The 121,896-nt window shown below is 42.5% G+C and overlaps 1 long non-coding RNA gene and 1 pseudogene across 1 annotated transcript; both read right to left on the bottom strand.

Annotated features, from left to right (window-relative positions):
- Positions 1-12,195: 12,195 nt before the first annotated feature.
- Positions 12,196-121,615, bottom strand: LOC140694673 (trafficking protein particle complex subunit 9-like; annotated as a pseudogene).
- Positions 25,695-30,179, bottom strand: LOC140694676 (uncharacterized). Its single transcript, XR_012070258.1, has 3 exons — positions 29,913-30,179; positions 29,483-29,609; positions 25,695-25,765 (listed from the first exon to the last, which is right to left on the bottom strand). It is a non-coding gene; the product is annotated as an uncharacterized lncRNA (long non-coding RNA).
- Positions 121,616-121,896: the final 281 nt, after the last annotated feature.

Below are 121,896 nucleotides of genomic sequence, written 5' to 3' on the forward strand. Positions count from 1 at the left end.
TCCCTTCAAGCTAGGTGAAGGACGGCTTTCACACACACTTATCTCTCAGAACTGATCATGTGGAGAGACGTTCGTTCATCCTGCACAAAGGGAACGGGTTGCAGGAGAAACCCTTACTGTGGTTTCTCAGTCTGTTTTTCTAGTGCCGGTTTGAAGTGCCTGCCGTTTTCACTGTAAAACCGAGTTGGAGCTTGTACCTCCCCATATATATGTATGGAGTGGAGTTTGCAACTGAAAAGAAACTTTGTGTTCCTTTCAAGCTAGGTGAAGGACGGCTTTCACACACACTTATCTCTCAGAACTGAGCATGTGGAGAGACGTTCGTTCATCCAGCACAAAGGGAACGGGTTGCAGGAGAAACCCTTACTCTGGTTTCTCAGTCTGTTTCCTAGTGCCGGTTTGAAGTGCCTGCCGTTTTCACTGTAAAACCGAGTTGGAGCTTGTACCTCCCCATATATATGTATGCAGTGGAGTTGGCAACTGAAAAGAAACTTTGTGTTCCCTTCAAGCTAGGTGAAGGACGGCTTTCACCCACACTTATCTCTCAGAACTGAGCATGTGGAGAGACGTTCGTTCATCCAGCACAAAGGGAACTGGTTGCAGGAGAAACCCTTACTCTGGTTTCTCAGTCTGTTTCCTAGTGCCGGTTTGAAGTGCCTGCCGTTTTCACTGTAAAACCGAGTTGGATCTTGTACCTCCCCATATATATGTATGGAGTGGAGTTGGCAACTGAAAAGAAACTTTGTGTTCCCTTCAAGTTAGATGAAGGACGGCTTTCACACACACTTATCTCTCAGAACTGAGCATGTGGAGAGACGTTCGTTCATCCAGCACAAAGGGAACGGGTTGCAGGAGAAACCCTTACTCTGGTTTCTCAGTCTGTTTCCTAGTGCCGGTTTGAAGTGCCTGCCGTTTTCACTGTAAAACCGAGTTGGAGCTTGTACCTCCCCATATATATGTATGGAGTGGAGTTGGCAACTGAAAAGAAACTTTGTGTTCCCTTCAAGCTAGGTGAAGGACGGCTTTCACACACACTTATCTCTCAGAACTGAGCATGTGGAGAGACGTTCTTTCATCCAGCACAAAGGGAACGGGTTGCAGGAGAAACCCTTACTCTGGATTCTCAGTCGGTTTCCTAGTGCCGGTTTGAAGTGCCTGCCGTTTTCACTGTAAAACCGAGTTGGAGCTTGTACCACCCCATATATATGTATGGAGTGGAGTTGGCAACTTAAAAGAAACTTTGTGTTCCCTTCAAGCTAGGTGAAGGACGGCTTTCACACACACTTATCTCTCAGAACTGAGCATGTGGAGAGACGTTCGTTCATCCAGCACAAAGGGAACGGATTGCAGGAGAAACCCTTACTCTGGTTTCTCAGTCTGTTTCCTAGTGCCGGTTTGAAGTGCCTGCCGTTTTCACTGTAAAACCGAGTTGGAGCTTGTACCTCCCCATATATATGTATGGAGTGGAGTTGGCAACTGAAAAGAAACTTTGTGTTCCCTTCAAGCTAGGTGAAGGACGGCTTTCACACACACTTATCTCTCAGAACTGAGCATGTGGAGAGACGTTCGTTCATCCAGCACAAAGGGAACGGGTTGCAGGAGAAACCCTTACTCTGGTCTCTCAGTCTGTTTCCTAGTGCCGGTTTGAAGTGCCTGCCGTTTTCACTGTAAAACCGAGTTGGAGCTTGTACCTCCCCATATATATATATGGAGTGGGGTTTGCAACTGAAAAGAAACTTTGTGTTCCCTTCAAGCTAGGTGAAGGACGGCTTTCACACACACTTATTTCTCAGACCTGAGCATGTGGAGAGACGTTCGTTCATCCAGCACAAAGGGAACGGGTTGCAGGAGAAACCCTTACTCTGGTTTCTCAGTCTGTTTCCAAGTGCCGGTTTGAAGTGCCTGCCGTTTTCACTGTAAAACCGAGTTGGAGCTTGTACCTCCCCATATATATGTATGGAGTGGAGTTGGCAACTGAAAACAAACTTTGTGATCCCTTCAAGCTAGGTGAAGGACGGCTTTCACACACACATATCTCTCAGACCTGAGCATGTGGAGAGACGTTCGTTCATCCAGCACAAAGGGAACGGGTTGCAGGAGAAACCCTTACTCTGGTTTCTCAGTCTGCTTCCTAGTGCCGGTTTGAAGTGCCTGCCGTTTTCACTGTAAAACCGAGTTGGAGCTTGTACCTCCCCATATATATGTATGGAGTGGAGTTGGCAACTGAAAAGAAACTTTGTGTTCCCTTCAAGCTAGGTGAAGGACGGCTTTCACACACACTTATCTCTCAGAACTGAGCATGTGGAGAGACGTTCGTTCATCCAGCACAAAGGGAACGGGTTGCAGGAGAAACCCTTACTCTGGTCTCTCAGTCTGTTTCCTAGTGCCGGTTTGAAGTGCCTGCCGTTTTCACTGTAAAACCGAGTTGGAGCTTGTACCTCCCCATATATATGTATGGAGTGGAGTTGGCAACTGAAAAGAAACTTTGTGTTCCCTTCAAGCTACGTGAAGGACGGCTTTCACACACACTTATCTCTCAGAACTGAGCATGTGGGGAGACTTTCGTTCATCCAGCACAAAGGGAACGGGTTGCAGGAGAAACCCTTACTCTGGTTTCTCAGTCTGTTTCCTAGTGCCGGTTTGAAGTGCCTGCCGTTTTCACTGTAAAACCGAGTTGGAGCTTGTACCTCCCCATATATATGTATGGAGTGGATTTGGCCACTGAAAAGAAACTTTGTGTTCCCTTCAAGCTAGGTGAAGGACGGCTTTCACACACACTTATCTCTCAGAACTGAGCATGTGGAGAGACGTTCGTTCATCCAGCACAAAGGGAACGGGTTGCAGGAGAAACCCTTACTCTGGTTTCTCAGTCTGTTTCCAAGTGCCGGTTTGAAGTGCCTGCCGTTTTCACTGTAAAACCGAGTTGGAGCTTGTACATCCCCATATATATGTATGGAGTGGAGTTGGCAACTGAAAAGAAACTTTGTGTTCCCTTCAAGCTAGGTGAAGGACGGCTTTCACACACACTTATCTCTCAGACCTGAGCATGTGGAGAGACATTCGTTCATCCAGCACAAAGGGAACGGGTTGCAGGAGAAACCCTTACTCTGTTTCTCAGTCTGTTTCCTAGTGCCGGTTTGAAGTGCCTGCCGTTTTCACTGTAAAACAGAATTGGAGCTTGTACCTCCCCATATATATATATGGAGTGGGGTTTGCAACTGAAAAGAAACTTTGTGTTCCCTTCAAGCTAGGTGAAGGACGGCTTTCACACACACTTATTTCTCAGACCTGAGCATGTGGAGAGACGTTCGTTCATCCAGCACAAAGGGAACGGGTTGCAGGAGAAACCCTTACTCTGGTTTCTCAGTCTGTTTCCTAGTGCCGGTTTGAAGTGCCTGCCGTTTTCACTGTAAAACCGAGTTGGAGCTTGTACCTCCCCATATATATGTATGGAGTGGAGTTGGCAACTGAAAAGAAACTTTGTGTTCCCTTCAAGCTAGGTGAAGGACGGCTTTCACACACACTTATCTCTCAGAACTGAGCATGTGGAGAGACGTTCGTTCATCCTGCACAAAGGGAACGGGTTGCAGGCGAAACACTGACTCTGGTTTCTCAGTCTGTTTTTCTAGTGCCGGTTTGAAGTGCCTGCCGTTTTCACTGTAAAACCGAGTTGGAGCTTGTACCTCCCCATATATATGTATGGAGTGGAGTTGGCAACTGAAAAGAAACTTTGTGTTCCCTTCAAGCTAGGTGAAGGACGGCTTTCACACACACTTATCTCTCAGAACTGAGCATGTGGAGAGACGTTCGTTCATCCAGCACAAAGGGAACGGGTTGCAGGAGAAACCCTTACTCTGGTTTCTCAGTCTGTTTCCTAGTGCCGGTTTGAAGTGCCTGCCGTTTTCACTGTAAAACCGAGTTGGAGCTTGTACCTCCCCATATATATGTATGGAGTGGAGTTGGCAACTGAAAAGAAACTTTGTGTTCCCTTCAAGCTAGGTGAAGGATGGCTTTCACACACACTTATCTCTCAGAACTGAGCATGTGGAGAGACGTTCGTTCATCCAGCACAAAGGGAACGGGTTGCAGGAGAAACCCTTACTCTGGTTTCTCAGTCTGTTTCCTAGTGCCGGTTTGAAGTGCCTGCCGTTTTCACTGTAAAACAGAGTTGGAGCTTGTACCTCCCCATATATATGTATGGAGTGGAGTTGGCAACTGAAAAGAAACTTTGTGTTCCCTTCAAGCTAGGTGAAGGACGGCTTTCACACACAATTATCTCTCAGACCTGAGCATGTGGAGAGACATTCGTTCATCCAGCACAAAGGGAACGGGTTGCAGGAGAAACCCTTACTCTGGTTTCACAGTCTGTTTCCTAGTGCCGGTTTGAAGTGCCTGCCGTTTTCACTGTAAAACAGAGTTGGAGCTTGTACCTCCCCATATATATATATGGAGTGGGGTTTGCAACTGAAAAGAAACTTTGTGTTCCCTTCAAGCTAGGTGAAGTTCGGCTTTCACACTCATTTATCTCTCAGACCTGAGTATGTGGAGAGACCTTCGTTCATCCAGCACAAAGGCAACGGGTTACAGGAGAAACCGTTACTCCGGTTTCTCAGTCTGTTTCCTAGTGCCGGTTTGAAGTGCCTGCCGTTTTCACTCTAAAACCGAGTTGGAGCTTGTACCTCCCCATATATATGTATGGAGTGGAGTTGGCAACTGAAAAGAAACTTTGTGTTCCCTTCAAGCTAGGTGAAGGACGGCTTTCACACACACTTATCTCTCAGAACTGAGCATGTGGAGAGACGTTCATTCATCCTGCACAAAGGGAACGGGTTGCAGGAGAAACCCTTACTGTGGTTCCTCAGTCTGTTTTTCTAGTGCCGGTTTGAAGTGCCTGCCGTTTTCACTGTAAAACCGAGTTGGAGCTTGTACCTCCCCATATATATGTATGGAGTGGATTTGGCCACTGAAAAGAAACTTTGTGTTCCCTTCAAGCTAGGTGAAGGACGGCTTTCACACACACTTATCTCTCAGAACTGAGCATGTGGAGAGACGTTCGTTCATCCAGCACAAAGGGAACGGGTTGCAGGAGAACCCCTTACTCTGGTTTCTCAGTCTGTTTCCTAGTGCCGGTTTGAAGTGCCTGCCGTTTTCACTGTAAAACAGATTTGGAGCTTGTACCTCCCCATATATATATATGGAGTGGGGTTTGCAACTGAAAAGAAACTTTGTGTTCCCTTCAAGCTAGGTGAAGGACGGCTTTCACACACACTTATTTCTCAGACCTGAGCATGTGGAGAGACGTTCGTTCATCCAGCACAAAGGGAATGGGTTGCAGGAGAAACCCTTACTCTGGTTTCTCAGTCTGTTTCCTAGTGCCGGTTTGAAGTGCCTGCCGTTTTCACTGTAAAACAGAGTTGGAGCTTGTACCTCCCCATATATATGTATGGAGTGGAGTTGGCAACTGAAAACAAACTTTGTGTTCCCTTCAAGCTAGGTGAAGGACGGCTTTCACACACACTTATCTCTCAGAACTGAGCATGTGTAGAGACGTTCGTTCATCCAGCACAAAGGGAACGGGTTGCAGGAGAAACCCTTACTGTGGTTTCTCAGTCTGTTTTTCTAGTGCCGGTTTGAAGTGCCTGCCGTTTTCACTGTAAAACCGAGTTGGAGCTTGTACCTCCCCATATATATGTATGGAGTGGAGTTGGCAACTGAAAAGAAACTTTGTGTTCCCTTCAAGCTAGGTGAAGGACGGCTTTCACACACACTTATCTCTCAGAACTGAGCATGTGGAGAGACGTTCGTTCATCCAGCACAAAGGGAACGGGTTGCAGGAGAAACCCTTACTCTGGTTTCTCAGTCTGTTTCCTAGTGCCAGTTTGAAGTGCCTGCCGTTTTCACTGTAAAACCGAGTTGGAGCTTGTACCTCCCCATATATATGTATGGAGTGGAGTTGGCAACTGAAAAGAAACTTTGTGTTCCCTTCAAGCTAGGTGAAGGACGGCTTTCACACACACTTATCTCTCAGAACTGAGCATGTGGAGAGACGTTCTTTCATCCAGCACAAAGGGAACGGGTTGCAGGAGAAACCCTTACTCCGGTTTCTCAGTCTTTTTCCTAGTGCCGGTTTGAACTGCCTGCCGTTTTCACTGTAAAACAGAGTTGGAGCTTGTACCTCCCCATATATATGTATGGAGTGGAGTTGGCAACTGAAAAGAAACTTTGTGTTCCCTTCAAGCTATGTGAAGGACGGCTTTCACACACACTTATCTCTCAGAACTGAGCATGTGGAGAGACGTTCGTTCATCCAGCACAAAGGGAACGGGTTGCAGGAGAAACCCTTACTCTGGTTTCTCAGTCTGTTTCCCAGTGCCGGTTTGAAGTGCCTGCCGTTTTCACTGTAAAACCGAGTTGGAGCTTGTACCTCCCCATATATATGTATGGAGTTGATTTGGCCACTGAAAAGAAAATTTGTGTTCCCTTCAAGCTAGGTGAAGGACGGCTTTCACACACACTTATCTCTCAGAACTGAGCATGTGGAGAGACTTTCGTTCATCCAGCACAAAGGGAACGGGTTGCAGGGGAAACCCTTACTCTGGTTTCTCAGTCTGTTTCCAAGTGCCGGTTTGAAGTGCCTGCCGTTTTCACTGTAAAACCGATTTGGAGCTTGTACCTCCCCATATATATGTATGGAGTGGAGTTGGCAACTGAAAAGAAACTTTGTGTTCCCTTCAAGCTAGGTGAAGGACGGCTTTCACACACACTTATCTCTCAGACCTGAGCATGTGGAGAGACATTCGTTCATCCAGCACAAAGGGAACGGGTTGCAGCAGAAACCCTTACTCTGTTTCTCAGTCTGTTTCCTAGTGCCGGTTTGAAGTGCCTGCCGTTTTCACTGTAAAACAGAATTGGAGCTTGTACCTCCCCATATATATATATGGAGTGGGGTTTGCAACTGAAAAGAAACTTTGTGTTCCCTTCAAGCTAGGTGAAGGACGGCTTTCACACACACTTATTTCTCAGACCTGAGCATGTGGAGAGACGTTCGTTCATCCAGCACAAAGGGAACGGGTTGCAGGAGAAACCCTTACTCTGGTTTCTCAGTCTGTTTCCTAGTGCCGGTTTGAAGTGCCTGCCGTTTTCACTGTAAAACCGAGTTGGAGCTTGTACCTCCCCATATATATGTATGGAGTGGAGTTGGCAACTGAAAAGAAACTTTGTGTTCCCTTCAAGCTAGGTGAAGGACGGCTTTCACACACACTTATCTCTCAGAACTGAGCATGTGGAGAGACGTTCGTTCATCCAGCACAAAGGGAACGGGTTGCAGGAGAAACCCTTACTCTGGTTTCTCAGTCTGTTTCCTAGTGCCGGTTTGAAGTGCCTGCCGTTTTCACTGTAAAACAGAGTTGGAGCTTGTACCTCCCCATATATATGTATTGAGTGGAGTTGGCAACTGAAAAGAAACTTTGTGTTCCCTTCAAGCTAGGTGAAGGACGGCTTTCACACACACTTATCTCTCAGAACTGAGCATGTGGAGAGACATTCGTTCATCCAGCACAAAGGGAACGGGTTGCAGGAGAAACCCTTACTCTGGTTTCACAGTCTGTTTCCTAGTGCCGGTTTGAAGTGCCTGCCGTTTTCACTGTAAAACAGAGTTGGAGCTTGTACCTCCCCATATATATATATGGAGTGGGGTTTGCAACTGAAAAGAAACTTTGTGTTCCCTTCAAGCTAGGTGAAGGTCGGCTTTCACACTCATTTATCTCTCAGACCTGAGTATGTGGAGAGACCTTCGTTCATCCAGCACAAAGGCAACGGGTTGCAGGAGAAACCCTTACTCTGGTTTCTCAGTCTGTTTCCTAGCGCCGGTTTGAAGTGCCTGCCGTTTTCACTGTAAAACAGAGTTGGAGCTTGTACCTCCCCATATATATGTATGGAGTGGAGGTGGCAACTGAAAAGAAACTTTGTGTTCCCTTCAAGCTAGGTGAAGGACGGCTTTCACACACACTTATCTCTCAGAACTGAGCATGTGGAGAGACGTTCGTTCATCCAGCACAAAGGGAACGGGTTGCAGGAGAAACCCTTACTCTGGTTTCTCAGTCTGTTTCCTAGTGCCGGTTTGAAGTGCCTGCCGTTTTCACTGTAAAACAGAATTGGAGCTTGTACCTCCCCATATATATATATGGAGTGGGGTTTGCAACTGAAAAGAAACTTTGTGTTCCCTTCAATCTAGGTGAAGGACGGCTTTCACACACACTTATTTCTCAGACTTGAGCATGTGGAGAGACGTTCGTTCATCCAGCACAAAGGGAATGGGTTGCAGGAGAAACCCTTACTCTGGTTTCTCAGTCTGTTTCCTAGTGCCGGTTTGAAGTGCCTGCCGTTTTCACTGTAAAACAGAGTTGGAGCTTGTACCTCCCCATATATATGTATGGAGTGGAGTTGGCAACTGAAAACAAACTTTGTGTTCCCTTCAAGCTAGGTGAAGGACGGCTTTCACACACACTTATCTCTCAGAACTGAGCATGTGGAGAGACGTTCGTTCATCCAGCACAAAGGGAACGGGTTGCAGGAGAAACCCTTACTGTGGTTTCTCAGTCTGTTTTTCTAGTGCCGGTTTGAAGTGCCTGCCGTTTTCACTGTAAAACCGAGTTGGAGCTTGTACCTCCCCATATATATGTATGGAGTGGAGTTGGCAACTGAAAAGAAACTTTGTGTTCCCTTCAAGCTAGGTGAAGGACGGCTTTCACACACACTTATCTCTCAGAACTGAGCATGTGGAGAGACGTTCGTTCATCCAGCACAAAGGGAACGGGTTGCAGGAGAAACCCTGACTCTGGTTTCTCAGTCTGTTTCCTAGTGCCGGTTTGAAGTGCCTGCCGTTTTCACTGTAAAACCGAGTTGGAGCTTGTACCTCCCTATATATATGTATGGAGTGGAGTTGGCAACTGAAAAGAAACTTTGTGTTCCCTTCAAGCTAGGTGAAGGACGGCTTTCACACACACTTATCTCTCAGAACTGAGCATGTGGAGAGACATTCGTTCATCCAGCACAAAGGGAACGGGTTGCAGGAGAAACCCTTACTCTGGTTTCTCAGTCTGTTTCCTAGTGCCGGTTTGAAGTGCCTGCCGTTTTCACTGTAAAACCGAGTTGGAGCTTGTACCTCCCCATATATATATATGGAGTGGGGTTTGCAACTGAAAAGAAACTTTGTGTTCCCTTCAAGCTAGGTGAAGGTCGGCTTTCACACTCATTTATCTCTCAGACCTGTGTATGTGGAGAGACCTTCGTTCATCCAGCACAAAGGCAACGGGTTGCAGGAGAAACCCTTACTCTGGTTTCTCAGTCTGTTTCCTAGCGCCGGTTTGAAGTGCTTGCCGTTTTCACTGTAAAACTGAGTTGGAGCTTGTACCTCCCCATATATATGTATGGAGTGGAGTTTGCAACTGAAAAGAAACTTTGTGTTCCCTTCAAGCTAGGTGAAGGACGGCTTTCACACACACTTATCTCTCAGAACTGAGCATGTGGAGAGACGTTCGTTCATCCAGCACAAAGGGAACGGTTTGCAGGAGAAACCCTTACTGTGGTTTCTCAGTGTGTTTCCTAGTGCCGGTTTGAAGTGCCTGCCGTTTTCACTGTAAAACCGAGTTGGAGGTTGTTCCTCACCATATTTATGTATGGACCATATGCCGACACAAAAGAAGAGATTGTAGTTAATATAAAGTGGCTGAAATCAATGTCCGGAAAACCTAGCTAAGTTTCCTAAATGTCCCAACTTAACTAACCACAGGACTGCCGCATCAAGAATGGGGCAAATAGCACCTTGTGAATTTTTTTTAATAAATAAATAATGATCCACTTCCTACCACCGGCAATTATGATAAGACTGAGTATAAGTTCTTACAACAAATAGTGTAGTAATCATAATTTCTACTTGATTCAAACCACTTCTTCTATAAAATTTGAATCTTTTTTCTTCAGACGGATTTGTGCCATTTGACCTAGTGATAAAATTTTCAACTTGCTTTTATTAAAAATATTCACCATAGTGAGAGTTTATTATATCAACTATTCCTTCATGGGAAACCCTTGTGCCTTGTCACTCTGTTTCATAATATTTCCTGTGGAAAATTCAATCCTTCATTTAGGAAAATCTGAGCAATATTTCTCATGGAAATCCGTCCTAAACTGCAACCCAAGAAAATGAAATTGACACTGAGCAGCCCGTGAAGCCGGCAGACACATGCAGTGCACTGTTGTGTTCCCGCCTCGTATTTCTGTAACCAGCAGGGAAATTTGTATCTCAAGAAATAGACATAAACAATTTTCAGGACCTGAGCACACAGTTTCCCTTTCAGGGTTTAGTGGGCTTCCATTTAATTCTATGAGAAATGTTTAAAACAACAGGACAACAGCTGAGATAGGGTTTAAAATAACTTTTATTTCAGTGAAAATAAAGCCAACTGACTGTTATCATTTTTACTTTATTTGATCTCACTCTCTTACTTTACCTTCCCAACCTCCTCCACAAAATGATGGTGAACATCCCCTCCTGGGTCAGAAATCTAAGTAGAAATTACCAATCACATTGAGGTGTGCTTTGTTGTTTTATTTTTCAAAACAACCAAGTTTCATTCATATGATTTAATAATTAAGATCAGAAACAAAGTCTACTCAATAAATGGTAGACAACACATGTCGTCATAGCTGCTCATCAGGTTTGGCCCCACGTTACACACTTTTACATGGACATGTGCCATGTGCTGTCATGGGAAACGGTGAGTGGGGACAGGGCCTCTGCTCTCACAGGGCACACAGCCTGGTGGGGCAGGCGGTGTTCAATCATTGCCCTTTTGTCTTTAATATACTTACAAATTATGGGAAATGCTATTTAAAAAGAACAAAATGAGTCACTGATAGTGAAAAATACAAGGACAGTATTTAGGCTGAGGGAAGACAGGGAATCTCTTTGAAGATCTGACACTCCACTGAGACCCAAAGGACAACTCTGGCACTGAAGGTGAAGGGCAGGGACACACTGATAAAGGGCTGAAATCCAGAATATACCAAAATTTCTTTACACTCAACAAGAAGGATGAATAACCTGATTAAAAAATGAGCAAAATGCCTGAACACACACCTCATCAAAGAAGAAATCTGGATGCCAAAGAAGCCTTTGGAAAGATGCTCCACAGCACCTGTCATCAAGGGGATGCAGACTGAAACAGCGAGATACCACTGCACACCTGTCAGAACTGCCAAAATGCAGAACACTGACAGCACCGAATGCTGGTGAGGATGTGGAGCACCAGAAATTATAATGCATTGTTGGTGGGAATGAAAAATGGCCCAGGTACTTTGGAAGACGGTCTGGCAATTTTTTACAGAGCTAGACGTAATTCTAACATATGATCCGGCAACTGTGCTCCTTGGTGTTTACTCGATGAAATGGAAACTTATGTTCACACACAAATCTGCATACAGATGTTAATAGCAGCTTTATTCATACTCAACAGGATTCAGAAGCAACTAAGCTCTTCTTCAGTAGGTGAATGGATAAATAAACTGTGGTCCCGCCAGAAAATGGACTATTATTTGGTGCTAAAATGAAATGAGTTATCAAGGAATGAAAAGACATGGAGGAACCTTAAATGCATATTACCAAGTGAAAGAAGCCAATCTGGGAAGTTTCAGCAACTGTCTGATTCCAACTGTATGGTGTTCTGGGAAAGGGAAAAACACAGAGACTGAAAGATCAGTGGCTGCCAGAGGCTAGAGGGGAAAGAGCAATGAATGAGGTGCAGCACGGAGCATTTTAAGGTCACTAAGACACACGACTCTGTATGATGCTGTGATGGTGGATACATGTCATTGTACATCTGTCCAAACCCACAGAGTGCACAACACAATGTGTAAATCCTAGTGTCAACTATGGGCTATGGGTGATGATGACATGTCAGTGTAGGTTCACCCATTGTCACAAATGTACACTCTGGTGCAGGTGTCAATATTGAGGAGGCTGTGGGGGCAAACTGCAGTTCATACACCCAATCCAGCCCCAGCCACCGCTGTTAATAAAGCTCTATGGGTGTGTGGACTATCTGGCTGTTCTGGCATCTAAACAGTAGAGCTGAGCAGCTGCACCAGAGATCAGGAGGTTTTCAGACCCTGAAATATTTACCCCCAAGCCCTTGAAAGGAAAAGTCTGCTGAGCCCTGTTCTAAATGAATCAAGATTCACCCTGATGAGGCAGGACAGCAGGGCCCAAACCAGGCATGGTTAATGGGGCTGAAGCAATGTTTTAGTTCCAACACATTTGCTGAAGTCCTGCAAGTCCAGTGACAGACTGTAGCCAGGAAGCGTCTGCAGGAGGAGTCGGGAGCAGGCCTTCCCGCCAGGCTCCGGGATGCCGGGGGCCGCGTGCCGCACGGGGGCCACCCGCTTGAAGAAGGTGGACTTGCAGTGGAAGCCGATCAACTCGTAGAGCTCGGAGAGGATGCTGCACGGCTGAATTTTCTCCTCGGAACGCTGAAGCACAGGGAGAAAAGCAACAAGCATCTGAATGAAACACGTAAGTGAAAAAAGACCCATAAAAATGGTTTTCCCTTAAAACAGAGACCCGATGACACAGGAAGGAAGAGGAAGGCTGACTTAGTGCACTGATGGGACCGGATGCAGAAACGCAGGGAAGCAGCACTGTGCAGACACTCCAGACCCCCTCTGGGCCCCACCTCTCCGCATTCCACCTGTCCCTTTACTAGAAAAGCCCGTATTCCCTGAAATAGAGGAATCTGCTACCTAAACATGGAACACAGAGAAGGGAAAGAGGAAAAGGAAGGGAAAGTATAGGAACAACAGTTCATCTAGACCCTAGGGTCTGGGCGGGACTTTCACCAAACACACAACTTCTCAAAGCACAGAGCGCACAGGGAGAGGCTGACAGAGTGATTGCGACTTCTGCTCCTAAAGCACCCAGCTACCTGTCAGCACACGCTGCGCCCATTACTGAATCATTACAATCATCTCAGAAACAACTACTACCCCGGCTCACAGGCAAGGAAATCTGAAACTCGGGGAGGAATTATTATCATCCTGGACAAAGTCCCACAGCCCAGTAGTCTCAGAGCCTCCGGCAGACCCTGGGCTAAAATGCTCCTCATCACCACGGGCCCTGAGACTCAGGCTGAGGCCACGTCAGGTCTGCACGGGCCCAGAGCACAGTCTGTGGGACAGGGAATGCTCCCACTCGAAGTGCCAGGTCAAGGCCCTCAGGAACTTGTGTAATGAAACCAAATCCCCAAACTCATTTCCAACCCACTGCCCTGTCCGGGAGGACTGCTCGGCACAACTGCGCTGTCACCTGTGCACAGGCTGAGCAAGGGGCCCAGACAGTGATGTGACATCCCAGTGGAAGTGGCTCGGAGACCACTTCATCACAGGACAGATTCTCCCGGCTTCCAACGTTAACTCTCCATTCCATTTCCAACTGGAAAGTAAGTTTAGACTTGTTTTCCTCTCTTAGAAACAAAGAGAGCGGTAACATCAGAGGGAAACTCAAGACAGAGGAAGAGTCTCCTGGTCATTTGCAAGGATAGGCCGGGGAGGGAACAGAGACAGGGATCAGAAAGACCCGTGTTCCAGTCCAAAGTCTGCACGTCACTCGCTTTGACAGTTTCCTTTTTAATACAGGTGATAAAATCTAATTATGATTTTTGGGAAAACTAAATGAAATAACGTATTCCACTAGCATAGGTGTAAAATCCTCCATGAGTGTTCCAGAAATGGACGTGATCGTGGTTAGTTACTGTCTGCCAATTCTTGTGTTCTCAGCTCACATCACCCAACCAGAGATGTGCGAGAGATTGCCTCACCAGCCAGCAGCCTTCTCCAACTTGGAAACTTACAGTGTCCGAAGAGCAGGCAGTGTTGGATGCTTTGCGGCACTCTGGAGGTAGCACTCCATTGATGACTTTAAAAAGCTGGGGAGAATTTAGGGGACCATACAGTTCAAATACAGAGTACTCATTCCATGTCTACAAATATTCATCTCTAGCCATGATGAGTAAGAGAGGAAATACATATTCAAACATACATCATTTTCCCACATAAGTGCATCAAAACAATTTGGAAAGAGTGTAACTTTCTTCTCTAGATCACACAGCGGGGATTACAAGGTTTGTACTGACAGCCCTACTTGTAAATCATCTGCAAACGTAACTGGGTCCACTATCAGTCATCATAATTTGAAGGGAATGTTAGAAAAGAAAAAAGCCAAGCTAATACTCTCCAATCTTTTGTTTGGTTACGATGTCACAGAGGAGATGGACAGCTCAATAAGGAACCACTCTGCCGTGATCACGGAGCCGGGGAGCGGGATGTGCGGCAAGATGTATGACGCAGCCGCAACTGTGCCCATGATTCTAGGCAGGTACCCAAAGTCACCTTGACAAGGTGTGAAACGTTTATGCCCACGTCCTCATAACCTGACATGTATTAAGGAGAAATGGAAACTTATAAACGGCCAATACCCTTGGTGGATACACCGTCCAAAGAGCAAAGTCACAGTTTGACAACTGGCCATCCCGGTACCTTGGGATTCATTCTTGAAGAACCTTAAAAACCACTCCTCTGTCCTCAAGAAGTGCTGCCTACTAGTCCTATCTTTGGCTCATGGATACCACATGTTGAAGTGAACTTCAATGTCTGCACAGATTTGACTGTCTTTCTCCAGGTTCACTTGTCCATTCTGAAGAGGCCTGAGCTAAGTCCAAATTCCTTAAGATTAATTCCCTCCAGTGACAACTCAACGAGCCTGTAATTACAAGCCAACTGAACAGGACTGTCCTCAGCGAAAAATGTCACCAACCCTTCACTGCTTTCTTAAACTCCTCTCCTGGTTAATTGCAACATATTAACACCACCCTCCACCAAGTTCCCCAACTATGTCAAATAGAAAGTAAGGTCCATAAAAGAGGAGACAACTCCATAGTCACCTTTGAATTCCTAGCATAAAGTAATGTCAATAAATAGAACTATGATTATGGCTTCTTTCCTTTAAAACCTTTCTGGTTATTTAAATGAGACCATGGAAGGGAGGTGTTTGAGTCCAGTATCTTGATCCAGAAGACTCTGGAGGCCTTTTTCAGAATGGCTGTCCACTGATTCATTCAAAACACACCTTCTCTTTCCGGGAGGAGCTGTGATTTTCTGCCATGGGTTTGTGGTCACTCTCATGCCAGAACAGCTTTAAACTAAATCCTTACTTTGGATATGTTATTTTTCCCGCTTCCAAAAAATTTTACTTTCCTTACTTCCTTGCCTTGAGGAATGCTTTTATTCTTTTCTTTCTAATTCAACCTTTTATAAAGCAGGATTCTCAGGATGTGTTTGGCCTTATATAAGAACAGCCATCCAACTCCCAGTGTGAGAGGCCACAGGCTCACCTCCTGCCCTCCTGCCAGGGCAACTGAAACTCAGTTCAGGAGCCAACCGGCACCCCAGGGCTTCTAAGGCTCACGTATCTCCCAGAATCCCTGCTTTCTGGTTTGTCTTGGCTTCTGAGAATTTCCCCTCACTTTCTTGACAATTAGCTGTGCAGCTTGAAAGATGAGGAAGGAAGGTTTTATTTCTTAATCAGAATTTAAAGGAACTTATGTAATGAAGCTTTTCACGAGTTTCTAGAACCCTCCATTGCTGAGACAGAAAACACACAAGATATTTTCTAAATTTAGCTATCATGTGCATTTTTTCTTTGCTTTTGTTTTGTTAACTGCTAATAGACATTTTTTAATTAAAAAATAAAATAAGGTCCCAAATAAGATAGAAAATTGAAGGGGCAAACAAAATTAAAGAGCAAAGACAGAAAAATGATAAGTACTCTACAAAGTTAATAGAATAAATACACTATGGATCAGACCAGCAATTCTCAGTAACAGCTAATTGAAACCTGACCATGAGGTAAAACGTCTCTCCTGTCAGGAGATGACCAACAGAAAATAGAATTAAATCAACAACCTAAAATTCTAAGTCTGGCGAGGTATAGAAGTCTACCAGCTAAGTGTGTCTTCTTCTGGAAAAGAGGGAGACTCACCAGCTCTTTTCTGTGGAGCCTGAGCCCAGGGGAGGACAGTGAAGTGTGTTCTGTAAGTACCCAATTAGCAAAGTGAGTGATGAATAAAGAGATGTGAGCTTTGATGAGAGATGATACTACTATTCACTTGTCCTGTAAAGTATGTCTTCGCGTTCAGAGATCAATATCTCAGCAGGAAAATGCACAGCCCGGGATCAGAACACTTCTGTGATTGTGACACTGCACTTAGACGTCTCAAGGGCACCTCCAACTCCACCTGCAAAGAGCTAACTTCACAGTGTTCCTCCCATAGCCATCCTGCCCAGGGCCCTTGGTCGGGGGCAAGGTCTCCCTGCCTCTCCCAGCTCAGGCCAATCACTCACAGATGTGACAAGACCCCTCCTTCAGGGGCAAATTTCCTCAGTCAACGAGATCCACCACCCACACCTGTCCTACCAGGTACTCACTGGCACTCCCTCAGCACTGACTCTGTGCTGGGGACCATGCTGCACACTGTGCACACGTTATCTCACTGGATCTACACAGCAGTCCTGGGAGTTCGGTACATCACTGCTTCTATTGATTAGATAAATTGTTTCACTTCCTTGGGTGTGTCATCCAAAGTGACACGGCTACTGAGCCACAAACCTGGGACTGAAAATCACTTGAAAATTGAACACTGCTACACCTCGCAGCCACCCTAATCTGACTCATCACATCACCTCCTGCCGAGCCTTCTAAATGTTTCTAAGCATTCTACAAGACAAAAGTGATCTACGAGAGCATCGCACTAGCCTACTTAAAATCTGTCAATGACGGTCCACTGCTCTTAGGAGAAAGCCCCACCGGGCCTGAGCACAGCCCAACGGCCCGGCATCCGCTTTCCCTGCGCGGCCGCGCCGCCTCACCCACCACGCAGCTCTACACGTGCAGCGTCCAGGACAGGGATGCTGACTCCGTACAACCCGGGGCTCGTCTCACTCAAACAATGATCACCCTCTTCAGTGGTTACCTTCTTCAATACTGAATCTCAGAAAAATATTTTCTCTGGATGAATCAATATCTTTTTCCTTACAACTTCCCATCATTGATAATGAGCTCCCCCCAAAAGAGAGAAGACCTAATCCTCAGTCTCCTTATCTGTAAAGTGCAAATAACAGGGAAATATGAGAGGTTTTATTAGAAGTAATATTCATGTGAGGCTGAGGGACAATTCCCAACATACAGTAAGTACTCAATATGTGCTTACTTAATATTAATAAGAATAGATTACATTCCAGCAACCTTAAATCAATGCTTTATGGCTTTGTCTAAAAGACTACCGACAAACTGTTGGACGAACTGTTTTGAGCAGATCAGCACAAGTGTACTGGGCGAGGTAAGCGCTGACTCCAGTTACAGCTGCAACCAACCAGCACTACGGGGCGGGAGCAGTTTGCTCAAACTCTTACATGTTGCTTGAGCATTTAGTTGTAGTTATTGAATAAAGACAGGTATTATTTACTCAAAGCTCCTGAAACATAAATCTTCAAAGATTGATGCAAATTATGTTTCAAGTACAACACTCTCACTAGAAATTACTTGAAAATTATAGTCTTAGCTCCTCCGCACATCAAAACAGCATTTTCCTAATGTATCTGACTATGTACTCTGAAAGGATTGTTTAAAAGAAATTAAGATGAAGCCATCCTGAATAAGATCTCAGTATCATCTACACAAACCCCACCCAAAGTCTCATTTCTCACTTCCACATAGGTGTTCAGATGGCTTAAGCTGGGTCTTGGTTTCTTATGACACGGGGGTGGGAAGAATTGTGGATAGATCAATGTAGCAAATATAAACCTAGTGTATTTGCTATGTAGGAATCCTAGAAATAAATAAATTGATATATATAGTCCCACCCTTATGAAGCTAAGCCGTTCCATTTACAACTGCATAAAAAATAAAATGAGAGATACATTTAACAAAAGTTTACAAGATTTGTACATTGAATATTTTGAAGTATCACCAAAAAAATTTTAAAATATCTTCATATATGGAAGGCATCCCATGATCATGCAATGGTAGAAAATATTGTTAAAAATGTTAAGACTTCCCAAAGTAATCTACATATTTAATGGAATCCCTATCAAAATTCCAGCTGACTTCTTTGCAAAAATTGAAAAACTGATCCCAAAATTCATATTGAAAGCAAGGGACCCAGGTCAGCCAAAACAATCTTGAAAAAGAAGAGCAAATTTGGAGGACTCACTCAAAGGTTACAGCAAATCTATAGCACTCAAGTCATTATGCTTCTGTCATAAGTTTGGATGCAGAAATCTATGAGACACAATAAAAAATCCTGGGGGGAAACTTACATTTACAGTCAGTTTTCCAGAAATGTGCCAACAACACTCCATTGAAAGTATAGTCTATCCAACAAATGGAGCAGAGACACCTGGGTATCTGAAGGCAAAAGAATGAATCTGGAATCTGGACCCCGTATTTTATATAACAAATATTAATTCAAAATGGATCACAGACAGAAACGTAAAAACTAAATATATGAACTTTCTTAAAGAAGACATAGTATGAATCTTTGTGGTCATAGGATAGGCTATGGCTTCCTAGATACAATACCAAGAGCACAAGTGATAAAACAAAATAGATAAAATGGACTTCATCAAATTAAAATCATTTGTTACAAAGGACAACATCAAGAGTGTGAAATGAAAGGGGAAAGGGGTAGCTCAAATGATAGAGTGCGTGCTAAGGAAGAAAAACAAAATGAATAAATCTAATTACCTCCCCTATAAAGAAATTGTTTTAATGTTTAAAAAAATTAAAGTGAAATGACAATCTGCAGAATAGGAGAAAAATCTTGCAAAGCATATATCTAATAAGAGACTAGTATCCAGGATATAAAACAAATGCTTACAACTGAACAATACAAAGAAAATCGACCCAATTTTTTAATTTGCCAAGGATTTAAATAGATACACAATTGGCCAATAAGCATCTGAAAAGATGGTCAGCATCACTAGCGAAATCAAAATCAAAATGAGATCTCATTTTAAACTCACTAGGATGGTTATAATCAAAACATGGACAATAACAAGTGTCAATCAGGAGGCAGAGAAATGGATACCCTCAATATGCAGCCGTTGGAAAGGGGCAATGGTGCAGCTTCTTTGGAAGAGCCCGATGTTTCCTCAAAAGGTTAGAGTTATGTGGCTGAGCAATTCCACTCCTACATGTAGAGTCATCCTTCAGTGTCCTCGGGGGGTTGGTTTCAGGAACCCCCACCCTGGATACCATAATCCAAGGATGATCAAGTCCCTTTGCAATCAGCCATCTGGATCCATGAAGTGGAAACTACAGATATGGTGGGCCAACTGTACAGCCAACAGAATGGAAATGTATTCTCACAAAAACTTGCACATCAATATTCATAGCAGTATCATTCAGAGTAGCTAAAAGTCACTAAAAATATCCATCCATCAATGAATGGATAAACAAAATTACCAAGAATAGTCACACAAAGTTTTGGTAATTGAATCTTTGACAAAGGAGGTGAGAACATACAATTGAGCAAAGACAGCCTCTTCAGCAAATGGTGCAGGGAAAACTGCACAGCTGCATGTAAATCAATGAAGGTAGACTACCCCCTCACAACATACAAAAAAATGAATTCAAAATGGCTTAAAGACTAAAAACTGTAGACAAGACACTATAAACCTCTTAGAAGAAGACATAGGCAAAACATCTGACATATATCTCAACAATATTTTCCAAGAGCAGTCTACTATAGCAATAGAAATACAAGCAAAAATATACAAGTGGGTTCTAATTAAACTTACAAGCTTTTGCACAGAAAAGAAAACAAAAATTAAAGCAAAAAGACAACCTATGGAGTGGGAGAAAATAGTTGCATTAAATGAAAGTGACAAGGGCTTAATTCCCAGAATATGTAAACAGCTTTTACACTTGATAAAAAAGAAAAACAAACAATTCAATCCAAAAATGGGCAGAAGACCTAAAGAAACATTTCTCCAATGAAGACATACAAATGGCCAACAGGCACATGAAAAAATGCTCAATATCATTATCAGAGAAATGCAAATCAAAACTGCAAACAAGTATCAACTTTCACCAGTCAGAATAGCCATCATTCAGAAGTTCATAGACACTAAATGCTGGAGAGGCTGTGGAGAATTGGGAACACTCCTACACTGTGGTGGGAATGCAGTTTGGTGGAGCCATTGTGGAAAACTGTATAGAGGTTCCTCAAAAGACAAAACCTTGCGGGCCCAGATGACACAGCAATCCCACTCCAGGGCATATATCCGAAAGGAAACGTAATTCAAAAAGACAGTTTCACCCCAATGTTCACAGCAGCATTATTTACAATATCAAGACATGGAAACAACCTAAATGTCCACTGACAGACGACTGGATAAAGAGGTTGTAGTATATATGTCCAATAGACTACTATTCAGCAATAAAATAATAATAAAATAATGCCATTTGCAGCAATATGAATGGACCAGGAGAATGACATTCTAAGTGAAATAAGCCAGAAAGAGAAAGAAAAATACCATATGAGATCGCTCACATGTGGAATCTAAAACAAAAAAACAAACAAAAACAAAGGAACAAAAAGATAAACTTATCTACAGAACAGAAACAGACACAGAGACATAGAAACCAAACTATGGTTACCAGAGGGGAGAGGGTGTGGAATGAATAAATTGGGAGTTCAAGATTTGCAGATGCTGAGTATGTATACAATAAACAGCAAGTATATACTGTATAGCACAGGAGAATATATTTAATAACTTATAGTAACTTATGTTTAAAAAGAATATGAAAATGAATGCAGGTATGTTCCTATTTAACTGAAGTTTTGTGCTGTACACAAGAAACTGATGCAACACTATAAACTGACTAGACTTCAATGAAAATATTTTTAAATAGACCAAAAACGAAAAAAAAGGAAAAGGATATTATCAAACAAAAAGAATAATGTACTGATTCAGGCTACAATATGAATGAACTTTGAAAATTTATGCTAAAATAAGCCCGTCACAAAAGGGCAAATAGTGCCCTTTAAGGTGAACTGTATCTAAGCATTTATTGTACTACTCCTGTAAATTTTCCGGAGTTTTGAAGTCTATCAATATCAAAATAAAATGTATTATTCATTAAAAACTTAAAACCCTTCCTCACAGGAGGGCTTTAATTATTAAATGCAGAAAAGCATGTAAAACTCTTGGAACAACAATTTTCACGTCCACACACAGTCACTGCTGTCACTGCCACTCAGAGGGTGGTGACAGCGCTGATGAGAGCTGCCTCCACTCGCTCCCCTGCAGAAAGGAGTGAAGGCCTGAGCTCTGACAGGCAGGGTGAGCGTGAACCTGAGTCATACACAGCCACGTTCCAGACTCTGCGTTACCCAACTTTCTTATACAAACTGCAACATGTAATGTAAACAATCTAGAGGGATGTATCTTACAACACAGGGAATACAGACAATGTTTTACAGTAACTATAAATGGAGCATCTATTGTACACCTGAAACATATATTTTAAATCAGCTATGTATTTATAAAAAATTAAAAAATAATTTAAAAATGTTATCCCTTTAATATTCAATTTGGTTTTTAATTAACTACTAAACAGCTTAGAATATATAAAAGCATTTAAGTGTGATGTTTGTTTACATATTTATTTACTTCAGCCTCCTGCTAAAAGAGAAATTAAACAATTTTTTAAACACAGCTTAACAACCATAACAACAAAAAGGCAAAACTGAGAGTGAAGAGAAAATGGAGATTCAATACTTAAATGAAACCAGGGGGAGGTAAACTCATAAAAATGGATTCCATGAAGTCAGGGCAAGTGTTAAAGGCCGACTAGAAATTCAGCTGTAAGATTCTTGGCAGCTAAAGCAAAAAGAAAAAGATGATGGGGCAGGTGGTAGAGCGTGTGCTTAGTGTGAACAGGGTCCTGGGTTCAAGCCCCAGGGCCTCCACTAACAGATAAATATACCTAATTACCTACCCCCCAAAAGAGCCCCAAAGAAAAGAAAAAGAGAAATTTCTTTCCAAAAAAATCCTGATATTAAATTTGGATTAAATACTTTAAAAATAAAAGGAAAATAGAAAAGATGAGTGACACTGTGAACAAAAACCCCAGCTGGGCTAACAAGCTAAGTCACAAATCTAAGTGTGATAAGTGTCGGTTTACTGATCTAAGTTTTGCTGGGCTAACTCGTAAATCTGAAGTTCAGTGTCAGTTTACTGGGCTAACAAGCTAACTCGTAAATCCAAGGTCAACAATTGTCAGTAACGTGATCTGTTCCAAATTGATAAGCTTCAGTGTACTGATTCCTTGCTTTTTGTTGTTCGAGCCTTATTGGCTAAAAGCCCCATACTTGTAATTAACCCTATAAAACCTCATGTGCACGTCTTGGAGGTGCTCAGGGCTTGGGAACAGAAGCCCCTCTGAGCCCGCTGGCATAATAAATCTCAGTACTCCCACCCTCTGAGTGCTGCTTATTTCTTGGCTGGCCTGTTGTTTCCGTAACAACACAAGCGATAATGCCCGTGAGATAAATCTGCAATGGCTGCTAGCAGGTCCCCATGTCTCATGTGGGAAAATCTGAAACATATTTCTCACCACTCAGAGTCATCCTCAGCCCACCCCACATCTCCCGCTGTTAAATGCAGGAACACACGCAGGGCCCGGCCTTTGCTCTCTCTGTGTCATCACAGTGAGACAGGATGGAAGGGGGCAGAGCAAGCCATTCAAGAAAGACCACAGCAATTAACATCAAAATGGTGGAGAATTCAACCCCCAATAGGTCTTGAGGCTCAGGATGAAGAGATTTAACTTCTAGTAGATCCTGAGCTTCATTATACACCCATTGTAATAGTAACATGGTGAATAACACGGCCCCAGGCACCATGGCCGTCACAAGGCTAGCCACAAAAGGTCAAAGGGTGGAAAATGGCCAACTCCCTGGAATCCCAGCCCCTTGCCCTAAGGCTGGTCCTTCTACTTATTAGCATATGAAACCACGAAGCCCAAGAAAAGGAGCAACACAGAGCCACATCCCAGGAACCCCTCTCTCTACCTCTTCGGAGAAGGCCCACACTATTTCTGTGGAGTGTGTGCCTACTTTTAATCTGAGCATCAAACCCCCATACTTCGTGGCGTTTCTCATGCCTGTCAATGTATCTCTCTGAATAAATCTACCTTTACTCAACACTGGCTTGTTCTTGAATTCTTTACTGCATGAAGCCAAGGAACAAAATCTGGTGGGGCACATCCCAGGGGCTCAACGGAAGCCTGGGACACAGCCCTTCTCATGCCCCACATATTTTTTCTTGTATCAACAGGACTGGGATGTGAAGTGAGGTCTGAGGTCCCAGCTAAGGGACAGAAGCAGCCTCCAGGTCTCCAATTGGTGGGCAGCCTCTCCCCCATCAGGGGCCATGGGGTCTGCCTGGTTCTGTGTGTTTTTTTGTTGTGCTGACTCCCCAGTCAGAGAGATTTCTCCTTAGGCCTGGCTCCACAAAACCCTTCTCTCCAAAATACAAGCACATCATGTCACAATCCTCTTGTTCAACCATGAATTGTTCAGCCAACTTTTTCCTTCCCCAGTTAAGTACCTAAATGTCCTCCCTGCCATCCCACCACTTCTTTCTTTTTGAGAACTCTGCACTCCCCACACACCATCCTGAACGCAGGTGCCTTGCTGGCTGGGACCGAGATGTTTCAGTCTCAAACATCCTGAGTCCTTTCTCTTTCCACTTGCTAACTTAAAAAGGCCTTCCTGTGTCTCCCACCGCTCTGATTCTGAACGTCAAAAAATGCTCAGGTTACATTCACTCTGTGAATACCTCCCAGGTTTTGGCTAGGTTTCCTTCCCAAGATCTTCATTAAGGAGCTGCATCAAGAAGTTTAAAGGGGCTATTCTTACATTTGAGTGGAGGAGCCTGCAAGAAATTTAAATGGCTTTGAAGAGAGAGTAAACCAGGGACAGAGAGGTCGCAGGTCCTAGTCAACAGTGTCATGAGGCAAAATGTTCTTCAAAGGCTCAGAGTGGCTTCTGAACACGGAGTCGGCAGGGAGGAGGTGACAGGCAGTGAGTGGGGTGAGAGACACAGGGTACGGTCCCCCAGCAGGGGAAGAATTGGTTATTTTCTAGTTTTCCAATTTCTTACTACCTTTTTCTCTTATTGCCACATACCATTTCCTACGAATTAAGCATATCAATGTCAGTCATTTGGGCCACTTGGGAGAAGCTGCACGATGCCATTCACAGGGCTGGGACATGACAGCCACACCAGTCTAGGTTGAAAGACCAGTGGGGGTATTTCCATGGTAATCACGGGCATGCAGCAAACTCCCCAGCTTCAATGACCTCCTCTCAAAGTTGGCGCCAATAAAACTACCAAGCAAAATGCGTGATGATTCTGGCCAACATCTGTTTATTAGTTAAGTGCCTGTGACACCTGCCACTTAATAGGGAATGAGTACGATCAACGAGGCCCTGTCTACCTGGCCACACGCGCCCTGCCTTCCTGCCTTGGTGCAGCAGCACAGCTTGTTTAGCTGAGATGAGCGCCCCCAGAGCAGCCCCGATGGGAAAGCTCCCAGCTCTGCACGGCCAGACGTGTTCCTTTCCTTCTCAGAGCTGATCACAATTTGCTGTCGTCTGTTTTTATGTTTATCCCTTTTGTAACTGCCTCTCCTCCGGAGATTTTGCTCAAGCAGCACAGGACCAGGTGTGTCTTGTGGCCTGCCGGATATTCTGGGCTGGGAAACAGCCGAGCCCACATCTGGCTCTGGTGCTGAACGGAGAGAGCAGAAGGCCCAGGAGCCCATGCTGAACCGAGGCCCCTGCACACAAAATTATGGTCTGACTTTGGGCAAATTACACAGTCTTTTTTACCCTGAGATTCCTCATCTGTCCATAAAAATAACTGCCCATGACACACAGAGTTACAAGTATTAAAGGAAATCACCAAATTCACAAAGTAGCCAAGGGGCTACCAGTGCATCCTAAACAGACACATGCTGCCTTTAAGGCTCTGACACACACCAAGCGTGGTGGTCGAACAAAGTGTACACTGCTAAGTGTCAGTGTGTTAAGTGCTTCATGTGTGCTATAATAATCTTCAGAACTTACAACAAGCCCAGGAAGTAACGAATATTATCATGCCCATTTCACAGACTCACCATCAGTTTAAGAGAGGTTACATTCAAGTCCAAGGCGCTATGGTGAGTAAATGGCGATTTCAACCTGAATATGGGCCCAGGCCTGGGCTCCATCTCTGTCCCATCCACCTGACCACTGCCTATGAATTCCACCTGTCCAATACCCAAGTTGAAGCCAGCCAGCTCTTAAATGCAATGTGTGTCACCGTTTGTCAATGTTGGTTCATTACCATAAACAGTTCTCAGAAAGCACTTCAGAAAGGAAAGTTGGACTCACATACCTGCCCACAAAGAAGAAGAATTCTGCCTTGCCTTCTCCTGTAACATGCAGAAACCCTTCCCATTCACCACCGAATCCTTTTGTATGCTTCCTCCGTGTTCATGTTTACACATGGCTTATTAAAGTAGAAGTTACCTGCAGTAATTCCATCTCGGTTCCATTCCAAGCTTCCAGATTATCCATAATCAGGGTAATACCATAATTTTCTGTGAATGAAAACACTACAAATTGAATGAAAATATTGCAACCATGTCACTAAACAAAGAATGCTGAAAACAAGTCATCAGCGGCTGCCGCCACCCCCCAGTGAAGACAGGCCTGCAGCCACTCACAACGGTGCCCTCTGAGCAGACTCAGAATAAGAAAGGACAGATTACTGGCCCTAGATAGCTAGGTGCTTGTCTAAAGTATATATTCAGTCAGCCCAAATGTTGGCTTCCTCCAATATATTGAAAAGCATTAAATTCATGAACTTGAGATACCTGGCTTTCTTTAGATAACAAGCAATGTTTTATTGTTCTGACTACCTGGTCTTTGTTGTAAAGCTCCTATATAATCCTAGCTTCTCCCCTACTCTTGCGAGCAGTCCCTCAGAGTGTTCTGAGAGGCGGTCATCCTGGCTCGAGTCCTTCTGACAAATAAAACATAACTCTTAATATTCAGGCTGCACGTTTATTTCAATCAAGTCCCAGAATAGACACAACTCATCAATTGTGTAATGGGACACACTGGATCAGGAACCAAAAGAGTGTAGTAGTCCCTAAGAACTACGGCTCCCTCTTTCTTCCTGTCATTATACAATCCCACCAGAACTCATTACTTTGCTGTCTGCTCCTCTGGCAACCAAACTCAGAGAAGAGTCAACTCAGCAGAGCGTCCTGCTGGGGAGAACCCCTGCAGCAGCACTGCAGGCTGCCTGCCCTCCCGCATGCTCTGATGACTGCTAGTGTCCTCCGTGGAAACCAGGCCAACAGAGCTGTTCCCTACAGCTACAAAGTCCCAAATATTAAATAAAACCTTTCATTTTATACTATATGTTACATATATACCCATCTCTGAAAACAGCTTTGCCAGAAGCCCAAATCTTCAACATTAATCTGCAAAGGCAAATCAGGTCCCCAAGGGAAAACAAGTCTTAAGACGATGCTAAGACCTCCAAAGTCCTCTCCACGACCATAAACCAAACTGCCCGTAGGTCTGCAGCTGCAGGAGGCTACATGTCTGCTTTTAAAGCAACCCCTTCCTGCCCTCGGGTGCTACAATGCCCTTCTACACCCTCCCATCTCAGGGTAAGAGCACCCACTGCAGAACCTTGCAGGGCAGCACTGACAGGACTGGACAATGAGGATCAGAGCTAAACTAAGCCTTCTGATGACACGAGTTGTCACTCGGTCACTTTACAGATGAAGATATATATAGAGAGAGGTGGGGTGTTATTGTTCAAAGTCACACAGATAAAAAGTGACAAAGTCTATAACTCTGCTCCTCCCTCTGGTGTGACGCCCAACTGGGACAACCACAGGGTTCTTTCGTGCCTGCCTGACCAGTTCTTTCCTATCACTCATGACCCACCACAGGGTCTGAAATTAGCCTGCATTTGCAGCATCTTTTCCCTCCAGTTTCTCAGGAACAAGGCTGTTCGGGCCACTTTATGACTTCCAGGTCCCCGAAATCTCCGTGCTCAGGCTGCTCTTGCCTGTGCATCCGGCCCGCTGCTCAGAGGCTCTTCCTCCCCTGCAGGAGGACGTTTCTACTCTTCACAGGGACACCCCCTTAGGGGATCCCTCCTCTCGCCCTCAGCATGGCAGGTGTCCCAGGCCACATCGCGAGATGCCCCAATAGGACTGCATCTGCCCAGGTCTGCTAGTCAGACCAGCAGCCTCAGAGCCAGGGATTATGCCCAGGTCACACTGCAAACCTACTGCCCGCCTCACAGACCCCAGCCAGCAGGTCACCTGGAAGTCACAGCAAGTGCCCCACCCAATCCAGAAGCCTCTTCATTTCCCAGCACCACTGATGACTGGTTTCCAAACTTTGGTCAGTTTCGCACAAAACAACACCTTCTACTGTGTAGCGGGTGGTTTTTGCTTCTGCACCCCATTCTTACTGAAAACGTTAAGGGAAACCAAAAAGCCTCTTCTCAACCCTTTTCTGATGATACCCTCCCACCCACAATATACATATGCTCAAGAGATTTGGATCCACGTGATTTTGTTTCCCTTACGATAAGTGGCTCAAAACACTGCGGGATTATTTTTCCTTTGAGGGTATTAGGACTCAGTTTCTCGGCTTTAATCTGTTTTTGTCTTTGTCTTCTTTGTTCCTAGCAGTTGCCACCTCTTACTCCCTTCAGCAGCCTCCCTCCCAACTTCTAGTCTAGGAAATCAGCTGTGATGAGGGGCACGGGGGCATTCACAGAAGATGCAACAAAGGCAAAAAGAGGCTATATAATTTGCCAAAGATATCACCTTCAACCCCCAACAGAGTGTGTCATGTCCCTGTGTTTAACTCTTATTCTAAGCAAGTTAACTTTTTGTAGATTATGTTTATAAAGATGAGAAATCAAAATACATACAAGGACACACATCAACTCTAAGATATTCATTAACTCCACTATTTTGTTTCTATTTATTTTATTTGTATTAAAAAATTAAGAACCCCTGAAACCAATATAACAAAATGTTACTGGGTTTTAAATACAGAATATAGAGGGGTTAAGTGTGTCATTACTCATCCTTATATGTATGTTCACAAGATAAAATTATTTGAAAGTCTCTCTCCCCTCTCCCTACTCACTACTGGCTCTCACCTGAGATCCCAGACCACACATCTAACAACCTTTCACTTTACCCACAGCTGAACTCATCAGTTTTCCCCCAGAAATCCCTCTGCAGCTTTCCCTCCTCAGAGCACAGCAGGACCATCATTTAACTCATTAATCCACCCAGAAACCTGGGCCTTACTCCATCCTACCTTCACAGACAGCTTTAAATCTTTCTTTTTACCATCTAAACATGCCTTCAATCTGTTCGCTTTTACCCACTATCCTACCGCTCAAGTGGAAGCCACCAACACAGCCCACCTGGACTCACGAGTCTCCCAAGTGGCCCCACAGCCACTCTCCCCTACTTGAGACAAATGGGATTGTGTCACTCCCATGCTTTTTGGGCTCTTTTCAGACCCACTGTTCATAGAAGAAACCCCAATTTCTTCACCTTGTGAAGGTGTTTGCCATGAAACTGTCAGCTCATGGAGTGCAGGGCACGCCCTCTCCCCTCAACCCCACTCTCTGGCAGAGCATCAGCTTGGGAGGACCCGCTGAGCTACATCAGCCTGTATCCTAAACCTGGTCTTGGGTTCTTAGCAAACTGCTTCACTTATCCATACATATCCAAGGTAGATAAGAAAGATTTTAGATGTTGAGCTAGACTATTCATTTGGGGATTTTGCACTGGCAACCTGCAAGTATATGTTCTAATGTTTGTGTCTTGTTAAAACCACACCCAGATTAAAGGAGTATTTGTGGAATGTCTTCGGAGTAAAAGGGTTCTGTACTTTTACAGATTTTATGTTTTATAACATGAATAACCCGGACAGGGTCACAAATGGAACCGCCTCACAAGTGACAGAAGACAGGTGAGATGCATATAGCAACAGGTCACAAAGATGGTAAGAGCAAAGTTGTTTCTCCAAACCCCAAAAAAATTCCTCCAAGAACAGAAAACTCAGAATTTTGAAAGTAAAATACTATCATATAAGGAAAGAAAATAAATAATCCTCTTCATCAGGGGTTCAAGATCTGACTGCAGAGTTATTAGCAGGCTATACTGAATCCTAGCACAGAAAATTCAGATGGACTAGTGGTGAGTAAGTTCCAGGAAAACGGCAGTAATTCCTCCACTTGAAAGAGGACACACACTCACTTGTTCAAGGTGATTGCAAACAACATTCTGCAGAAATTCAGAATATTCAGGCACCGCTTCTAGATGGTGATGACACGGAAGGATGGCTTGGATGCATGCTTCTAACTGAGTCACCGGCATTCTTACACTGCAGGGGGAAACGGAGGCCCTCAGCCAAGAGCAGAGATGTTCCTGTCATGTATCCCAGGTCGTGCCTCGGGGACTCAGTGTCCTGTAGCAGTCCGGCCCCAGGCGAGGACCAGCAGCGTGGCCCACCCAAGCAGGAAGGGCACTGTGCTTGAGAAAGCCCACACCAGATGGGAGCAAGAGTGGCTGGTGGGGTTTTGTGAACCTATGAATGCTCATAGAAAAACACCTGCATACATTCAAGTGATACAATTAACAGTAGCATTCTTTTTAACAAAATTTCAAATGTCAGTGGTAATTTTACCATTCCTTTTCTCTTGTCCCCTGCACTCTGAGACAGGCTTAGGTTCTCTCACACTTGCAGCTCTGATGCAATAGTTGTGAAGTTATTTTACTTTACTGCAAGTGTCTTCGCTCCACGTGTCACTGTGACTGTCGTCTCTTAACACAGTCAGATATCTTCCTGGATCTCTCCATGAGTTCCTTGCTCCTGCTTCTCAGATCCTGAGATAAAGAACAGGTGAAGGCACATGACTGGAAAAGTCAATGTGGACTTGAGCAAAGTCCTCAGTGACCCCCTAGGTGAGTGTTGACCACCCCTTAGCTTCGATTCTCAAAGTTCTGCCCAGGGTGACATCCAGACAGGAGGGAGTCCTGGGCCCAATTAAAAGCTGTGTGGCTTGGGTGCGGGGAAAGGTGCAGGAGCTAGTTCCGTAGCCGGGACCCTCCACACCTCTGCTCCTCTCTCTCCCGAGGCCCCGCTGCCAAGCCCCCACGTTCCCTGATATTCTGTCCTTCTCTTCTACTCTACTTCAAGCCCTTTTCCTCTTCCTTTATTCCCTGATTATCTGCAGCTGGAGAGATTTTTCCATCACAAAATCTGAAAAAATTTCCTGCAGCTGAAAAAGAGGTCTCCAGAGGTCAATGCCCATATGGTGGTTCCCGAAGAGAGCCCCTGGTTAGGGGGACCCTCACCAACACTCACGGGACATCCGGTATGTTACAGGGTCGACCACCCCCAACAAGAGTTTGCTGTGACCCCAAGGCACGCACAGCATCCCTGCTCACTAAAGTGTAGTTGTAATCCGTTATTAAGAAGCAAAAATAAAAAAAAATTTCTCATGTTTCTTACTAAAATTATTTATGAGTTAGAAAAAGAAATTGTAAAAGAAAAGAACAAATTTGACTCCATGTTAGATGTGTTCGTTTGGCTTTAAACCTGTACCTTGTTTTCTAGGCTCCGACTTGCTATTTCTGCACCTTTTGTAAAAAAAAGTTGCCTTTAGCCTGAAATATCCAGGACAGCCTATTCTCCGGGCTCTGATCTTTAAGGATATTAGCTCTTCTACACTTATGTACAGATGGCAAGTTGCAAAATAGATAATAACCTTTCTTTCATTTGGAGGTTTTACGGGGGCACCTTAATTTGACCCACCATGGACAGCTGCAGGAACAAAGGATTCCAAGGACAAACAATTCGTACAGCGAGAAGTTTGCAACAACCAACCACATCCCCGCCGCTTTTTAGTATAAAAGGAGACTGAATTCTGCTTTGGGGAAGAGAGTTTTACTGGATATCAATATGCCATTTTCTGGGTCTGCCAGATTTTCAAATGAAGTCACTATTCCTTACTCCAACATCTCATCTCCCCATTTATTGGCCTGTCATGCAGCAAGCAGAACGAGTTTGGACTTGGTAACAAAATGACTGCATTAGAGGTAGTATGTCTCCACTGTTTCCTCATTTCCAGTATGTCACAACCTATCAATTTTATATGCTGTTTAACAACATGACAAAGACCTATTATACGGAATTGATTCCACAGAAATAAAATTATTTCTACTCCCTCAAGACTTTTTTCTTTTCTATTTTATTTTGTTTTGCTTATTGAAAAGAAAATAAAAGTCAAATCATTTTATTTCATGTATTTTTATAGCTACATAATGTAAATACTACAAAAATATTTAAATTGCAATAAAACTTGTTAATATATTTGTATAAAGATATATAAACAATCAATGCAGATTAGGAAAGGAGTAGATATTTACTAAAAATCTACTGCACATCCAGTCTTTTACAAGCATATCCTGGAATATAAGCTCTATTATCCAGGGGTCCCCCACCCCCATTCTCACTGCCGATTCCCTTAGTAATCAACTACCAAGGCACCAGCATAGAACCATGCGATAGCTATTTTAGGTATAAATGAATGAATTAGCTCATTCAATTCTAAAACAGAAACCTTAAAATAAATACTGAACTTATTTACAGATAAACAAATTTGGACACAAAAAAGTACAGTTTCTCCCCCAAGACACAAAGATAATAATTGGTAAAGGCAAGATTTGAACTAATCTGCCTGATTATAAAGCTAAGGTGGAAATCCCCTTCGACTGTGTAGGTCCAGCAGCACAGCCTATCACCCTATCTTTGTTCAGATCTGGCTTTAGACAGCCTGAGACAGCACCCCATTCCTATGGAACTCGAGGGGAAACGATAACAATAAGGATTTTATATTCAGTAGTTTCTTAGGTCTCAATTATATAAAGTGTCAGCAGGTCAGCAGAAAACTCTGGGAAATATGAGTGGGTCCAGAGCTTTTCGCTGATAAGAAACTCAATCTATCAGGACAGAGTGACCTTCCCATGAGTGGCCTCATGAACATAAACTAAAGGCAGCTCAAATGATAACTAGCAAGAACATGGAAGTGAAGCAGGAAGGATCCCTACTATCCCCTGCCCAGTTGCCTCTTCACCCGCGTGGACAAGATGGCAGAAGACCCAGGTTCTTGTCTAAGTTACAACATCATGGATTCTCACCCATAAAATGTTGCGACTCTATGCTGTCTTAAGTCCTTTACAACTAAAATATGATGACACCAATATCTCAGCGGAATGTCTATGTCTCCACTTTCTCTCTTCTATTAGGAGACTATATCTATGGCCACAAACAGAAATTCAATTAAAAACACCATGCACGAAGCCTGGTGAAAGTCTGTGTAAGAGACATTGTTCTCACTCTCTGTGAATGAAAACTCAGAAAAAGTGGACCTTCTCCCTCTGTAAGTGGGAGGTAGACTGATTTTGTGTGTGTGTGTGTTTGCACGCACATGTGTGTGTGTAAATCATACAAAATATATTCTGGGATTTGCACAGTTTTTTTTATGATACTATCATTTCATGAGGATGAGCCAACCTTTAAAGTAATTTGAATCTATTTTTCTGAGAGGCTCTTTTGGTGGAGGATGGGAAAGGGGAAAGGAAAGGAGGAAAGAAGTAAATGAAGCAAAGCTGTAAGAATACTGCTAGGGAAAGGCAAGACATTAATTTTGTTCCTACTTGCATCACACACAAATTAGGGACTGGCTTTCCCCCATGTCTTGTCAAGCACTGAGCTGCAGAAGAACAGGCGACAGCCCATTTCTCACTGAGCTTGTGACTGTATGTGACATCTTATAGACACAAATTATTTAACCTGATCAAACACTCTAGCAGCAGGATGTAATTCTCCTAATTTGAGAGACAAGAAAACAGGAAGTGAAAGACGGTATATAGCTTGACAAAAGTCAGAGGACAAGTAAACTAAAGAGGATGAATTCAAACTCAGATCTGAATGCAGAGTCTGATATTCCCACTCCCAGGGCTGGAAAATCCTTAACACAAGGTTCCCCAGCTCCTCTGCATTGTTCCTGGCACCAAGCATTTCCCATGGCGATGGTCTCCAATTCTCAGACACAGTGCTCTGTGCAGCCAATAACCTCCATTCGACCTTGATCATCTACCTGCCACGCCTACCAGGCTTCACCATACAGGCAGGAAAGCTGGATTTCAAGTGCATACAAAGCCACCCTGGTTTAAGCTGGACTGTTGATCAGCTTTTCCAGCATAAAGGCAGCCATGAAAGTGCTCACAGTTTGTACATGAGCCACACTACCTCTCTCCATCTGTCTCCCCACCTATACTACTTAGCTATGACCATTTTGAGAATCTTGGAAACAAATTTTTAAAAACAGAAAAGAAAGGATTCTGTAACAAGTACTTAATACTTACAATTTTAAATGAGAAGTTACAAAGTGAGTATTTACAAACCGAATCTGCCTTCCTAGGTGTCAGTTTTAACAGTTAAAAAATATAATAGCAAAAATTTCTCACTTAAAAAATTAACAAAAACATCAACAATAATCTGGAATAAACTCAAAAACAATGCCCATGTTGTACATGGAGAAAGTACAGGACTGTACTGAGGGGTAAAGTAAAAGTGTGAAAGTAGAGACATCAACCTTTTGTATGGAGGAAAGCAGTTTTAAAGATGTACGTTCTCCTAAAGATAATTCAAAATTACTAAAAAATCCCATGACAACACTTATCTTTTTTTTTAACTTGAAAAAATTATATTAGAATTCTTCAGGAATAATAAAGTCATAATACAAGCCAAGAAATTTAGGGATCGAAAAGCAAATCAAAAAATTTGCACTGTCAGATATTAAATAAATTTTTACAATATGTAAGATATAGTGCTAGAGTAAGAAAGTAAGATTGACAGAAATAGATCATGAGCTCAAAAAGAGACTCTAGTATACATAAGTATTTTTTACAGGTGGGATTTCAAATTAAAAAGCAAAGTATGAATTTAATAATTGTCTTGTTACAATCAGAGAATACCTGGAAAAAACAAATTCTATTCCCGTCAAAATGACCACAAGAAAAATTACAGAAAATGATGTAAATATTAGAAAGTACTAATAAGAGCAAATACAACTCTTTGCTCATATCAATTCAGCTTCTCCTCACTGTAACAAGTACCATTATCATCTCCATCTTAGAGATTAAAAAAACCTACAGAAGAAATTTATACCATTATAAGAAAGCATTTCTAAGAATAAAACCCAAAAAGAAGACATTTACTATCTTAAGATTATTTTGGGCCACAACAATAATGAACCTACTGAACAAAATGAAAGGCAAGAAATGACAAGTAAAAGCTCTCTGATACATGTTGATGAAGACAAGGGGTTAATGTTCATAATACACATTGAGCTGTCACAAAGCAGCAAGAAGCTCCCCCACTTAAATGTTTGCAAAGGACAAAAGGGATCATTCACTTTTTAAAAGTCAGATGGCTAATGAGTGAAAAATGCTCAAAACCTCACTGGTCATCAAGTGCAAACTAAAATAATGAAAATCATTTTGCTCGTCATATTGGCAAATATGTTTAAAAGATATTATAGCTAGTGTCCATCTTTGAGACAACAAACTGTGAGCGATCTTTTGGAGGATGACATGTCAATGGATATGTAAACTCTGAAAAACGTGTGTGCACACAGGCTGAACTCCACTTTTAGGAATCGTTACATTTAGAAAAAATCAGTTCAAAAAGATGTACTCATCAGAACATTTGCACAGCACTGTTTACAATGGTGGGAAGAAATGCTGAAGTGAAATCATATCCAGCGATAGAGAATTGGTTACATAAGTTATTCTACATCTTTTCATGCCCCACAGGAGAAGGAATTTCAAGATTCACTTGAAAGCATCCTGTGATGTATGAAGTTGTCACATCCAAGGACTAAATTTCCAGAAACCTTAGCTAAAGGAATACTCATACAAGATCACAGGAATGTTTGTACAAGAAGGATGCCAGTCAAACACCCTTTCTGACAGTGGAAAATGGAGAAAACTTAAGTGTTCACCATCAAGACAATGATGCGGTAAATCACGGAGAGCTGTGGGCACTAAAGTTGCAGCGTTTCAGCGTGGTCCAAGGCCTTGTCCACAGTACTCTCCCACGAAAGGTGTCGTTACACAAGAGACCAAACCTGCACATCAGGAGACCCCTTTACTCTATCTGAAAGGACCGGGTGAGTCTGGAGTGGGAGGAGGTCTATGATATATACGTTAGTGAATAAACCGAGCTACAGAAAACATATAGTATGGCCTTATTTTTCAATAAAGCATATATACACACACATATACATAGATTTCTCATATACGTGTATGTATGTGTGTATATATATATGACAAAGGCATAAAGGTCATGAAATATATACTCCACATTGTCAGCAGCTTTTACTCTCAGGAAAAAAGGGGAAGGGAAGTAGGGGACTTTCGGTACCACAACAGATCTCTTTTCAGAATTTCAGTTAAGTATACTTGGAATTTAAAAGTTTACTTAAGTACAAAGTAAAATGGACGATGCCTCCACAAAACAGAATGCTATACTGGTCATTAAAAATCATGTCAGGGGAGATAGAATATTGTAGAAAAATGTGTAATAAGCCGAATGGAAAATGGAGGTCTCCACACAGTAAACAGGCACACAGTGCTCACTGGTTTTTATGACAGAGCTGATACACACTGATGAAAAGAACAGAAAATAGATGTTAAAGTGTTAATTATTATCTTTGAGTACTGGGACCAGGATAGACCCTTTTGACTCTTTTTTCAGACTTTTATATTAAATACACATTATTTTTCATCTGAAAAATGCATTTTTAGATGTCTAGTACCACACATTGGAAAAAATACATGAGTAGTTACAGAAACAAATAACTAGGAGACACCGCAGCACCGTCACACAGTGTAGAAAGGGCGATCCTGAATAACACCACGCAGTTACATAAGGACCCACAAAGTGAGAGCACCCGCTGTAACAGGACGCGGCTCCCTTCCATTTGTCAGTTGTGTCTTCAGGGCTGAGGCATTTCTGAGCACGGCCAGTGTCAGTGCTGGTGTCTGGATGGATGCCACTGGAGGTGAGGGCACCTGCAAGCCGAGAGGAAGAACAGAAGTAATCCTCTGCTTTTTCTGTCTTGTTTCTTTGTTACTTTTAAAGAGAGGCGTAAATAAGATAAACTGAATCTTCCTTACTGAAATTTCACTAATGAAGCCATTTTTAAAGTGTTCACAACTTATATTCTGCCTATAACTGTCTTTTCAAAAAAGCCTCATATTTATTAAATGTTAATTAACTCAGTTAATTAACTACATGTTGAAACCTTTTAAAAAACATGAAATGCACTACGTGAAAGCACCACACATGCAGTGACTAGCTCAGCTGTCTTTACGGCAGTGCAGTCAGCCCCCACCATCCCGAGACCCTGAACTCCTGATGCTGGGAAGAGAGCACGCTGCTTCCTCAGATGGAGAGAAACGGTAAAAGCATTTTCTGAAATCTACAGCACTGACAAAACATAACTGCTTAATCCCAGGCTCCTTGGACGCTGTCATTTTCCGTTTCTGGCCAACACCCGTCAATGAGCAGAACCACCCCATTCCCGAGTCATGGGACTCACGTGGGCAGCAGTTTTGGAGAAATTTCCAGGTATAGAATGTTAACCAACTATACATAAAACTCTGAAAAAGAAAAGATGCAATACTCAGATTTTGGAAGACACTAAAAATATTCTCCTAAGTCTTAGTATTTGGAAAGGCTGGGCTTCTCCTAAGCCACTTATTTATTTCACAGCCAGTGAGCATCTCCCACAAACCCTGCTTCCCTGTGTGTGCTGGGAGCCTCAGGAACATTGATGCTGTCTATCTTATAAGTCACAAGGCAGAGGCGTGTGTCTCACGCCTGCAACTCTCACACAGGCTCAACTCCGAGCCTCAATTTGTGAACTTGGCCCCATTTTCTCACCTGTTTATTTGGTATCTGTTCTTCTGTAAGCTGCCTGAAGTGCTTCTTGGAACAAGTCAGAAGAATGAGTGGGTAGAGAAATGGACAGATGGACAGGTGAGAGATGGGCAGACAAACAGGGAGACTCCAAGAGAAGGGGAGCAAACAAAATTTCCTATGCAAAACCCTCTTCTAGTCAAGGAAGAAAACCATCACGAAGAAGTGTGAAGAGGCAGGTGGCTTAGGACTGTTTCCTGGATTCCATCAAAAGTCACACCACGTGATGAGAGGGTAGAAGTATAAATAATAAAAGAAAAAAAGCATGCATGTTTGAAAAATATATCTACATTATGTACTTTCTAAAGAATAGATTTATATCAGCAAGGCTCAATAACACAATCTTTGGGTATTTACAGAAGTGAGAATCCCATCTCCAATCCGCAAGACATCCCTTCGGAGCACTGAGGGTCTACACGGTGCGATCATAAAGCCGTAACCGCAAAAGCTGTGCTATCCTGCACTTACGAGGAACGAGCAGCTGTGCTTGGCCTGCCCACGCGCGTCGTTTACAACCCACAGCACCTCTACGGGGGAGGGATTACTAGCGAGCCCTGTCTCTGCAGGAAAGAAAAAAGTCCGGGAGAGGCTAAGCCGACCTACAAGTTCTCCATTTCACAGGACTTGTCACTCCAGAGCAGGACTCGAACTCGGCCCACGTTTATAACCACAGTACTACCGTAATTTATGTGCTTTTTGTGTGTATAATACATTTGTTTCTGGCATGAAAGTGTATTTAATAAATGATCGGTTGTCTTGTATACTTCATTAGCTCACAATCTTTATATTTTTGAATTGTACTCTTCCCCTGGAGAAATGAACGGAAAGAGCAGTGGTCAGAATGAGGTGGGGCTTCATTCTTTATCTGTTACCTCATCTCATCCAAGTCCCCAAGCAGGGAGAAGGAGCAAATGTTCTCTTCATCTTTTAAAGAGAGGGCTCCAGTGATGGTGATTTACTCAACTCCAAAACTAAGTCTGGGGGAAGGGCACATGCAGCAACGAGAGCAGTATCACCTGTAGGAAGGCAAAAAGAGCTCAGGGGATGGCTCAATGGGTCAGCCTGATTTAATTTCAATTGATAATTCAATAACACACTCTAAAAATACTAGCATGCAATGGATTTGCTCTTTCTTGACATCTAGCAAGTTTCCACAGCCGACATGTAACATTATCATGAACTAGTGAAAAGAAGAGTCCACAGACAAGGAAAATCAATGCCACAGGCAGGCTGAAACCCAGGCTGGAGGAAAGGAAGAGAAAGGGCATATTTAAGAAGAGGGGAAAGTCTGGGAAAAAGACATCATCACAAGGACTCTCAAGCGTCATCCAGCAATCATATAATCATTCTTTCAAGAGAGAGTTACTTAGGTCCTATTTTGTGCGAGATTTTACAAAGGGCAAAGAGAGACCACAGCGTCCATGGTGGCAGCAAGTTGAGGGGCTATAATACAATTCTAATCTTGGTACCTTGCACAATTGTCCTCAGTATAAAGGCAAAAATTAAAGTAAAATAATACTATGTAAACCATACACATTGCTGAAATAAATTAAAGAAGACCTAAATACCTGGAAAGACAAACCACACAAATTCCTGGATCACATGACAATATTCTTGGGATGGCAGTGCTCCCCAGAGTGAAGCACACATACAACGTGGTCTTGATCACAATCCCAGCGGGCTCCTCAGCAATAACTGACTAGCTTCTGCTACAATTCATATGGGAATTCGAGGGTCTCAGTAACCAAAACGTACCTGAAAGAGTAGAACAAAGTGAGAGGACTTGTAATTCTCAATTTCAAACATTACAACTGTATCTACAAGTGAGATTAGAGGCCATTTTTAAGGTATTATTGTGTTTATCCTTATTTTCTAAATTCTGTACAACGAATATACCTGTTAGAATAAGAAAAATAAAAACTAAAGTATCTTTTAAAACATGCACACCGATTCATTCATTGGGGAAAATTATTTTAACTATAAAGAGGTAAACAAATATCTAGTGAAAAAGGACCACTTAAAAACAAGTCTGCATTTACAATTTTCATAAATTGAAAACTGAAAAGCACAAACACATCAAATTTCTAGGAAGACTGGTGAAACATATTAATAATTATTTTCAAAAATTCTAATTGCACAATGAAAACACAAGAAAGAGAAAATCGTGATTGACAGGAAACTGTGAACACGTGGAGAGCAAAGGCCTTGAAATCACTGTTCCTTTAACTCTGCTACTAGCTCAATAGGAGAGGAAATTCCTCACTGAGGGGACAGTGGAATCCCATGCATAAGATAGGATACACAGTACAAACTGCAGTAGTATCGGGAGTGAATATGTTAGAAGAATTCTGAAGTTACAACATTGCTGAAAAACTATAAAAACACTGACAGACAGATTAAAACACACCGTCATACATATTATATAGAAACATGAACTCTGCTCCCATGTTGCATAGAAATACAAACATATTTGTTCATTTATGGGCACTGATTACTTTATCCCAGGTAGAATATTTCAACTAAAACAAATAATCAATATTACACTCCTATTGTCAAATGTACTTGATAACTTACTCTGCTATGTAACCATATGTGTCTAAGATAGATCTAAAATTAGTGAAAAAGAGCTTTGTATGGTTTCTTGAATTCTTCTCAAAATTCCAAGCTTAATTTTAAAATAGATCTGAGCAGTATTTCTATATTATCTTTTCCCTTGTGAAATGAACAACACAGTCTGTTGTCAAAATTCTGTCCTTACAATGATTCACGAGCACCATATCCTCACAAAACTGCTGGACAGCAAGTCACTATCCAGACACTGTGACCAAATAAATGAAACAGAAGGAAGACAGTGATCCTATTCTGGAGGGCTTATAGTCTGTGTCAACACTGGGGTTTTTACTTGATTGGTTTGATTGGGTAGCAAAATAAAATCAATCAAGTACTTTCTTTGAGCATTCTATAAGTCATGACTGTTTTTAGTGTCATTAGCAGGAAAGACTTAAGCATGACTTGGTTAGGTCAACTAGCAACAATCATCACTGGAGAGTGAGTAATAAAGAAGTTAACTGATAGCAATGCTTCTGCCTACATGAGACCTAAAATAAATCTACACTGATATCCGAAAGGAAAATAAGGAGATGAGGTCCCCAATGAGAAAACAAACTAACAAGAAATCAAAAAATGAAAGTCATTTTCATTAACGATTCCAGGCAGTAGTGGAGCATGGTGGTGAAGATCACAAATGCTGGGGACAAACATGAGGGTCTGAAATCCCACAGCACTAGGTAGATGTGACACTGATATTTCAGTGAAATTTTCTGCATCTCAGTCTCCTATCCATAGACTGGGGACAACAACTGCACCCATCTCCTATAACGGTCCTAAGAATTAAGTTATTTTATATATAAAAGCTTAAATAAAATACCTCAGAGTTTAAATAATACCCCAAAAGCACAAGAAACAAAGAAAACAGAGACAAATTGCAGTTCATCAAAATTTAAAACTTTGCTTCAAAGGGCACCATCCAGAAAGTGAAACAACAACACAGAGGAGAAAATTTTTTCAAATCACTTATCTGGTAAGGAATTTGTATCTCAAAATGAAGAAAAAAAACCCCTACAACTCAACAATAAAAAGGCAACTCAATTAAAAGGTTAATAAAGTATCTGAAAAGGTATTTTTCAAGGAAAATATACAAATGTCCATAAAACACAATGTAATGATGTTCAATAGCATTAGCTGTAAGGGAAATCAAGTCAAAACCACTAGGAGAAACCGCTTCACACTCACTACAATAGGGTATAATAAAAAAAAAAGCGTAACAAGCACTAAAGAGGACACAGAGGAAGCGGAGCACGCAGCCCTTGCTGGTGAGGATGTAACACAGCGTGGCCACTTTGGAAAACAGCCTGGCAGGGCCTCAGAGAGTTGAACATTTCGTTTCTGACTTACCCAGCAATTCTGCTCTCTGGGCACACACGTAAGAGAACTGAAAACAAATATCCACATAAATAATACCACATGAGTGTTCACGGCGACATTACTCATCACAGCCAAAAACAGAAACAACCCAAATGCGTATCACCTGATGAATGGGTAAACAGTGGGGCCCAGCCATAGAGTGGAATGTTATTCAGCAATAGCATAGCATAGAATAGTGACTAAGGCCACAACATGAGCAAATATTGAAAACGTTACTCAGTGTGAAAGAAGTCAGTCACAATAGACGTTTCCACTTATATGAAGTGACTCGATTTACATGAAATGTCCAGCACAGGCAAATCCACAGAGAGAAAAGTGGCTCCTTGGGGCTGGGGGAGGATGGGGAAGATGGGAATGTCTGTTTATGCATACAGGGCTTCCTGTTGGGGGGATGAAAATATTCTAAGATTGAATGGGACGCACAATTCTGGGCATAGAGTAAAAACCGATGTACATTTTAATGGGTGAATTGTATTAAAACTCTTAAGAACAAAAGGACCTTGGGCCAGTATCTTCCATAGTAAATGCAAATTGCTAACTTTTATTAGAGGAAAAAGAAACTGCTCTCAGCATGAAAGCAGGAGATCAGCAAATGTGAGTTAACCGAAATTGGACAAGAGCATTTCACTTGAAACAGTTGCTGAGTGTACACGAAATATTCAGAAATAGGAAAATCACCTTGACATCACGAGGAAGCATTCTGTTTCAAATACAGATCAAGGATTCGGCAAGCCCAGCTGCCAGAAATGACCAGAGAAGAAACCTGGTTTATAAAACTAGCACCAGAGACAACAAGGAATGGTGATGAGGAAAGCAGGCGGCAAATATCTGAAACAGTTCACTACAAATAATTTCTCCACCAAAAATTGAAAAATAAAATGAAAGTGATGAAATGCTCTGTTGACATCTCGAGAATGGGCTTCCTTCTGTGCTCGACTGTTCTGTAACCCCGATTGAGAGACTAAGGAGAATCAGCATGGCTCCTGGGGGTCCCCAAAGGACTGCCCACCAGCACGCTGACCACCATCACATCTGCCAGGTTTGAATTGCAGAGAAGAGACCAAGTTCTGAAAGGCACAGGAAATATTGACAAGGGAAGAAAACGCTGAGGTCAGTCCTGGGACAGAGGCCCTCTGAGCAGAGGCCAGAAGGCTGCAGGTGAACTGCAGTAGACCTGGGGCAGGAAGGGATCACGGGGGAGCATATCTCAATTCTCTTCTGTCTCTGCCTCCGGTAGGAGAGATAAAGCCTGCATCCTTCTCACCTGGAACTGTGGGTTCTGGCTGGAAGAAGTCTTACTGACAAGGAATGATTATTCAAGACTCTGTGGAAAAAGTCAAGAAATCGAGAGGGATTAGGGAGCCATCTCCATAAGCCTCTCAAATGCTCCCATATTTATAGGGTATAATCAAAGGAAAACTTCGTTAACAGTTGTGAGATAGTAAGGAGGAAATTCGGGAAAGACAGGATGAGGCAGAGATTGTAGAATACACAATGAGTACAAAGGATTAGTGTATCTTTAGGGAAGTCATGGGGTGAGGGGAACAAGATACATTTTTAGATATGTTCATTAAAAAGCAGACCACCAGACCAGCCAGGTCCTTGTTTTGGGGATAATACATTATCTAACAACACACAAGCCCAGCGTTTATAGCTGAGGGTCTCGGTCCTTGCTTTACAACCAGCAGAGTGCTATCTAAAACCTCAACTACACAAGCAAAGCATTGTCTCTGCTTTTTAAGGCAAGGCGTCTGGAGTGAGGATGCACAGGAACTTGCTTGTAAAGCAGTATCAAAGCATATTTTTTCTTCTTAAAATTCAGAGGCGACTGGGGTGTGTTACAATTTGTTAACCCAATCATCTGCTTCCACATGGAACCATTATGGAGGACACCCTAGGATGAAAATCCTGGATGTGGGTCTCTTCCTGCCATCTTCAGCCACTCTATCAGGGTCTAGGCACATCCGTGAATAACGATCCTACAGTACCACTCACTCTCTTAACTCCTGGTGATTGAAACTTAATTTTAGCTCTACACAACTTAACGTAGAAAAGTTTCAGCAATAAAAGATATAATATTCCATTTATATCTCATCATATTACTGATTTTCTGATTGCTCTAAGCTGCTTCTACTTGGTAAAGCACCTCATTCTGAAGCTGAATTCAGTAATTTCCATTGTGCATTTCTAGCCAGTTTGGGCTCGCTAACTTCTTTTGGTCAAATATCGATATACTTAATTGATTTCTTTGTTTATCAATTTCAACCAGGAGGAGAGGGAGTGTCACTCTTTTCCTCAGCCCACCCTCAACTCTTTTCCCATCAACTCAGGCCTCCTGAAAACAAAACAAAGTATTTTTTTCCCTTCTACTCTTTCCACAAACCCAACAGGAAACATCAGCCTGGAGAAAGAATTCAACACAAATGTTAAAACAAAAATCTATAAACCTGAAACAATACCATCTCCGAATCATGATACACAATGACATGAGATTAAGTGTGTCAGGCACAAAGCATGAGGGAGCCTGACTACCTGATTTCTATTCTTCAAAGGAAGGAAGGTTTTCGTATTTTTTATTATCATTCTTGGTCATTGTTTCTGATTATGCCAAAAAATAATTTATGAAATATTTATGCACTGCAATAACTGATTTTTATTGTATCAATTTTAGAAGGCATTCAGAGGGGATAGGAAAACCCACCTCTGTAAAAAATGCAAAATTTCTTCCCCTGTAAAGAACACGTATACAAAATGCAACAGAGAATTCAAATTCTTGTGGAGAGGAGCAAAAGACACAGAATCAAATCAAAGTCATTACAATGAGTCAATTTAAAATTCACTGGACAAACATGCTCAATGCATACAAATAATTTTAAAGGCACACTGCAAACCATTCACTTAATGATCTGCAGGCTAGAGGAAGAATTTCACTCTTTAACAGACAACAGAAATCAATAGGGTGCCCCACCAAACAAAGAGCAGTGAACAATCAGGTTTTTAACAGTTCTGAGAAATCAGCATGTTCTAAAGATCAAAATCCAGAAATTTTAAACATTCATTCAAACCACAATGAAAAAAGCACTTAAAGAAAAAAAAAAAAAAGAAAGTAAGCACATAGATCATTGCAACAGAACAATGAGAATTTCTTGTACCGCTAGAAGAAAGAACAGGCTATAGCCTTTTACTTGAAAAGAGACTACTTTTAAAAATAACTGCTAAAACACATTTCATCATTCATGTTGCATTTAAAAATCTGAGGTACATGTATCTGATCAGAAAAGCAATTCTGAGTAATAGTATGTTACAATTCAGTGCCAGTTTGCTTTAGAAGAAAAGAGAAAAGTTACTGTTTCTAATTCTGCACAAAGTTTAAAGAACCTCCCTGCCTCTATCTCCTCCCATTTCCTAAGCTCATGCTCCCTAATCCTTCTGAAACAAGTATGAGAAAGTCTTATTCCCAATATGCCAAATGACAACTGAATATCAATTTATTAGTGTAAATATATGCCAACACCTTGAAATGGAGGAGAAAGGTATCAGAAGTCTATATGGAATTTCTTTCTACCTTCCTGAAATCACACACACCAACGTTCACACAGACACAGACACAGACACAGACACATACCCCCTGGATTACTGGGCACTTCACAAGCTTAGTACTTACAACTTGTAGAAGGTAACTTTGTAGTTACTTTAAAATACAAAACTGTCAGCTTTTGAAAGCCTTCATCATCTGCTAAACCATCTAAATATCAAAGAGACCCAATTAGCCTTCTCTGTAGAATGTAATTTCCCTTGATGGCAAAACAGTCTCTAAGAAGTACTGGATCAAAGATTCGTGTTTATCACTACCTATGATCGTTTTTAAGCACATTAACAGATTCAGAAATGTATGTCTCAAAAACATTTATTCCTATTGAAATAGTATACGTGTTCAATTGTCTATACAGTGACTAGGTCCCATGATGGTGTTTAAGAGCTATTTTGTGTATAGCAATATTTACCTTCAAGTGCAGAAAAGGAGGGTGTGTATTACTCAGTTGTAGAGCACCTGCTTAGCATGCACAATGTCCTGGCTTCAGTCCCCAGTACCTCCAAAAAAAATAAATAAAAATAAGTGCATATTTAAAAATAAGAATAAAGTTATAAAAAATGCAGACTAAAAACCACTGCAATCTAGGTGCTACAATTATACTAAAAAAACAAGTGTTTCTATCAAATATTAACTATATGCCAATCACAGAGACAACCAAAAGTCACACCTGAAGCATCACGTGTGATTCTCAGCAACCCTACTAAGTAGACACGGATGAGAAACCCGGCTCTGCGGATGAGGAGACGGAGCTCGGAGGAGCCGGGGACGCTGACTGTCCTGCTCCCCGTGACACCGCGTCAGCCCAGGGCAAGCGCTGACAGAGCTGCACTGAGGGGACACCCAGCTGCATGGAACCTTGGGGCACTGGGGAGTCCCAGAAAACACTAAAAACTTTTCAGTGAAAAACCAGCTAAAATATATTACACTGTGCTGCATCCTTTAAACAGGGAAAGTGACTGAGACCTTTTTGATGCCTCCGTGTCCTTTCTGCCATTATCAGTTACTTGCCCTCACAGTGCGACCAGTGATGATCTGGACCCCATATGAAGTGCACTCAGATGGAAGAGCTTTTAAAGCTGGTTTATGAAGTTTGTAAGACTGTCTATGACTCACAAAGGCGGTCATTCATCACTTCTCACCGGTGTGGACGTACCACCTGAAATCACTCCTTTCTGCTTTTTAAAATCCCTTCATCTACTCCAGACTTTTCAACAGCAAAGAAGTAGCTCAACCACAGACAGTGGACAGCTTTTCACCAAATGGACTCGAACAGCCCATCTGACAACCTGGAAGCCCTTGTCTTCTATTAAACCCACTTCCAGGTACTTCATCATTTTCTGATTGGTGGACTCGGCCTCTGAATGGCCTACTCAGAGAGCTCCCAACCTCACATCCAGGGGTGGGAGTGGACCATGCTGTTGGGGGAAATCAGTGAGGAAGCTGGACATCCTCCAGCCACGTCTGCACGGGAAGAAGTGCCTCAACGTGCTCAGAAATTATACCGTCATCATCCCTGGGCTCCCATGGACTGGTTTCACATTAACCAAGCTCATGAGACACTGATGCAAGGAAACCAGAAACTTAAATTTTTAATGTAACAGAAGACGTGAATCTATGAACCAGACTGAAATATCAGAGTTCAACCATGAGTACATTTTCTCCTCCACGGCCCAATCACGGGCAGGCAGTCACATGGCAAGCATGGACAGAAACGGAGCAGGAAGGGTTTCTAGATTAATTCAATGGACTATATTTCTATTATACGAACAGATCTACTGCCCAGAAGTCAATTAACGCCAATCACGGTGCACTCTCCGTGGACAGCGGCCAAGAAATGACTATGAGCTCCTGTGTAACACTCCTTTCCCTGTCCTTTCTAGGCTAACTGATGCACAGAGGTATAAAGATTCAGGGATGTCGATAATGCTAAACACCCAAAGCCCATCTCTGGGAACCTCAAAACCAGACAGCCAGGGTTTAAATACCAGCTCTGCCAATTACTAGTTCTGTGATTTTGCCAACTTAATTACCCTCTGTGTGCCTCAATTTCCACACTGTAAAACTGGGATAACAATCAAACCTTCCTTACTCGCTTGTTGAGAAGATTGAAGGATTCATTTCTGTAAAATGCTCAGAAAAGAATGTAGCACATTTTGGGTGTTCAACAAATGTCAACTTAATATCAAATTGTTTTACAAGTGTCCCCTCTAATCATCTTATCTGTTTCCTGGCTAGCCTAAGTCCCAAATAAAATCCTTATTTCTCCTTTTACACACTCTTGGGGAGCACCCTTATGTTCCATCCAACCACCTGTTTAAACTGAGGGAGTGGATGTCTCCTAACCACTCCTCTGGGCCATGGAGGGTGCTTCTCCCTTCACACCCCTGGCCCCTGGCCCACAGCTAGCACTCATTACACTAACAGAGTGAGGTGTGAGTCCGGGGAGACAAGCAGGGCATGTGAAACCCTTCCTTTCACTCCAGTGTTGGTCACCATTGGGAAGCACGCGGGATGCTCAGCTCCATGTCAGGAAAGCCCTGTGCATGAAAGGGCAGGTCTTCTCAAGGGAAGGCTCGCTGTGGCCCAGAGCTACATGGGACAGGGTGAGTCTGTATTTCTGGGACACAGTATCATGACACGCATTTTCCCACAGCCTTGAAGTTCATGGAGAACGTGGCTTCATCAGTAACAAAGAAGACATTTATTGCCTGTCTACTCTTTTGTGTCATCTCTCAGTAGGCTGCTGGAGACAACATATGTATAAGTATTGGATCTCCTTAAACCCCAAAATATATGAAGTAACAAATAATTCTGTGGCTTAACGTTGGTTTAGGGCGACTGTGTAACAGTTCTGACTCTGCTGATGCTAAATTATGTGTATAGGAACTATGGAACCTCCTCAAATATCTTTCATCATAAAACCATCTCTTCTTATTTTCCTGTTTCTTAGTAATTGCCAAAGACTCTCAAATGATGGCTTCACACAAAACAGCAGCTAAAGTTTAAGAGCCCTCTTGACATACACACTGTGGTAAACACTGCACATAATTTCTAATTCTCACAATTCTACAAATCAGATACGAATGTCCCCATCTCACAGACGAGGGAAAAACTCAAAACGAACTGACTCAGGCTCAAGTGGCTCAGTGGCAGCGCGTGCAGGCAAACCATATCAAAAACTACACCCCTTCGTATATGTACCAAATCTCCTACCACCAATTAACACACAGCGGCGGGGTCAAAACTCAGGGAACTCAATACACTTTTCACCTTTAAGGTCCTCCAGATGCCGCTTCTAGCTGTTTTATAAAATCCCGGCTCACTGGTTTCTAACACTAGAAGAAAAGCCCGATTTTGCTATTGTTTGCACAGCAAGTCTGAAATGTTCACAGTGAGATGACAGAATAAATCTAAGATATAAGCAGAATAACTTTTCCAGTTAGACAGACATAATGGACATTGGGCTATTCTGAAGCATTAAGTAAAGTAATCAAAATAAAATAAGCCTGTTTAAGCCTCCTTTTACAAACAGGAAAGTTAAGACTGTAAGTAGGTGCAACAGTGCCACCTATGGGTAAAATGACCTTCCAGGTTACCAGGAAAGATGCAACACAAAAATTGCCTGTAGGATCAGTAACGAGAATCAGATAAATAAAACTTATATAGCACATGCTGCACTTTGATTCGGGGGAAAGGAGGGATATTCAGTATTTAATCTGATATTGCTAATACTCCTGAATATAAACAGAAGATATAGGCTCATGGAAACTCACCTTAGAAGAGGAAAGAATCCAGTTCAGCCACTTCATTTTACAGGAGGGGAAACTGAGACATGGGATCTGTCCTCCTGGCAATCAGCAGCAAAGTTTTCCTATGCCTCATGTCTTGCACTGTAGCAAAAACCAACAGATCTGTACTAGGCCTATATTCATAAAATTCACGTTTGTATTTTTCCAACAGTAGGTTATCTAAGTATCTTGCAAAATACTAAAAGAGCCAGGATATCATACAATTTTGTTGCCATACAAAAACATTTATTTACATAATAAAACAGCATGAGCTTTATTCTCTCTATTAAAAAAGTGACATGTCAAATCAATGTTTTGATATTTTAAACCTGTTAAGAATGTAGAAAAAAATCAAAATTTTCTTTAATCACAAAATAGAGGAGTTTATTCCCTGAAAATGATCAATATGGATTTTACTAAACTTAACGGATCTGGTCAGAATCCCACGAATTTAAATGTCTGAGTGGATGGTTACACAGCAACATAAATTCTGATTTGTAACAATACATATTCTGTGTAAATAATCTTCAAGGTCATCTGATTAAGGCAATTTAACTAGTCCCTGTCTCACTAGAATGATACAGATTTCATTAAAACTTCATACTACACCAAAAAAAAAATGAATCCTTGTTACTTTAAACCATATTCAAATATATCATACAAATACATATTGAATATGTATCAGAAATAAGCGACACTCTTTAGTATTCAGAGTTGATCCTTCTAAAATATCTGTCATTGTGACAGCACACTTTTATTAAGCACCTCTTGGGTTCTTTGTATACAAGGCATCTACCTCTCACAGTCAGACAAATTAAACGATATTACTCAAATTTCACAAATGAGGAAATGTACATAAGCCATGAAAATAAAGTACATATTCATCAACAGGAAAGAAAAGAGTAAAGACTTTTCTTACAATATTCACTGACAATCTTTTCTTCCATATTAAAACTACATAAAACCAATTCAGTCTTTGTAAGTGTTTCTGTCAAAAAGGGCCACAAGAGAAAAACAAGCAACATCATTAGCAGTGGTTGGACTTTAAGAGCTCACTTCTCTTTTGCACTATAATTATTTTTAATGTTTTGTTTTTAGTGCTTACAGAGCACTAAAATAAAAAAAATAACTTTTTATGTAATTACCTGAGAATTAAAAATTTGTGAAAATGAACAATTTTAATTTCTGCCACTCTGTCTCAACTTCTCAATGGTGTCTCTCCTTTCAAGGCCTCATCAGTCTGAGGTCACTAAACTCGGCCGTTTATGGAGTCACAGGTGTTCGGGTAACCACTTAACGGGAGGCTGATAAGAGGAGCAATTAAGAATGCATTCTGTGCAGCCTGGGTTCCAGCACCGAGCTAGCCACAGCCTGCTGCGTGTAATTGGGACAAGCTGCTCCATCTCTCAATCCCTCAGCTGCAAAAAAGGAGACACTGATACCTACAATCAAACACCTGCTATGAATTAAAACATGAGGAAAACATTTTAGCCTTAGGTAGGTGTCCACTCACAGTGAGTTTGGTCATTATGATGATGAGGATGGCTGTTAACAAATTAAGCTAGACCAAACAGGAGAAATCCCCTTAAAGGAGAAACATTTTTAAGTCAATGAGCATTTCTTTTTGGATGAATTGCAGAATATTCTAATGATTTTTTAATAAACCAAATTTTGTCCATTAATTATAGATTTACAGGTTCATGGACAAGTCTCCAGAAAAAGAATTAGAGGCCTCTTACCTCTGTAAACTAAGAAAGTAAATTTTAACAAAAATCACGGAGGAGATTATACCTCATTTGGGAGAGTAAGTGCTTAACATGCATGAGGCACTCAGTTCAGTCCCCATTAACTCCATTTAAAAACATGGTTTTTTAGGAAATGGAAAATTAAAGCAAAAAGATGGAGGAATACAGAATTTTTTAGAGACTCATCTCAGATTTAAGATGGGGAAGAAACCATCCATTTCTCAGAAGAAATCTTGAGGACTATGTAAACTGGATCTGAGATGTCTAGTCCTTTAACATTATTCAAGAATTCATATTACCAAGTCTTAAAATTACCTGATAACGCACAGTGGTGATACTGATCATAACAGCTTCCATCACGGATCGAGCTCCGGCTAGGACTGCTCTGTTCTGACATCTCTGCCCCTCAGGCCTCACCAGGCTGAGAGCACTAAATTCGGTCATTCAAGAGCATCTTTTGTAAGTCCTCCATTTGTGCTTCTGACTCTCCCCTCACCAGCTCCTCTGAGGGAAGCACTGTTATCATCTTTCCCACTCACAGATAAGGCCACTGAGGCACAGAGACTAAACTCGTTCCAGGTCACATTGGCATTAAAGGAATTCTGTATTTCTGCTGTTTGCTTTTGACAAAGGAATCTGAGATATCAATTCAAGGCAGACTGTTAAATAATCAAGTCTGTCAGGTCTTCACCTCAAAGAGCAGATAGTATAAATTCCTGATGTAGGATGAGGCTGCCGCCACAAACTGACTCAGCTTGAAATTAATATCCAAGATGAAGCAGCGGATACACGTAAATATTCACGATTGTCAAGTCTGCTCACGGGTCTGGGCCCTTCACTGCCTGAACGGGGGTGAAATCCCCACCTGTGTCTGGGAGAGATGCACGGTGCTTCCCAGGCTCAAACAGGCTTCACGGGCTATTTCCTCCCACAGACTGGCCTCAACGATTAAAAGCTCTCAAGGTTTTTACACCATGCAAAACAAAAAGACATTTCTGCAGATGGAGCACTTTCTTAGGCTTAAATCTTTTTTTGCCTACACTCACCCAGGGGGAAAAAAGAAACATGACTCTGCAAAGTCTCTGACCCTCACCACTCACAGGAGTAGAACAGCCACAGCAGAAGATGGCTCTTCACATTGCAGGATGAGAACAAAATAAAGATGCCCCAACAACAGGCACTCCCAGACACAGCGCTCAGCAGTCTTCTGCAAACTCACGGTTGTGTAGCACCCATCACCTTCTATTTCCAGAACACTTCATCACCCCTAAAGAATCCGCCTATCACTAGCAGTCACTCCCTAATCCCCCTCCAACCAGCCCCTTCCAGCCATCACCTGCTCTCTGCCTCTGCATGTGCCTTTTCTGGGCATTTCAGATCACTGAAATCAACAATATTTGACCGTTTGTGTCTGCTTCCTTTCAATTAACAAGCTGTTATCAAGGCTTGTATATTTTGAAGTGGTATCAGCATCTCTTTCTTTTTTTTTTTTTGAAAACGTTAAAGATTATTAGAAGGTGGTAAGCACTATCAAAAAGAGTAGAGTGGAGCATAAGTGATTGGGTTTCAAAGGGAAAAGTGTGGGTTGAACAGTCAGGGTGGACTTCCAAAAACAGGTGGCCTTTTTCATTTTCCTCTTTTTTTTTTCTTTTTTATTCACTCTTACGTGTGAATAATCTTCCACTACATGGAGATACTACATTCTGTTCATCCATTCAGCAGCTATTTATGGACGAGTTCCAGAAAACTGAGTGTAAGAGTTGACTAGCATGGATGGCATTTAAGCAAAGGGCAAAATGTGCTTTCAAAAAAAAGCCAACAAACAGAGGCACAAGGAAATTCAGTGCGTTTCTGAGCAAAGTGCTTGCTTGCTTCGGCAGGACTACCGTGCAGGACTGTGGCGGATATTGGCAGGAGTCACGGTGTGGGAGAAACATGAGAAGACTCCCCACTGCAAGTAGCTCAGACAATTCTCCTCCCTCATCCTGTATTGTTAGAGCAATGTTTCTAGGTTACTCTTATTTCAAGTAATAGCACTTTAACTGCACATCTGATCATCTCCATCAGACCACCTTTCCTCCAAGCAACAGAAAAGCATTCAATGACCTGAGCAGCTCCAGGACATAATGGTGATGGATTAGGGAGTCCTGCAGCATTCCAGCCTGCAGGCACAAACCCCACATGTGCCCTGGTGATGTCCAGAAAATAAAATGCATGGAAATATCTCACTGTTTTTACACGACATCTGCCCTCAATTTGCCCCAAAATCATGCTCGCAAAGCACTAATCAACCCTCTCAATACAAAAATAAAAAAGCTAAGAAGGCAAATTTAGGCTCTTTCATTGAAAACCAGCAACCATCACTGCCAGTATCTGAGCTGGAATGCTCCTGACTTTGAAAACCACTGCGCAGTTACTTTTCAAGCGTAAAACTCATATATGTATTCCATGTAGATGATATTGCAGTAGGATTTTTCTTTTCAAAATTTCCACTTGCAACATTAGCACAAGAAAGTTTATGTATAGGCTTTAAAAAAATCAATTATCCTCCACTTTCTTAATTTTGAACTAATTATTATTTTATAAATGTGGCTATGCTGCGTATTATAAACCGTTTGATTTCTGAAAACAAGACCTTTATGACCTCACTATTTCAGAGAAAACTTTAACGATTCTTTGAGAGGTGGGGCCTGGGGCGCCCACTATCAGCTCTTTAAATACTGACAAGGATGTGCTATGAAGTAATGCAAAGGCTCTAACTCCACATTAGCTCAGAAAGCAAAGAAACTACACCAAAGACTTCCTTAAATATTTTATATATTTCTATTCTTTTGAATATTAAAGTTCTTAAATGATATGATTTTTTTGAAAAAGACAACAGCTGTATTAAATTTCCTCTCACCAAGAAAGCAATCTTTATGAAGTAAAAAACCCCTATGGAAATCGAAATGACAGGACGTTTCTAGCTAAGTGAACATCCAGATCTGAACACAAACCTAAATCCGATCAGATCTCACTCGAAGGAGCTCTACAAAGTCCTGGGCAACCCTGGAAATTAGCTCTTTTGTTCCAAATGTTGGCTGAGCTAAGATCATCACACTAGGCAGGGAAGGAGAGAAGAGGAAAATCCACCTGGCGGCCTCCATCAGTTTTCTTCCAGCCACAAAATGCCTCTAGGTCGGCCCGCTAACAAGTCCCCCAATAAGGAAAGCCGGCATCCACACTGCCCCTGCCATCCCCAAGTAGCCCCGATGCCCATATCCCAGCCTGTGAATGGTCTTCTAATGATCCCCCAGTTGGTGGCACCCACCCCCTCTTCCCCGCTATACAAACACAGAGAGCCACGGCAGCCTTCCCAAATCACAAATTTGATTACATCAACCCCCACTTCAAACCCTTTAGAGGCTCCCTGTTAGAGTTCTAGCCCCACCCCAGACCCTGCTCGCCCATCCTCACCTAAGTACACAGGTCCCCAGTGACCACAGGGGCCCCTGACCTGCTCCTACTTCCCACTTGCTCCAGTCTCATTTTGACTGTTTCCCAAGGAAGCCTTCCCTCCCTCCAACCTCCACAATTTGTTCCTCTCTTCCTAGAACATTCTAGGCTAAGTCAACTTCTGACAATGCTAAGCTCTCAAGAATCAAATACATTTTGCTTACTAAAGTGGCTACACGCTCTCTCCCCTAGACTCACAGAAGTGCACGTGTAATGTATAAATGAATGACCGGTTGGGTCTCAAAGGGACAGACATACCTGCTCTCGCCCGTCCCGATCCTTCAGTCTGTAGAATATCAGAAGCAAAACCAGAAGTACCTTTCCTGAGGGTCACTTCTGTTGACACCCTTCACTGCCTACTGTGTCAGTTCTAGTAAAACTCAACTTCTTCCAAAGCCCTACATCCCGGACTCTCTCCAGTGTCCTCCCCAGCAGGGGCTCCCTCCACCCTGGACTGCACAGGGCACTCTCCCCGGGTGCCCACGCCAAAAGCCTCCAGGCCTCTGCCCGGGCTGCACCTGTGATCTGAGACACATTCTTGACTCCTTCTCCTGGCTGACTCTTACTCTGTCCTCACAACTGAATGTAGAGCCCATTTCTTCCAGGAATTCCTCTCCGATAATGTCCTTTAGGTCTTGTCTGGTCTCTATCTATAGCAGCAGTACATGGTGACCAACTGGGTGTTTGCCCGCTCCTTTGAGACCACGAACACTTGGGAACCATGTGGGAAGGAGTGAGAGATTACAAGACGGTTGAGGGAAGCAAAAAGCAGAAATCACAGTCCAAGTCCCAAATTCAAGGATACTTTCTCAGAAAAAAGTATAAACTATTTCACACGTGTGCAATTTGGCTACTATTTTTGTGGCTTGGGGACAGCAAGAACTTGGTGTTCTAGTCCAAAACCTAGGTTACATGCAAAGAAATGTATATATTCATATCCAAAGGAAACAAGAGCTGCTCAACAACAGTTTGCAGTTAGAACTGAAAGGAACTTTGATAAAGGCAATCTCTCTCTCTCTCTCTTCTTTCTTTTCTGGCATCATATAATTTTAGAAGTATTTGCGTGACTAACAGACGTCTACAGCCCGTGATTCTGCACTGAAGTGTTTGGGGCTGAGGAAGCCCAGATTACATTCACTCTGTAAATGCAATCACACCAACACACTGATAGGTGCCGTGTGGTGAAACTGATGTTCCAAAGCAGGCAACCTTATTCGGTAAGAGAACTCTGAATAGAAAGGAAGAAATGCAATGTCCTATACTGAATTTCATTTGCTATATGGGCCATTAACTGATAGTATATCTTGACTAATGAAACCCAAAAATAAATTGTCAATGTCGGTTTTCTTCATCTGACCATTTTATGCTAACTTCGGATATTAAATCCTCACTCCATACGGAAGCTCAGGCCTATGCTGCAGCACAGTTACACCCCGTGGAAGAAAGCCGACCAAGGGAGAATTGGAGAGTTTCCCTTTAGAAGCTGCGAAGTGTGGTTTTACAGCTGTATATCATTTGCAACCACATCATCGACAATGGAGTTAGACGTTACCTCTGTGGGGCGAAAAGCACTGCATGCTTCAGAACCATCAAAGAACGCTGAGCTTTGTGAAACAGTCCTGAGGCACTTAAATCATACTTTTTCTGAAAGGCTCCAAATCTGACCCACTTCACCATTCCAGGTATAACAGGGAAGTACTGGAAACAGTAGAGAGAACATGCCCTTGAAGTCTGACAAGGCTCTGCTTGAATCCTGCTACAGCATTTATCAACCGCTAAACAAACCAATTCCTTAACCCCTCTGAGAAGGCTTCCCAATCCCCAAAAGGGGGCTGTCAGCGCCCACCTGGGAGTCATGGATGTGAATGAAACACGCAAGTAGGGCGGCCGACTGCTACCTGACACGGGGCCTGGCTAGTTTCGCTCCGCTGCCCTTCTGCCCCTTTAAACTTGCACTGATCCCCCTGGTAAGGATCAAGTCCCCGGAACAGACTGCCCGTATCTTCTGTGTATCCCTGGATACATGACTTACACTTAGGAGGCCAGAAAAACAACTGCCTCCTCCCAAGTCACTAACAATATTCTTAAGAGTCTGGGTATTTTTAACTCTATTTTTTAGGGAGACTATTCCAGAACTTTCCAAGCACCATTCTCCAGGTTGGCTCCCCTCCCAGTGCCCATCCTTCTTACCTCAGATCCTCTGTCTGACTGCCTCCTGTTCATGGGAAAGCGAGTCCGGTAGGGTGGGGACTCCCTAGGCCTCCCTCCCTCCCTCACAGGTGACTGTGAATACCTTCTCCCCACTCCAACTCCAGCTTCTGAGGATTCTAACCTTCCGTATCCTGCAGCCTCTGCACCTTCCTAAGACGCACACGTGGCCAAGACTCTCCCTTTGGATTTCTTTCTGGCTGGCCCTGCTGACCCCCAGGCCCCTTAAGGATAAATGGGATTGCTCTGAAAATGATAAACGCCGCTGGCTGACACACCAAAGCTGCGTGGTCTGGGCTTACCTCCAACCGAGGCACAGCCCTCCCCTCCCTCAGCCTCAGTCTGCAGCTCTCGAGATGATCTAATTCACATGCAAGGCTGTGAACACCAGCTAAGAATGACGACTCCCAACTTGTATCTCTAGTCCAGCTCCTTCACCTGAGCCCCAGTCTCATAGAGCCGAGTGCCTCTTTGAAGTCCTAACTTGGATGAAAAATGGCATCTTAAAAATGCCTCATGTCCACCATTTACTCTGGAATTCGATTCCTGGCAGGTACCTCCCAGACTCCCCATTTTAGTAACAGCCTCAGCACCCACCTAGTTGTCTCAGCTCACATTCAATTTCCACTGTTCCCTCCCCCCGGCCCTGCCCTGGAATCAGTCCTTTTATTTTCGCCAATAAGCTGATCTCAAGTGTGGTTTTGCAGGGACCATGGCCGGAAACACACAAGCTCACAGCATGGTTCACTAACAGTCCGCCGTAGGGTGCTCCCTGGAGGGGGAGGCATCTCCTGCCGCTGGTCACCTCAGAAGGCACTGGATTCTCACACAGGAGGCCCAGGAGAAGGGACTCAAGATTTTCCCGTGGTCTGAGCTTTGAAGGGCCCGAGGTCTGGGGGAGCTCCTAATTAGCAGACACACTTGCCAGTGAGCAGATGAGGATGGGGGAACCCACGCAAGGCTGTTATCACTCCAACTCCTGGGCTCTCGGGAGCCACGGGAAAGACCTGTGTCCAGTGTACAGCCCAGCCATCACAGATCCCAGCCTGCATTTGCCAACCCGGACAGCCTAGACTCCATCTACTTGCGACACTTACTTCTGTTCTGTTCCCCACCCAGGATGTGATGGACTCATTCAGATATTCTGGCCTGTCTCAAGCGAGACAGATTCAGTGAAAAATGAAGTGTCCACATTTGGACCAGAGCATGAAAGGAGAAACAAGGCCTCATGGTCAGCATGATGGTGGTGGCCAAACCCTTCCACCGGGTGAGATGAACCATGGTGAGGGTGAGAATCCAGGGTCCTAGGTCGGCCAAATCATCTTCCTTCACGGTTGTCTGGGGTGTTGGAGACTGACTACCACAAACTAACGACACGGCTGTCAGTGGTGGATGTCAGCTGCAACAGAAACGGATTCAACTCTTTACTGCCAACATGGGTTAAAAGTAAAGGCCGGGGCAGGGAGGTCTGCACGGCTGCTGAGGCAAACCACAGACCCAGCTCTGAATGCCCACTGGCTGGAGCAGAGAGGAAGCTATGGCCCTTTTAGCTGTCCCTGTGTCCAACAGATCCAGGTGAGCCAGCTACTTAGGAGAAGGTCATGTTGTCCTGATATCCAGAAAAACCAGCCTCGTAAAGGGAACAAATAGTGTCATGGATTTTAGACCCAATTCTGCCCCTTTATGAAGGCAAAGTAAAGTAAATGGCACGGGGAAGTTGAATGCAAAAAAAAAAAAATTAAAGAACCAAACGGTGACCGCTTCCTCCAACAGCGTCCCCTGCAGCTGTCACCCCCGAGCCGGCCACTTCCTCACCAGTGACCGCTGGCCAGGAAGCGCCGTCACGCACGTCACACAGCGACAGCCAGGAACCGCGTGCCGAGCACGTTTGTGTAAAAGCAGGAATCGAGCAAAATGCTGCAGGGTTTGAGCTTACAAGTTTAAATACTCCATGAAAAGAATCCCTGAGCAGCCGACTAAATCAATTCGCATCTTACTTCTTCAAAACAATCAAACAAATTTAATAAGGGCGCATTTGTCACCAAATAAAAGGAGGACCAAACAGGTCCCTCAAAGCAAGGATTTTAACAGGTATCTAACACCAGTGGGTAATGTGCTAACAAAGCAAATATTCCAAAACATTAGAAAATACAAAATGACTAGGATAATACATGGATCAAGACAGATATTAAGATTTTGCTTTTTAAAGCGATGGAGACAGTATGGAGGGCAATCTGGCTATTTCCAATGCAGGGTGTGCACAGCCCACATTTTCAGATGCAACAACATGCTCACTGGGCAGTACAAATGAAAAAGGAATAAAGAAAAAGGAAAAGAGGAACAAGAGAAAATTAGAAACACACAAGAACAAAAATGATTTTGACAGCATGTACAAGAATTTACGTGAGTGTGTGAGGCCAGGGACAAGGGGATGGTGAGACCCACCCTCACCCCCTGCTCCAGGGAAAGCAGGGACCTAAGGGGAGCGGCGCTGCCGGGGGACCCCAATGTGGTCAGCGCCCCTAACCAAAATTCCACCTACAAGCTTCAAGGCAGCTTTTGAGCTACAAATTGTGGTCGCATTTCAGTCTGGACCGTTTTACTCACTTCCACCAAGAGTAGCAGGAGAGAATTAGGCTCTGCTCCTGTACCAAAGAATTGTTTAAATAATTAATGACTGTGGAATACTAAAAGCAACAATGGGGTAAAAGTGACTGGAGGAGAATGTGCTTGACCCGAGCTCACTGGCCGCGTTATATCACTGACGTTCAGAAGCTGGCTGAGCCCTTATGGTACCAGAACAGACAGACCCAAAAGGAGGGAGGTTTAATGCGCTGCTGTATTTCGATACTGGGAGCCATGCCTGGTACACGAGGTTCTGGGTAAACAATGGGGACAGTGTCAACCACTGTGGGCTAATTACACATCCGGATACTCCGCCAAGTCCCAAGGGCAGACTTCAAAAGACAAAAACAAGCTGGCATTCTCTGGTGGGGCTGCAGACTCAGAGACAAGCATTTGTTGAGCAAAAATATCACCAGTGCCTCCTATGACAAAAGAGGAGGCACTGGCGTGGGGGCTGGGGCAGGGCTCCAGGCTTCCACTGCTCACTCACCAGTCTGTCCAGGGGGAGAAGTGGTCCCTGCTTATGTTGCACTGATGCACCTACCTTGACTAATGCCTGGGGCCTCAGCAGGTGTTGACAGGAGAGGTGAACGGAGCCAGACTTGGTGTAGCACGGTGCTGGCAGCTATGCCCTCAGCAGTGCCCAGGCTCCTATACATGCCAGCTCATCTTAAGAAGCAGATGGGGAGTGCGGGCATGTAGATCACAGGGCCCTGAGAGGACAAGTACAGATCATGGCTACAGCATGCCTCTCCCCTTCCTTAAGTCATAGAGGTATGTCTGGGAGGAACAGAAAATTCATCCAGAGCCCGCTACATTATCTCTCGCAGGTGGGACTCGTGTCCCCTGTGCTTCTCACTCACAGGGCTGGTCTAGACATTCTTTTTATCAATTCTCTAGCATCTTCTCCTCCAACTTACCAACAACCAGAGAGTAGGATCTGATCTTAGCTAAGTTCAAGAGTCACAGAGCACTTCCTTCACAGCGGGCCCAGAAACATGTGCCAGGTTCTCCGACCGTCACCTGTGGGAACACCATGAGCCCTCTACAGACTCAAGGACAGAGGCCGTAGGCCGGGGGAACACAGCTTCCCTCACTCTCCCCAGCAAAGGTTTCCACGTCTCGGAAAAGGCATCTCACCCTCTTCTGCCTGAGGGACAGCACAACAGATACACCGGGAAACAGAGCTGAAGTTGGGGGGGTAGGCAGCCCAGAAGAGCTCGTCTGTACTTCCGAGGCAATGTGGGGCCGTTGACTTAATCACAGGGAAAAAGTGAGAATGAACATTTCCCTGCTCTGTCCCATACACCGTGATACGCCTTTCCCTGCATAAGGAGTTCATTCGGAAGTCCCCGGCGGTGTTTCTGATGTCCTAACTTGGCATGGAGGCTGTCGGGCAAGAAGAGAGGGCCTGAGCAGAATAGGTGCTGGGCCTGGGAGGCAGGAGACACCGGCTCCAGCCCCAGCTCAACCAGCTCCTCGTTCCGCCTCTCGGGGTTCAGCATCTCATCTATAAGCAAAGGGATGAGACTGTCCCAGGACAGGCTGCCCAACAGAAATGAAATGAGAGCCATGTAAATAACGTTTCCCATTTGTCACGTTTAAAATGGTAAACAAAGAAACAAACCAACAAAAAACAAATACTAGAAACTGATTTTAAGAACAGATCGTACTTAATCTACTGTATGTAAAATACTATCATTTTGACATGTAATCAATATAGGAAGTAAAGAGATAGTTTATATACTTTTACTAGACAAGCCTCAGTGTCTGATGTGCATTTGACCTAGAGCACATCTCAGCTCAGTCCAGCCTCCTCCCCAGTGCTCCTAGCATCAGTGGCTTTGGCTACTTTATTGGACAGCAACCCCAGGGGTCCCACCATGGTCATGGCTGTAAAGCGGGAGTAAGTGTCCACACTAACCCTAAAAGGATCTCTCTGAAACAAAGGCGGATTCACTTTGAAATGTCTGGAAACCGGCGGGCTGCATCTCCATCCCCCCTTGGCTACAAGACAGACTTCTTCCTTGCTGATCCCTTTCTGGATGTAGGGAAGCAATCCGGCACAAAGCCAGGGTGGACTGGCCTCCAGGTAAACTTACCTGCTGTCTGTGTCCAGTCCCATGAAGTCCTCCTTCTCAAACGGGATGCAGGGGAGGGGGATCTTGTCCCCAGAATTCTTGGGGCCACCATCCAGCCACTTGGAATTGAGCAAGATGAAGAGTGACTCAGTGAAGTCCTCGATCCTCTTCTCCACCACCCTGCAGTCCTCTAAATTTGAAGGCAACGTCGGTGCGCGGCTGCTCGACTTCCTCCACATGCAGTACAAAGACAAAGAGCTGAGAGTCATTATCGAGGTGCCATACAGCTCCTCTGCACGTGGAGCTTCTCCAAGGCCTTGGCAGAGAGACAGTCGGTAATGGTGACAAGGCCCACGACCTTGCAGTGTTTCTGGAAGACGCTCCACCCATTCTCGGGCACATAGCGGTGCCTGTAGTGGATACAGAGTGTCCACTGGGAGCCACATGGGCTGATATGGCTCACCGAGGTGAGTAGCTGATAGATGCAAAAGAAATTCTCCTCTGAGATGATCTCCATGGTTTGGACTACAACGGGAAGAGTCTGGTGGTCCTCAGCACACTGCACGTAGTCAGGGATGCTCATGTTGCAGGCCCTGCCGAGACAGGAGAGGAGATCGAGGTACATACTCTGCTGTGTGCTATGGGCCCATCTGGGTTGCGGTGACCTGGTGTGTACCAGACAGAAGGCAAGGGAAGCCAAAGCAAATCCGGGGGTACAGTTTGTCCTCATAGTCTGCACATGGCTACTGTAGCTCGGATCACATTACCCAGCTTTTGGTCTAGGCTTCCTGCCTCTGCAGAGAAAGGTCATTTCTTATTTTCTATTTCCAAGCACCTAGCAAGGCCCTGATGCAAAGTCACTGCTCAAAAATGCTGAATAAAGAAATGAACAAAGGAAATGCTTCCCCAACCCCCTTCAGCAGAATATAAAGAGAAGGACCACAGTAGGATCAAAAGATCTGGATTCCTATTCAATTTATTTGAACCCCTTAGCTTCATAGTAATGGATAAGAAAACTTGCCTTGGGGTAGAGGGTACTGTTCATTGGTGGAGCACATGCTTAGCATGTACGAGGTCCTGGGTTCAAACCCCAGTACCTCATTTTAAAAAATCAAACAAATAAATACACCTAATTTCCCTCCTGAAAAAGTATTTTTTAATTCAAAAGTCAAAAAACACCTTGCAATTGACACAACATTGTAAACTTGACTATACATCAATTAAAAAAAATCCATGCCTTGCAAGAATATATCTGGATTACGGATGTTTGCAAATGTAAAATGCATAGGGTACCACCTGCATAAAAAGTGGTGACTGTACAATTGTACTATCCCCCCTTTATGAGCTATTCTTCCTTTGGGGGAGTTATAACCTCTCAGAGCTAATTTTCTCAGTTTAAAAAATATAAATATTTCCTGGTTCTCAGTACTGCTGAAGAATCAGATAACCCTAAGAAAGCATCTGACCCACAGAATTTACTCAATAAATGTTTCTTGAATGAATGAATAAACAAGCAAAGTGAATGCTGCTCCCTGCCAAAGACCATCATAATGATACTTCCTGGGAATCCCAAGCCCACGTTCACCAGACTCTGCACTAACAATGTGGGTGACCTGGGCAGGCCTGTGTGCTTCTCTAAGCCCCAATTTAATCGTGGATAGAAATGAGGGCAATAACACAAACCTCAAATTGTTAGTGAGTCAGTAATGAATTGTACCCCAATATTGCAAGATGGAACCATTAAGGAAAACTGGGCAAAGAGTCCATAGGCTCTCTCCATATTATCTCTTACTACCACATGGGAATCTACATTACATCTCAAAATAAAAAGTCTAATTTTTTAAAGAGGTTTTGGAGGTTAGGTGAGCTCACTGTCTCAAATAAGGAACACACAGTACAAATAGGACAATGCCCAGCCCATGAGATACACTCAGTTAACATTCCCACTGAGCCCACTAGTCCCTCCAACTTCTAATGGTGTCCACTTCCAAGAGCCCATGTGACCATCCTTGTTCTAATTTTCTATTTGTAATTTTTTTCTTTTCATTAAATAGAAACACCCAATTCCATAGAATTCTTACCAGATATCATGATGGCAGCCCTTCAAAACCTGACCACAGAGATCATGATGGCAGCCCTTCTTGGTGAAACAATAAAATGAATAGCCATTTTCACAAGACCTCTGAGTAAATCTACTAGGGAACTTCATCCTGGACTGAGGAAGAGGACTGGGGAGGAGGGGGCATTCAGGGGCACAGAGAATCATGGGCCACCTGTCCCACGATGGACTTTAGACTCACCCTCACCCTTCAGGAACTACTAAATACACACAGAGTGCTATGGACAAGATTTTTTTTTTTAAACAAATCCCTGAATCCCTAGCAGGTCTTGTTTCTACCCATACACAAATGGCTTATTTGCATAATGTTTCACAAAAGCCTTAAAATATTATCACCCCAACTTGACACATCAAGAAACTGAGGTAGAGTAGTTTATCACATTCTACAAGATTAGAGAGAGGCCACGTCAGACACCGTATTTAAATCCAAGCCCCTGCTCCAGTGCTCACACTAGAAAGTGTGACATACTGCCCCTTTCCTGCCCTCTCCCTGCAATCAATCTCTGAAGAGTCTTTTCTGTGTCACCTGGAATCACAATCACATTCATTTTCCACAAAGAGCTATGTCACTCCTTGGAGGACTTTTCAAAATCTAAAGGGTTGGTTTGAGAGGAGAGATTTGCATTTTCTGTTTCTCAAAGGAAACATGGCTTTAAAAGAAACTGAAAAGTAGTTATCTAGTCTAAGCCCTCATTGTGCAGAGAAAGAACCGGAGGCTCAGAAGAGATGAGGAAAGGGCCTTATTAACAAATATTGCCTCAGTGCAGCACCAAGCCAGACCTGGCACTTCTAGGGGAGGATCTGGAAGGCCCAGGAGAATGAGTGTTAGAAAACAGAAAGAGAAGAAGCATACAAGGCCCCGTCTCTTCACCACCATAACATGAATTTCCACCAAATTACCCAGAATGGGTGCAGCCAATATTAAGTTTGTCAAAAGAGGTTATAGAATTCTCAACCATAGTGGAAATTCCAACATTTACTGTGCTTTTTTCCCAGTTCAAGCATCAATTCAGTGGGCACTCTGTACCAGGGACTACACGAGGCCTGGGGTTCTCCGAAATACAGATCTCTATTACCACGTGTGCAAACCACATTAAGGCCACCAGAAGAAAAGCGCCCACAGATAAGATGGAATTACTGAAACTGAAAGCAGCAAAAGAGCATATATTACTAGGAAAAACGGTGCTCCTAGTAATGGACTCATGGACATAGAAAGCAAACTGTGTTTAGCAGGCAGGAAAGGGGGGATTAACAGATACAAATTAGTAAATATAAAATAAATGACAAGGACCTGCTATATAACACAGGGAACTATATTCAATTTCTTGTAGTGATTTATACTAAAAACAATCTAAAACATATATATATACATATGCATATGTTTATAACTGAATCTCTGCTGTACACTTGAAACTAACATTGTAAATTGAATACACTTAAATAAAAAATAATTTTAAAAAATAAGTAAAAATAAATGCAATGCCATTAAGAAAAAATAAAAGAACTCTCTAATCCCCTTAACTGTAGGTGGTCGAGAAATCTAGCTGCAAACACCAAGTCCACTGGATCACTCCAGCACTGGCTGTCACTCTTTCTGACCATCAGAGAGTCACTTGCTTCACTGAGGTTACTTTTCTCTTCTGTGAAAGGCTACAGTTGCAACTAATGATGTATAGAATCTCATCATTCACAAGCCCAAAAAGTAGTGAGGACTTCACATGGGCCAGGCTCTGGTCAGATGAAAAGATAGGGTCCCAGATATATTCATGGGTAGAAGAAGTTTATGCCATAAAGGTATAAATTCTTCCTGTTTTGATAGACAGATTCATTTCAATTCTGGTTAGAATTCCTACCAGATTTTTCTTGGAATATAACAAGTTAATTTATGGTCAGGAATAGCCAAGAAATTTCTTTAGAACCACCACTTGGGAGGGGTGGATAGGTCATTCATTTCCACTGCTCTTTCTGAAGTGATGAAAACGTTCTGGAATAATAATGCATGCACCACTGTGAATATGCAAAAAGCTGCTGAATTGTACCATTTAAATGGATGGAATTCATGGTTTGTGAACTATATCACAATAAAACTGTCCTATGAAAATTATTTCTTGACAATTATTTTTCAGTTTATACACTAGTCTGTCCCACAATTTAAGAAAAACAAAAAACCTAAACAAGCCAAACTATGCCAGGAGCACTTTAGGACTGCAATATCCCTGGGTCTCCAAGGCCTCTGGTGGTGCTGTTCCTGTTAACACACAATAGCTGGGCTGGGCTAGTTAGGGACTGTAACTATCTTTTGAAAATCGAGGATCACTCCTTTCACCCTGGGAGAGGGAAGGAAGGAGGATGTCACAGCCTCATGCCTTCAGCACATTTTTAACAGAACCAAGCCCTGCTTTCACCACTGCAATCCCTCTCACTATAAAAACACGTGACATCAACAAGCACCGCCATCATAACACCTGAAAGTGTTCAAGGTACTTACCTGAGGCAGAAACATGGAGGGGGGAGACAGAACCTCGCTTAGCAGTGACGCTCCCTTTTCCCGACTCCACCAGGAGAAGCTGGGCGTTAGAGCCGGAGGCTTTCAGCCCAGGTAGCAGCGCCCACGCCACAGAGCTGGTCCTCAGGGAGCGGGAAAGGGAGAGCAGGGCAGCCCCGGGGTCGCGGGGCAGGGAAAGCGGGGAGGGGGACGCGGGCTGCAGCCTCGCTCGGAGGACAGCCCCAGCCACAGTCCCAGGCGCCCGCCCCCGTCCGGGTCCGCAGACCCCGCCCGCCCGGGACACAGCCCGCCCAGGGGCGGGGACGGGCCGCCGGACGAGAAGAGGAAGCCCGGGAGGAGAGGACTAGCGGGAGGGAGAGGGGAAGGGGACGCCAGCCGCGGACTGAGGGGATCCCGGCTGGGTGAGAGATGGCAGGTGCACACCAGGCCCTGGACACTGTGGCCGGGACGCCGGGGCAGGTGGCGCTGGCAGAGGGGTCTGGCCTGAGCAATTCATCTGAACACGGGCTGACTAGCGCCCTTGGGGTCTGTGACAGGCGGACCGCCCTCCCGCAGCCGCCTGACCCCTTTCCCAGGAGCCCCCCACCTTGCACTTCCACAGTCAGAGGCCCCGACCCCAGGCAGGAACCAAAGGCCTACCGGGCGACGTAGTTGAGAAGCCTTTGGTCCCGATCCCCGGCTCGGATATGGAGCTCCCAACCAGCGGACCACTTGGCACTGACTGCGCATGCGCAGGAGGGCCAGCGATCCTCTCTGGGTTCTGTGAGAGAAGGTGGGACAGCGAGGGAGGGAGAAGATGGGAGCGGGTGGAGAGGACGGGAAAATTGGAGGGATACAGATGGACAGGATGAGCAGAGAGAAGGAAGGGATCTGGAGAAGGGAGGGTCTTAGAGGAGTTGGAGAAAAAAAGCTTTACCTCTGGGGCACCCCTAGGCGGCAGACCTGCCTCTGTACCCTTCTGTTACCCTTCAAGCCCCGCAGCTCAATTTTACCACCGTGATCCAACCCTCCGTCCGATGCTTCTGCAGAAACCCTAGGGAGATCACACCCGTTGCCCCCACGCGGAGCTGGGTTTTCTGTTGCTCTGAGAACCAAGCACCCGCAGGTGTTGTCGCTCAGAACTACCTTGGGAAGAGCACATATTCCCCTTTTACACGCTGGGAAACAGGCAGGCAGGATCTCTGCCTTAGCTCCACTGTCCCAGGTGTTGGGCTGGCGGGGAGCGGGATGGTACAAGATCAGAGCCCCAGACAGAGCAGACTGCCTGAGTGTTGGTGCATAGTCCCCATCCCTCCTGGGTAAACCATACCCCACCCTAGTGGAAACATCAAGGGCTCACAGTAGTTCCCTGGGTGTGGGAGAGCTGTCCTCATGTGAAGGAAAAGTCCAGCTGGGCTAACAAGCTAAGTCACAAATCTAAGTGTGATAAGTGTCGGTTTACTGATCTAAATTATGCTGGGCTATCTCGTAAATATGAAGTTTAGTGTCAGTTTATTGGCCTAACAACCTAACTCGTAATTCCAAGCTCAACAAGTGTCAGTAATGTGATCTGTTACAAATTGATAAGCTCCAGTGTACTTATTCCTTGCTTTTTGTTCTTTGAGCCTTATTGGCTAATCCCCCCTTACTTGTAACTAAGCCTTTAAAACCTCATGTGCACGTCTTGGAGGTACTCAAAACTTCGGAGCCGAAGCCCCTCTGAGCCCACTGGCATAATAATTCTGAGTACTCCAACACTCCGATTGGTGCTTTTGTCTTGGCTGGCCTGTTTCCATAACACTCAGCTCCAGTGCCCAGCTTTCTAGGTAGATAGGAGTGTTACCAAGTCGAAATTAATTCTCCTCAGTGCAGGACAGGCCAATAAGTTGGGAGACCAGATGTTGGGGCATGGAATAGCAAGTTTCTGTAGACCTAGATGGCAAACTAATGTCCTGGAAAACCATCTCCCCAAGTCACAATTCAGGCTCCTTTCCTATGTGCTTGGTTAGTGCAAACTTCTTAGTGTAGGAATTCCTTCTTGTTAGAATCCTTTCTTCTTGCAGCTATCTGCGTGGGTCAGATCCCTGTAAACCTCCAACAAAAGAAACGTTATTTTCTATTCTGCAATTTGCTATCTTTTATTGAATGAAAAAGTGTTAAATATCCTTAAAGGTCAGAGCCTTCAGAATAGGGTCTCCTGTTTATTTCAGGCTCTAGGCAACATTGTTTTACAAGCAAGATGAAGCCTAGGTGACAGAGCATAGGGTTAAATTCAAAGGAACAAATCTAATATGGAGTCAGATTTGTTCTGTTATATTACCCGGCCAGATGCCACTTGAGGATTTAAACCCCTTTAAGTTAAAAATAACTAAAATTTTAAAGGAATTTACATACATAGGTGGGAATGTGCAAAGCATATCTGGAAAAGCACCCAAAGGATAGTAAACAGAGGCATCTCCAGAGAGGGCTGAAAGAACAGAGGATGAGGGAAAACATCTTTCACTTGTGTATTTTTGTTCTCTGAGTTTTTTTTAAACCATTTCCTTGTATTTCTTTTTCAGATAAAAGAAATGTGTAATGGAGCAAAGGAGTAATTAGCTTAGCAAATACAGCAGCCATGGAATCACTAGTCATCACTTTTGATTTAAGCCAGAAAGCATTTTTTGACTCTCTCCAATGTGCTCTGTCCTGTTTTAAGACTTCTATTAATATTATTATTATTATTATTATTATTATTATTATTATTACTATTACTACAACTACTACTAATATTACTATTACTATTATTACTATTATTTTATGAAATAATAACACGGTTTACCTCACCCCTGCCCATGGCTGGTGGAAAACCAACCGAGTTTTTCTTGAGTTGTTTTCCAAGGAGTAGAGATGAGTTTATAAACAGAACACATCTTCAGGGTAAAACACGCAGAGTGCTTTTCCAGCAGGCCAGAGAGCTATGAAGTGTTTTCAACAGAGGCGCCCAGAAGCTGAGAGAGAAAGCCTCCAGGACACTACAAAAAGCTGCCCAAACTGCCGTCTCCATGGTACTACTGAAATAGGAAAGAACAAATCTGACTTCATATTTGATCTGTTTCTTTGAATTTAACAAAGCCAAGTTAATATCCTCCGGTCTTTTCATGGGTTATGATGTCACAGAGGAAACGGACAGGTCAACAAGGAATCACTCTGCCGTGATCCCGGAGCCGGGGAAAGGGATGGGCTGCAAGATGTATGAAGCAGCCGCAACTGTGCCCGTGCTTCTAGGCAGGTATCCAAAATCGCCTCGACAAGGTGTCAAACATTTGTGCCCATGCCCTCATCAACAGACATGTATTAAAGACAAATGGAAACATATAAAAGGCCAATACCCTTGCTGGGTACACCGTCCAAAGAACAAAGTCTCAGTTTGACAACTGGCCATCTCGGTTCCATGGGATTCATTCTTGGAGAACCTTAAAAACCACTCTTCTGTCCTCAAGAATTGCTGCATATTTGTCCTATCTTTGGCTCAGGGATGGAGCACGTTCAAGTGAACTTTAATGTCTGCACAGATTTGACTGTCTTTTTCCAGGTTCACTTGTCCATTCAAAAGAGGCCTGAGCTAAGTCCATCCTCCGTAAGATCTAGTCCCTCCAGTGACAGCTCATTTAGCCTGCAATTAAAAGCCAAGTGAACAAGACTGTCCTCAGCTAAAAAGTTCACCCATCTTTCACTGTTTTCTTAATCTCCTCTCCTGGCTAATTGCAACAGACTAACACCTCCCTCCACCAAGATACCCAACTATATCATTTTTCTCCCCAAAGAGAAAATAAGGTCCATAAAAGAGGAGACAACTCCATAGTCACCTCTGAATTCTTGGCATATAGTAATGTCAATAAATACAACTCAGATTATTGTTAGTTTCCTTTAAAACCTTTCTGGTTATTTGAATGAGACCTTGGAAGAGAGGTGTTTGCTGTCCAGTATCTTGATCCACAAGACTCTGGAGGCCTTTTTCGGAATAGCTGTTCACTGATTCATTCAAAACACAACTTATCAATCAAGGAGTAGCTGTGCTTTTCTGCCAGGAGTTTGTGGTCACTCTCATGCCAGAACAGCTTTAAACTATATCCTTACTTTGGATTTGTTATTTTTCCCCTTTTCCAACAAAATTGACTTTTCTTACTTTCTTGTCTTGAGGAATTTTTTTTTTCCTATTCCACCCTTTAGTAAAGCAAGATTCTCAGGATGGGCTTGGCCCATTATATGATCACCCATCCAACTCCTAGTGTGAGAGGCCTGGGGCTCACATCCTTCCCTCCTGTCAAGGCAACTGAAAATCAGTTCAGGAGCCAACCAGCACACCACGGCTTCTAACGCTCACGTATCTCTCAGAAACCCTGCTTTCTCGTTTGTCTTGGCTTCTGAGAATTTTCCCTCACTTTCTTGACAATGAGTTGTGCAGCTTGAAAGATGAGGAAGGAAGGTTTTATTTCTCAATCAGCATTTTAAGGAACTTGTGTAATGAAGGTTTTCAGGAGTTTTAGTACCCTCCATTGCCGAGACAGAAAACACAAAAGACATTTTCTAAATTTAGTTCTCATGTGCATTTTTTCTTTCCTATTTTTTTCTTAACTGCTAACAGACATTTTTTAATTTAAAAAAAATAAGGCCCCAAAAAGAATAGAACACTGAAGGGGCAAACAAAATTAAAGGGCAAAGACAGAAAAATGATAACTACTCTACAAAGTTAATGTAATACATACACTATGTATCAGATCAGCAATTCTCAGTAACAGCTAATTGAAACATGACCATGAGGTAAAATTTCTCTCCTGTCAGGAAATGGCCAACAGAAAATACAATTAAACCAACAAACTAATTTCCTAAGTCTGGCGAGGTACAGAAGTCTACAAGCTAAATGTGTCTTATTCTAGAAAAGAGGAAGACAAACCAGCTCTTTTCTGTGGAGCCTGAGCCCACGGGAGGACGGTGAAGTAAGCTCTGTAAGTACCCTATTAGCAAAGTGAGTGATGAATAAATAGACGTGAGCTTTGATGACAGAGATAATACTACTATTCGTTTGTCCTTTAAAGTATGACTTCACTTTCAATGATCAATACTTCGGCGTCCTTAGGAGTTGAGATTTTAGAAAAATGCACAACCTGGGCCCAGATCTCCTCTTTAAGCTCGTGACACTGCAGTTAGTTGTCTCAAAGGCAGCTCCAACTCCACATGCAAAGAGCTGACTTCACGGTGTTCCTCCCATAGCCGTCCTTACCAGGGCCCCTGGTCGGAGGGTAAGGTCTCCCTGCGTCTCCCAACTCAGGCCCATCACTCACAGATGTGAATGGACCCCTCCTTCAGGGACCAGATATCCTCAGACACCGAGTCCCACCACCCTCAACTGACCTACCAGATACTCACTGGCACTCACTCAGCACTGACTCTCTGCTGGAGACCACGCTGCACACTGCACAGTGTATCTCACTGGATCTCCACAACAGTCCTGGGAATTGGGTACATCACTGCTTCAATTGATTAGATAAATTGTTTCACTTCCTTGCGTGCGTCCTTCAAACTGACACGGCTACTAAGCCACAAGCCTGGGCCTGAAAACCACTTGAAAATTGGACACTGCTACACCTCGCAGCCACCCTACTCTGACTCATCACATCATCTCCTGCCAAGCCTTCTAAATGTTTCCAAACATTCTAGAAGACAAATATGAACTATGAGAGCACCCCACTCTCCTACTTAAAATCTGTCAATGATGGTTCACTCCCCTTAGGAGAAAGCCCAACCAGGCCTGAGCACAGCCTAAGGCCCCAGCATCCGCTTTCCCTGCACGGCCGCGCCGCCTCACCCACCACGCAGCTCTACACGTGCCGTGTCTAGGACAGGGATGCTGACTCCGCACAACCCAGGGCTTGTCTCATTCGAACAATGATCACCTTCTTCAGTGTTCATCTTCTTCATTGCTGACTCTCACAAAAATGTTTTCTCATGATGAATCAATATCTTTTTCCTTACAACTGCCCATCATTAATAATGAGCTCCCCCCAAAGAGAGAAGACCTAATTCTCAGTCTCCTTATCTGTAAAGTGAGAATAACAAGGAAATATGTGAGGTTTCAAGAGAAATAATATTCATGTGAGGCTGAGGGACAATTCCATCATACAGTAAGCATTCAATATGTGCTTACTTAATATTAATAAGAATATATTGCATTCTAGCAACCTTCAATCAATGTTTTATGACTTTGTCCAACAGACTACTGACAAACTGTTGGACGAACCACTTTGAGCAGATCAGCACAAGCATACTGGGAGAGGTAAGTGCTGACTCCAGTTACAGCTGCAGCCACCCAGCACTACGGGGCGGGGGCAGTTTGCTCAAACTCTTACATGTTGCTTGAGCATTTAGTTCTCATTATAGAATAAAGACAGTTGTTCTTTAGTCAAAGCTCCTGAAACATAAATCTTCAAAGATTGATGCAAATTAGGTTTCAAGTACAACACTCTCACTAGAATTTATTTGAAAATTATAGTCTTAGCTACTCCGCACATCAAAAGGGCATAATCTTAATGTATCTGACTAAATACACTGAAAGGGTTGTTTAAAAGTAATTAAGAAGAAGCCATTCAGAATAAGCTCTCAGTATCATCTGCACAAAGACCCACCCAAGGGTCTCATTTCTCACTTCCACATAGGTGTTTTCAAGTAGCTTACCTTGGGTCTTGGTTTCTTATAACACGGGGCGGGGAATAGTTGTGGATAGATTTATGTAGCAAATATATACCAAGGGTATTTGTTGTGAAGGAATTCTACAAATAAGAAGATTGATACATAGTCCCACCCATAAGAAATTCAGCCTTTCCATTTACAACAGCATTAAAAATAAAGTGAGAGATACATTTAACAAAAATTTACAAGATTTGTACATTGAACTTTTTGAAGTATCACCAGAATAAATTTTAAAAGATCTACATATATGGAAGACATCCCATTTTCATGGAATGATTGACAATATTATTAAAAATGTTAAGAATCCTCAAAGTGAACTATATATTCAGTGGAATCCCTATCAAAATTCCAGCTGACTTCTATGCAAAATTGAAAAACTGATCCCAAAATTCACATGGACCTGCAAGGGGCCCAGGACAGCAAAAACAACCTTGAAAAAGAAGAGTAAAGTTGGAGGACTCACTTTAAAGTGTACTAAAATGCTATAGTACTAAGTCAGTATGATACTGGCATAAGATTGGATAAATAAGTCTAAGAGACACAATAAAAACCCACGGGGAAAAACTTACATTTACAGACACTTTTCCACTAGGGGGCCAAAAACACTCCATTGAAAGAATAGTCTATTCAACTAATGGTTCAGGGACAGCTGGGTATCTGCAGGCAAAAGAATCAATCTGGAATCTGAACACCCATATTTTATATAACAAATAAAATTAATTGAAAATAGATCACAGACAGAAATGTAAAAATTAAACCTATAAACTTTCTAAAAGAAGACACAGTATAAATCTTTGTGGGCCTAGGATAGGCTTTGGTTTCCTAGATACAAAACCAAGAGCACAAGTGATAGAAGGAAAAAGCAGATAAACTGGACTTCATCAAAACTAAAACCTTTTTCTTACAAAGGACATCATCAAGAAAGTGAAATGACAGGGGAAAAGGGTATCTCAAGTCAGAGAGTGCGTGCTTTGCAAAAAAATAAAATAAATCTTTACATCAAACTACCTCCCTTGTAAAGAAATTGTTTTAATGTTTAAAAAAATATAGTTAAAGGACAATGTGCAGAATAGAAGAAAAATTTTGCAAAGCATGTATCTAATAAGAGAGTAGTATCCAGGATATATAACGAATGCTTACAACTGAACAATACAAAAAAATACACCCAATTTTTAAATTTACCACGAATTTAAATAGATATACAAATGGCCAATAATCATATGAAAAGATGCTCAGCATCACTAGGGAAGTCAAAAACAAAATGAGATCTCATTTTACACCCACTAGGATGGTTATAACCAAAACATGGACAATAACAAATGTCGTTCAGGAGGCAGAGAAACCTCATATGCGGCCAGGGGAAAGGAACAATGTTGCAGCTTCTTTGGAGAAGTCTGGTATTTCCTCAAAAGCTTAGAGTTATATGTCTCAGCAATTCCACTCCTACATATAGAGTCATCTCTCAATATCCTTGGGGGGTTGGTTTCAGGAACCCCACACCCTGGATACCATAATCCAAGGATGTTCGAGTCCCTTTACAATCAACCATCTGGATTCATGTAGTGGAAACTACAGATATGGCGGGGCAAATGTACAGCCAACAGAATGAAAACATATTCTCATAAAAAATTTCACATCAATATTCATAGCAGTATCATTCAGAGTAGCCAAAAGTTACTAACAATATCCATCCATCAATGAACGGATAAACAAAATTACCAAGAATAGGCCCACAAACTTTTGGTCATTGAAACTTTGACAAAGGAGGTGAGAACATACAATGGAGTAAAGACAGCCTCTTCAGCAAATGGTGTAGGGAAAACTTAACAGCTGCATGTAAATCATTGAAGTTAGACTACTCCCTCACAGAATATACAAAAATGAATACAAAATGTGTTAAAGACTTAAACATGTAGACAAGACACTATAAACCTCTTAGAAGCAACCATAGGCAAAACATCTGACATACATCTCAGCAATGTTTTCCTAGAGCAGTCTACTCAAGCAATAGAAAAACAACCAAAAATATACAAGAGGGATCTAATTAAACTTACAAGCTTTTGCACAGCTATGGAAACAGTAAGCAAAACAAAAAGACAACCAACCTATGGAATGGGAGAAAATATTTACAATAAATGAAACTGCTAGGGGCTTAATTCCCAGAATATGTAAACAGCTTTTACACTTAATAAGAAAGAAAAACAAACAATTCAATTCAAAAATTGGCAGAAGTCCTAAAGAAACATTTCTCCAATGAAGACGTACAAATGGCCAGTAGCCACATCAAAAAATATTCAATATCATTATCAGAGAAATGCAAATCAAAACTGCAATCAAGTATCACCTCTCACCAGTCAGAATAGCCATCATTCAGAAGTTCACTGACAATAAATACTGGAAAGTCTGCGGAGAATTGGGAACACACCTGCACTGTGGTGGGGATACAGTTTGGTGGAGCCATTGTGGAAAAGTGTATAGATGTTCCTCTAAAGACATAAAATTGACCTCCCAGATGACCCAGCAATCCCACTCCTGGGCATATATCCAGAAGGAACCCTAATTGAAAAAGACACCTACACCCCAATGTACACAGCAGCACTATTTACAATATCAAGACATGGAAGCAACCGAAATGTCCACTGAGAGATGACTGGATAAAGAGGTTGTAGCATATTTGTCCAATAGACTACTATTCAGCCATAAAATAATAATAAAATAATGACATTGGCAGCAACATCAATGGACCTGGAGAATGTCATTCTAAGTGAAGTAAGCCAGAAAGAGAAAGGAAAATACCATATGAGATTGCTCACATGTGGACTCTAAAAAAAAAAAAATAGAAAGAAACAAAAAAATAAACTTATCTACAGAACAGAAACAGACACAGAGACATAGAAACCAAACTATGGTTACCAGTGGGGAGAGGGTGTGGGAAGGAATAAACTGGGAGTTCAAGATTTGCAGATACTGAGTATGTAAAGAATAAACAGCAAGTTTATACTGTATAGCACAGGAGAATATATTTAATATCTTATAGTAACTTATGTTTAAAAAGAGGATGAAAATGAATACAGGTAGGTTCCTATTTAGCTGAAGTGTTGTGCTGTACACAAGAAACTAACACAAAATTATAAACTAACAAGACTTCAATGAAAATATTTTTAAATAGACCAAAAACGAAAACAAAGGAAAAGGATATTATCAAGCAAAAAGAATAAAGTACTGATTCAGGCTACAATTATGGATGAACCTTGAAACTTTATGCTAAAATAAGCCAGACACAGAAAGCCAAATAGTGCCCTTTAAAGTGAACTGTATCTAAACGTTTATTGTACTACTCCTGTAAATTTTCCAGAGGTTTGAAATCTATCAATATCAAAATAAAATGTATTATGCATTAAAAACTTAAAACGCTTCCTCACAGGAGGGCTTTAATTATTAAATGCAGAAACGCATATAAAGCTCTTGGAAAAACAATTTGCACGTCCACACACAGTCACTGCTGTCACTGCCACTCAGAGGGTGGTGACAGCGCTGATGAGAGCTGCCTCCACTCGCTCCCCTGCAGAAAGGAGTGAAGGCCTGAGCTCTGACAGGCAGGGTGAGCGTGAACCTGAGTCATACACAGCCACGTTCCAGACTCTGCGTTACCCAACTTTCTTATACAAACTGCAACATGTAATGTAAACACGCTAGAGGGATGTATCTTACAACACAGGGAATACAGACAATGTTTTACAGTAACTATAAATGGAGCATCTATTGTACACCTGAAACTAATATCATATTTTAAATCAGCTATATTTTTATGAAAAATTAAAAAATATTTTTAAAATGCTATCACTTTAATATTCAATTCGGTTTTTAAGTTACTACTAAACAGCTCAGAATGTATAAAAGCATTTAATTGTGCTGTTTGCTTACATATTTATTTACATTCAGCCTCTTGCTAAAAGAGAATTTAAACAATTCTGTTAAACACAGCTTAACAACCATAACAACAAAAATGCAAAACGGAGAGTGAAGAGAAAATGGAGATTCAATACTTAAATGAAACCAGGGGGAAGTAAACTCATAAAAATGGATTCCATGAAGTCAGGGCAAGTGTTAAGGCTGACTAGAAATTCAGCTGTAGGATTCTTGGCAGCGAAACCAAAAAGAAAAGATGATGGGGCGGGTGGTAGAGCGTGTGCTTAGCGTGCACGGGGTCCTGGGTTGAAGCCCCAGGGCTTCCACTAACAGGTAAATACATCTAATTAACTGCCCCCCTAAAAGATCACCAAAGAAAAGAAAAAGAGAAATTTCTTTCCCAAAGAACCCTGATATTAAATTTGGATTAAATATTAAAAAAAAGAAAAAAAGAAAAATTCAAAAGATAAGTGACACTGAAGGAAAACCACAGCTGGCCTAACAAGCTAAGTCACAAATCAAAGTGTGATAAGTGTCGGTTTCCTGATCTAAGTTTTGCTGGGCTACCTGGTATATATGAAGTTTAGTGTCAGTTTACTGGGCTAATAAGCTAACCCGAAAATCCAAGGTCAACAGTTGTCAGTAACGTGATCTGTTCCAAATTGATAAGCTTCAGTGTACTGATTCCTTGCTTTTTGTTGTTTGAGCCTTATTGGGTATTAGCCCCATACTTGTAATTAACCCTATAAAACCTCATGTGCACGTCTTGGAGGTGCTCAGAGCTTTGGAAAAGAAACCCCTCTGAGCCCGCCAGCGTAATAAATCTCAGTACTCCAACCCTCTGTGTGATTCTTATTTCTTGGCTGGCCTTTTGTTTCCATAACAACACAAGCGATAATGCCCGTGAGATAAATCTGGGGAGGCTGCTGGTAAGTCGCCATGTCTCACGTGGGAAAATCTGAAACATCCTTCTCACCACTCAGAGTCATCATAAGCCCACACCACACTTCCTGCCGTTAAATGCAGGAGCACGGTTAGGGCCCGGCCTTTGCTGTCTTTGTGTCATCACAGTGATACAGGATGGAAGGGGGAAGAGCACAGCCATTCAAGGAAGGCCGCAGCAATTGACATCAAAATGGTGAAGGATTCAACCCCCAATAGGCCTTGAGGCTCAGGATGAAGAGATTTAACTTCTAGCAGATCTTGAGATTCAGTAAACATCCATTGTAATAGTAACCTGGTGAATAACATGCCCCAGGCACCATGGCAGTCCCAATGATAGCCACAAAAGGTCAAAGGGTGGGAAATGGCCAACTCCCTGGGAATCCTAGCCCCTTGCCCTAAGGCTGGTCCTTCTACTTATTAGCATATGAAACCACCAAGCCCAAGAAAACAAGCAACACAGCGCCACCTCGCGGTCACCACTCTCTGTCCCTCTTTGGAGAAGACAGACCTTCTGTCTGTGGGGTGTGTACCTACTTCTAATCTGTGCATGAAACCCCCACACCTCGTGACGTTTCTCTTGCATTTCAATGTATCTGTCTGAATATATATACCTTTACTCAACACTGGCTTGCTCTTGAATTCTTTACTGCATGAAGTCAAAGAACAAAATCTGGTGGGGCACATCCCAGGGGCTCAACGAAAGCCTGGGACACAGCCCTTCTCATGCCCAACGTTTTTTATTCTTGTATCAACAGGACTGGGCTGTGAAGTGACGTCTGAGGCCCCAGCTAAGGGACAGAACCAGCTTCCAGGGTTCCAATTTGCGGGCAGCCTCTCCCCCAGCTTGGGCCTTGGGGTCTGCCCGGTTCTCTGTGTTTCTCTGTTGTGCTGACTCCCCAGCCATACAGCGTACTCCTAGGCCTGTCCCCACAAAACCCTTCTCTCCAAAATACAAGCACGTCATGTCACAATCCTCTTGTTCAACCAGGAAATGTTCAGCCCACTTTTTTCCTCCCCAATAAATTACCCAACTGTCCTCCCTCCCATCACATCACTTCTTTCTTTGTGAGAACTCTGCACTCGCCACACCCCATCATGAACACAGGTGTCTTGCTGGCTGTGACCGAGATGTTTCTTTCTCACACAGCAAGCGTCCTTTCACTTTCCCCTTGTTACCTTAAAAAAGCCTTTCCTGAGTCACCCACCCCTCTGATTATGAACTCACAATGTGCTGAAGTTGCAGTCACTATGTGCATACATCCCAGTTTTGGCTAGGTTTCCATCACAAGATCTTCATTAAGGAGCTGCATCAAGAAGTTATACAGGGTATTCTTACATCAGAGTGGAGGAACCTGCAAAAAATTTAAACGGCTTTGAAGAGAGTGTTAACCAGGGACAGAGATGTCGCGGGTCCTAGTCAAAAGTGTCATGAGGAAAAATGTTCTCCCAAGGCTCAGAGTGGCTTCTGAACACAGAATCCTCAGGGAGGAGGTGACAGGCAGTGATTAGGGTGGGTGATACAGGTTACGCTCCCCCAGCTGGGGAAGAATAGGTTTTTTTCTTGTTTTCCAAACAATTTCTTACTATCTTTTTCTCTTATTGCCACATACCATTTCCTACGAATTAAGCATATCAATGTCAGTCACTTGGTCCACTTGGGAGAAGCTACACGATGCCATTCACAGGGATGGGGCATGACAGCCACACCAGTCTAGGTTGAAAGACCAGTGGGGGTATTTGCAAGGTAATCACGGGCATGCAACAAACTCCCCAGCTTCAATGACCTCATCTCAAAGCTGGGGTCAATAAAACTACCAAGCAAATTGCGTGAAGATTATGGCCAATGTTTACTAGGTAAGTGCCCGTGAAAGCTGCCGCTTAATGGGGAATGAGTACGATCAATGAGGCCCTGTCTACCTGCCCACATGCGCCCTGCCTTCCTGCCTTGCTGCAACAGCAGAACTTGTTTAGCTGAGATGAACACCCCCAGAGCAGCCCAGACGGGAAAGCTCCCAGCTCTGCACGGCGAGACGTGTTCCTTTCCTTCTCAGAGCTGATCACAGTTTGCTGTCGTCTGTTTTTATGTTTATCCCTTTTGTAACTCCCTCTCCTCCGGAGTTTTTGCTCAAGCAGCACAGGGCCAGGTGTGTCTTGGGTCCTGCCGGATATTCTGGGCAGGGAAACAGCCAACTCCATATCTGGCTCTGGTGCTGAACGGAGAGAGCAGAAGGCCCAGGGGCCCATGCTGAACTGAGGCCCCTGCACCCAAAATTATGGTCTGACCTTGGGCAAATTACACAGTCTTCTTTACCCTGAGATTCCTCATCTGTCCATGAAAATAACTGCCCATGTCACACAGAGTTACAAGTATTAAAGGAAATCAACAAATTCACAACCTAGCCAAGGGGCTACAAGTGCATCCTCAACAGACAAATGCTGCCTTTACGGCTCTGACGCACGCTAAGCGGGGCGGCCCCACACAGTGAACACTGCTAAGTGCCAGGGTGTTAAATGCTTCATGTGTGCTATAATACTCTTTAGATCTTACAACAATCCCAGGAAGAAATGAATATTATCATGCCCATTTCACAGATTCACCAACAGGTTGAGAGTATGCATTCTATTCCAAGGCCCTATGGTGAAGAAATGGCAATTTAAACCGGAATCTGGGCCCAGGCCTTGGCTCCATCTCTCTCCCATCCACCTGACCACTTGCCTATGAATTCCACCTGTCCAATATAAAAGTTTGCAGCCGGCCATCTCTTAAAAGCAATGTGTGCCACCGTTTGTCAATGTTGTTTAATTACCATAAACTGTTCTCAGAAACCACTACAGTAAAGAAAGTTGGACTTAAGGAATTCTGCATTGCGTTCTCCTGCAATGTGCAGGATCCCTTTCCTACCTCCAAATCCAAGTGTATGCTTCCTCCGTGTTTATGTTTGCACACGGCTTATTAAAGCAGAAGGTATCTGCAGTAATTCCATCTCGGTTGCTTTCCAAGTTTGCAGATTATCCATATTCGGTCTGTGAACGAAAATACTACAATGTGAATGAGAATACTGCAACCATGTCAGTAAACAAAGAATACTGATACCAAGTCATTAAAGGCTTCCGCCACTCCCCGGCGAGGACAGGCTTGCAGCCCAGCCACTGCAGCAACTCACAATGGTGCCCTCTGAGCAGACTCAGAATAAGAAAGGACGGGCTACTGGCCCGAGATAGCTAGGTGCTTGTCAAAAAAATGAATTCAGTGAGTCCTAATATTTGCTTCCTCCCATTCATACAAAATCACTAAATTCTTGAACTTGAGATACCTGGCTTTCTTTAGATAACAAGTAATCTTTTATTGTTCCAACAACCTGGTCTTTGTTGTAAAGCTCCTATATATCCTAGCTCTTCCTCAACCTCTTGGGAGCAGTCCCTCAGAGAGTTCTGAGAGACGGTCATCCTGGCTCGAGTCCTCCCGCCAAATGAAACATAACTCTTAACTTTTAGGCTGCACGTTTATTTCAGTCAACAGTTTTGGACACCATGAAGCACCACAGCAGATTTCTCTCCACCTGAACTCTCCAAGTAACCAGAGCCTTGGTACCAGCAGTGGCCCTTTGTGCTATTCCGCCTCCTCAGGGGGTCCAGATGAATTTGGCTGAGTCTCTCCTGGTTCTCAGATCTCACATATTGGTTGATGATCCTAAGTTTTATCTGGCGGTGTATCCAGGTACGTGGCCCTCCAGTTGAAAGAAACTGAGGTGAATTACCCACCCAGTGGAGACATCCCGAGTGGGTCCAAGTTGAAAGACACTGGGTTCAGGACTGAGTGGTTAGGTAAGAGGCTGGTCTAATGTTTTCCTCAATTTGGTTACCTCCATTGAATTTTTCAGGATAAAAGTAAAACTCTTATGAGGAAACTTTCAACTCCAAATTTTGGACCATCCTCCTGGCTGGTAACAGCATTCTCGGGTGACAGGGAATCTTCCAGGAGTGGTAGACACAAAGACTTCATGCCACAGAGTTGTCCCTCTGGGAAATCTTACTAGCAAATTTATTCTGAGAACCCGACCTTACAATGGGGAATAGAACTTTCAAAAAAAAAATAAAGAACAGAAAAGAAAAGAAAAAGAAATGACAGATTGCCAGTCTCCAAGTAAAACCCCAGCCAGATTTATGTACATACAAAACTTACAACATTAATCGGGAATAAGAAAAAAAAAAAACTCACTCTGGAAATAACCAGGCCTGATAAAAACATTTTTTGGCATTCTGAACTTGTAAAAACAAAATCCCCTTTAGTGGGAACTTGGATTTCTCTTCCTGTGTCCTTGAAATGTAAACGTTTTATCTTTCTCTGGATGTTTTAAGTGTGTGCATGTAAGTATATATATGTTTAGTTTAGTTTTTAAAGGAAACCTTGGACTCTGCCATACAAAAGTTCAAGTATTGTGTACATATGGTGGCCACGCAAATAAATTGGGATTCTAAGCAATTCTTTGATTGTACCAATTTTCAGATATTTTGCCATCTTAAACTTTGTTGCATCAGCCTGGACCACGAAGGCTTTAAGCTTTTGGAGAGTAAACCTTTGAATTTTATTTAGGCAACACCCCGACTCTCATGTGGAAGGGCCTCTTCATCTTATTGGTTTAAAATCACTATATATATATATATATATATATATATATATATATATATATATATATATATATTTATTTATTTATTTATATATATATAAATTGATGGCCATATGATGGATTTTTTAATTTGGAAAAACTTTTTAATTGGTGAAAGTTTAAAGCGATCTCATTATAAACGGCTGTTTTATTGGTACCTATTAAAATAAAGTTTAAATGCAGAAAAATATATCTAATGGTTAACCTAAGAACTCAGATATAAAAATATAACTGGTTTGAAAAGCTACATTTTTGTTTTTCCTTTCTGATAAATGTTTCTAGAGATGCTAATAAAAACTTAGTATAATTAATGTTAATTAGGTTGAATAACTGGAAAAAGGATTGTAAAAATGTCAAAAAAACAGATAAGTGGCTTATCCCAAAAGGATAAATATTTTTATATGGTTATTTTGAATGAGATAAATAAAATGGACATTTTTGGATTTACATACAGGGTTTTGATACTACACTACGTAAAGTTAAAAAAAAAGGGCCAAAGAGTTCACCTACTCCCCCCCAACATTAAAGTTCAAACAAGTCCGTTTTATTTACCACAGTTTAACATATATTTATATGTAGACTGAAATACTTGATCAAGGATTGGGACAACAGACCAATTAATGAAATTAAAAATCGAGAAGGGCCTAAGCTCTTTGGCTGAAACTTGGGCATCCTAGAGACTTCTATAAAATTATATACAATGTACACCCACAAAAAAAAGGTTTCTGTCACTCCTTCTAGAAATAAGAATTATTGATTAAACTTAATAAATATAAAAATTAAAGGTATAAGATTTAATAAAATTGAGATAAAAGTTTGTGAAATTGGTATATTTAGATGGTCTTTATATAAACCTTTTGCTTATGTTGTGGGATAGATATGTTTCAGTGGAAAAACGCTTCCCCTTCTTGGTATTATAAGGCTGGGCACATGTCTATCCCTCTGAAAATATTAATTGAACAAATTAAAGGAAACCAATATAGTTACTTGAGACGTCCAATATAACGTAAATCTAAAAAGTAATTTGAGTAGCTAAAAAAAAAAATATAGGTTTACCCTGGGTTTAACTTATAACTCAAGGAAAAGAGACCTTAATAAATGTCTTATGCAAGCTTTGGAAGACAAAATAAAGAAAACCTTAGTTTTAAAACATGGAATTCTTTGTTTACAGCTCTTCTCACTGATACAAAAATGCCAATTAAGGAGATAAAATTGGGTCTGGGTGACAGAGCATTTATCTGGGGACCTGGAAGAGAGTGTCTTTGTCTTGCAGATCAGAAATATAAATACAACAAACAGTGACCTAGGACTGAGCCTAATTAGCTCAACGAAATAAAACTTGAGGCCATGAAATTTTTGGCATTTTAGAACTCAGAACTCTGACGGGTCCTTCAGACTTTGTGAGGAAATCTTAATTATCTGTTTCATAAATAGTAAGCCTTAGTGATTTGAGCAAGCAAATTCAGCTTACTCCAACTATTATTATAAATATAAGTAAGTTTTAAAGTGAAGCTATGAGATCTCTAGCTTTTGTCTGTTTATAAGCCTGCATACAGATTATAGAAGTGAGATATTTCTACTGCTAAAAAAAAAAATTTCGAAGTCAAAGAGCTCTGCTTAATTGATGTAAAAATATAAGAGCTTAAAAATTAAGTATTTTTAAAATAAAAACTTAACAAATTGACTTTCAGTGTCATGTGAATTGGAAAATATTCAATATTAAGGTAATATTTGATATTGTTTAGTTTAAGTATGTTCTAATAAATGTAGACATCTTTAAAATCATCCATCTTAACTATAATACCTTTACTGTACCTAGGTTTAATGAAAGTCAAATAAGATCCTGTTATATCTGTTGCAGATTTGTCAAAAAAAAAATAACAGTAATGTGCTGTGGTAAAATTTTAAGTAAATTAAATGCAAATGAGATGAGAGCTTTGGGTAAATATTTAAAATATATTTTTAAAATGTATGCTTAAAATAATCTCTAAATGTTTGATATCTTTAAATTCTAGAGTTGTGCTAAATTAAGTTAAATGACAAGATTTTATTAAATATCTATGCCATTTTCAGATAAAATAAGATTGAAATATGAATTACTTAACATTTAACTTCCTCTTACAGTGAAACTAAAGGTGTTTAGAAATATTAATAAATGGTTGGTGTCACACAGAAATAGTCTCTATTAGTAAGGGAATGATCTCAGTATCCTAGGAAAGTAATATAAATGCGTAAAGGAAGATGTAAGAATGGAATAATACTTTGTTAATGAAAAATAGTGACTTTCTCCTGAAGCTGGTTACCTCTGAATGGAAGACAAAATAAGGGACACACTAATATAAGTATAGAAAGCTGTGGAAGGCTTGTGGAAAAGGAACCCTGAGGAAAGTTTTGTACGTGGTCAGAATTGACTAAGTTTAGAATCAAATTGGGCAACGTAAATGAATCTTAGAAGTTAGCTGGAACAAGATTAGATTTGGTTTTCTCTCTGTTAAGAGGAAAAAATTTTCTTAAAATATTAATCCACCTTCAGTAACAGATTGTAAAACTTCTTATACCACTTAGCTGATCTGTTCTGAATTTACTTTTGACGTATTTTCTTGTTAATGAATTAGTACTACTTTACAGTGATCTATATGTTTATCTGATCAAGTGTTCTGAAATCTTTCAAAAAGCTCCCCAAATATAAAATTCTAATTAATTAAATAAAAATTAATTTAATTAATTAAAATTCTTTTAATCTCCAGTTAAGTTTGGGATGCTACAGAAGGCCCCTGAAACATCCCAAAGAGAGATTTTTAACTATAAAGTTTCATTTGGCATTTTAAATAACATGGAATTGTCAAATGAATCATAAAACTTCTAAGGTTATATTGAATGAGAAATATTATTAATATAGGTATTGTAGAAATTATATGGACTCCCTAACATTCTGGTTTATCTGAAATGTTACCAGTGATAATTATGGGTATAGTGAACAGGTTTCTTTATTGATTATAGTGTAATGGTGTTTAACCATGCTTTTAAATCTTTTGTCATTTATAGACAGTTAATTGTTTTCTTCTGATGGTTTTGCAAAATGCTTTCTCTTCAAGGAGATTTACTGATTTCTAATAAATTTCAAACTACAGCACTGAACTAAACTGGGTAAGACATTTTAAAGTTCTAATGAAAACTCTCATTAAAAGAATTAGTTACATGGGACTGATTAACCAGCTGAATATGGTTATAATTTTTGATATTGTTTGAAATACTACTGCCTTTTAACCTGTTTCCCAGACATAAAGAATCTCTTCTCCTTAAGCTAGTTATGGTTCACAGCAATTTGATAAATTATAACTATGTATACAGACTTGGAACAGTTATCTTTTCTCTCTATCTGATCCCTCAAAAGACTAAAAATACTTAGGTCCCCAGTGGCTCTATCAGACAAATTAGGGAGATCATCTCCTAAGAGATATAGGAGTATAAAGGTATTTTAAGGATTTTAAAGAGAAAAGAATTTACCTAAATCTGTAAGGCAAAAATCCATGAAAAGCCTTGACGTGGCTTTCTTGGCCTTAGAAAACCTTATTAACATTCTACCCTGAGACTCCGTATTAAAACTTCCAACACAGTCAATTTAAAAAGCCTATATGATCAAATAATCAGATTTAATTTGTAAAGAAATTAATCTTGATTTGGTTATATTTGAGAAAACTGAGGGTAACTTTAGAGAGAAAAAAATTATATTTTAGTCGATATTAAATTCTAGTTTTGTTAATTGAGGTCCATATTTACTAAGACACTTCCCAGATCATTCCTTGCTGTTATGTCACACTGCTGTACAGTTTAATTGAATTATGAAAAGAATACTCTAGGTTTGATTCTGAAGCTCAGTAATCTATCCTTGGGTAAAATTCCAATGCCCCATGACCTGCAGCCAGGGGATTATACATACTGCAACAGGCATGACTTAAAGAACTGTCTCCAACCTGAATGGAAAGACCCTTTTTCAGATACTCTTAACTAGACCATACACACCAAAGTTGAAGGAAACGGAGTCTCGGATTCATTTCCTATCTGAAACAGCCCCTGCAGTGCACTGGCCTATAGAGCACTGCTCACCTTAAAACAATGCCCAAATGGAGAAAAAGCTTCCATACCAGGATGAGAAGAAGACGACATCTGAGCTAGACTGCTGACCCAAGACACCGGACCAGGACTGTATACCAATTACTTTGATAATTTCTCCAACCTTTGATTATGAACTACTCCAATTGTTAAGTTTATGATAAATTACCTATGTCTAGTACTTCTGTGTTACCTTGGTGGGTTTCCCTACTCCAAGGCTCTAACTAGATAGCCCTCAGAAACGTTATTCTAAAAAGAATTTATAGTTCTGTTTAGGCCACTGTTGATCTTACAAGGTGGGAGATTTCAACTGGCCAATTAATACCTGCTCTGACCCTGACCATAAATATGAACTTTCTCATAGGATCAAACTCAGAAACACAAGCAAAATTTTAACCCAAAAATACAACTTCTCGACTATTAAATTCTTACTCGTGACTTTATTAACGTTACTAGTTGTATTACTTATATCCTGTCTATTTTATAAAATTGTTGTCTGTTACATTTCCCAATGTGTAACTAGGCCCACAAGATGGATGATGGCTAAACATCTTGAAGAAACAGATAAAATTTATAACCCTGAATAAAATAAATATAATAGTGTGATTCTAGGTATGGGAATGAGCAAAGATGGGTAAACACTTCCTGGATCATAATAGAGTAGTAAGACAGGTGATCCAGAGAACTTTTAGTATCAACAGGGCCTGATAAAAAAAACTAACACCTTGAATGGCAACTCAGAAGATTCTTCACCTGAACTAGGAATGAGCCATCCTAGCACCGTGGGACAAAATTGGTCATGAAATGTCTCTCAAAATATTGGTCGAATTTAGGACCAAGGGGGAACACTGTGAATGAAAATACTACAATGTGCATGAAAATACTGCAACCATGTCAGTAAACAAAGAATGCTGAATCCAAATCATCAGCGGCTGCTGCCAACCCCCAGCGAGTTCATGCCTACAGCCCGGCCTCTCAGCCACTCACAGTGGTGCCCTCTGAGCAGACTCAGTGCAAGAAAGGACAGGATACTGGCCCTAGATAGCCAGGTGCTTGCCAAAGGAATGAATTCAATGACCCAAATGTTTGCTTCCCACCATACATAGAAAACCACTAAATACTTGAACTTGAGATATCTGATTTCTTTAGATAACAAGCAATATTTTATTGTTCCAATTACCTGATCTTTGTTGTAAAGATTCTATTTATCCTAGCTCCTCCACTACCTCTTGGGAGCAGTCCCTCAGAGTGATCTGAGAGGCTGTCATCCCGGCTCGAGTCCTCCAGCCAAATAAATCAAAGCCCTTAACATTTAGGCTGAACGTTTATTTCAATGACGTTCCAGAATAGACACAACTCATCAATTCTGTAATGGAACACACTGAATCAGGAACCAAAAGCGTGTTTTAGTCCAGAAAATCTCCAGGTTCCTATTTCTTCCTGTCATTATACAATCCCTCCAGAACTCATTACTTTGCTGTCTGCTCCTCTGGCAACCAAACTCAGAGAAGAGACAACTCAGCAGAGCGCCCTGCTGGGGAGAACACCCCACAGAAGCACTGCAGGCTGCCTTCCCTCCCGCACGCTCTGCTGACCCTTGGTGTCCCCCTTGGAGACCAGGCCAACACAGCTCTTCCCAACAGCTGCAAAGTCGCACACGTTAAATAAATCATTTTATTTTATATGATATTTTACGTATATACCCATCTCTGAAAACAGCTTTGCCAGAAGCCCAAATCTTCAACATTAATCTGCAAAGGCAAATCAGGTCCCCAAGGGAAAACAAGTCTTAAGACGACGCTAAGGCCTCCAAAGTCCTCTCCACGACCATGAACCAAACTGCCTGCAGGTCTGCAGCTGCAGGACGCTACATGTCTGCTTTTAAAGCAACCCCTTTCTGCCCTCGGGTGCTACAATGCCCTTTTATGCCCTCCCATCACAGGGCAAGAGCAGCCGCTGCAGAACCTTGCAGGGCAGCACTGACAGGACTGGACAAAGGGGATCAGAGCTAAACAAAGCATTCTGATGACACGAGCTTGTCACTGTGTCTCTTTACAGATGTAGATATATATAGAGAGAAGTGGGGTGATATTGCTCAAAGTCACACAGCTAATAAGTGGCAAAGTATATAACTCTGCTCCTCCCTCCTGTGTGACGCCCAACTGGGACAACCACAGGGTTCTCTCGTGGCTGCCTGAACAGTCTTTTCCTATCACTCATGACACACAATAGTGTCTGAACTTAGCCTGCATTTGCAGCATCTTTTCCCTCCAGTTTCTCAGGAACAAGGCTGTTCGGGCCTGTATGAATTCCGGCTTCCTGAAATCTCCGTGCTCAGGCTGGTCTTGCCTGTGCATCCGGCCCGCTGCTCAGAGGCTCTTCCTCCCCTGCAGGAGGACGTTTCTAATCTTCACAGGGACACAACTTCAGGGGAGCTCTCCTCTCGCCCTCAGCATGGCAGGTGTCCCAGGCCTCATCCCGAGCAGCCCCGTTAGGACGGTGTCTGCCCAGCTCTGCTAGTCAGATCAGCAGCCTCAATGCCAGGGATTATACCCAGGTCACACTGCAAACCTACTGCCCGCCTCACAGCCCCCAGCCAGCAGGTCACCTGGAAGTCACAGCAAGTGCCCCACCCAATCCAGAAGTCTCTTCTTTTGCCAGCACCACTGATGAATGGTTTCCAACCTTCGGTCAGTTTCGCACAAAACAGCACCTTCAACTGTGAAACGGGTGGTTTTTCTTCTGCACCTCATCCTTACTGGAAACGTAAAGGGAAACCAAAAGGCCTTTTCTCAAACCTTTTCTGATGAAACCCTCCCACCCACAATACTCATATGCTCAAGAGCTTTGGATCCACATGATTTTCTTTCTCTTAGGCTAAGTGGCTCAAAAAACTAAGGGATTCTTTCTCCTTTGAGGGTATTAGCACTCAGTTTCTCAGCTTTAATCTGTTTTTGTCTCTCTCTTCAGTGACCCTAGCAGTTGCCACCTCTTACTCCCTTCAGCAGCCTCCCTCCCAACTTCTAGTCTAGGAAATCAGCTGTGATGAGGGGCATGGGGGCAGTCACAGAAGATGCAACTAAGGCACAGAGAGGCTACATAATTTGCCCAAGAAATCACCTTGAACCACCAACAGAGTGTGTCACGTCCCTCTGTTTAACTCTAATGCTAAGCAAGTTAACTTTTTGTAGATTATGTTTATAAACAGATGAGGTATGAAAATACATACAAGGACACACATCAACTCTAAGATATTCATTAACTCCACTATTTTGTTTCTATTTATTTTACTTCTATTAAAAAATTAAGAACCCCTGCAGTCAATATAGCAAAATGTTACTGGGTTTTAAATCCAGAATATACAGGGGTTGTGTCATTACTCATTCTTGTATGTATTTTCACAAGACAAAATGATTTGAAAGTCTCTCTCCCCGCCCCCTACTCACTACTGGCTCTCACCAGAGCTCCCAGACCACACATCTAACAGCCTTTCATTTTACCCACAGCTGAACTCATCAGTTTTCCCCCAGAACTCCCTCTGCTGCTTTCCCTCCTCAGAACACAGCAGGACCATTATTTAACTCATTAATCCACCCAGAAACCTGGGCCTTACTCCATCCTACCTTCACAGACAGCATTGATCCTTTCCTCTTTACCATCTAAACATGCCTTCAGTCTGTTCGCTTTTACCCACTGACCGTCCCACCGCTCAATTGGAAGCCAACAACACTGCCCACCTGGACTCATGAGTCTCCCAGGTGGCCCCACAGCCACTCTCCCCTACTTGAGACAAATGTGATTGTGTCTCTCCCACGCTTTTGGACTCATTTCAGACCCACTGTTCTTAGAAGAAACTTCAATTTCTTCACCTGGTGAAGGTCCTTGCCATGAAACTGTCAGCTCAGTAAGGGCAGGACACACCCTCGTCCCTCGGCTCCACCATCTGGCAGAGCATCAGCTTGGGAGGATTGAGTTCTTAGCAAACTACTTCACTTATCCATACAAATCCATGGTAGATGAGAAAGATTTTAGATGTTGAGCTCGACTATTAATTTGGGGATTTTGCACTGGCAACCTGCAAGTATATATTCCAATTATTGTGTCTTCTTAAAACCATACCCAGATTAAAGGAGTATTTGTGGAATGTCTTCAGAGTAAAAGGGACTGTACTTTTACAGATTTTATGTTTTAAAATATGAACAACCCGGACAGGGTCAAAAATAGAACCGCCTCACAAGTGACAGAAGACAGGTGAGACGCATATAGCAACAGGTCACAAAGATGGTAAGAGCAAAATTGTTTCTCCAACCCCCAAAACATTCCTCCAAGAACTGAAAACTCAGAAATTTGAAAGTAAAATACTATCATATAAAGAAAGAAAATAAATAATCCTCTTCATCAGGGTTTCTAGATCTGACTGCAGAGTTATTAGCAGGCCATACTGAATCCTAGCACAGAAAAATCAGATGGACTAGTGGTGAGTAAGTTCCAGGAAAATGGCAGTAACTCCTCCACTTGAAAGAGGACACACACTCACTTGTTCAAGGTGATTGTAAACCACATTCTGCAGAAATTCAGAAGATTCAGGCACCGCTTCTAGATGGTGATGACACGGAAGGACGGCTTGGATGCATGCTTCTAACTGAGTCACCGGCATTCTTACACTGCAGGGGGAAATGGAGGCCCTCAGCCAAGAGCACAGTTGTTCCTGTCATGTATCCCAGGCCGTGCCTCGGGGACTCAGTGTACTGTAGCAGTCCGGCCCCAGGTGAGGACCCGCAGCGTGGCCCAAGCAAGCAGGAGGGGCACTGTGCTTGAGAAATCCCATCCCCCATGGGGGCAAGAGGGGCTGGTGGGGTTGTGTGAACCTATAAATGCTCATAGAAATACACCTGCATACAGTGAAGTGATAAAATTAAAAGTAGCAGGCTATTTAACAAAATTTCAATTGTCAGTGTTAATTTTACCATTCCATTCCGCTTGTCCCCTGCACTCTGAGACAGGCTTAGGCTCTCTCACACATGCAGCTCTGATGCAATGGTTGTGAAGTTATTTTACTTTGCTGCAAGTGTCTTCGCTCCCAGTGTCACTGTGACTGTCGTCTCTTAACACAGTCAGATATCTTCCTGCATCTCTCCCTGAGTTCCTTGCTCCTGCTTCTCAGATCCTGAGATAAAGAACAGGTGAAGGCACATGACTGGAAAAGTCAATGTGGACTTGACCAAAGTCCTCAGTGACCCCCTAGGTGAGTGCTGCCCACCCCTTACCTTCGATTCTCAAGGTTCTGCCCAGGGTGACATCCAGCCAGGAGAGAGTCCTGGGCCCTATTAAAAGCTGTGTGGCTTGGGTGCAGGGAAAGCTGCAGGAGCTGGTTCTGTAGCCGTTCCCATCCACACCTCTGCTCCTCTCTCTCCTGAGGCAGCGCTGCCAAGCCCCCAGGCTCCCTGAGCTTCTGTCTTTCTCTTCTACTCTACTTCAAGCCCTTTTCCTCTTCCTTTACTCCCTGATTATCCCTAGCTGGAGTGATTTTTCTATCATAGAATCTGAAAAAATTTCCTGCAGCTGAAAAAGAGGTGCCAGAGGTCAACGCGCATATGGTGGTTCCTGAATAGAGCCCCTGGTTAGGGGGACCCTCACCAACACTCACGGGGCATCAGGCATGTTGCAGGGTCGACCACCACCAACAAGAGTTTGCTGTGACACCAAGGCACGCACAGCATCCCTGCTCACTAAATTGTAGTTGTAGTCCTTTATTAAGAAGCAAAAATAAAAAAATTGCTCATGTTTCTTACTAAAATTATTTATGAGGGAGAAAAAGAAATTGTAATAGAAAGAACAAATTTCACTCCATGTTAGATGTGTTCATTTGGCTTTAATCCTGTACCTTGTTTTCTAGGCTCAGACTTGCTATCTCTGCACCTTTTGTAAAAGAAAGTTGCCTTTAGCCTGAAATATCCAGGAGGGCCTATTCTCCGGGCTCTGATCTTTAAGGATATTTGCTCTTCTACACTTATGTATAGATGGCAAGTTGTAAAATAGTGAATAACCTTTCTTTTTTTTTGGAGGTTTTACAGGGGCACCATAATTTGACCCACAAGGACAGCTGCAGGAACAAAGGATTTCAAGGACAAACAATTCATACAGCAAGAAGTTTGCAACAACCAGCCACATCCCCGCCGCTTTTTAGTATAAAAGGAGACTGAATTCTGCCCTGGGGAAGAGAGTTCTACTGGATAACAATATGCCATTTTCTAGGTCTGCCAGCTTTACAAATAAAGTCTCTTTTCCTTACTCCAACATCTCATCTCCCGATTAATCGGCCTGTCATGCAGCAAGCAGAACGAGTTTGGACTTGGTAACAAATTGACTGCCTTAGAGGTAGTATGTCTCCACTGTTTCCTCATTTCCAGTATTTCACCACCTATCAATTTTATATGCTTTTTAACAACATGAACAAAAAACCTATTACAAGGAATTGATTCCACAGAAATAAAATTATTTCTACTCCTTCAAAACTTTTTTCTTTTCTATTTTATTTTGTTTTGCTTATTGAAAAGAAAATAAATTCAAATCTTTTTATTTCACGTATTTTTATAACTAGATATTGTAAATACTACAAAGATATTTAAATTGCAATAAAAATTGTTCATATATTAGTATAAAGATATATACACAATCAATGCAGATTAGGAAAGGAGTAGATATTTACTAAAAATCCACTGCACATCCAGTCTTTTACAAGCATATCCTGGAATATAAGCTCTATTATCCAGGATCCCCCACCCCCAATCTCACTGCGGAGTCCCTTAGTAATCAACTACCAAGGCACCAGCATAGAACCATGAGATCACTAGTTTAGGTATAAATGAGAGTATTAGCTCATTCAATTCTAAAACAGAAACCTTAAAATAAATACTGAACTTACTTACAGATAAACAAATTTGGACACAAAAAAGTACAGTTTCTCCCCAAATTCACAAAGATAATAACTGGTAAAGGCAAGATTTGAACTCATCTGCCTTGAATATAAAGCTAAGTTGGAAATCCCCTTCAACTGTGGAGGACCAGCAGCACAGCCTGTCACCCTATCTTTGTTCAGATCTGGCTTTAGACAGCCTGAGACAGCACCCCTTCCTATGGAACTCGAGGGCAAACAATAACAATAAGGATTTTATATCCAGTAGTTTCTTAGGTCTCAATTATATAAAGTGTCAGCAGGTCAGCAGAAAACTCTGGGAAATATGAGTGGGTCCAGAGCTTTTTGCTGATAAGAAACTCAATCTATCAGGACAGAGTGACCTTCCCATGAGAGGCCTCATGGACATAAACTAAAGGCAACTGAGCAATGAAAACTAGCAAGAACATGGAACTCAAGCAAGAAGGATCCCTACCATCCCCTGCCCAGTTGCCTCTTCACCTTTGTGGACAAGACGGCAGAAGGTCCATGTTCTTGTCCAAGTTACAACATCATGGATTCTCACCCATATAATATTACGACTCTATGCTGTCTTAAGTCCTTTCCAACTAAAATATGATGACACCAATATCTCAGCGGAATGTCTATGTCTCCACTTTCTCTCTTCTATTAGGAGACTATATCTATGGCCACAAAGCCGAAATTCAATTAAAAACACCATGCACGAAGCCTGGTGAAAGTCTGTGTAAGAGACATTGTTCTCAAGCTCAGTGAGTGAAAACTCAGAAAAAGTGGTCCTTATCCCTCTGCAAGTGGAAGGTAGCCTGATTGTGTGTGTGTATGTGTGCACACGTGTGTGTGTAAATCAAATACAATGTATTGTGGGATGTGCACAGATTTTTTTTATGTTACTATCATTTCATGAGGATGAGCCAACCTTTAAAGTAATTTGAATCTACTATTCTGAGAGAGTCTCAGGATCTTTTGGTGGAGGATGGGAAAGGGGAAAGGAAAGGAGGAAAGAAGTAAATGAAGCAAAGCTGTAAGTATACTGCTAGGGAAAGGCAAGACATTAATTTTGTTCCTACTTGCATCACACACAAATTAGGGACTGGCTTTCCCACATGTCTTGTCAAGCACTGAGTTGCAGAAGAACAGGTGACAGCCCATTTCTCACTGAGCTTGTGACTGTACGTGGCATCTTATAGACACTAATTATTTAACCTGATCAAACAATCTGGCAGCAGGCTGTAATTCTCCTATTTTGAGAGATAAGAAAACAGGAAGTGAAATAGGGTATATAGCTTGACAAAAGTCAGAGGACAAGTAAACTAAAGAGGATGAATTCAAACTCAGATCTGAATGCAGAGTCTGATCTTCCCACTCCGAGGGCTGGAAATTCCTTAACACACAGGGTCCCCAGCTCCTCTGCTTTGTTCCTGGCACCAAGCATTTCCCATGGCGATATTCTCCAGTTCTCAGACACAGCGCTCTGTGCAGCCAATAACCTCCATTCGACCTTGATCATCTACCTGTCACGCCCACCAGGCTTCACCAGGCAAGAAAGCTGGCTTTCAACTGCATACAAAGCCACCCCTGTTTTATCCTGGACTCTTCAGCGGCTTTTCCAGCGTAAACGCAGCCATGAAAGTGCTCACAGTTTGTACATGAGCCACACTACCTCTCTCCATCTCTGTCCCCACCTATACTACTTTGCTATGACCATTTTGAGAATCTTGGAAACAAATTTTTAAAAACAGAAAAGAAAGGATTCTGTAACAAGTACTTAATACTTACAATTTTAAATGAGAAGTTACAAAGTGAGTATTTACAAACCGAATCTGCCTTCCTAGGTGTCAGTTTTAACAGTTAAAATATACAATAGCAAAAAATTCTGACTTAAATAATTAACAAAAACATCAACAATAATCTGGAATAAACTCAAAAACAATGCCCATGTTGTACATGGAGGAAGTACAGGACTGTACTGTGGGGTAAAGTAAGAGGTGTGAAAGTAGAGACATCAACATTTTGTATGCAGGAAAGCAGTTTTGTAAAAATGTACGTTCTCCTAAAGATAATTCAAAAGTACTAAAAAATCCCACGACAGCACTTCTTTTTTTTTTTAACTTGAAAAATTATATTAGAATTCTTCAGGAATAATAAAGTCATAATACTAACCAAGAAAATTTGGGATCGAAAAGAGAATCAAAAAATCGCACTGTCAGATATTAAATAAATGTTTACAATATGTAAGATATAGTGCTAGTGTAAGAAAGTAAGATTGATAAAAATAAACCATGAGCTCAAAAAGAGACTCTAGTGTACATAAGTATTCTTTACAGGTGGGATTTCAAGTTAAAAAGCAAAGTAGGAATTCAATAATTGTCTTGGGACAATCAGAGAATCCCCTGGAAAAAACAAATTCTATTCCAGTCATAATGACCGCAAGAAAAATTACAGAATGTGATGTGAATATTAGAAAGTACTAATAACAGCGAATATAATTCTTTGCTCATATTAATTCAACTTCTCTTCACTATAACAAGTACCATCATCATCTCCATCTTAGAGATTAAAAAAACCTACAGAAGAAATTTATACCATTATAAGAAAGTATTTCTAAGAATAATATCAGGAATAAAACCCAAAAAGAAGACATTTACAATCTTAAGATTATTTTGGGCCACAACAAAAATGAACCTACTGAACAAAATGAAAGGCAAAATATGACAAGGAAAAGCTCTCTGATACATGTTGATGAAGACAAGGGGTTAATGTTCATAATATACATAGAGCTGTCACAAAGCAACAAGAAGCTGCCTCACTTAAATGTGTGCAAAGGACAAAAGAGATCATTCACTTTTTAAAAGTCAGATGGCTAATGAGTGAAAAATGCTCAATACCTCACTGGTCATCAAGTGCAAATTAAAACAATGAAAAAGTACTTTTGCTCATCATATTGGCACATATTTTTAAAAGATATTCTAGCTAGTGTCCATCTTTGAGAGAACAAACTGTGAGCGATCTTTTGGAGGATGACATGTCAATGGATATGTAAACTCTGAAAAACGTGTGTACACACAGGCTGAACTCCACATTTTGGAATCGTTTCATTTAGAAAAATTCAGTTCAAAAAGATGTACTTATCAGAGCATTTACACAGCACTGTTTACAATGGTGAGAAGAAAAGCTGAAGTGAAATCATATCCAGCGATAGAGAATTGGTTACATAAGTTATTCTACATCTTTTCATGCCCCACAGGAGAAGGAATTTCTTGATTCACTTGAAAGGAGCCTGTGATTTATGTAGTTGTCACATCCAAGGACTAAATTTCCAGAAAACTTAACGAAAATAATACTCATACAAGATCACAGGAATGTTTGTATAAGAAGTATGCCAGTCAAACACCCTTTCTGACAGTGGAAAATGGAGAAAACTTAAGTGTCCACCATCAAGACAATGATGCAGTAAATCACGGTGAGCTGTGGGCACTAAAGTTCCGGTGTTTCGGCGTGGTCCAAGGCCTTGTCCACAGTACGCTCCCACGAAAGGTGTCCTTACACAAGAGACCAAACCTGCATATCAGGAAAACCCTCTACTCTATCTGAAAGGACCGGGTGAGTCTGGAGAGAGAGGACGTCTGTGATATATACCTGAGTGAATAAACCGAGCTGCAGAAAACATATAGTATGGCCTTATTTTTCAATAAAGCATATATACACACACATAGACATAGATTTCTCATATACGTGTATGTATGAGTTTATTTATATGACATAGGCATAAAGGTCATGAAATATATACTCCACATTGTCAGCAGTTTTTACTCTCAGGAAAAAAGGGGAAGGGATGTAGGGGACTTTCGGTACCACAACAGATCTCTTTTCAGAATTTCAGTTAAGTATACTTGGAATTTAAAAGTTTATTTAAGTCCAAAGTAAAATGGACGAGGACTCCACAAGACAGAATGCTATACTAGTCATTAAAAATCATGCCAGGGGAGATAGAATATTGTAGAAAAATGTGTAATAAGCCGAATGGAAAATGGAGGTCTCCACACAGTATACAGGCACACATTGCTCGCTGGTTTTTATGACAGAGGTAATACACACTGATGAAAAGAACAGAAAATAGATGTTAATGTGTTAATTATTATCTCTGAGTACTGGCACCAGGATAGATCCATTTGACCCTTTTTTCATACATTTATATTAAATACACACTATTTTTCATCTGAAAAATGCATTTTTAGATGTCTAGTACCACACATTGGAAAATTACACGAGTACTTACAGAAACAAATAACTAGGAGACACCGCAGCAGCGTCACAAAGTGTAGAAAGGGCGATCCTGAATAACACCGCGCAGTTACATAAGGACCCACAAAGTGAGAGCACCTGCTGTAACAGGGCGCGGCCCCCTTCCATTTGTCAGATGTGTCTTCAGGGCTGAGGCAGTTCTGAGCACGGCCAGTGTCAGTGCTGGTGTCTGGATGGATGCCACTGGAGGTGAGGGCACCTGCAAGCCGAGAGGAAGAACAGAAATCATCCTCTGCTTTTTCTGTCTTGTTTCTTTGTTACTTTTAAAGAGAGGCGGAAATAAGATAAACTGGATCTTTCCTACTGAAATTTCAGTAATGAAACCATTTTTAAAGTGATCACAACTTATATTCTGCCTATGACTGTCTTTTCAACAAAGCATCATATTTATAAAATGTTAATTAACTCAGTTAATTAACTCCCTGTTGAAACATTCTAGTAAAGAGCATGAACTGCAGTATGTAAAAGAACCACACCTGCAGTGACTAGCTCAGCTGTCTTGACGGCAGTGCAGTCAGCCCCCACCATCCCGTGGCCCTGAGCTCCTGATGCTGGTAAGAGAGCACGCTGCTGCCTCAGATGGAAAGAAAAGGTGAAAGCATTTTCTGAAATCTACAGCACTGACAAAACATAACTGATAAATCCCAGGCTCCTTTGAGGCTGTCATTTTCCGTTTCTGGCCAACACCCGTCAATGAGCAGAACCACCCCATTCCCGAGTCATGGGACTCACGTGGGCAGAAGTTTTGGAGAAATTTCCAGGTATAGAATGTAAACCAACTATACATAAAACTCTGAAAAAGAAAAGATGCAATAATCTGATTTTGGAAGACACTAAAATATTCTCCTAAGCCTTAGTACTTGGAAAGGCTGGGCTTCTACTAAGCCACTTATTTATTTCACAGCCAATGAGCATCTCCCACAAACCCTGTTTCCCTGTGTCTGCTGGGAGCTTCAGGCACATTGATGTTGTCTATCTTATAAGTCACAAGGCAGAGGCGTGTGTCTCACGCTGGCAACTCTCACACAGGCTCAACTCCTAGCCTCACTGTATGAACTTGGCCCCATTTTCTCACCTGTTTATTTGGTACCTGTTCTTCTGTAAGCTGCCTGAAATGCTTATTGAAACAAGTCAGAAGAATGAGTGGGTAGAGAAATGGACAGATGGACAGGTGAGAGATGGGCAGAAAAACAGAGAGTCTCCAAGAGAAGGGGAGCAATCAAAATTACCTATGCAAAACCCTCTTCTAGTCAGGGAAGGAAACCACCACGGAGAAGTGTGAAGAGGCAGGTTGCTTAGGACTGTTTCCTGGATTCCATGAAAAGTCACACCAAGAGATGAGAGGGTAGAACTATAAATAATAAAAGAAAAAATCATGCATGTTTGAAAAATATATCTACATTATGTACTTTCTAAAGAATAGAGTCAAATTAGCAAGGCCCAATAACACAATCCTTGGGTATATACAGAAGTGAGAATCCCATCTCCAATCTGCAAGGCATCCCTTTGGAGCACTGAGAGTCTACACGGTGCAGTCATAAAGCCATCACCGCAAAAGCGATGCTATCCTGCACTTACGAGGAAAGAGCAGCTGTGCTCGGTCTGCCTACACGTGTCTTTTACACCCCTCAGCACCTCTACGGGGGAGGGACGCCTAGCGAGCCCCATCTCTGCAGGACAGAAAACAAGTCCAAGAGAGGCTAAGCCGACCTACCAATTCTCCATCTCACAGGACTTGTCACTCCAGACCAGGACTCGAACTCGGACCCACGTTTGTAACCACAGTACTACCGTATTTTATGTGCTTTTTGTGTGTATAATACATTTGTTTCTGGCATGAAAGGGTATTTAATAAATGATCGGTTGTCTTGTCTATCTCATTAGTTCACAATCTTTATATTTTTGAATTGTACTCTTCCCCTGGAGAAAGGAACGGAAAGAGCGGGGGTCAGAATGAGGTGGGGCTCCATTCTTTATCTGTTGCCTCATCTCATCCAAGTCCCCAAACAGGGAGAAAGAGCAAATGTTCTCTTCATCATTTAAAGAGAGGGCTCCAGTGACGGTGACTTACTCAACCCCAAAACCAAGTCTGGGGGAAGGGCACATGCAGCAACGAGAGCAGTATCACCTGTAGGAAGGCAAAAAGAGCTCAGGGGATGGCTCAATGGGTCAGCCTGATTTCATTTCAATCGATAATACAATAGCACACTCTAAAAAAACTAGAATGCAATGGATTTCCTCTTTCTTGACATCTAGCAAGTTTCCACATCTCACATGTAACATTATCACGAACTAGTGAAAGGAAGAGTCCACAGACAAGGAAAATCAATGCCACAGGCAGGCTGAAACACAGGCTGGAGGAAAGGAAGGGAAAGGGCATAGTAAAGAAGAGGGGAAATTCTGGGAAAAAGACATCATCACAAGGACTCTCAAGCATCATCCAGCAATCATATAATCATTCTTTCAAGAGAGAGTTACTTAGGTCCTATTTTGTGCAACATTGTACAGTGGGCGAAGCAAGAGCACAGCGTCCATGGTGGCAGCAAGCTGCGGAGCTCCAATACACTTCTGATCCCGGTACCTTGCACACTTGTCCTCAGTATAAAGGCAAAATATATAGTAAAATAATCCAATGTAAACTCTATGCAATGCTGAAAAAAATTAAAGAATACCTAAATACCTGGACAGACACACCACGCACATTCCTGAATCAAATGACAGCATTCTTGGGATGGCAGTGCTCCCCAGAGCGATCCATATATTCAACGTGGACTCGATCACAATCCCAGTGGGTTCCTCTGCAGAAACTGACTATCTGCTGCTACAATTCATATGGGAATTCGAGGATCTCAGTAACCAAACCGTACTTGAAATAGAAGAACAGTTTGAGAGGACTTGTAATTCTCAATTTCAAACCTTACAACTGTATCTCCAGGTGAGATTAGAGGCCATTTTTAAGTTATAATTGTGTTTATCCTTATTTTCTAAATTCTGTACAACGAATATACCTGTTAGAATAAGAAATTTAAAAAGTAAGGTATCTTTTAAAACATGCAAACCTATTCATTCATTGGGAAAAAAATATTTTGACTATAAAGAAGTAAACAAATATCTAGTGAAAAAGGACTATTTAAAAACAAGAGTGCATTTACATTTTTTGTAAATTGGAAACTGAAAAGCACAAACACATCAAGTTTCTAGGGAGAGTGTTGCAACATATTAATTGTTATTTCCAAAATTCTAATTGAACAATGAAAACTCAAGAAAGAGAAAATCTTGATTGACAGCCAACTGCAAACACATGGAGAGCAAAGGCCTAGAAATCACAGTTCCTTTAACTCTGCTACTAACTCAATAGGAGAGGAAATTCCTCAGTGAGGGGACAGTGGAATCCCATGCATAAGACAGGATACACAGTACAAACTGCACTAGAATTGGGGGTGATTTCCATAGAAGAATTCTAAAGTTACAACATTGATGAAAAACTATAAAAACACTGACAGACAGATTAAAACACACAGTCATATATATTATATAAAAACATATGAAGTCTGCCCCCATGTTGCATAGAAATACAAACATATTTGTTCATTTATGGGCACTGATTACTTTATCCCAGGTAGAATATTTCAACTAAAATAGATAATCAATAATACACTCCTCTTGTCAAAACTAGTTGATAAGTTACTCTGCCATGTATGCATAATGTGTCTAAGATAGATTTAAAATTAGTGAAAAAGATTTTTGTATGGTTTCTTGAACCCTTCTCAAAACACCAAGCTTAATTTTAAAATAAATCTGAGCAGTATTTCTATATGATCTTTTCCCTTGTGAAATGAACAACACAGTCTGTTGTCAAAATTCTTTCCTTACAATGATTCACGAGCACCGTATACTCACAAAACTGCTGGACAGCAAGGCACTATCCAGACACTGTGACAAATCAAATGAAACACAAGGAAGACAGTGACCCTATTCTGCAGGGCTTATAATCTGTTCCAACACCGGGTTTTTATTTGATTTGTTTGATTGGTTAGAAAAATAAAATCACTCAAGTACATTCTTCTTTGAGCATTATGTAAATCATGACTCTCTTTTTAGTGTCATGAGCAGGAAAGACTTGAGTATGAATTGATTAGATCAACTAGGCACAATCATCGCTGGAGCCTGTGTAATAAATAAGTACATGAGATCTAAAATAAACCTACACAGATCTCTGCAAGGAAAATGAAGAGGTGAGTTCCCCAATGAGAAAACAAACAATCAAGAAATCAAAAAAGGAAAACTTTTTCATTAATGATTCCAGGCAGTAGTGGAGCATGGTGGTGAAGATCACAAATGCTGGGGACAAACATGAGGGTCTGAAATCCCACAGCACTGGGTAGCTGTGACACTGATATTTCAGTGAAATTTTCTGCACCTCAGTCTCCTATCCATAGACTGGGGACAGCCACAGCACCCATCTCCTAGAACAGTCTTAAGAATTAAGTTATTTTTTATATAAAAGTTTAAATAAAATACCTCAGATTTTAAATATTACCCCAAAAGCTCAAGGAACAAAGAAAACAGTGATAAATTGGAGTTCATCAAATGTTAAAAATTTGCTTCAAAGGACACCATCCAGAAGGTGAAAAAACATCAGAGAGGAGAAAATTTTTTCAAATTATTTATCTGATTAAGTATTTGTATCTTCAAGTAAAAGAAAAAACTCCTACAACTCAACAAGAAAAAGAGAACTCAATTAAAATGTGTATAAAGTATCTGAAAATGTATTTTTCAAAGAAAATATACAAATGGCCAATAAGCACAATCAAACGATGTTCAATATCATTAGCTGTAAAAGAAATCAAGTCAAAACCACTAGGAGAAACCGCTTCACACTTACTACAATAGGTTATAATAAAAAAAATGTGTAACAAGCACTAATGAAGACACAGAGGAAGCGGAGCACGCAGCCCTTGCTTTTCAGGATGTAACACAGGGTGGCCACTTTAGAAAACAGCCTGGCAGGTCCTCAGAGAGTTGAACATTTGGTTTATGAATGACCCAGCATTTCTGCTCTCTGGTCACACAAGTAAGAGAACTGAAAACAAATGTCCACATAAAAATTCCTACAGGAGTATTCACGGCGCCATTACTCTTCACAAACAAAAAGCAGACACAACACAAACGACTATCACCTGATGAATGGGTAAACAGTAGGGCCCAGATATACAGTAGAATATAATTCAGCAATAGCAAAGCATAGAGTACTGACCCAGGCCACAACCTGGAAATACATTGAAAAAGTTACTCAGTGTGAAAGAAGTCAGTCACAATAGACAGTTCCATTTACATGAAATAACTTGTTTTACATGAAATGTCCAGCACAGGCAAATCCATAGAGAGAGAACAATGGCTGCCTGGGGCTGGGGGAGGATGAGGAAGATGGGAATGACTGCTTGTGCATACAGGGCTTCCTGTTGGGGGATGAAAATGTTCTAAGATTGACTGCGATGCACAATTCTGGGCTTTGAGTAAAAACCGCTGCACATTTTAATGGGTGAATTGTATTAAAACTGTTAAGGACAAAAGCACCTAGGGCCAGAACCTTCAAATAGTAAATGCAAATTGCTAACTTTTATTACAGGAAGAAGAAACTGCCCTCAGCATGAAAGCAGGAGATCGGGAAATATGGGTTAACAGAATTGGACAAGAGCATTTCACTTGAAAGAGTTGCTGAGTGTACACGAAATATTCAGAAATAGGAAAATCAGCTTGACATCACGAAGAAGCATTCTGCTTCAAATGCAGATCAAGGATTCGGCAAGCCCAGCTGCTAGAAATAACCAGAGAAGAAACCTGGTTCTTACAACAAGCACCAGAGCCAACAAGGAAATGGTGGTGAGGAAAGCAGGCAGCCAAAAATCTGGAACAGTTTGCTACAAATAATTTCTCCACTGAAAATTCAAAAATAAAATGAAAGTGATGCAATGCTGAGCTGGCCTCACGTTAAAGGGCTTCCTCTGCTGCTCGACAGTTCTGTAACCCCGAATGAGAGACTCAGGAGAATCAGCATGGCTCCTGGCAGTCCCCAAGTGACTGCCCTCCAGCACGTTTACCACCATCACATCTGCCAGGGTTGTATTGCAGAGAAGAGGCCAACTTCTAAAAGGCACAGGAAATGTTTACCAGGGAAGAAAAGGCTGCTGTCAGTCCTGGGACAGAGGCAGTGTGAGCAGAGGCCAGAAGGCTGCAGGTGAACTGGAGCAGACCTGGGGCAGGAAGGGACCACGGAAGAGCAGATCTCAATTTTCTACTCTCTCTCCCTAGAGGTAGGAGAGATAAAGCCTGCATCCTTCTCACCTGGAACTGTGGGTTCTGGCTGGCAGAAGTCTTACGTACAGGGAATGAATACTCAAGACTCTGTGGAAAAAGTCACGAAAGAGAGAGGGCGTAGGGACCCAACTCCACGAGCCTCTCAAATGATCCCATATTTATTGTGTATAATCAAAGGAAAACGTCATTAACAGTTGTGTGATAGTAAGCAGGAACTTGGGGAAAGAAGGATGAGACAGAGATTGTAGAATCCACCATGAGTACAAAGGCTTAGTGTATCTTTAGGTAAGTCATGGGGTGAGGGGAATAAGATACATTCTTTAGACATGTGAATTACAAAGCAGACCACCAGACCAGCTAGGTCCTTGCTTGGGGGATAATAGAGTATCTAACTGCACACAAGCCCAGCCTTTATAGCTGTGGGCCTGGGTCATTGCTTTGCGATGAGCAGAGTGCTATCTAAAATATCATCTACGCAAGCAAAGCATTATCTCTGCTTTTTAAGGCAAGGAGACAGGAGTGAGGATGCACAGGCACTTGCTTGCAAAGCAGTTACTAAGCATACGTTTTCTTCTTAAATTTGACAGGCGGCTGGGGTCTGTTACAATTTGTTAACCCAATCATGGGCTCCCACATGGAACCATTATGGAGGACACCCTAAGGTGACAAATCCTGTCTCTGGGTCTTTTCCTGCCAGCTTCAGCCACTCTAGCAGAGTCTAGGCACATTCCTGAATAATGATCATACAGAACCACCCACACTGTTAACTCCTGGTGCTTGAAACTTAATTTTAGCTCTACACAACTTAACGTAGAAAAGTTTCAGAAATAAAAGATATTATATTTACTTTATACCTCATCATAGGACTGATTTTTCTGATTGCTCTAAGCTGCTTCTTCTTGGTAAAGCACCTAATTCTGCAGGTGAATTCAGTACTTTCTTTGGGCATAACTAGCCAGTTTGGGCTCGCTAACTTCTATTGGTCAAATACCGATACACTTAATTGATTTCATTGTTCATCAATTTCAGCTGGGAGCAGAGGGAGTGTCACTCTGTTCCTCAGCCCACCCTCAACCCTTATCATCAGCAACTCAGGCCTCCGGAAACCAAAAAAAGCTTTTGTTTCCCTTCTACAGTTTCAACAAACCCAACAGGATACATAAGCCTGGAGAAAGAATTCAACACAAATGTTAAAACAAAAATCAATAAACCTGAAGCAACTCCATCTCCGAATCATGATACACAATGACATGAGATTAAGTGTGTCAGGCCCAAAGCATGGGTGAGCCTGACCACCTGATTTCTATTCTTCAAAGGAAGGAAAGTTTTCCTATTTTTTATTATCACTCTGTCATTGTTTCTGATTAAGCCAAAAACTAGTTTATGAAATAATTAAGCATTGAAATAACAGATTTTTGTTGTATCAATTACAAAAGGCATTCAGAGGTGTTAGGAAAAACCACCTCTGTAAAAAATGCAAAATTTCTTCCACTGTGAAGAACACGTATACAAACTGCAACAGAGAATTCAAGCTCTTGTGGAGAGGAGCAAAAGCCACAGAATCAAAGCAAAGTCATTACTATGAGTCAACTCAAAATTCACTGGACAATCATGTTCAATGCATTCAATGAAATTTAAAGGCATACTGCAAACCATACACTTAATGATCTGCAGGCTAGAGGAAGAATTTCTCTCTTTAACAGACAAGAGTAATCAATAGGGTGCCCCACCAAACAAGGACCAAAGAACAATCAGGTTTTTAACAGTTCTGATATATCAGCATTTTCTAAAGATCAAAATCCAGAAATTTTAAACATTGATTCACACCACAATGAAACAAGCACTTAAAAAAAAAGAAAAGAAAATAAGCACATAGAACATGTACATAGATCAATGAGAATTTCTTGAGACGCTGGAAGAAACAGGCTATAGTCTTTTACTTGAGAAATAAAACTACTTTTAAAGATAAATGCTAAAACACATTTCATCATTCATGTTGCCTTGAAAAATCTGAGGCACTTGTATCTGATTAGAAAAGCAATTCTGAGTAATAGTGTGTTACAATTCAGAGCCAGTTTGCTTTAGAAGAAAAGAGAAAAGAAAAGCTACCGTTTCTCATATACTGCACAAAGTGTGAAGAGTCTCCCTGCCTCTTTCTCCTCCCGTTTTCTAAGCTCATGCTTCCCAACCCTTCTGAAACAAGTATGAGAACCTCTTATTCCCGCCAATATGCCAAATGACAAAAGAAAATCAATTTATTTGTGTAAGTATATGCTTAAACCTTGAACTGGAAGAGAAAGATATCAGAAGTCTATATGGAACTTATTTCTACATTCCTGAAATCACACACACAAACGTTCACACAGACACAGACACAGACACATACCCCCTGGATTACTGGGAAATTCACAAGCTTAGGATTTCCATCTTCTAGAAGATAACTTTGTAGTTAGTTTAAAATACAAAACTGTCAGCTTTGGAAAGCCTTGATCACCTGCTAAACCATCCAAATATCAAAGAGACCCAATTAGCCTTCTCGGTAGAATGTAATTTCCCATGATGGCAAAACATACCCTAAAAAGTCCTTGATCTAAGTCTCGTGTTTATCACTAGCTATGATCGTTTTTAAGCACATTAACAGATTCAGAAACTTATGTCTCAACAGCATTTATTCTTATTGAAATAGTATACGTGTTCATTTGCCTATACAGAGACCAGGTCCCATGATGGAGTTTAAGAGCTATTTTGTGTATTGCAATATTTATTTTTAAGTGCAGAAAAGGAGGGTGGGTATTACTCAGTTGTAGAGCACCTGCATAGCATGCACAATGTCCTGGCTTCAGTCCCCAGTACCTCAAAAAAAAATAAATAAAATAAGGGCATATTTAAAAATGAGTAAAGTTATAAAAAAATGCAGACTTAAAACCACTGCAATCTAGGAGACACAATTACAATAAAAAAAACAAGAGTTTCTATCAATTATTGGCTATTTGCCAATCGCAGAGACAACCAGAAATCACACCTGATAACCATCACGTGTGATTCTCAGCAACCCTACTAAGTAGACACGGATGGGAAACCAGGCTCTGCAGATGAGGAGACGGAGCTCAGAGGAGCCGGGGACGCTGACCGTCCTGCTTCCCGTGACACCACATCAGCCCAGGGCAAGCGCTGACGGAGCTGCAATGAGGGGACACCCAGCTGCATGGAACCTTGGGGCACTGGGGAGTCCCAGAAAACACTAAAAACTGTTCAGTGAAAAACCAGCTCAAATATAATACACTGTGCCACATTCTTTAAACAGGGAACATGAGTGAGACCTTTTTGATGCCTCTGTGTCCTTTCTGCCATCGTCAGTTACTTGCCCTCACAGCGTGACCAGTGATGAACTGGACCCCATATGAAGCGCACTCAGATGGCAGAGCATTTGAAGCTGTTTTATGAAGTTTGTAAGACTCTGTCTGTGCCTCACACAGGCGGTCATCCATCACTTCTCACCGGTGTGGATGTACCACCTGAAATCACTCCTTTCTGCTTTTTAAAATCCCTTCATCTACTCCAGACTTTTCAATAGCAAAGAAGCAGCTAAACCACAGACAGTGGACAGCTTTTCACCAAATTTCTTGAACAGCCCATCGGACTACCTGGAAGCCCTTTACTTTTATTAAACCCACTTCCAGGTACTTCATCATTTTCGGATTGGTGGACTTGGCCTCTGACTGAGCTACTCAGAGAGCTCCCAGCCTCACATCCGTGAGAGGACCCTGCTGTTGGGAGAAATCAGTGAGAAAGGCGTACATCCCCCAGTCATGTCTGCATGGCTAGAAGTGCCACAACGTGCTAAAAATTTATACCATCATAACCCCTGGGCTCCCATGGACTGGTTTCACATTAACCAAACTCATGAGACACTGATGCAAGAAAACCAGAAATTTAACTTATTAATGTAACAGAAGATGTGAAACTATGAACCAGACTGCAATATCAGAGTTCAACCATGAGTATATGTTCTCCTCCACGGCCCAAACACGGGCAGGCAGTCACATGGCAAGTGTGGACAGAAGCAGAGCAGGAAGGATTTCTAGATGAATTCAATGGACTAAATTTCTGTTATACCAACAGATCTGCTGCCTGGAAAACAATTAATTCTAATCACGGTGCACTCTTCGTGGACAGTTGCCGAGACACGACTGTGAGCACCTGTGTAACTCTCCTTTCCCTGTCCTTTCTGGGCTAATTGATGCACAGACGTACAGAAATCGAGGGATGCAGATACATCTAAACACCCAAAGCCCATTCTGGGAGCCACAATACCATACAGCCAGGGTTAAAATACTTGCTCTGCCACTTACTAGTTCTGTGACCTTGGTCAACTTACCCTCTGTGTGCCTCAATTTCCACACTGTGAAACTGGGATAACAATCAAACCTTCCTTACTCGCTTGTTGAGAAGATTGAAGGATTCATTTCTGTAAAACGCTCAGAAAAGAATGTAGCACATTTTGGGTGCTCAACAAATGTCAAATTAATATTACAGTGGTTTACAAGTCTCCTTCCTAATCATCTTCTGTGTTTCCTGGCTAGACTAATACCCAAAGGAAATTCTTATTTCTCCTTTTATAAACTCATGGGATGAACCCTTCTGTTCCATCCCACCACCTGTTTAAACTGATGGAAGGGATACCTCCTCCCCACTCCTCTGGGCCATGCAGAGTGCTACTCCCTTCACAGCCCTGACCCCTGGCCCACAGCTAGCCCTCCTCACATTAACAGATTGAGTTGTGATTCCGGGGAGACAAGCAGGGCATGTGAAACCCTTCCTTTCCCTCCAGTGTTGACTACCCTAGGGAAGCACCCTGGATGCTCAGCTCCATTGCAGAACAGCCCTGTGCATGATGGGGCTCATTCTCTCAAGGGAAGGCTTGCTGTGGCCCAGAGATACCTGGGACAGGGTGAGTCTCTACTTCTGGGACACAGTATCATGACACTCATTTATCCACAGCCCTGAAGTTCATGGAGAACGTGGCTTCATCAGTAACAAAGAAGACATTTATCGCCTGCCTACTCTTTTGTGTCATCTCTCAGTTGGCTGCTGGAGACAACATGTGTATAAGTATTGGTTCCCCTTAGGCCCCAACATATATGAAGTAACAAAAATTTCTGTGGCTTAACGTTGGTCCAGGGCGACTGTGTAACAGTTCTGACTCTGCTGATGCTAAATTATGGGTGTAGGAATTATGGAACGTCCTCAAATATCTTTCATCATAAAATCAGCTTTTCTTATTTTCTTGTTTCTTTGTAATTACCAAAGACTATAAAATGATGGCTGCACACAAAACAGCAGCTAAAGTTTATGAGCTCTCTTGACATACCCACTGTGGTAAACATGTTACATAATTACTAATTCTCACAATTCTACAAAGCAGATATGAGTGTCCCCTTCTCACAGACGAGGGGAAAACTCAGAACGAGCTGACTCAGGATCACATGGTTCAGTGTCAGCACGTGCAGGCAAACCCAAGTCAAGAAACTACACCCCATCATATATGTACCAAATCAACTCCCACCAATTAACACACAGCGGCGGGGTCAATACTCAGGGAACTCAACACACCTTTCAGCTTTATGGTGCTCCAGAGGCAGCTTCTAGCTGTTTTATAATATCCCGGCTCACTGGTTTCTAACACTAGAAGAAAAGCCCGATTTTGCCATTGTTTGCACAGCAAGTCTGAAATGTTCACAGCGAGATAAAAGAATAAAACTATGATATAAGCAGAAAAAATTTTCCAGGTAGAAAGACATAATGGACGTTGTGCTATTCTGAAGCATTAAGCAAAGGAATCAAAATAAAATCACATTGTTTAAGCCTTATTTTACAAACAGAAAAATTAAGACTGTAAAAAGTTGCAACAGCGCCACCTATGGCTAAAAAGACCTTCCAGGTTGCCGGGAAACATGCAACACAAAAATTGACTGTAAGATGAGAAACGAGAATCAGATAACTAGAAGCTTATGTAGCATATACTGCACTTTGCTTCGGGGGGATGGAGGGGTATTCAGTATTTAATCTGATATTGCTAATACTCCTAAATATAAGCAAAAGACATAGGCTCATGGAAGCTCATCTTAGAAGAGGAAAGAATCCAGTCCAGCCACTTCATTTTACACGAGGGGAGACTGAGACCTGAGATCTGTCCTCCTGGCAATCAGCAGCAAAGCTCTCCTAGGTCTCATGTCTTGCACTGTAGTAAAAACCAACAGAACTGTACTAGGCCTATATTCATAAAAGTCACGTCTGTATTTTTCCAACAGTAGGTAATCTAAGTATCTTGCAAAATACTTCTCAAAGAGCCAGGAAATCATAGAAGGGTATTGAAATACAAAAACATTTATTTACATATTAAAACAGCATGAGCTTTATTATCTCTATTAAAAAAGTGACATGTCAAATCAAAATTTTGAAATTTTAAAACCTGAAAAGAGTGCAGAAAAAAATCAAAATTTTCTTTAGTCACAAAAGAGAGAAGCTTATTCCCTGATAATAATCAATGTGGATTTTTCTAAACTTAATGGTTCTGGTCAGAATCCCGAGAAATTAAATGTCTGATGGATGGTTACACGGCAACATGAATTCTGAGCTTACATTCTGTGTAAATAATCTTCAAGGTCGTCTGCTTAAGGCAATTTAAGTAGTCCCTGTCTCACTAGAATGACACAGATTTCATTAAAGCTTCATACTGCACTTAAAAAAAACAATCCTAGTTACTTTAAGCCATATTAATGTATATCATATATACACATATTGAATATGCATCAGAAATAAGCTACCCTTTTTAGTATTCAGAGTTGATACTTCTAAACTATCAGTCACTGTGAAAGCACATTTTTATTAAGCACCTCTACGGTGCTTTGTATACAAGGCGTCCAGCTCTCACAGTCAGACAAGGTAAACCATATTACTCAAATTTCACAAATGACGAAATATACTTAAGCCATGTAAACAACTAAGATATTCATCATCAGGAAAGAAAAGAGTAAGGATTTTACTTACAATACTCACTGACAAAGTTTTCTTTCATACTAAGACTACATAAAACAAATTCAGTGTTTGGAAATTTTTCAGTAAATAAGCACCACTAGAAAAAACAAGTAACATCATTAGCAACAGTTGGACTTTCAAAGACCACTTCTCTCTTGCACAATAGTTATTTTAAATGTTTTGTTTTTAGTTCTCACAAAGCACTAAATTAAAAAACTATTTCCTTTACAGTCATTACCTGAGAATAAAACATTTGTGAAAATGTACAATTTTAATTTATGCCACTCTGCCTCTCATTCTCACTGGTGTCTCTCCTTTGAAGACCTCATCAGGCTGAGATAGCTAAAATCGGTCATTTATGGGCTCACAGGAGTTCGGGAAAACACTCAACGGGAAGCTGATTAGAGGAGCAATTGAGAATTCATCCTGTGCAGCCTGGATTCCAGCATCGAGCTAGCCACCGCCAGCTGCGTGTCATTTGGGGCAAGCTGACCCATCTCTCAATCCCTCAGCTACAAAAAAGGAGACACTGATACCTACAATCAAACACTTGCTATGAAGTAAAATATGAGCAAAGCATTTTAGCCTCAGTTAGGCGTCCACTCACAGCGAGTTTGGTCATTATGATGATGAGGATGTCTGTTAACAAATTAAGCTCGACCAAACAGGAGAAATCACCTTAAAGGAGAAACATTTTAAGTCCATGAGTATTTCCTTTTGGGTGGACTGTAGAATATTCTATAGATTTTTTTTTAATAAACCAAATTTTGTCCATTAATTGTAGATTTACAGGTTCATGGACAAGTCTCCAGAAAAATAATTAGAGGCCTCTAACCTCTGAAAATTAAGATGTAAATTTAAAAAAAAAATCAGGGAAGAGATTATACCTCATTTGGGAGAGTATGTGCTTAGCATGCATGAGGCCCTCAATTCAGTCCCCAGTAACTCCATCTAAAAACTTTGTTTTTTAAGAAATAGAGAATTAAAGCAAAAGGATGGAGGAATACGGAAATTTTTAGAGACTCATCTCAGATTTAAGATAGGGAAGAAACCATCCAATTCTCAGAAGAAATCTTGAGGACTATGTAAACTGGATCTGAGATGTCTAGTCTTTTAACATTATTCATGAAATCATATTACCAAGTCTTAAAACTACCTGATAACCCACAGTGGTGATACTGATCATAACAGCTACCATCACGTATCGAGCTCCGGCTAGGACTGCTCTGTTCTGACATCTCTACCCCTAAGGCCTCACCAGGCAGAGAGCACTAAATTCGGTCATTTATGAGCATCTCGTGTAAGTCCTCCATTTGTGCTTCTCACTCTCCCCTCACCAGCTCCTCTGAGGGAAGCACTGTTATCATCTTCCCCACCCGCAGATAAGGCCACTGAGGCACAGACACTAAACCCGTTCCAGGCCACATTGGAATTAAAGGACGTCTGTATTTCTGCTGTTTTGCTTTTGACAAAGGAATCTGAGATATCAATTCAAAGCAGACTGTTAAATAATCAAGTCTGTCAGGTCTTCACCTCAAAGAGCAGATACTATAAATTCCTGCTGTAGGATGAGGCTGCCGTCACAAACTGACTCAGCTTGAAATTAATATCCAAGATGAAGCAGCGGATACACGTAAATATTCACGATTGTCAAGTCTGCCCACGGGTCTGGGCCCTTCACTGCCTGAAAGGGGGTGAAATCCCCACCCGTGTCTGGGAGGGAAGCGCGGCTCTTCCCGGGCTCACCCAGGCTTCATAGGCTATTTACCCCCACAGACTAGCCTCAACGGTTAAAAGCTCTCAAGATTTTTACACCAGGCAAAACTGAAAGACATTTCTGTAGATGGAGCACTTTCTCAGGCTTAAATTTTTTTGCCTACACTCAGCCAGAGGGAGAAAAGAAACAGGACTCTACAAAGTCCTGACCCTCACCACTCACAGGAGTAGAATGACCACAGCAGAAGATGGCCCTTCACATTGCAGGATGTGAACAAAATAAAGATGCCCCAACAACAGGCACTCCCAGACACAGCGCTCAGCAGTCTTCTGCACAATCACAGTTGTGCAGCCCTCAACACCTTCTATTTCCAGAACACTTCATCAGCCCAAAAGAATCCCCCTATCACTAGCATTCACTCCGTAATCCCCCTCCACCCAGCCCCTTCCAACCATCACCTGCTCTCTGCCTCTGCATGTGCCTTTTCTGGGCTTTTCAGATCACTGAAATCAACAATATCTGGCCGTTTGTGTCTGCTTCCTTTCAATTAACATGCTGTTAGCAAGGCTTGTATATTTTGAAGTGGCATCAGCATCTCTTTATTTTTTATTTTTTTTGGAAACGTTAAAGATTATTAGAAGGTGGTAAGTACTATCAAAAAGAGTAGAGTGGAGCATAAGTGATTGTGTTTCAAAGGGAAAAGTGTGGGTTGAACAGTCAGGGTGGACTTCCCAAAACAGGTGGCATTTTTCATTTTCCTCTTTTTTTTTTCTTTTTTATTCACTCTTACGTGTGAATAATGTTCCACTACATGGAGATACTACATTCTGTTCATCCATTCAGCAGCTATGTATGGACGAGGTCCAGAAGAATGAGTGTAAGGGGTGACTAGCATGGATGGCATTTAAGCAAAGGGCAAAATGTGTTTTCAAAAAAAAGCCAACAAACAGAGGCGCAAGGAAATTCAGTGCGTTTCTGAGCAAAGTGCTTGCTTGCTTCGGCAGGACTACCGTGCAGGGCTGGGGCGGATATTGGCAGGAATCACGGTGAGGGAGTCACCTGAGAAGACATCCCACTGCAAGCAGCTCAGCCAATCCTCCTCCCTCATCCTGTATTGTTAGAGCAATGTTTCTAGGTTACTCTTATTTCAATTAATAGCATTTAACTGCACATCTGATCATCACCATCAGACCACATTACCTCCAAGTCACAGAAAATCATTCACTGACCGGAGCAGCACCAGGACATAATGGTGATGGATTAGGGAGTCCTGCAGCATTCCAGCCTGCAGGCACAAACCCCACATGTGCCCTGGAGATGTCCAGAAAATAAAATGCATGGAAATATCTCACTGCTGGAACACGACAGCTGCCCTCAAATTGCCCGAAAATCATGCTGGCAAAGCACTACTCAACCTTCTCAGTACAAAAAAAAAAAAAAGCTAAGAAGGCAAATTTAGGCTCTTCCATTGAAAACCAGCAGCCACCACTGCCAGTATTTGAGCTGGAATGCTCCTGACTTTGAAAACCACTGCGCAGTTACTTTTCAAACGTGAAACTCATATATATATACCACGTAGATGATATTGCAGTAGGATTTTTCTTTTCAAAATTTCCAGTTGCAAAATTAGCACAAGAAAGTTTATGTTTAGGCTTTAAAAAAAAATCAATTATCCTCCATTTTCTTAATTTTGAACTTATTATTATTTTATAAATGGAGCTATGGTGCGTATTTAAAACCTTTTGATTTCTGAAAACAAGACGTTTATGACCTCACTATTTCAGAGCAAACTTTAACGATTCTTTGAGAGGTGGGGCCTGGGGTGCTCACTAACAGCTCTTTAAATACTGACAAGGATGTGCTATTAAGTAATACAAAGGCTCTAAGTCCACATTAGCTCAGAAAGCAAAGAAACCACACCAAAGACTTCCTTAAATATTTTATATATTCCTATTCTTTTGAATATTAAAGCTCTTAAAACATATGATTTTTTTTGAAAAAGACAACAGCTGTAATAATTTTCCTCTCACCAAGAAAGCAATCTTTATCAGGAATAAAAACCCCTATGGAAATCGAAATGACAGGACGTTTCTAGCTAAGTGAACATCCAGATCTGAACACAAACCTAAATCCTATCAGATCTCACTCGAAGGAGCTCTACAAAGGCCTGGGCAACCCTGGAGATTAGCTCTTTTGTTCCAAATGTTGGCTGAGCTAAGATAATCACACTAGGCATGGAAAGAGAGAAGAGGAATGTCCCCCTGGCAGCCTCCATCAGTTTTCTTCCAGCCACAAGGTGCCTCTAGGGCAGCCCCGCTAACAAGTCCCCCATAAGAAAAGCCGGCATCCACACTGCCCCTGCCGTCCCCAAGTAGCCCCGAAGCCCATATCCCAGCCTGTGAATGGTCTTCAAATGATCCCCCAGTTGGTGGCACCCTCCACCTCTTCCCCGCTACACACACAAACAAAGCCACGACAGCCTTCCCAAAGCACAAATTTGATTACATCAACCCCACTTCAAACAGTTCAGAGGCTCCCTGGTAGAGTTCTAGCCCCACCCCAGACCCTGCTCGCCCAGCCTCATCTCAGTACATAGGTCCCCAGTGACCTCAGGAGCCCCCTGACCTGCTCCTACTTCCCACTTGCCTCCAGGTTCATATTGACTGTTTCCCAAGGAAGCCTTCCCTCCCTCCAACCTCCACAATTTGTTCCTCTCTTCCTAGAACATTCTAGGCTAAGTCAACTTCTGACAATGCTAAGCTCTCAAGAAGCAAATACATTTTGCTTATTTATGTGGCTACACTCTCTCTCCCCTAGACTCACTGAAGTGCACGTGTTATGAATAAATGAATGACGGGTTGGATCTCAAAGGGACAGACATACCTGCTCTCGCCCGTCCCGACCCTTTTGTCTGTAGTATATCAGAAGCAAAACCAGAAGTACCTTCCCTGAGGGTCACTTCTGTTGACACCCTTCACTGCCTACTGTGTCAGTTCTAGTAAAACTCAACTTCTTCCAAAGCCCTACACCCCGGACTCTCTCCAGTGTCCTCCCCAGCAGGGGCTCCCTCCACCCTGGACCGCACAGGGCACTCTCCCCGGGTCCCCACACCAAAAGCCTCCAGGCCTCTGCCCGGGCTGCCCCTGCGATCTGAGACACATTCTTGACTCCTTCTCCTGGCTGACTCTTACTCTGTCCTCACAACTGAAAATACAGCCCATTTCTTCCAGGAAGTCCTCTCTGATAATGTCCTTTAGGTCTTGTCTGGGCTCTATCTATAGCAGCAGTACATGGTGACCAACTGGGTGTTTGCCCGCTCCTTTGAGACCACGAACACTTGGGAACCACGTGGGAAGGAGTGAGAGATTACAAGACAGGTGGGGGAAGCAAAAAGCAGAAATCACAGCCCAAGTCCCAAATTCAAGGATACTTTCTCAGAAAAAGGTATAAACTATTTCACACGTGTGCAATTTGGCTACTATTTTTGTGGCTTGTGGACAGCAAGAACTTGGTGTTCTAGCCCAAAACCCAGGTTACATGCAAAGAAATGTATATATTCTTATCCAAAGGAAACCAGAGCTGCTCAACAACAGTTTTCATTTAGAACTGAAAGGAAATTTGATAAAGGCAATCTCTCTCTCTCTCTTCTTTCTTTTCTGGAATCATATAATTTTAGAAGTATTTGCGTGACTAACAGACGTCTACAGCCCGTGATTCTGCACTGAAGTGTTTGGGGCTGAGGAAGCCCAGATTACATTCACTCTGTAAATGCAATCACACCAACACACTGATAGGTGCCGTGAGTGGTGGAGCTGATGTTCCAAAGCAGGCAACATTATTCTGTAAGAGAACTCTAAATAGAAAGTAAGAAATGCAATGTCCTGTACTCAATTTCATTTGCTATATGGGCCATTAACTGATAGTATATTTTGACTAATGAATCCCAAAAATAAATTGTCAACGTCGATTTTCTTCATCTGACCGTTTTATGCTAACATCGGATATTAAACTCTCACTCCATATGGAAAGCTCAGGCCTATGCTGCAGCACAGATACATCCCGAGGAAGAAAGCCGACCAAGGGAGAACTGGAGAGTTTCCCTTCAGAAGCTGCAAAGTCTGGTTTTGCACCTGTACACCATTTGCAACCACGTCATCATCAAAGGAGTTAGACGTTACCTCTCTGGGGCGAAAATCACTGCGTGCTTCAGAACCATCAAAGAATGCTGAGCTTTGTGAAACAGTCCAGAGGCGCTTAAATCATACTTTTTCTGAAAGGCTCCAAAACTGACCCACTTCACCATTCCAGGTATAACAGGGAAGTACTGGAAACAGTAGAGAGAACATGCCCTTGAATTCTGACAAGGCCCTGCTTGAATCCTGCTACAGCATTTACTAGTCACTAAATGGACCAATTCTTTAACCCCTCTGAGAAGGCTTCCCAATCCCCAAAAGGGGGCTGTCAGCGCCCACCTGGGAGGCATGGATGTGAATGCAACACGCAAGTAGGGCGGCCGACTGGTACCTGACACGGGGCCTGGCTAGTTTCCCTCCGCTGCCCTTTTCCCCCTTTAAACTTGCACTGTTCCCCCGGTAACGATCAAGCCCCCGGAACAGACTGCCCGTATCTTCTGTGTATCCCTGGATACATGCCTTACCCTTAGGAGGCCAGAAAAACAACTGCCTCCTCCCAAGTCACTAACAATGTTCTTAAGAGTCTGGGTATTTTTAACTCTATTTTTCAGGGAGACTATTCCAGAATTTTGCAAGCACCATTCTCCAGGATGGCTCCCCTCCCAGTGCCCATCCCTTCTCACCTCAGATCCTCTGTCTGACTGCCTTCTGTTCATGGGAAAGCGAGTCCGGTAAGGTGGGGCTCCCTAGACCTCCCTCCCTCCCTCACAGGTGATTGTGACTAACTTCTCCCCATTCCTCACTGCAACTCTAGCATCTGAGGAGTCTACCCTCCCGTACCCTGCAGACTCTGCACCTTCCCAAGACGCACACGTGGCCACGACCCTCCCTTCAGATTTCTTCCTGGCTGGCCCTGCCCAGCCCCTGGCCCCTTAAGGATAACTGGCATTGCTTTGAAAATGGCAAACGCCACTGACTGACACACCAAAGCTGTATGGTCTGGGCTTTCCTCCAACCAAGACACAGCCCTGCCCCCCCTCAGCCTCAGTCTGCAGCTCTCGAGATGATCTAATTCACATGCAAGGCTGTGAACACCAGCTAAGAATGACGACTCCCAACGTGTATCTCTAGTCCGGCTCCTTCACCTGAGCCCCAGGCTCATCGACCCGAGTGCCTCTTTGAAGTCCTAATTTGGATGACAAATGGCATCTTAAAAATGCCTCATGTCCACCATTTACTCTAGAATTCCATTCCTGGCAGGTATCTCCCAGACTCCCCATTTTAGTAACAGCCCCAGCACCCACCGAGGTGTCTGAGGTCACATTCAATTTCCACTGTTCCCTCCCCCAGGCCCTGCCCTGGAATCAGTCCTGTTATTTCCATCAATAAGCCCATCTCAACTGTAGTTCTGTAGGGACCATGGCCGGAAACACACAAGCTCACAGCATGGTGCACTAACAGTCCTCCGTAGGGTGCTCCCTGGAGGGGGAGGCATCTCCTGCTGCTGTTCACCTCAGAAGGCAGTGGATTCTCACACAGGATGTCCAGGAGAAGGGACTCAAGGTTCTCCCATGGTCTGAGCTTTGAAGGGCCCGAGGTCTGGGGGAGCTCCTAATTAGCAGACACACTTGCCAATGAGCAGATGAGGATGGGGGAATCCACGCAAAGCTGTTATCACTTCAACTCATGGGCTCTCAGGAGCCACGGGAAAGGCCTGTGTCCAGTGTACAGCCCAGCCATCACAGATCCCAGCCTGCATTTGCCAACCCGGACAGCCTAGACTCCATCTACTTGCGACACTTACTTCTGTTCTGTTCCCCACCCAGAATGTGATGGACTCATTCAGATATTCTGGCCTGTCTCAAGAGAGACAAATTCAGTGAAAAATGAAGTGTCCACATTTGGACCAGAGCATGAAAGGAGAAACAAGGCCTCATGTTCAGCATGATGGTGGTGGCCAAACCCTTCCACCGGGTGAGATGAACCATGGTGAGGGTGAGAATCCAGGGTCCTAGGTCGGCCAAATCATCTTCCTTCACGGTTGTCTGGGGTGTTGGAGACTGACTACCACAAACTAACGACACGGCTGTCAGTGGTGGATGTCAGCTGCAACAGAAACGGATTCAACTCTTTACTGCCAACATGGGTTAAAAGTAAAGGCCGGGGCAGGGAGGTCTGCACGGCTGCTGAGGCAAACCACAGACCCAGCTCTGAATGCCCACTGGCTGGAGTAGAGAGGAAGCTACGGCCCTTTTAGCTGTCCCTGTGTCCAACAGATCCAGGTGAGCCAGCTACTTAGGAGAAGGTCATGTTGTCCTGATACCCAGAAAAACCAGCCTCGTAAAGGGAACAAATAGTGTCATGGATTTTAGACCCAATTCTGCCCCTTTATGAAGGCAAAGTAAAGTAAATGGCACGGGGAAGTTGAATGCAAAAAAAAAAAATTAAAGAACCAAACGGTGACCGCTTCCTCCAACAGCGTCCCCTGCAGCTGTCACCTCCGTGGCGGCCACTTCATCATGACGGCCAGGAAGCGCCGTCATGCACGTCACACAGCGACAGCCAGGAACCGCGTGCCGAGCACGTTTGTGTAAAAGCAGGAATCGAGCAAAATGCTGCAGAGTTTGACCTTACAAGTTTAAATACTCCATGAAAAGAATCCCTGAGCACCCGACAAAATCAATTCGCATCTTACTTCTTCAAAACAATCAAACAAATTTAATAAGGGCGCATTTGTCACCAAATAAAAGGAGGACCAAACATGTTCCTCAAAAGCAAGGATTTCAACAGGTATCAAACACCAGTGGGTGATGAGCTAACAAAGCAAATATTCCAAAAACTTAGAAAATAAAAAATGACTAAGATAATAGATGGATCAAAACAGCTGTTAAGTTATTGCTTTTTAAAGTGATGGAGACTGTACGGAGGGCAATCTGGCTATTTCCAATGCAGGGTGTGCACAGCCCACATTTTCAGAAGCAACAACATGCTCACTGGGCAGTACAAGTGAAAAAGGAGTAAAGAAAAGGAAAAGAGGAACAAGAGAAAATTAGAATCACACAAGAACAAAAATGATTTTGACTGCATGTACAAGAATTTATGTGAGTGTGTGAGGCCAGGGACACGGGGATGGTGAGGCCCAACCTCACCTCCTGCTCAAGGGAAAGCAGGGGCCTGAGGGGAGCGGCGCTGCCGGGGGACCACAACGTGTTCAGCTCCCCTAACCAAAATTCGACCTACAAGCGTCTAGGCAGCTTTTGAGCTACAAATTGTTGTCGCATTTCAGTCTGGACCGTTTTACTCACTTCCACCAAGAGTAGCAGGAGAGAATGAGGCTCTGCTCCTGCACCAAAGCATTGTTTAAAAAATTAATGACTGTGGAATAGTAAAATAAACAATGGAGTAAAAGTGACTGGAGGAGAATGTGCTTGACCCTAGCTCACTGGCCGCGTTATCTCAATGACGTTCAGATGCTGGCTGAGCCCTTATGGTACCACAATAGACAGACCCACAAGGAGGCAGGTTTAATGCGCTGAACCACTGTGGGCTAAGTACACATCCGGCTACTCCGCCAAGTCCCAAGGGCAGAGTTCAAAGGCAAAAACAAGCTGGCATTCTCTGGTGGGTCTGCAGACTCAGAGACAAGCATTTGTTGAGCAAAAATATCACCAGTGCCTCCTATGACAAAAGAAGTGGCACTGGCGTGGGGCCTGGGGCAGGGCTCCAGGCTTCCACTGCTCACTCACCACTCTGCCCAGGGGGAGAAGGTGGTCCCTGCTTAGGTTTTGCTGATGCACCTACCTTGACTAACGTCTGGGGCCTCAGCAGGAGTTGACAGGTGAGGTGAACAGAGCCAGACTCTGTGTAGCACGGTGCTGGGAGCTATGCCCTCAGCAGTGCCCAGGCTCCTAAACATGTCAACTCATCTCCAAGAAGCAGATGGGGAGTGCGAGCATATAGATCACAGGGCCCTGTGAGGACAAGTACAGATCATGGCCACGACATGCCTCTCCTCTTCCTTAAGCCATAGAGGTATTTCCGGGGAGGAACAGAAAATTCATCCAGAGCCTGCTAGGTGGGCTCTCGCAGGTGGGACTAGTGTCCCCTGTGCTTCTCACTCACAGGGCTGGTCTAGACATTCTTTTTATCAATTCTCTAGCATCTTCTCCTCCAACTTACCAACAACCAGAAAGTAGGATCTGATCTTAGGTAAGTTCAAGAATCACAGAGCACCACCTCCAAAGCGGGCCCGGTAGCACATGCCAGGTCTTCTGACCGCCACCTGTGGGACCACCATGAGCCCTCTCCAGACTCAAGGACCGAGGCCGTAGGCCGGGGGGACACAGCTTCCCTCACTCACCCCAGCAAAGGGGGACCACGTCTCGGCAAAGGCATCTCACCCTCTTCAGCCCGAGGGACAACACGATAGATATATGGGGAAACAGAGCAGAAGGTGGGGGGTAGGCAGCCCAGAAGAGCTCATCTGTACTTCCGAGGCAAAGTGGGGCCATTGACTTAATCACAGGGACAAAGTGGGAATGAACATTTCCCTGCTCTGTCCCATACACCGTGATACCCCTTTCCCTGCATAAGGAGTTCATTAGGAAGTCCCTGGCGGTGTTTCTGATGTCCTAACTTGGCATGGTGGCTGTCGGGCAGGAAGAGATGGCCTGAGCTGAAAAGGTGCTGGGCCTGGGAGGCAGGTGACAGCGGCTCCAGCCGCAGCTCAACCAGCGCCTCGTTCTGCCTCTCGGGGCTCAGCATCTCATCTATAAGCAAAGGGATGAGCATGTACCAGGACAGGCTGCCCAACAGAAATGAAATGAGAGCCATGTAAAGAAAGTTTCCCAGTTGCCACGTTTAAAATTTGAAACAAAGAAACAAACCAACAAACAAAAAACAAATACTAGAATGTGATTTTAAGAACAGATCTTACTTAATCTACTGTATGTAAAATACTATTATTTTGACATGTAATCAATATAGGAAGTAAAGAGATAGTTTATGTACTTTTACTAGACAAGCCTCAGCGTCTGATGTGCATTTGACCTACAGCACATCTCAGCTGAGTCCAGCCTCCTCCCCAGTGCTCCTAGCATCAGTGGCTTTGGCTACTTTATTGGACAGCAACTCCAGGGGTCCCACCATGTTCCTGTAAACTCCTGGCTGTAAAGCGGGAGTAAGTGTCCACACTAACCCTAAAAGGATCTCTCTGAAATAAAGGCGGATTCACTTTGAAATGTCTGGAAACCGGCGGGCTGTACCTCCCTCCCCCCTTGGCTACAAGATTGACTTCTTCCTTGCTGATCCCTTTCTGGATGTAGGGAAGCAATCCAGCACACAGCCAAGGTGGACTGGCTTCCAGGTAAACTTACCTGCTGTCTGTGTCCAGTCCCATGAAGTCCTCCTTCTCAAACGGGATGTAGGGGAGGGGGATCTTGTCCCCAGAATTCTTGGGGCCACCATCCAGCCACTTGGACTTGAGCAAGATGAAGAGTGACTCAGTGAAGTCCTCGATCCTCTTCTCCACCACCCTGCAGTACTCTTAGATTGAAGGCAACGTCGGTGCGCGTCTGCTCGGCTACCTCCCCATGCTGCACAAAGACAAAAAGCTGAGAGTCATTAAGCGATGTGCCATACAGCTCCTCTGCATGTGGAGCTTCTCGAAGGCCTTGGCAGAGAG

Source organism: Vicugna pacos, unplaced genomic scaffold (assembly GCF_048564905.1).
Source record: "Vicugna pacos unplaced genomic scaffold, VicPac4 scaffold_77, whole genome shotgun sequence".
In the NCBI taxonomy this organism is placed as follows: Eukaryota; Metazoa; Chordata; class Mammalia; order Artiodactyla; family Camelidae; genus Vicugna; species Vicugna pacos.